Source organism: Salvelinus fontinalis, chromosome 6 (assembly GCF_029448725.1).
Source record: "Salvelinus fontinalis isolate EN_2023a chromosome 6, ASM2944872v1, whole genome shotgun sequence".
NCBI classification, from domain to species: Eukaryota; Metazoa; Chordata; class Actinopteri; order Salmoniformes; family Salmonidae; genus Salvelinus; species Salvelinus fontinalis.
In genome coordinates this window covers 27,535,335-27,671,694 of record NC_074670.1, presented here as the reverse complement: position 1 = coordinate 27,671,694, position 136,360 = coordinate 27,535,335, and the positions used below count along the sequence as shown (strand labels likewise).

Below are 136,360 nucleotides of genomic sequence, written 5' to 3'. Positions count from 1 at the left end.
AAATACAAATACAAACTCAACTGAGGAAGGAATTTTTCATAGTTTGAACTTGACCAATCACACAAATGTGAGGTTCTCTGCATCTGAGGCTACTAAGCCCATAAAACTGGTCTGCAAGATTCTTGATTTGTTTAGCAAGCTCAGACTCATGTCAGACAAGAGCTTGTGTGCCTCTGCTACTCTATCATAGCCTCTCTTTCGTACAGGTGCATCTTCATTTTCTTTTTTGCCTCTGTACCTCTTAAGTGTAATTTGGTCCATTTGTTCATCCCTTGCTGCTGCTCGAATGGACTTCTTCCTTTCTCTCACTTCCTTGGCTGCTCTTTCAAGAACCTCAAGGGGCTAGACCCTTGCTTGTTTTTCGTTTGTATACATGGGACATGATGTTTGCTCTGTAACAATAAAAATGCATCTTAAGTTCATATGCATGACAAACTGCAAAAATACTATGCGCAATATGCATAAAACCAAATAGCGCAATTTACCTCAAAGAAACCATTTTGACTAGGTTGACTAGGTCCTGTCTGGGTTGGCGCCCCCCCTTGGGTTGTGCCGTGGCGGAAATCTTTGTGGGCTATACTCGGCCTTGTCTCAGGATGGTAAGTTGGTGGTTGAAGATATCCCTCTAGTGGTGTGGGGGCTGTGCTTTGGCAAAGTGGGTGGGGTTATATCCTTCCGGTTTGGCCCTGTCCGGGAGTATCATCGGAGGGGACCACAGTGTCTCCTGACCCCTCCTGTCTCAGCCTCCAGTATTTATGCTGCAGTAGTTTATGTCGGGGGGCTAGGGTCAGTTTGTTATATCTGGAGTACTTCTCCTGTCTTATCCGGTGTCCTGTGTGAATTTAAGTATGCTCTCTTTAATTCTCTCTCTCTTTCTTTCTCTCTCTCGGAGGACCTGAGCCCGAAGACCATGCCTCAGGACTACCTGGCATGATGACTCCTTGCTGTCCCCAGTCCACCTGGCCGTGCTGCTGCTCCAGTTTCAACTGTTCTGCCTGCGGCTATGGAACCCTGACCTGTTCACCGGACGTGCTACCTGTCCCAGACCTGCTGTTTTCAACTCTCTAGAGACAGCAGGAGCGGTAGAGATACTCTTAATGATCGGCTATGAAAAGCCAACTGACATTTACTCCTGAGGTGCTGACTTGCTGCACCCTCGACAACTACTGTGATTATTATTATTTGATCATGCTGGTCATTTATGAACATTTGAACATCTTGGCCATGTTCTGTTATAATCTCCACCCGGCACAGCCAGAAGAGGACTGGCCACCCCTCATAGCCTGGTTCCTCTCTAGGTTTCTTCCTAGGTTTAGGCCTTTCTAGGGAGTTTTTCCTAGCCACCGTGCTTCTACACCTGCATTGCTTGCTGTTTGGGGTTTTAGGCTGGGTTTCTGTACAGCACTTTGAGATATCAGCTGATGTAAGAAGGGCTATATAAATACATTTGATTTGATTTGATTTGACTATATTAGCCCACACAGCTGAGGATGAGCTTTCATGCTAGGTTTAGGACCTCATATTGTAGTTTATAGAGACCCCAACTAATGTATAAAACAGTCTTAAAACGATCTACTTGGTTTAGATACAAGCATCATGAAACTTTAAGCACAATAAATTAATTTGACTTAGTAAAAATCATTTTTTTGGACCTAACTTGCTTACCACTTTTTCCATGTGGTTTCTTCCTTCACAGACTCCATTAAAAGATGACCTCTTCCCAAATATTTGGTTACATGGTTAATTTTGTGTGCGGTATCCTAGAAACAAGGGGTGGCTAAACTAACCTTTTGGCACAACTTACCCCACTCTCACCTACAGTTCCTTAAATGGTATGGTCATTGTGTTACTACAGAGCTTTATGTTTTGTCCAAAATCCTGGTAACATTACATTAAACATATTTGATTTCCTATTTACTTGAATTTCCGTTCAATATTCAGTGAGACCTGACAGAGCTGTTGGAGGGGAGGCCACATCTGTTTCCTGTTTTTGTGCATACCATTGAGCCCACCACAAAACTGGAAGCAGATCACCTCCCAGGATCCTCTGCTCTGATCATATGACCAATCCCGTGACTGAGTCATGGGATGGGATCTCCAGTTTGACTAAGCTGGTCTGGTACTATAATAATAAGTAATCTGACATCGTTGTGTTGTTCTATGAGAGCAACAAAGTAATCATAAACAACCATATATACAGCATGTTTATATATACACACCAAGATTCATAAGATCCATACAGCAATTCCACAGTAGAAGCTTTGGAATTTACAACCAATCCATATATTTTGTTAGGAGAATTATACATCTCTTTTGTTTATTCGCTGTCCAGTATCTGTATATGGAGTAACATTCATTCAGATTTTTTCCAATCTACTGAAATATGTGTATGCCTGGGTTTGAATACAGATGTGAACTGTGTGCACTTGTCACTGACCAATTCAGAGAAATGCATTTAAACTAGAGGGTTTTAAAATGTGTTTTGACAACAGATTCAAGTATAGTCTTTATTTCATTCTCGGCAGAGATAGTTAATAAAAGGAGAAGCTGGATTTTAATTCCAGTACATTGATTTTTAAATTGACTGTTAAATGTATTCTGTATCATCTCTCAATGCAATAAATCCATGATAAACCAGGGGGTAGGCAGGATTGTGTGATTTGAATGTCCCGCAACTCTGGAACATCCATATGTGTTTAAAATAACCACTTGTCCCATTATAGCTGGGCATTCTTTCACCGTTTGAAAGGGTTAGAGAATCAGACTAGATAATGAATAACTGCAGTTTTGTAGATTGTTCATTCAGATGGAGCATGGGGTTGTGCTAAATGACTTAAATGTTGTAGGTTCCTACACGGGTTACATGTACCAATAGGCCTACTGTATGTGTTGACTTGAAGTCGCTCGAGATAAAAGCATCTGGTGAATGGCTGAGCCTGTCCTGAATCAGTCAATCAGTGTTCAGAGAATTAGCAACAGATTGTATTACAACAAAGACTTGAGGCCCTGGTTGGGAAATCTATCATTGCATAGAATGCATCCAACCACATTCTGATCTTAGTGTTGGTAGACCTTAGTATGTACTGAAATACCATCAGTGACATTGGCACAAAATCCACGTGACAGCTGTTAGTTTTGGGGTAACTAGTTCAACCGTAAGGCTTGGGATGTAATGTCACTTAGGGGCTTCCTCCTTTGGCTTTGCACATGGGGAGGAATGGCGCTGGAATGTATAATTTTGTGGGTTTTTTTTTTCTCTCGCTGATCTTAACTTTTTTTGTACATAATGTTTGTGATATCGTTTCCTATGACAGGAAATAGCTTTTGGACCTTAGAACAGCGATAACTAACCTTGAATTGGAGATGGATTTCTATTTCAACGAGTTGGCGGCGCTGGGCATACTGCTCAACCCGGACCAGGCCCTAATCCCAGACACTCGGAAGAGAAAGAGATGGTGATCAACAGGCCAACATGCAGGCACCCTGATGAAACTATGACGTCAAGTAAATAAACCGCCTCTACCCTCTGTTCTAATGGCGAATGTACAATCACTGGAGAACAAACTGGACGAGCGCCGTTCGAGACTATCCTATCAATGAGACCTGAAGAACTGTAATATTATATGCTTCTCGTAGTTGTGGCTGAAGAAGGACATGGATAATATACATCTAGCTGTTTTTTCTATGCATCGACAGAACAACATTTCAGTGTCAGGTAAGCTCAAGGGGTGTGTGTCTCTTTGTCAACAACAGCTGATTTGTGATCTCTAATATTAAGAAAGTATCAAAGTTCTGCTCGCCTGAGTTAGAATACTTCATTTTAAGCTGTAGACCATACTATTTACCAAAATAGTTTTTATCTGTATTTTTCGTGGTTGTCTATTTACCACCACAAACCAATGCTGGCACTAAGACCACACGAGCTGTATAGCTGTATAGCTGTATAGGGTCATAAGCAAACAAGAAAATGTTCATCCAGAGGCGGCACTCCTAGTGGCTGGTGATTTTAATGCAGGAAAACTGAATGTCACCTGTGCAACTAGAGGTGAAAAAACTCTGGATCACCTTTACTCCACACACAGGGACGCATACAAATCTCTCCCTCTCCCTCCATTTGGCAAATCTGACCATAACTCTATCCTCCTGATTCCCACTTAAAAGCAAAAACTCAAACAGGAAGTGATGCCCTCAATATGGAAGTGGTCCGATGAAGTGGATGCTAAGCTACAGGACTGTTTCTCTAGCACAGACTGGAATATGTTCTGGGATTCATCCGAGGGCATCGAGGATTTTACCACATCAGTCACCAGCTTCATTAATAAGTTCCTCGATGACGTTGTCCCCACAGTGACCGTACAATAGATTACAGACAACATCCGCACTGAGCTAAAGGCTAGAGCTGCTGCTTTCAAGGAGCAGGACACTAACACGGACGTTTGTAAGAAATCCTGACGAACCATTCAACAGGCAAAGCGTCAATACAGAACTAATATCGAATCCTATTACACCGGCTCTGACGCTCGACAGATGTGGCAGGGTTTGCAAACTGTCATGGATTACAAAGGGAAACCCAGTCGCGAGCTTCCCAGTGATGCGTGCCTATCAGACAATCAGACAAGCTAAATGCATTCTATGCTCGCTTCGAGGCAAGCAACACTGAATCATGCGTGAGAGCTCCAGCTGTTCTGGATGACTGTGTGATCACGCTCTCCGTAGCCGTTGTGAGTAAGAACTTTAAATAAGTTAACATTCACAAGCAGTGGTGCGTGCTTAGTCCCCTCCTGTACTCTCTGTTCACCCATGACTTTGTGGCTGCACATGACTCCAATACCATCATTAAGGTTGCCGACGACATAACGGTAGTAGGCCTCATCACTGATGACGATGAGACAGTCTGTAGGGAGGAGGTCAGAGACCTGGCAGTGTGTTGCCAGGACAACAACCTTTCCCTCAACGTCAGCAAAACATAGGAGATAATCGTGGACTAGAGGAAACGGAGGGCTGAGCACGCCCCCAATCACATCGACGGGGCTGGGTGGAGCGGGTCGAGAACTTCAAGTTCCTCAGTGTCCATATCATGGTCCAAACACACCAACACTGTTGGGAAGAGGGCATGACAACGCCTCTTCCAACTCCGGAGAATGAAATGATTTTTCATGGGCTCTCAGATCTTCAAAAAGTTCTACAGCTGCACCATTGAGAGCATCTTGACTGGCTGCATGGTATGGCAACTGCTTGGCTTCCGACCGCAAGGCGCTACAGAGGGTAGTGTGTGCGGCCCAGCACATCACTGGGGTCAAGCTCCCTGCCATCCAGGACCTCTATACCAGGCAATGTCAGACGAAGGCCTGAAAAATATCAAAGACTCCAGCCACCCAAGTCATAAACTGTTCTCTTTGCTACCACACGGCAAGCAGTACCGTTGCACCAAGTCTGGAGCCAACAGGACATGAACAGCTTCTACCCCCAAACCACAAGGCTGCTAAATAGTTAGTTAAATAGTTAACCAAATAGCTACCCGGACTATGTTCATTGACCCCTTTTTGTACTCATCACATACGCTGCTGCTACTGTTTACTATATGTCACTTTATTCCTAGTTATATATACATATCTACCTAAATTACCTCGTACCCCTGCACATTGGGGCGGCAGGCAGCCTAGTGGTTAGAGCGTTGGACTAGTAACCAAAAGGTCGCAAGATTGAATCCCCGAGCCGACAAGGTAAAAATCTGTCGTTTTGCCCCTGAACAAGGGCCGTCATTGAAAATAAGAATTTGTTCTTAACTGACTTGCCTAGTTAAATAAAGGAAAAAATAAATAAAATTGACTCGGTACTGGTACCCCTTATATGTAGAAAAGTTATTGTTACTCATTGTGTATACAGTTTATTATTACTTTAATTATTACGTGTTTAACTTTTCTATTATTTCTCTATTTTCTTTCTCTCTGCATTGTTGAGAAGGGCCCGTCAGTAAACATTTCAATGTTAGTCCACATCTGTTGTTTACGAAGCACGTGACAAATGCAAATTGATTTGATTTGACATGTGCTGATGTGTAAATTATCAAGGGATACCATCATATCTGGCAATGGAACAAAGCCATTCATGATTCCTAATATCTAATCATAATAGCTGGGATCGTTGTGCAGACGTCTGTTATTTTTGTTCCCTTTACTGTTTATGGGATTAAAGTTCATGCACCGCAGCAATGGCTAACCTCCACATCACACAGACAGAATGAAAAGCCCATTTCAATTCCGCAGACTGCCAGCTCATTCACTATTTTATTTCAAAATTGGTAGATCTCATCTGCCACGTGCTGCTCCATCTCCAAGTTTGCTCTTTAGGGATTAGTAGTCCGAGACAAGATTTTGTTAAAGTGGTGCGTGCCTCATGCTTCGGTCTTCAACGCATATTTTTAGACCAGGGTCAAACACGCACTGTGCAGAAGAGAAAGTGAAATGAGCTGGGAGACTGTAGCTAAGTGACGTTCACTTTATAGCGGTGCCAATATTTTAAAGAATACTTGAGCGCTCTGCATTATGGGCCTGCTCATTAGAAGAGCCAAGCAGAGCCACAAGAGAAAACAGCTGAGGCTTCACTGTGGGTTTAAAAGCTGATAGGTCTATTTGGAGTTCCATGTTTTGACCACGGAATAGTGTTAGGATGACCTTTGACATCATCTGAAATTCCATGCACCACAGTTACTATTTTGTGTGTGTGTTTGTTTACTTGGTTGGTTGGTTGGTTGTTTCGGTCTGTTATAGATTTTAAACTCAAATCTCAAATTGAAATGATGGTCAAACTATTATAACAGATGAAAGCCAGTTTCACAAATTCCCAGTATCCCAGAATCTATTATCTGCATCAACCAAGTAACATTACCAACACATGATTCTGTTTTGCAAAAACATTTAATGAATTCATCACAACAATGTTTTACTAATTACATGTTTGTCTGAGATTAGCATTTACATTTAATTCATTTCTTGGGTCTTGCTTTGGAGAAGGGAGTGTGTTTTGTTTTTGTTTTTCCCTTGTTTTCATTATATAAAAATATTTAAGGATGGATCAGAGCCACCCAAAACAAATAATCCCAATGTAATCTTCTTGGTTACAAAACGAAGTGCTGGCCGCTAACCAAGCAGAGCCTGTTAGCAGGTCTTTGACCAGCTGTCTGTGGCAGCTGCCACAAAAAGAAAAACCCTCAAGAAAGAGCTCATTCTTAATTTCAGGCTCCTTCCCGTGCAGAGAAAAACATGAAGATTATTCATATTATACAGATTATGATCCTTTACGGTATCATTCTGATGAAACACAACATTATCTTTCTGTTATTCTGTACATGTTTTGTTTTTGGCTAGAAATATCTACATTCATCAACAGCGTTGATTTTTTTTGTCAAGATTTTGACAATGATGCAAATCATTCCTCGTTGTGTTTTCTCAGATTTCGATCAGGTCTGATATATGTGAAATGGAGTATGTGACACTAATGTAGTCCACTAGCTTGTTTTGTTGTACTACTTTAATTCAGATTAAAGTAAGTGAACTCCATTCGGTGGTAAAGGTGAACCTGGCTAATTATAGAGAACCGGCTCCATCTCCCTTTGTTCATTTTAGACATTCTCCCCCCAGTGGCCAAAAGTAATTAAAGTCCTTTGGGCTTTGCCAAGAGTGGCACTGTCCTCCCAAATCATTAATGGATGGCGCACCAGTTTCAGATACAGAGAAATAAAAGGCTACTCACGATCACTACAGCAAATGTACCATACTGGTCATTAAAATGAATTAAGTGACTGTCAGCTACATTATGTCGGCAAAGCAACCAATGCCAATTAATGCACCTGAGTGAACAACACTGTCATGTGGAGTGTTGTGGAGAGTGTGAGACTCCTGTACAATCAAGACATAATGTACCTCTAATACATTTTTTTATATCAATCCCATTCTATCTGAATGCTGGATATCGCAGGCAGGTCACCTGTGATACAAGTCAGTGTTCTGACGTCCATCCATGTCCGAGGATGTCAGGAGATGACGCGGAAACCAGCCACTAGGGGCAACAGTGAGCGATGTTAAGTTCAAGCATCTACCTCTAATTCCAAAAGTTGCATGTTTGAATCCAGTGATAGAAAGTTGTTTTCTATATTTTTGTTTTAAGCCTATCCCAAACCTTAACCCTTACCTTAACCTATCAGAGTTCATGCCTGACCTTAAACACGACCTTAAAAATGTGGAGTTGATGCTGTAATATTTGTGTTGTGGAGAAATGACCAGGCAGGAGACGGGAGTACAGTTAGTTTTCGTTTAGTCAAAACCTCTCGTGCTCTACAGTTCCCGGGCACACTAGTGCGCATGTGCATTTCCTATTAGGTGTAGTAACGTAACACTGTCGTAATACATCACTGCTTAGTAACAGCATAGTAACTAATATAAACAGATGTAGATCCCAGATACTACAGATGCATAAACTTAACCTTAAACACATTTGAGAAACATGGATGAATGTCTAATTCTGACGTGAGAATGTGAGAGCTTGTAGGGATATCATCTGTTCAAAACGAACTTCGACAAGGCCTCGGGCAGTTTCTCCAAATTAACATGGCCATGTGTTGAGTGTTGTTAAACGCAATAACCTTCTGCACCTGCCTCAGTTTCAGACGCACTTTTCCTCTTGCTCCTCATCAGGAACATACCGGCTGGCAGATGCTCCATGTTATGCTCCGTAGAGAGGAACCGCAAGGCTGCCCTGCTCCAATCAGAGAACACCAGGCAAACTGATGGGGATTCTTTAAAATGGAACGTGGGGATTCTTTAAAATGGAACATGAGGTTGAGCCCAAATCTACCATTTACTAGCGGGAGCCAAGGCCCAACATCTAGCCCATCTGGCATCTTTCTGAGAAACAGTCACAGTGTTAGATTAAAACAAAACCCAGAGTAGTTTTCCCGAATCCCACTGATGGGGAGTTCACAGGGTATTGTCAGGTTGGCCACACTTGATAAGGTGCTCGACAGAATTCTTCTTGAACACAAATCTCTTGTATAACCTAAAGGGAATGCTCAATGTCAGGTTAGAATCAACCATACCAACATGTTTTTGTACCAATTAAAATATCAAATCATGTTTTGTGAGGATTATTGGGGCAAATCCACAAATGATTGCATGCATGTGTATGCACACTTTGAGGCATGGACTCTCCAACCTAACCCCGAAGGGGATGAATTTAGTCTGTGATTGCCCTATAGTTTTTTATTTCTCTATAATTCTTGCCCAAGTCAAAAGATTTGGCTGACCAGAGTGCACATTTGCCCATCATTCCCAAATATTGGCCTACACAGAACGATAGTAATGTACTGTCCTGGCTCATTTCCAGAACTCAATCAGTCTAGTGGATAAAATCACAAATCCTGTCAGAATGCTGAGAGCTCAGGGATTTCGCCACCATATTCGCACATCTATGGTAGCCTACTATGAACCCGTTATTGCACACTTGGCCGTTGCTCTCTGTCCTCATGGACAAGTGTTTCATTCATGTAGTTTACTGGTTCGTTGATTCACACGTATAGGCTACTTTCCTCCAGTTCGCTTGAGGTAATTATGAAATGTTTCTGTGGGATGCGATTGCGACTCGAGCATCACTACCACGCAGAAGAGCACGAGCAGGGGCAAGAAGGCGGGCTTTCGATAGCGTCAGAAGAGAATAAAGTAGTCGACCTAAATTATTTTCCGTAGCGTAATTATCCTACTACTCCCTGAGGGTGGTGCAGTAGTCAGAAGAAATTAATGAAGGAGGACGAATTAAATTGTGCGAGGTCTCAAGGCATATGTTTTAAAGTCTTGTAAAACATGATAAATCAACCAGCAACCGAACGAAAAGCTTAGGCGAGAAGGAACCCGAACGTTTGGAGTTGTGCGTAAAATATGGAAATGTTTTACTATCAACGTTTCATTGAAGTCATTAGTTGGTGAGTTTTCGTTCATTGTATACAATTTTCATTGTACATTTTAAATTGTGTAACCCTAACCCTAATTCATTTTGCAATTGTGTTTTTATATTAGACAGTTCATAAACTAGGCTACTGATTTACCAATCTGCATTGTAGGCTACTTGTCAATAATATGAACTAAGCACCTGTGGGCAACAATATTTTGTACATATTGTGAATTACATCATAACGTTACTTGTTTGTTTCTGGAAACTCAAGCAGGACAGTCGACTAGGAGCGGACTTGTGTTGTCGCCCTTTGGCATCGATTGATTTATGGGTCAGCCTAATTCAGACCCCATGTAATAGTTTTATGGTCAACGTGGGCTTCTGGACAGAGACCTCCTCAAACGAGTTCTTGACATGGCTTTCCACTTTAATCCCACAATAAGTGCCAAAATGGTGACTGTCATTTCCATTTTGTTCCTTTGACTCAACATTTGAACAGGTCCACAACCTAATATGGAAGGAACAAAAACACAAACATAATATAATATAAATAAATATACATAAATACAGTACCTGGGTTGGCTAGGCTATATTGTCAAAGAAGGAAAGGCTAGACTACTTGATTTATCTTCAGATGTAAGTGTATGCATGATGCTAAGTTTTTCCGGTGGTGACCATTTAAAAAAAAACATTTAAAGCAATCCTGATTGAGCATGGTAAATGTTCTTATCATTTAGAATAAGTTGGATGAGCCAATCATATAAATATCCTTTAAAACGTATAATTAGATAACTAGATGTTTATAATATATTTTCAATTTCATAATTGATTTTCATCTGCAGCCTGATAAACTAAAATGAACATTTAAATTATAATTCATCAAGGGAGAGAGAAAGATACAATAATGTTATCCAGCCTGTAAGGGAAAAAATGCTCCCCCCCCCAGCCAGAGAGGAGGTGTATATCACAACAATGAAGTGCAACTGGCAAAGCTGAGTGCCAAAGAGTACGTTTTGGTGACTGGCCAAATAGGCACTTTAATCAGGAGGTGCTTTATGCACAGGAAGTATTTCAGTCTCCTTGTTAGGGGACTGATTCATCCTCACTTTTAATTATTAACAAGACCTGATCTGGGTCAAGCAAGAAAGTATTTTTCATCAGTGCCTTCTTTGTTTTGCTTGGTCATCGTTACCGAAGTGTAAAGCCAATATTTTGAATGTACTTGTTCTTCATTTCAAAGTTCTGTGAGGCAGGGCTGCTTATACAGTCCCAACAATCCAGGAATGAGAATATATTTTGACGGGTTGCTCAGCTGCAGCTTTTAGCTTCATCTGCAGCCCTTAATAGTAGGCTTAGCTAAAAGGATTGGGGCAAGGTCACGCGGTAACGGAGTCACACTCCCACTATAAAAACGGCCATATCTTTTAAGATGTGTCATGGAGCCATATGGGAGTCATTAAATGCATACAATTAAGATGCATTATTTTGTTGCTGGGCAGCTGTGACTCCATCAAGCATTAATCATTATTTTGCGTTAAAGATATATTTGAACAATTACTTGTTAGTATTGCACTAACTAGTACGGCATTAAAAAATACATATATATTTATAAATATAATCGTTAAAGATGCAAAATGTAACATTTGGGCGACCTGACCAAATTCACATGGAAATGTGGGTTATAGATCTATTATTCTCATTGAAAGGAAGTCTAAGAAGCGGTAGATATGTTCTATGTGGGTTATTTCTATGTTTCCCAGTCATTAAGTTTAGTTTTTGCCGTCTTTTACTTTCGGTTTTGTATACCAGCTTCAAAAAGCTGAAAACACAATATTTTTGGTTACTGGAAAGATATTTCACAGAGGTTTAGATGGTACAATAATTCTCTATACATTGCTTGTTTTGTCACATAAACTAAAATTATTAGAATTTTAGCAACCAGGAAATGGCAGAACGATTTCTGCATATAGCACCTTTAAGATCTGGCCCCAATTTATTTAAAAAAGATATGCCCATTTTTATAGTGGGAGTGTGATCCCTCTACCCGCATGGCCTTGCCCTTTGAACCTGGAAGAATGCGCCACAGATCCCTGCACACTTTCATCCATTCTGCTCCAATTTGACTCTGATAGTCCAGGGGATTAACATCAAGGCAATTCCACAGTGAAATAATGGTGGTGAGACGACACTTTAATAGTATGCCAAACAAAAAACATTGATTTCAAAGTTAAACAAACCATATAACTCTATGGACAAGGACTACTTTTTTTCCCCCAGAACATTTTACAAAAATATATTTACTCGAAGAACAGTGCAGATGTAAAGTTTGGTAACAGAATGACAGTGAAATCTCCATCAGTGTTTTATGTCACCACGTTTTCCAAAAATGACTCTGAATTAAGTTTCAAAGATGTCTGCAGAAATAATGGGGTGTCAGCTATGATATGCTGTGTATATACAAAAGTATGTAGACACCCCTTCAAATTTGTTGGATTTGGCTATTTCAGCCACACCCGTTGCTGACAGATGTATAACATCGAGCACACAGCCGTGCAATCTCCATAGACAAACATTGGCAGTAGAATGGCCTTACTGAAGAGCTCAGTGACTTTCAACGTGGCACCGTCATAGGATGCCACCTTTACAACAAGTCAGTTTGTCAAATTTCTGCCCTGCTAGAGCTACCCCGGTCAAATGTAAGTGCTTGTTTTGGGAAGTAGAAACGTCTAGGATCAACAATGGTTCAGCCGCAAAGTGGTAGGGCACACAAGCTCTAAAAACGGGACCGCTAAGTGCTGAAGCGCGTAGTGAGTAAAAATCGCCTGTCCTCAGATGCAACACCCACTACCCAGTTTCAAACTGCCCCTGAAAGCAACGTTAGCACAATAACTGTTTGCCAGAAGCTTCATGAAATGGGTTTCTATGGGCGAGCAGCTGCACACAAGCTTAAGATCACCATGCGCAATGTCAAGCGTTGCCTGGAGTGGTGTAAAGCTTGCCGCCATTTCACTCTGGAGCAGTGGAAACGCGTTCTCTGCAGTGATGAATCACGCTTCACCAGCCAGTCCGACGGATGAATCTGGGTTTGGCAGATGCCAAGAGAACGCTACCTGCCCCAATGCATAGTTCCAACTGTAAAGTTTGGTGGAGGAGGAATAATGGTCTGGGGCTGTTTTTCATGTTTCGGGCTAGGCCCCTTAGTTCTAGTGAAGGGAACTCTTAACGCTACAGCATACAATTACATTCTAGATGCTTCTGTGCTTCCAACTTTGTGGCAACAGTTTGGGGAAGGCCCTTTCCTGTTTCAGCATGACAATGCCCTTGTGCACAAAGCGAGGTCCATACAGAAATGGTTTGTCGAGATCGGTTTTGAAGAACTTGACTGGCCTGCACAGAGCCGTGACATCAACCCCATTGAACACCTTTAGGAAGAATTGGAAAACCGATTGTGAGCCAGGCCTAATCGGCCAACATCAGTTCCCGACCTCATTAATGCTGTTGTGGCTGAATGGAAGCATGTCCCCGAAGCATCTAGTGGAAAGCCTTCCCAGAAGAGTGGAGGCTGTTATAGCAGCAAAGGGGGGACCAACTCCATATTAATGCCCATGATTTTGGAAAGAGATGTTCGACGAGCAGGTGTCCACGTGCTTTTGGTCATGTAGTGTATTTTACTTTATTTAGATTTCTTTTTATTTCCCCTTTATTTAACCAGGTAGGCAAGTTGAGAACAAGTTCTCATTTACAATTGCGACCTGGCCAAGATAAAGTAAAGCAGTTCGACACATACAACAACACAGAGTTACACATGGAGTAAAACAAACACACAGTCTATATACAATGTGAGCAAATGAGGTGAGATAAGGGAGGTAAAGGCAAAAAAAGGCCATGGTGGCGACAAACACAATATAGCAAGTAAAACACTGGAATGGTAGATTTGCAGTGGAAGAATGTGCAAAGTAGAAATAATGGGGTGCAAAGGAGCTAAATAAAGACAGTAGGGGAAGAGGTAGTTTGGGCTAAATTATAGATGGGCTATGTACAGGTGCAGTAATCTGTGAGCTGCTCTGACAGCTGGTGCTTAAAGCTAGTGAGGGAGATAAGTGTTTCAGAGATTTTTGTAGTTCGTTCCAGTCATTGGCAGCAGAGAACTGGAAGGAGAGGCAGCCAATGGAGGAATTGGTTTTGGGGGTGACCAGAGAGATATACCTGCTGGAGCGCGTGCTACAGGTGGGTGCTGCTATGGTGACCAGCGAGCTGAGATAAGGGGGGACTTTACCTAGCAGGGTCTTGTAGATGACCTGGAGCCAGTGGGATTGGCGACTAGTATGAAGCGAGGGCCAGCCAACGAGAGCGTACAGGTCGCAGTGGTGGGTAGTATATGGGGCTTTGGTGACAAAACGGATGGCGCTGTGATAGACTGCATTCAATTTATTGAGTAGGGTATTGGAGGCTATTTTGAAAATGACATTGCCGAAGTCGAGGATCGGTAGGATGGTCAGTTTTACGAGGGTATGTTTGGCAGCATGAGTGAAGGATGCTTTTTTGCGAAATAGGAAGCCAATTCTAGATTTAACTTTGGATTGGAGATGTTTGATGTGAGTCTGGAAGGAGTGTTTAAAGTCTAACCAGACACCTAGAATATGTGGACAACTACAAATACCTAAGTCAGAACCGTCCTTGAGTTTGGAAAAAAATATAAATATTTTGGTTATTGAACTACAGTGAAGTGGATTAACACATGGTAACAGAAGGATGGTAACAGAATGACATCATGGGTCCCTGATCTGTACTATAGACGGGTTAGCAGACGTCACAAAAACAATGCAAACGCTTTAATGGGGCAGAAGGCAGTGTGTTGTTGTGATTCTGGATGGCCAGATAGCTAGCAATAATGATAAGAAACTGCCATGTGGGGAGTTGTTTCAGCTAGTTTTATGTTGTTCTTGATACCATGTCTTGTTTTGAGGTGTTTTGACTGATTTCATGTCAATGCTAATATGGCAAAAATGTGCTAGCTAGCTAACCAACCACTGTAACGTATTTGAAGGACAAGTTCTCATTCTGCAAATGTATTTGTTTTCAATAAAACATCAGAGATTAAATATATACGTATGAACAAAAATATAAACACTATATGCAACTATTTCAAGGAATTTAAGGAAATCAGTCAATTGAAATAAATAAATTGGGCCCTAATCTATGGATTTCACATGACTTGGAATACAGATATGCATTTGTTGGTCACAGATACCTTAAAAAAAAGATAGGGGTGTGGATCAGAAAACCAGTTAGTATATGGTGTGACCACCCTTTGCCTCATGCAGCGCAACATCGCCTTCACATAGAGTTGATCAGGTTGTTGATTGTGGCCTGTTGTTCCACTCCTCTTCAATGGCTGTGCGAAGTTGCTGGTTATTGGCGGAAACTGGAACACGCTGTTGTAAATGTCAATCCAGAGCATCCCAAACATGCTCAATGGGTGACATGTCTGCTGAGTATGCAGGCCCTGGAAGAACTGGGACATTTTCAGCTTCCAGGAATTGTGTACAGATCCTTGCGACATGGGACAGTGCATTATCATGCTGAAACATGAGGTGATGGCTGTGGATGAATGGCATGACATTTGGCCTCAGGATTGAAATTGCCATTGATAAAATGCAATCGTTTTCATTGTCCGTAGCTTATGCCTGCCCATACCATAACCCCATCGCCACCATGGGGCACTCTATTCACAACGTTGACATCAGCAAACTGCTCGCCCACACGACGTCATACGGTTGTCAGGTTGGTTGAACGTACTTCCAAATTCTCAAAAATTATGTTAGAGGCGGCTTTTGGTAGAGAAATTAACATTCAATTCTCTGGCAATAGCTTTGGTGGACATTCCTGCTGTCAGCATGCCAATTGCACGCTCCCTCAAAACCTGAGACATCTGTGACATCTGTGACATGTACTGTGACAAAACCGCACATTTAAAGTTGCCTTTTATTGTCCCCAGCACAATGTGCACCTGTGCTCTGGACAATGCTATTTAATTAGCTTCTTGATTTGCCACACCGGTCAGGTGGATGGATTAAGTTGGCAAAGGAGAAACTCTCACTAACAGGGATGTAAACAAATTTGTGCACAAAATTTCAGAGAAATAAGATTTTGTGCGTATGAAACATTTCTGGGAACTTTTATTTCAAATAAAATTTTATTTGTCACATGCGCCGAATACAACAGGTAAAGTAGACCTTACTGTGAAATGCTTACTTACAAGTTCTTAACCAACAATGCCGTGACAAGAAATAATGTTAATAAAAGATTTACTAAATAAACTAAAGTAAAAAAAAAAAAGACAAATATGATTTCAGTGCTATCAATAAACAACTCCTGCATTCTCGCCAGTCAATGCATCCATATGACCCTCAAATATTTGGGGCCTTCCCAGCTAGCACATTTGGTTCCTTGGAAGTTTTTGGTTTCACATTGGTTGTTAGAATGAAGCCATGTTTTTCCTGACCGGTAAAACGTAACTTTTTTTTAGCGTTCTGCGAACAGACGTGAACATTTCGGCCTCCCTGTAACCCAAAAATGTATTTTAGGTTACAGGGAGGTTCTGAGAATGTTTTACTCTGGTACCCTTTAAGCTTTCCTGGGAGGTTTTACTAAAGCTCTGTGAATGGAGATTATAGTTAATTTGGAGGTTCTTGAATAACTTCTTTAAAACTTTCACTGAATTTTTCAATAAGACTTTTAATAAACTGCTATCTTATTTTGGGTTACATTTTTGAACTCCAAGCACAGATAGAACACATTGAGCCTATAATCTTCTGTTATTTTTTCATAGAATTAGTCCACTGCGCCACCAGGATGGAGGTAGCATGACATGTTTTTTTATGCACTCAAAACTGTTCATTTTAGTCTATTCAAACAGACTCAATTTCAAAGGAAACAAGCACTCCAAGATGCACTCACAAAGATCTGGCCAATAAATGGGCATGGCCAATACACCTGAACACACTTAACAAGATAGAGGATAGACAGAATTTTGTTGATGCTGAGAACGGAATGTGTATGTTTTTAAATAACATTCTCTAACATTACTAACGTTTTTTTGTGGTTTCTATTGAAAGAACAATTTGAGAACATTCACAATGGACAACCACACTCTCACCAAGCTCTAAGAAACATATTGTTTTCAGAACATTGTGTGCTATCTGGGCTTATACCCACAATACATCACTATGAACCAGACCAAATCTGTACCAATCATAGATGTCACAAGTTTAGACATCACAGTGCAGCACACGACATTAGAGTAAAGTACAGTACAGTTCAGTACATTTCAGTACAGTACAATAGAGTAAATTATATTGTACTCTACTCTAGTGTGCTCTACTGTACTGAACTCTACTGTACATTACTGTATTGCACTGACCTCTACTTTTCTGTACTATACTGTGGTGGGCTGTACTGTACTGTGCTGTCCAAACTTGTGAAACAGACATCTATGATTGGTTCAGATTTGGGCTGACCAAATTTCAACTACTTTTCAACATCCATGGACGTCCGGTGTAGGTCAGTGCTCAGTGGTGGGGTGGGGGGGGGGGGGGGGGGGGGCGTTGGTTACACTAAATGGAAAGAGAGGGGGCACATGGGTAGATGTCAGTAAGAGGTGGGTTATCCAGACTGTTTTCAAACTCTTGCTTTGACCACCACGTGACAGAAAGAAAACAGTTATGAGCTGAACATAACAGTATGCCAGTGGAAGGGAGGACAGGAGCAGGTAACCCAACTGTGGTTTCTGACTACTATGAATTCCCATTGTAGCCATTCAGTTGCAGTCAGTCTGTTACAGATTTTTTTGGTTATTATTTTTTCCCCGATTTGGTAACAGAATAATCACTTAATAAATCATGAACCAAATTGTTATCAGTAAAAACATTAACTAACTGGTTGGTCTACCTTTACTTGTTACTTCTGTGAACTTTCATAATCCTCCCTCTTCATGAGGGAGAGACATTTGAAAATATCTTAAAGATATGTGGGTTTTTGGTAACAGAATGACAAGACACTAGGCAATATTTCTTAAACTTACACAAGGCAAATCCTTAAAAAAAATGTATTTCTAATACCTTTTAAGACTTTCTGCTAGTTGTTTTCTAAGACCCCTTTTCCATCTGTTTGACCAGAAATCAAAGCCAGAGCTTATTCCTAATTTCTAGGATGGAAAATGGTTGATGGAGGATAATGTATTCTGTTCACACCAACTCTGTCCTGGGTTGACCGTTTCAAAGGATTGTTTCTGTCGTTCTCTTTTTTTTATGCCATATCATTAGCCTCAAACAATACCCATTTGGAACGATTGTTCATAAACATTATGCATACATAAAGTCACAATATGACTATTTAAATGGCAATACACTCAGGCTCATGTCAAACCAACAAATTACTTATTTTCATCATTGCAGTGGTTATGAGAGAGGTGCTAAAGGACTAGGACTAATGTTTACGGATGTTTTCATTCCACCTTTAAATTTGATTATGTTCAACTAAATTCTGTAGTGTTTCTGCATATCAGAGGACTTACTAAACTAATCAATGATGTAAACACAACGTCACAGCATAATAATAAAACCTCATTGTTAATTTGCCAACCAATCTATTTGAGCAAAATGAAGCATGGTTGGAACAAAAACCTGCATACTTACTCTGAGGTCACAAGGAAATGGACTCTGTGTTTCTGGAGCCTTTATTTGATGATGTATTCTTTCAGACTCAACCGCGGTTATCACCTTTATTAGATGAGAGAACAACCCCAGTATGTGCTGTACCCAGAGAGTACAGTATGTGTGTTTTATTACCATGCCACATGATTTGACCCACACTATAGCTTTAGCACCACCATAGCAGGTTACCTTTATTGGTATCAAGTTAGGATTGTGGATGGCTCTGATCAGATTAGCAAGCAGCCTGGTAAGTGTGCCAAAGGGGAAAAGCTCCACCTGTCCAGTGGTGTGTGGAGGATTATGTAGTGTAGTTGCTTTTCTGTGAAAAATGCAACACGTAACAAACTGTTGTGGCTCTCTTTCAAGACGTTGATCTCTTTGTCCTCTCAAAGCTGTTTTGGAATAGTGAAAGCAGAGCGGGTATGCTGAAAATGGAAGGACTTTCTAATGAAAGTGTAGCCTAAAGGATACCTTGTAACAGAGGCCCAATGTAATCCACGAATGGTAAAATTGGCTGCTGTTATTTATTCTTGGTATATTCCCCATAGGCAGAACGTTTCCTGACCGCTGAAGTCCACCTGAAGAATCAAGCACCTTTTGATGAAGCGTGCTTGCTGGAATCCTTGTTTACCATCCATCTCCTCCTGTCAGACATGGTTCTTTCTCTCATTGTACCTCGATGGATTCAATCCGTCAATGCTATTAACTAAAACGACCTCATTTGGCATGTCACATCTGTGCTACACTGAAACCAATTAACTTTTCTAATTTATTTGTGCTATTATTAATTTTGCAGACAGTACATTTTGTACGAGCAATGACTTAACTGACTCCCTTGATAAAGAATTATAATATAGTGCACCCTGCAACACGACAGAACACTGTCTCTGGAACCAGATTTATTTAAGTGGGCTGTCACAGTGACCCACTTCTGCCTCTGGCTGGGAGACAGAGTGAGAGTGTAAATACAAACATATTCAGAGCACACACACATCCGTGTGTATATATATATATACACACACACACACACACACACACACACACACACACACACACACACACACACACACACACACACACACACACACACACACACACACAGTCAGGGTTGTGTGAGGAGAATGTTTGGAGTCAAACGCAGGAAGCAGGTCTGAGCGAAAACCACAGAGTCTTTACTCAAAATATGTGCACAATTCCATACAATGGAAAGAAACAAATACGAACACGTATCGACATCAACACCTAACGTACAAACAATCACGGACAAACATCAATGAAAGACAGAGTGGTTAAATAGGGAACATGATGGAAGGAATTGATACCAGGTGTGTACAATACAGACAAAACAAAACGAAACTGAAAAATAGATCGATGGTGACTAGAAGGCCGGCGACGTCGACCGCCGAACACCACCCGAACAAGGAGAAGGGCCGACCTCGGCGGAAGTCGTGACAGTACCCCTCCCCTGACGCGCGGCTCCAGCAGCGCGACGACACCGGCCTCGGGGACGACCCGGAGGGCGAGGCGCAGGGCGATCCGGGTGGAGACGGTGAAACTCTTGTAGCATGGATGGATCTAGAATGTCCTCCACCGGTACCCAGCTTCTCTCCTCCGGACCGTACCCCTCCCACTCCACGAGGTACTGAAGGCCCCTCGCCCGACGTCTAGAATCCATAATGGCCCTTACGGTATACGCCGGGACCCCCTCGATGTCAAGAGGGGGCGGAGGGACCTCCCGCACCTCAGACTGCTGGAGCGGACCAGCCACCACCGGCCTGAGGAGAGACACATGGAACGAGGAATTAATACGATAATCAGGGGGGAGTTGTAACCTATAACAAACCTCGTTCAGTCTCCTCAGGACTTTAAATGGCCCCACAAACCGCGGACCCAGCTTCCGGCAGGGCAGGTGAAGGGGCAGGTTTCGGGTCGAGAGCCAGACCCGGTCCCCCGGTGCATACACCGGGGCCTCACTGCGGTGGCGGTCGGCACTCGCCTTTTGTCTCCTGATAGCCCGTTGTAACCGCACATGGGCAGCGTTCCAAGTCTCTTCTGAGTGCCGAAACCATTCATCCACCGCAGGAGCCTCAATCTGGCTCTGATGCCATGGTGCCAGGACCGGCTGGTAACCTAGCACACACTGAAACGGTGATAGGTTGGTAGAAGAGTGGCGGAGGGAGTTTTGGGCCATCTCCGCCCAGGGTATGTAAGCTGCCCACTCCCCCGGCCGGTCCTGGCAATAGGACCTCAGAAACCTACCCACATCCTGGTTTACTCTTTCCACCTGCCCGTTACTCTCGGGGTGGAAACCTGAGGTAAGGCTGACCGAGATCCCCAGGCGTTCCATAAACGCCCTCCAAACTCTAGATGTAAATTGGGGACCCCGATCAGAAACTATATCCTCAGGCACCCCATAGTGCCGGAATACATGGGTGAACAGAGCCTCCGCAGTTTGTAGAGCCGTAGGGAGACCGGGCAAAGGAAGAAGACGGCAGGACTTAGAAAACCGATCCACAACGACCAGGATCGTGGTGTTACCCCGCGATGGGGGAAGATCCGTCACGAAATCCACCGATAGGTGTGACCATGGTCGCTGTGGAACGGGAAGGGGTAGTAATTTCCCTCTGGGCAGATGTCTAGGTGCCTTGCACTGTGCACATACCGAACAGGAGGAAACATAAACCCGCACGTCCTTAGCTAAAGTGGGCCACCAGTACTTCCCAGAAAGGCAGCGCACCGTCCGACCGATACCAGGATGACCAGAGGAGGGTGACGTATGAGCCCAACAGATCAAACGATCGCGGACATCAAACGGAACGTACACACGCCCAACTGGACAGTCAGGTGGAATGGGCTCTGAACGTGACGCCCGTTCGATGTCCGCGTCCACCTCCCATACCACCGGTGCCACCAGGCGAGAGGCTGGAATGAGGGGAGTGGGATCTGAGGACCTCTCCTCTGTATCATACAGCCGGGACAGTGCGTCTGCCTTAACGTTCTGGGAACCTGGTTTGTAGGAAAGGGTGAAATCAAAACGGGTGAAAAACATGGCCCACCTTGCCTGGCGAGGGTTCATTCTCCTCGCCGCCCGGATGTATTCCAGATTGCGGTGGTCAGTCCAAATGAGAAAAGGGTGTCTTGCCCCCTCAAGCCAATGTCTCCACGCTTTCAGAGCCATGACAACAGCCAGCAACTCCCGGTCCCCCACATCATAGTTTCGCTCCGCCGGGCTGAGCTTCTTCGAAAAGAATGCACAGGGGCGGAGTTTTAGTGGCGTACCCGAGCGCTGAGACAGCACAGCCCCTATCCCCGCCTCGGACGCGTCCACCTCAACTATGAATGCTAAGGAAGGATCAGGATGCGCCAGCACGGGAGCTGCGGTAAACAGAGCCTTCAGGTGACCAAACGCCCTGTCCGCCCCAGCCGTCCACTGCAGTCGCACCGGTCCTCCCTTCAGCAGTGAGGTAATGGGAGCCGCTACCTGACCAAAACCCCGGATAAATCTCCGGTAGTAGTTGGCAAACCCTAAAAACCGCTGCACTTCCTTTACCGTGGTTGGAGTCGGCCAATTACGCACGGCTGAAATGCGGTCATTCTCCATCTCTACCCCTGACGCAGAAAAGCGGTACCCTAGGAAGGAGATGGACTGTTGGAAGAACAGACATTTCTCAGCCTTGACATACAGGTCATGCTCCAACAGTCGACCAAGCACCCTGCGCACTAGGGACACATGCTCGGCGCGTGTAGCGGAGTATATCAGAATGTCATCGATATACACCACTACACCCTGCCCGTGCAGGTCCCTGAAAATCTCATCCACAAAGGATTGGAAGACTGATGGAGCATTCATTAACCCGTACGGCATGACTTGGTACTCATAATGCCCAGAAGTGGTGCTAAAAGCTGTCTTCCACTCATCTCCCTTCTTGATACGCACCAGGTTGTAAGCGCTCCTGAGGTCCAATTTTGTGAAGAAGCGCGCCCCGTGTAATGACTCGGTCATACTCGCTATAAGTGGTAGCGGGTAACTGTATTTTACTGTGATCTTATTTAATCCGCGATAATCAATACACGGGCGCAAACCTCCATCCTTCTTCTTCACAAAAAAGAAACTCGAGGAGACAGGTGAGATGGAAGGCCGAATGTATCCCTGTCCCAGAGATTCGGTGACATATGTCTCCATAGCCACCGTCTCCTCCTGTGACAGTGGATACACGTGACTCCTGGGAAGTTTAGCGTCTACCAAGAGATCTATCACACAATCCCCCGGTCGATGGGGTGGTAATTGAGTCGCCTTCTTTTTACAGAAGGCGAGTGCCAAATCGGCATATTCGGGAGGAATGTGCATAGTGGAAACCTGGTTTGGACTTTCCACCGTAGTAGCACCTAAGGAAACACCTACACACCTCCCTGAACACTGACAGGACCATCCCTTGAGAGCCCTCTGTTGCCATGAAATAATCGGATCATGAGAGGCCAACCAGGGAAGACCCAACACAACAGGAAACGCAGGAGAGTCAATCAGAAAGAGACAAATTCTTTCCTCGTGATCCCCCCGCGTTCTCATAACGATGGGTACTGTGACCTCCCCAACCAGCCCCGACCCCAAAGGACGACTATCTAAGGCATGTACAGGGAAGGGAACATCAACTGGAATAATAGGGATCCCTAAGCTATGAGCCAAAGAGCGGTCAATAAAATTCCCAGCTGCGCCTGAATCTACTAGCGCCTTATGCTGGGAATGTGGGGAAAACCCAGGAAATTCTATAGATAACCACATGAGGTCAACAGAAGGCTCTGGGTGAGTTATGTGCCTACTCACCTGAGACGACCCACCAGTGCTCCGCCTGCTACCTCGACTCCCAGGAGAAACACCCCAGCACCGGACAGCAGTGTGCCCTCTACGTCCACAGTTGGTACATGGAGTGGTTCCCCCTCCGGTCTCCCTCCTAGAAACCCCTCCCAACTCCATAGGGGTTGGATCCAAGGAGCTGTGTTCTGGAATGGGCGGACCCCGATCTAGACGCCCGCGGGAAGCTAACAGGTTATCCAGCCGGATAGATAAATCTACCAGCTGGTCCAGGTTGAGAGTGGTGTCCCTGCAGGCTAGCTCCCTACGAACGTCCTCTCGTAGACTACACCTATAATGATCGATCAGGGCCCGCTTATTCCATCCCGCACCAGCGGCCAGAGTACGGAAGTCCAAAGCGAAATCTTGGGCGCTCCTCATCCCCTGCCTGAGATGAAACAATCGCTCTCCCGCCGCTCTCCCTTCAGGTGGATGGTCAAACACTGCCCGGAAGCGGCGAGAGAAGTCATCATAATCATCCAGAGTAGAACCCTCTCTTCCCCATATGGCGTTGGCCCACTCCAGGGCTTTACCAGTCAGACAGGAGATGAGAGCGCCCACCCTCTCGTGTCCTGACGGGGACGGATGAACAGATGCCAGGTATAACTCTAGCTGTAGAAGGAAACCCTGACACCCGGCCGCTGTTCCGTCATACGCTCCCGGAAGCGAGAGCCGAATTCCACTGGTTCCGACCAGTGGAGGGATGGATGGTGGTGTAGGTAGAGGTGCTGGTGTTGGTGCTGGGGTTGGTGCTGGGTTCTGATTACCCGGGAGACCTCCTCTCTCCCATCTATCCATAGTCTGCAGCACGCGATCCATGGCTGTCCCTAACCTATGCAACATAGTTGCGTGCTGTTGCACCTGCTCCTCTACTGGGAGAGAAGGGCTGGCTGCGCCTGCTGACTCCATTTGAAATTGGTCCGTGATTCTGTCAGGGTTGTGTGAGGAGAATGTTTGGAGTCAAACGCAGGAAGCAGGTCTGAGCGAAAACCACAGAGTCTTTACTCAAAATATGTGCACAATTCCATACAATGGAAAGAAACAAATACGAACACGTATCGACATCAACACCTAACGTACAAACAATCACGGACAAACATCAATGAAAGACAGAGTGGTTAAATAGGGAACATGATGGAAGGAATTGATACCAGGTGTGTACAATACAGACAAAACAAAACGAAACTGAAAAATAGATCGATGGTGACTAGAAGGCCGGCGACGTCGACCGCCGAACACCACCCGAACAAGGAGAAGGGCCGACCTCGGCGGAAGTCGTGACACACACACACACACACACACACACAAAATGCATAACGCCTAACCCTAAGCATACCGACGCATAAACACACATTCCACCATACAAAGACCAAAAACTCCCCCAAACCCACAGACATTTAAGTTGCAAATACACACAAAAAGCATTTGTATAAAACACATTTAATCCATATGAAACAAATGCAATTGCAAATGTGGGCACAGTGTCACACATTTAATATAATCATATTTGTCACAGTTGCAAGCTTACAGCCAGACAAACATACTCTTCTTTATGGCTTCCCTACATGCTTACTGTAATGCAAATACACAATCTATCTAACGTAGGTCTGCACACACGCGCGCACACACACACACCGCAATATTATTGAGGTATACAATGTCTTTACAAAATGTTTTAAAGTGATTGAATCAGAAATGGCTCGCTTGACTTGAGGTTGTTTACGAGCCCTTTCTCCTTTTTCTGGCAGACCCAATGGAAAAAGAATCTGGCATTCTGAAGAGCACTGCTATTCTCTCCCCCTCAGCCTAGCAGCTGTTCTGCTCACAAACCTTTTAATACAGGCTTGTAGAACTCTGGTGCATATCACAGGGGCTGGTACACTGTGGCAGGTGCCAGGAGCAATAAACAATGTCTTTCCATCATATAAAAACATACAGATATACACACAGAGACACTTTCAACAGAGTGTAACACACACCCGGGCCCCCAGGTCCGGGCTGTTGTTTCATTTCAGCCATCTTAATTGGTCTAAGAATAGCACTTAGGCAAGTGTCAAAGTGTAGCCTGGCTTACACTGTGCATTCTCTTTCTAACCCCATGGCGATTTAGAGAGTGACCAATGTGGGGAGGGGAGGAAAAGTCTGCCAGGGTGTCTGTTTTGAGGACAGACTTCAATACAATGAATGAACATAAGACTGTTCTCGTGGCCCATCCAAAGCAGCCCCCAGCTAGACATCATGCACCGGTTCAATTGGGTCTTTTTGCCTATAATCTCTAAGTGTTCCTGCCAGTACTGTTTGGGAAAAATATGTCTTGAAGTAGGAAAGACCAAAGGCTTTGGGAAATACTAGGCAGGCTGCAGAGCAGATATCACTTAAAAACAATGAATCACATTAAAAACAGATCACACTTAGTTTGAGGTTGTTGTTTTGCTCCGTTTCTGCTGTGGGTCATGTCAAAATGAGGAGGCGGCTTATGAGCCACAGTGCTGAGTGTGTTGGTTACCTAAAGTGATTCCATGGAGTCAGTAATGGGGATTTTGTAGCTAGGCACGCACTGCAAGGTCACTGTTTTGACACCCAGAATGTTCTGACATCTGTCCACAGTTTGATGTAACACGATGACAGCTGAGCGGACTTGATGAGTTTTGTGTGATGATGGGGGAGAGCTGAGTGGGAAAGTCCAAATGTTTGAAAGAATTAAGCAACAGTGGGGACCAACCCAAACACCAAACTTGGTTTCTGGATCTGCCATGGGATTGTCTGAGTGGATGTTACATCAGGTTGGCTTTGATATTGTTTGCATTTAGCGTTGTGGTTGTCTGTTAGATAAGAGCTGGCCGCTGCACAGGTTTGGACAGCTGGGTTTTTGTGTTATGCAAAAGGTTAACGGCAGCATCATATTGGCCAATCAGGCATTTTGCCATCAACTGTCCAGCTGAAAACAAAACAAACCCAATACCCTTACCACCCAAGACAGACTTCATTCAGCAGCTTCCTCAACAACAACTATTTCAATCGGAACAATAGTTGAAATTGAATACTATTTTTACTTGTTAGAATGTACTTAGAATAAATACAGAGGAATATGATACCGTGTAACTGGAATCTAGATCTCTTCTAGGTCTCTTTGTGACCCCTAGGTCATGACCATTGACTGCAATCTAACTTCATGGTGTATGCATGGACATACAGTACCAGTCAAAAGTTTGGACACACCTACTCATTCAAGGGTTTTTCTTTATTTGTACTATTTACTACATTGTAGAATAATAGTGAAGACATCAAAACTATGAAATAACACATACTGTATGAAATCATGTACTAACCAAAAACAAATCAAAATATATTATGTATTTTAGATTCTTCAAAGTAGACACCCTTTGCCTTGATGACAGCTTTGCACACTCTTGGCATTCTCTCAACCAGCTTCACATGGAATGCTTTTCCAGCAGTCTTGAAGGAGTTCCCACATATGCTGAGCACTTGTTGCCTGCTTTTCCTTCATTCTGCAGTCCAACTCATCCCAAACCATCTCAATTGGGTTGAGGTTGGGTGATTGTGGAGGCCAGATCATCTGATGCACTGTTCAATCACTCGCCTTCTTGGTCAAATAGCCCTTACACAGCCTGGAGGTGTGTTGGGCCATTGTCCTGTTGAAAAACAAATGATAGTCCCACTAAGAGCAAACTAGATGGGATGGCGTATCACTGCAGAATGATGTGGTAGCCATGCTGGTTAAGTGTGCCTTAATCTGAATAAATCACAGACAATGTCACCAGCAAAGCAACCCCACACCTTCTCCATGCTTCATGGTGGGAACCACACATGCAGAGATCATCCATTCACCTACTCTTTGTCTCACAAAGACACTGCAGATTTGTTTGTTTAGATCAAGATGGGGCACAGTCATGGGCATATGCTTCATTACCGTACCAATCCCTTTTAGCCTGCAATTTAGACTGAGGATATAAGGTGCAGAGTAAAAGTGGTAAAGGACGTATTATTTGGTAATCAATTAGTGGTTGGAACCAAAAATCTCATTTGGACTCAGACCAAAGGACAGATTTCCACTGGTCTAATGTCCATTACTCGTGTTTCTTGGCCCAAGTAAGTCTCTTCTTATTATTGGTGTCCTTTTTAGTAGTGGTTTCTTTGCAGCAATTCAACCATGACGGCCTGATTCATGCAGTCTCCTTTGAACAGTTGATGTTGGGATGTGTTACTTGAACTCTGTGAAGCATTTATTTGGGCTTCAATTTCTGAGGCTGGAAACTCTAATGATCTTATCCTCTGCAGCAGAGGTAACTCTGGATTTTCCTTTCCTGTGGCGGTCCTTATGAGAGACAGTTTTATCATAGCGCTTGATGGTTTTTGCAACTGCACTTGAATAAATGTTCTGCATTGACTGACCATGTCCTCAAGTAATGATGGACTGTCGTTTCTCTTTGCTTATTTGAGCTGTTCTTGCCATAATATGGACTTGGTCGTTTACCAAATAGGGCTATCTTCTGTATACTACCCCTAGCTTGTCACAGCATAACTAATTGGCTCAAACGCATTAAAAAGGAAAGAAATTCCACAAATTACCTTTTAACAAGGCACACTTGTTAAATGAAATGCATTCCAGGTGGCTACCTCCATGACACTGGTTAAGAGAATGCCAAGAGTGTGCAAAGCTGTCATCAAGGCATAGGGTGGCTACTTTGAATTATCTCAAATAGAAATAGATTTTGATTTGTTCAACACTTTTTATACTTACTACATGATTCCACATGTGTTATTTCGTCGTTTTTTGGGTGTCAGGGAAAATGTATGGAGTAAAAAGTACAATATTTTCTTAAGGAATGTAGTGAATTAAAAGTATAAGTAGTCTAAAATATAAAAAGTAAAGTACAGATACCCCCAAAAACTACTCAAGTAGCACTTTATTTTTACTTAAGTACTTTACACCACTGCTTTTAATGTTGTCGATTTCGATTTTGCCCTTTGGTGTTTATGAGGGCTACTGTAGATCTACATGTAGTTGCAGTTACGACTAATGTTTTTGCCATTTTTGTCGGTATAAGAGTAAGTGCTTTAGTCGTCATCAGGATTAAAACTTTTTAAAAGCATTCCCAAAATCTGATTGTACCGTAGTTGAATCACAGATGTTGCTGAAATGTATGTCATATTATATTTTATATATTTGTACTTAAAAGGATAGTTCGAGATTTTGTCAATTAAGCCTTTTTTTTCTACTTACCCAGAGTCAAATGAAAAAATGTATGTGTCTGTGTGCAGTTTAAAGGAAGTCAAAGGTAGTTTCTGGAGCTATTGCTTACTAGCGTTAGTGCAATGACTGGAAGTCTACAGTAGCTGCTAGCATTGTATTCATGAGTTCATCTGACTCTGGGTAAATAGAAGAAACGGCCTAATTACTAAAATCTTGAACTATCCCTTTTAATACAGTGTAGTGGAAAATGTTCCCTAATTTCTTGTCTTGCTTAATTAATTGAAAATGAGGCTGCACAGTACGACAAAACCTTTTTGTTTCTTGGGGTATGTATGATGTGCCTCCATGGGAATGTTTGACTATTCCCTACTCGACCTTCTCAACTTGGTCCTGTATAGCTTACGTGTGCACATCTGCCGTCACGTGTCACGTGTCACTGGCCCTTCCCCAGATAGCCTGCCTAATCCAGATGTCTGGCCAGGGGGCACAGCTCCCATCCGAACTGGCCTTCATCAGGGTTTTTAGAATCAGTGAGCATAGGTCTGGATGCACTAATGAGGAATTTTTTTGTGCAGATCAAGATGGGGCACAGTCATGGGCGTATGTTTCATTACCGTACCACTACCTTTTAGCCTGCAGCTTAGACTGAGGATATAAGGTGCAGAGTACAAGTGGTAAAGGATGTATTATTTGGTAATCAATTAGTAGAGATGCTATCTGTATTAAACAGAGATGTAGGTCGATAGTAACTATGAAATCTGCTCTAAATAGTACACTAATTATGCTCTGACGTTAATTAAAAAAAAATATATATATTTTTATTATCTTGATTCCACGCTCAAATTCACCACTTTGTTAGGTTTATCTCAAAATGTTGGAAACTCATGCTTTGTCCATAAATTTAGCATTTGCAATCCATGATTTACAAATGCTACAAAGAATCCTTGCTTATGTTTTTTTTGGGAGGGGGAAGATTTATTCCTGTCTCTTGTCTCTCTAGGCCATTTGCAAGGACCTGTTTTTTACAGAACATCATCTCTTATAGAAGACTTAACTCAAGTCTGATCCCAACTTGACCACCACTGGTTATGAAAACCTGCATCCTCATAGTAAATCGGTAAGTTCCTTAACAAATACTAAAATATATTCATACCTTTGTTTTAATTTGTTATGGCATTGCAAGTAAGCATGACTGTTCTTTAGCTATCGGTTCATAACTTGTGTCCTTTTTGTTTCCCTTTTTAGGCAGGAGGCAAGATGTTTGTGGAGTCTGTTGTCCGATGGGGGGCATGGAGCATCTTGCTCCAGTGTGGATTATTGGGTGTGTCAGCAGGGGACTTCCCCTGGCCTTGCCCTGCCAGGTGTGTGTGTCGGCTTGAGACTTTAGAAGTGAACTGCTCTGACAAACAGCTGACTTCTGTGTCTCAGGGCTTCGCTAGTGGCACCCAGCACATTAACTTATCTCGTAACAAGCTGAAGACACTGGGTCGTCGGCAGTTCTTTGGATTGACCCAGCTAGAGGATCTGGACATTAGTGACAATGTCATCGCCATGATTGATGTGGAGGCTTTCCAGGGCCTGCAGAACCTCAAGACCCTGTGCATTAGGAGCAACCGCCTCAAGATCATCTCTGTGGGGGTCTTCTCCGGACTGCCCAGCCTGCGCTTCCTGGACCTGAGTGAGAACGAGATCCTAGTCTTTCTGGACTACACCTTCCGTGAGTTGGTGAGCCTGCACCAGCTGGAGGCTGGGGAGAATGACCTGGTGTTCATCTCCCAGCGGGCCTTTACCGGCCTGCAGAACCTGCAGGAGCTCAATCTGGACCGCAGCAACCTGACCTCCATCCCCACGGAGGCACTGTCCCAGCTCCAGAGCCTGACTCGGCTGCGCATGATCCGCCTCACCATCTCGGCGCTGCCCAACAATGCCTTCCGCCGCCTGCATCGGCTGCGTAGCCTCGTCATCTCCCACTGGCCCTTGCTGGACACCCTGGCCAGCAACAGCCTGATTGGCCTCAACCTCACCTCGCTGGTCATCAGCAGCTGCAATCTCAGTGCTGTACCATACCAGGTGCTGCGCCACCTGGTCTACCTTGGCTACCTGGACCTGTCCTACAACCCCATCACAGCCATCCAGGGTAACCTGCTGGGGGACTTGTTGCGGCTGCAGGAACTGCACCTAGCTGGGGGCAACTTGCTCCGCATCGAGCCAGGGGCCTTCAGGGGGCTGGCTTACTTCCGTCTACTCAACGTGACATCCAACCAGCTCAGCACACTGGAGGAGAGTGCCTTCCACTCGGTGGGGAATCTGCAGGTCCTGCGGCTAGATGGGAACCCCCTGGCCTGTGACTGCCGACTGCTCTGGGTGGTCCGCCGGCGACAGCGCCTAAACTTTGACGGCCGCCAACCCACCTGCTCCACCCCAGACATGGTGCGAGAGCGGGAATTCCGGGACTTCTCAGAGAAAGAGCTCCCGAGACTATTCACCTGCCGGCAGGCCCGAATTGTAGACCGCAGGTCCCAGGAGGTTAGGGTGGAGGAGGGCACTACAGTGCTCTTCTCCTGCAAGGCGGACGGTGACCCAATGCCCTCCTTTACCTGGTTGTCAGCCCAGCGGATTCCGCTCTCCACTACGGGGCGCATCAGGGTGTTGTCCAATGGAACTCTAGAGGTACGCTATGCCCAGGTTCAGGACAGCGGCACATACCGGTGCACAGCGGGTAATGCAGCTGGCAACGACAGCCTGTACGTCAGCCTCTATGTGAAGGGTTTCCCACGTAACCGCACCACACCCTTTTTCACCAACGAAGGCTGGATAGAGTCCTCACATGCCCCTACTGCCAACTCCTCTGCCCAGGTGGCCAATCAGTACCCATTTGATGCCAAGACACTGATCATCGCCACCACCATGGGCTTCCTGTCCTTCCTCAGCTCAGTGGCTATCTGCTTCGTCTTCATGTTCTTCTGGAGCCAGAGCAAGGGGCAAATCAAACACACAGCCACCATCGACTATGTGCCCCGTACCTCAATGGGGGTAGGAGGAGGAGGAGGGGGTGGAGGTGACGCTGGCAAGTTCACCATGAAGCTTATCTAAGGTTATGTGGGAGAGGACCTGGGACACATTGACTGTGTCACTCCCTGAGGGTGAAGGCTCTACAGGGACACTGCCTGCCTTCAGAAAGCTAGATCCTCAGTGCACCCTTAACATACGGAAATTATACATATCTGATGACATATCATCCTAAATATCTTGGAGAAGAAAATAATGAACAGTGGTTGTCTAGAAGCCGGTTTATTTAAACTCTGTTGTCAATTTTTTTAAATGGTGTCAGTATTTATCTAACATTACAATTACAGTGCTAGAAATCGAACGTGATGATATGAAATATTATACATGTTCATGTGTATAAGGAATGCTCTTAAAGTGTCAAGGTTCATTTCACTCATATCAGATGTGCTTGGTGGATCTGATATACAGATATATAGTAAGTGTGGATATCATGTGTCAACTTGCCAATACAGGTCAAGCAAGAATTGCCCTCTGACCTGAGGATAACTATTTATGCTTATACACAGAGGATCCATTCAGAGACTGCATACTCATCATTTGCTTAAGGCTCTATGAAGCTATAATAATATGCAAACCCATGACTGTAGTTATATAGTTATAATAGATGTATAGAATATTGTACTAGGCTATATTCAAATACGGTAGATAAATCAGTTTCACTGTACAGTAACATATCATGGCTCACATTTTGACTAGCCGCTAGTTAACGAAAATTCATGTTTTGGGGACAGGAGTATTATTTAGTTATCGGAATATGACAGTGTCCAGCGGGTGATGAAATTCTAATCTGTACATGAGAATGTATCCAATTCCATGTCATATTATAAACAATCTTTTAAGCTTTAAATCCTTTTTCCATTTTCTTTTTTTTATAACAAAGTACGATAGTTTGCACACATCAAATACAAAGAATTCAAGATTATTTTTTGCAAGTCATTTCCTTTTTATATCAGTGGAATTTCTTACTGTGTCATTTGGTAAGATATTGTAATCAGCAACAATGCTTCAATGATAATATAACTGTTTAACATTCATGTAACCTCACACTGTTTATTTTTCCTGAATGTTTATCGATCACAGGGTATTGAAAATATGTGCCTGAGTAATCTCACTCGCCATTCAAGAAACAATGATGAACTGTAATGGCAAACAGTACCTTGTGAAATTCAATGTCAAATGTAGGTCATGGACATTTCCATGCTCTAGGTTACTTTATGGCTGTATCTAGTCCTGTGGATTAGTGCCACTCAAATATGCCACTCTTCTTTCATGTACACTTGTTGTGTAGGTACACACAAACCAAAATTCCCAAACAATGTAAATGATGTACACATCTATAGTTAAGTCTGTTGTTTTGCTATCTTATTTGTAAAATATAATCTTTTTGCATTATGAAATGATTAAAAACCTCTTTAACCTGCCTTATTGCCATGGATTGATTCAGCAATATCCCATAGCGTTTTATGAAATGACAAAAACTACTTTTCAGTCCGCTACAACATACAAATCGCAGTGGTTCTGAGTTGGGCTCTATTTTAAATGACTATACAGTACATTGTTAAAGAATTGCTATGAGAGAGACATCCTTCCCTGCATAAGACACAGTATGAGATTATTAACAATGTTTTGACTCAGTTGTCACACCATTTCAATCGAATAGAGCAGAGAAAATAAACAGATTTGTTTCATCGCCTCAGCGCAAACGCAGATGGTTATTTGATAGAGCTGTGTTTGTCTGTTACCCTTCCTTGTTAGTCTTAATTTTCTGATGGGATAGGGGGAAATAGTAAATTAGGGTTTTGCTGTATATTGTCTCATTAGTTCAGTTGAAGGTGACAGGATGAAGGTCAACCTCAGGAGATCCACGATCCACTGACAATTTCCCGTCCAGACGGATATGAAGCCCACCAGCTCTAAGTGGATTCTGTGGAAAGCAAATCATTTTCTCTCTCTTGCCCTTGCCCAGAATAATCTAGAAAAAATGATAATCACGTGCATGAGCAGAGATTTAAACCCTTTTGGATTACCTCTGCATGTCTCAATCTGTTATATAGGTCTGTCTGGTGGCTGCTAACCCAAGGCCTGGCCTGTCATATTATCTGTTTTAATGCAACTATTTCCTCTCATGGAATGGATTCCAAAGGTTTTACTGTAGCGTCATAAGCCAATGCTCCCTATGTTAAAGACAGCGAGGACAGGAAATCATTATTTTTGTAGGTATAAATCTATTTAGGTTTACAACAGGCTGCCAAAGATATATATACTCTCAAGTAGGTCTCATGGTTTACAGTACAGGTCTACAGTATTATTGCACCTCTACACAGATATGCCCACAAGAGAAAGAACGTGTCAGGTGTGTCAGTTCTAACATGTTCACCTTTAATGAACCCACAGTGCGGTTTTTCTTTACCTATAGTTGATTGAATTGGGGCCCTTTTGTCTGAATTCCAGATGATAAAATAACCATGATGCTTTGTGTTCCCCTTATCTGGCCTGATGCTGGCCACTGAGTGGTGCTAAAACGCCATGGTTAAAGACTCTCAAGTCTCATCCATTACACTTACCAAACATATTTTATTTTGTATTAATTATACAAAGGTGCTGGGTCACCGTTTCTTGGGAAATCATTTTGTGGAACTCCTACTGATTGGATTTTATAAGAAGGGAAATAAAATGTAGTTATAGGTGACAATGACTAATTAATCTAGGCGATGGGTTGAAGTATGGCATATGCTGCAGATACAGTAGCCTATATCTAAAATAACAGATGCCAAATGATCTCTGTATTATGTAAATATAGTATTTTGCTAAAAGTGTCTAAATATCTATTACTCTGGAGTTGCTGTGAAGGCTCTTCTTTGGTGTCTCAGACCAGCTGGTGTGTTAACGGACATATTCAGTCAATCCTTATCCCAGTCTGCTGTTCCCACATGCTTCAATAGGGCCACCATTGTTCCTGTTCCCAAGAAAGCGAAGGTAACTGAGCTAAATGACTATCGCCCCATAGCACTCACTTCCATCATCATGAAGTGCTTTGAGAGACTAGTCAAGGACCATATCACCTCCACCCTACCTGACACCCTAGACCCACTCCAATTTGCTTACCGCCCCAATAGAGCCACAGACGACGCAATCGCAATCACACTGCACACTGTCCTAACCCATCTGAACAAGAGGAATACCTATGTAAGAATGCTGTTCATCGACTACAGCTCAGCATTTAACTCCATAGTACCCTCCAAACTCGTCATTAAGCTCAAGACCCTGGGTCTCGACCCTGCCCTGTGCAACTGGGTCCTGGACTTCCTGACGGGCCGCCCCCAGGTGGTGAGGGTAGGTAACAACATCTCCACCCCGCTGATCCTCAACACTGGGGCCCCACAAGGGTGCATTCTCAGCCCTCTCTTGTACTCCCTGTTCACCCATGACTGCACGGCCATGCACGCCTCCAACTCAATCATCAAGGTTGCAGACGACACTACAGTGGTAGGCTTGATTACCAACAACGTCGAGATGGCCTACAGGGAGGAGGTGAGGGCCCTCGGGGTGTGGTGTCAGGAAAATATCCTCACACTCACATGTCAACAAAACAAAGGAGATGATCGTGGACTTCAGGAAACAGCAGTGGGAGCACCGCCCTATCCACATCGACGGGAGAGTAGTGGAGAAGGTTGAAAGTTTTAAGTTCCTTGGCTTACACATCACGGACAAACTGAAATGGTCCACCCACACAGACAGCGTGGTGAAGAAGGCGCAGCAGCGCCTCTTCAACCTCAGGAGGCTGAAGAAATTTGGCTTGTCACCAAAAACACTCACAAACCTTTACAGATGCACAATCGAGAGCATCCTGTCGGGCTGTATCACCGCCTGGTACGGCAACTGCTCCGCCCACAACCGTAAGGCTCTCCAGAGGGTAGTGAGGTCTGCACAACGCATCATCGGGGGCAAACTACCTGCCCTCCAGGACACCTTCACCACCCGATGTCACAGGAAGGCCAAAAAGATCATCAAGGACAAGGCGAGGTCAATACAGGTGCATCAAAACTGGGGCCGAGAGACTGAAAAACAGCTTCTATCTCAAGGCCATCAGACTGTTAAACAGCCATCACTAACATTGAGTGGCTGCTGCCAACATACTGACTCATCTCTAGCCACTTTAATAATGAAAACATTGATGTAATAAATGTGTCACTAGCCACTTTAAACAATGCCACTTTATATAATGTTTACATACCCTACATTACTCATCTCATATGTAAATACTGTACTCTATACCATCTACTGCATCTTGCCTATGCCGTTCGGCCATTACTCATTCATATATTTTTCTGTACATATTCTTATTCATTCCTTTACACTTGTGTGTGTACAAGGTAGTTGTTGTGAAATTGTTAGGTTAGATTACTTGTTAGATATTACTGCATGGTCGGAACTAGAAGCACAAGCATTTCGCTACACTCGCATTAACATCTGCTAACCATATGTATGTGACAAATCAAATTTTATTTTATTTTATATGGTAACCACCATGGCATACACTGACACTACCATTAAGATTGTAGATAAATGGTAAATGTAGCCTACATTTTTTCCGGTTTGGATGATTGTGTTATGCTATAGATACTTCTGTGAATATCTGAACATTGCATTGCAGGCCAACTGCTCACATTCTGGACATGACTTTGTTAGGACTGTGTTTGTGTAAATAGTTTCTCAAAAAAGTGTGGCCAGCTCAAATGCTGATTGTTGCGTCATTCAAAAGTGGCCGTTCTAAATAAGCATTCTAAATGAGCGTTCTAATCACACGTGTGTGATCGTACTCTTCGGGGACCACTGTCAAACGATCATGTGTTGGAACGTGTGAAAACGTAGGCTACATTTGTCCAAGCGCTAACTGAGGAAAGATTGACACAACACAAGCGGTCATATTTTCTAACTCTCGGCAGACATAAACTACAATATGAATTAGCTAATAGCAATTACTATGTATAATTAATCACATCACGGGTGAGCTCAACATTGATAGAAATAATTGAGTAAAACACTTTCTAGAAATCGAAAGTAATCCGACAAGATTAGTTTCAGAGCGCAGCCATGCATTTTTTTCCTCACAGACACCTAAGATAATAAGAGAAGACAAGATGTCTGTTTATAGTATGCATGTTGAAGGGGTGTGTCGTCTACCATCGTTCAATTCCCACCATTCACTTCCTGAAGTTCTCCAAAAATTTGTGTACCCTTACTCACATTATTTTGTTATAGCATCTTTGGTGCGACAGATCGGAATGCATGATTTATCACCGGTAATTGAAAAACGTGAATAAAACAGTAAATACACTGCTCAAAAAAATAAAGGGAACACTTAAACAACACAATGTAACTCCAAGTCAATCACACTTCTGTGAAATCAAACTGTCCACTTAGGAAGCAACACTGATTGACAATAAATTTCCCATGCTGTTGGAATAGACAAAAGGTGGAAATTATAGGCAATTAGCAAGACACCCCCAATAACGGAGTGATTCTGCAGGTGGTGACCACAGACCACTTCTCAGTTCCTATGCTTCCTAGCTGATGTTTCGGTCACTTTTGAATGCTGGTGGTGCTTTCACGCATGAGACCGAGTCTACAACCCACACAAGTGGCTCAGGTAGTGCAGCTCATCCAGGATGGCACATCAATGCGAGCTGTGGCAAGAAGGTTTGCTGTGTCTGTCAGCGTAGTGTCCAGAGCATGGAGGCGCTACCAGGAGACAGGCCAGTACATCAGGAGACGTGGAGAAGGCCGTAGGAGGGCAACAACCCAGCAGCAGGACCGCTACCTCCGCCTTTGTGCAAGGGGGAGCACTGCCAGAGCCCTGCAAAATGACCTCCAGCAGGCCACAAATGTGCATGTGTCAGCATATGGTCTCACAAGGGCTCTGAGTATCTCATCTCGGTACCTAATGGCAGTCAGGCTACCTCTGGCGAGCACATGGAGGGCTGTGCGGCTCCACAAAGAAATGCCACCCCACACCATGACTGACCCACCGCCAAACCGGTCATGCTGGAGGACATTGCAGGCAGCAGAACGTTCTCCACGGCGTCTCCAGACTCTGTCACGTCTGTCACATGTGCTCATGTGCTCAGTGTGAACCTGCTTTCATCTGTGAAGAGCACAGGGCGCCAGTGGCGAATTTGCCAATATTGGTGTTCTCTGGCAAATACCAAACGTCCTGCACGGTGTTGGGCTGTAAGCACAACCCCCACCTGTGGACGTCGGGCCCTCATAGCACCCTCATGGAGTCTGTTTCTGACCGTTTGAGCAGACACATGCACATTTGTGGCCTGCTGGAGGTAATTTTGCAGGGCTCTGGCAGTGCTACTCCTTGCACAAAGGCGGAGGTAGCGGTCCTGCTGCTGGGTTGTTGCCCTCCTACGGCCTCCTCCACGTCTCCTGATGTATTGGCCTGTCTCCTGGTAGCGCCTCCATGCTCTGGACACTACGCTGACAGACACAGCAAACCTTCTTGCCACAGCTCGCATTGATGTGCCATCCTGGATGAGCTGCACTACCTGAGCCACTTGTGTGGGTTGTAGACTCCGTCTCATGCTACCACTAGAGTGAGAGCACCGCCAGCATTCAACAGTGACCAAAACATCAGCCAGGAAGCATAGGAACTGAGAAGTGGTCTGTGGTCACCACCTGCAGAATCACTCCTTTATTGGGGGTGTCTTGCTAATTGCCTATAATTTCCACCTTTTGTCTATTCCATTTGCACAACAGAATGTGAAATGTATTGTCAATCAGTGTTGCTTCCTAAATGGACAGTTTGATTTCACAGAAGTGTGATTGGCTTGGAGTTACATTGTGTTGTTTAAGTGTTCCCTTTATTTTTTTGAGCAGTGTATATCAATAATTACCACACAAAACATTTTCCGATAGTGATTTATTTATACAAATGGCGAGCACAGGCAGTCAATCACGTAACCTCTCACTCCCACTCTGAGCCATTCAGTGTTGTTGTTTCATGTATGTAGCTAGTGAGTTAAGTTGTAGCATTAGCAATGTCTTTCAAAAGGAGACAACTCACAAATGCGGAAATTCTGGAGATTTAAAAAAATTCTGACAATGAGTCTGAAAGTCAGGAATCAGATTCTGACAGTGACAGTAAGGAGCTGCCCCCCAGCCATTAAGAACCCTGAATCCGAGGACCCCTTGTCCACTGACAAAGTCCTAGTTCCCTTTGAAGATGCTGGTGGTGATGGAGGCAGACCGACAGTGGATGAAGTACAGGAGTTCTGTGGTAGCTGGAAGGCTGCCAGCCATTTCACCCTTCCTTGACCTGCTGTTTGCCTTGATGAGTCCCAGTCTGGAGAGCAACACCCCTTGCCATTTCCATCTGAGGCAGAGTGCTTCAAGTTGTTTCTGACAGAGGAGCTGGTGGGAGACATAGCAGAGACCAATTGCTATGCCTTGGAGCTACAGGAGAAGAGAGAGCCAGGAGTGGGGGGGACAACTACAATTAGTGAAATGTATACCTTCCTGGTGACAGTCCTCATGGGGATAGTAAAGAATAACTCCCTAAGAGAATACTGGAGCACAGATCCTATGTTTGCAACTCCCTTCTTTGCCACCCTCTTTTCCCAAGACTGCTTCCTAGTTCTGCTGCGATGACTGCATTTCCTCAACAATGCTACTGCCATCCTAAATGACCCGTTATACAAAATAAGAAATGTCAACAGCTGGCAGTAAAGTGTCATGTCAAATGAGACATCCATGTCCTCTCCACTGTCCATACAGCAACCATGTCAGCCACAGTGAAGGGGGACCACCTGATGGGAGAGAAAAATCAAACCAGACTGCGTGCTTGACTATAACCTCAAAATGGGGGCAGTGGATAAGGCGGACATGATAAACAGCTTTGTGGAATGCACTCAGAAAACGGCCAAGTGATATCAGATATTTTTCTTTTTTTCCAGGGTAGCTTCAAAATACAACAAGCCAATACTTCTCTGACGCAATTAGCATTGTTTTACAGAGCTAATAGAAGAATGTAACTAGCTACATAAGCACGATTGAATATAACACCATAAAGGTTATGAAATGAGTAACCTTATCTCGCGTGTCCGCGGTTATAAGGATTATGCACATATATTATGCTCCATAAACACAGTGAGCTACAGTAGAAACGGTATAACACGACATACATAAACTATTATAACGTAATAAGGCACTTACTTTGATAGAAACGCAGTCTGGATTTGAACATGGGTGTCTGTAGTGACGCCTCTAGCATTGAGACACTGTGCCTAACAGGCTGACTACAGTGCTCGCGTTGCAAAATAAATTTAGAAATCTATGTTATTCAATTATTGCACCCACACTGCTCGTGCGCACCAACGAGCGTCTGCGTTGCCAAGGGCTAAAATAGAAATCAGTTCTATTTCTGACGCAGATCACGCTGAAAGTCCTGCCTCTCCCATCTCCTCATTGGTTTATAGAAGCAGGTACCCACGTGCCCTCTCCTCATTGGTTATACCCACGTGGGTGACTGAAAGACGAACGAGGTCAGTGGCGGTAATGCACCTAATTTATGAAAGTTGCCAATCGCAATATCAAGTCAAGAGAAGAAAAGGCCTGGAAGGAAGAGAGATGACTAGAAACGATTCGGTTGACCGTTTTATGTATGGATTAATTGGCGGAGTAGAGGACCTTGTGCATTTCAGGTAAAATAACAACTCAATGTTTATATCCCAGGACAGATTAGCTAGCAACAGCAAGCTAGCTAAATAGGACAACTAGCTAGCAAGTGCAAGCTAGCTAGCTAAATTGCCATAAAGGTTTAATGCTTTTTGACCTGTCCCCAAATTAATGTAATTGGTTCAGAGTTTGTTTTGATATTTTAACCTGCGTGTCATGATCGCATTTGGTGTGGGGGGACAAAATACATTTATGCACAATGGAGCACGCGCTCAGCCGGTTTGGTTTCCGTGTTACACCCTGACTGCAAAATAAATTTAGAAATCTATGTTATTCAATTATTGCACCCACACTGCTCGCGCGCGTCAACGAGCATCTGTGTTGCCAAGGGCTAAAATAGAAGTCCTTTCTATTTCTGACACAGATCACGCTGCAAGTCCTACCTTTCCCATCTCGTCATTGGTTTATAGAAGCAGGTACCCACGTGCCATCTCCTCATTGGTTATACCCATGTGGGTGATTGAAAGACGAACTGTGTTGCCGTTTGTCGTAGTAACACTATGAAAGTTTAGATGCCAATCACCATATAAATTCAAAGATGAAAAAGCCTGGAAGGAGGAGAGATGACTAGAAACGATTCGGTTGACCGTTTTATGTGTGGATTAATTGTCGGAGTAGAGAACCTTGTACATTTCAGGTAAAATAACAACTCAATGTTTATATCCCAGGACAAATTAGCTAGCAACATCAAGCTAGCAAAATAGGACAAATTAGCTAGCAAGTGCAAGCTAACTAGCTAAATTGCGATAAAGGTTTATTAATGCTTTTCGACCTGTCCCCCAATTAATATAATTGGTTCAGAGATTGTTTTGATATTTTAACCTGCGTGATCGCGTTTGGTGTGGGGGGGACAAAATAAATGTATGCACGATGGTGCACGCGCCCAGCCGGTTTGGGTTCCGTGTTAGACAGCTGTGCCACTTGGGATACATAAGGCCAGGGTAGCTTCAAAATACAACACATACTAATACTTCTCTGATGCAATTAGCATTGTTTTCCAGAGCTAATAGAAGAATGTAGCTAGCTACCTAAGCATTGAGTATAACACCATAAAGGTTATGAAATGAGTAACGTTACCTCGTGTATCCACTGTTATAAGGAATATACACAAAAATATTATGCTACAGTAGAAAAGACATGCAGAAACTATTATAATGTAACAAGGCACTTACTTTGATAGAAACACACACATTTCCAAAGTTATTATTGGTAACGAAAACAACTATGACTGCGATGCAGGCAACAGATGGAAAATGTGAACACGTGTGTGCAGGACGGGAGATGAGCAAATGTCTGCAGACTTGAACTGCACAAACAATTGGGAAGTGTTTGGGGAATTTTGTCCGGGTCAGAAATGTCTGCAAAAGTAAAAATGACTACTTTTATGTGAATGAATGAGGCAGAACACACCTCAATTCAAACTGTTCTTAGAAAATAAAAAACTTGTTAGAAAATAATTTGAAATTGACAAATTGAAAATAGCCTAGAAATAAAAACAGGCTGTGTGCATTGATTTGAGGGCAGCGCAGCACAGATTAAATTAACTGTTACGTAACAATCACATTCTGGAATGGAGAGAACGTTCTAACATCACGTGCATAAAAAAACTCACGCTGGGGCGACCATTACACAGAACCCAAACCGGCTGCGCGCGTGAACCATCGTGCATAAATGTATTTTGTCCCCCAAACTCGATCACGACACGCAGGTTAAAATATCAAAACAAACTCTGAACCAATTGCATTAATTGTTGAACAGGTCGAAAAGCATTAAACCTTTATGGAAATTTAGCTAGCTAGCTTGCACTTGCTAGCTAATTTGTCCTGGGATATAAACATTGAGTTGTTATTTTACCTGAAATGCACAAGGTCCTCTACTCCGCCAATTAATCCACACATAAATTCACACATAAAACGGTCAACCGAATCATTTCTAGTCATCTCTCCTCCTTCCAGGCTTTTTCATCTTTGAACTTATATGGTGATTGGCATCTAAACTTTCATAGTATTACTATACTGACCGGCAACACAGTTCTTCTTTCAATCACCTGTGGGTATAACCAATGAGGAGATGGTACGCTGCAGTCAGAAATAGAAAGGAGTTCTATTTTAGCACTTGGCAACGCAGACGCTCGTTGATGCACCGAGCAGTGTGGGTGAAATAATTGAATAACATAGATTTCTAAATTTATTTTGCAACGCTCGCGCACGCGACGCGAGCGGTGTGGTCAACCTATTAGAGAGTTTTGGAACTCACGCATGAAAGGGTTCGGGCACATTGAGGACGTGGAATGATGAATTATATCATATTGGCGACCGTTTTTTCCATGGTTTTTGCCGAAAAGTCACCTCGGCTGAAATTCATTGTAAAAGGTATGTGCTAATTTAGCTATTTGCGTTTAGGGTGGTCAGATACGCCCTGTCTGTGTATTAGGCTATATGCGAGAACCTTGTTTTTTCCTCCATGGAAATAGTTAGATTAACAACGAACAATAGACTGTAGTCTACTTGAAAATCAAAGTAGTGGATCACTTTCTTCATCACGCGTTTATACATGCATGACATCATGCATCATTCAAGGTAGACAATCATGTCAAATGTTCCACAAAACAGGCTATACCAACAAAATAGAAATGTAGCCTAATAATGATAGTAGGCTATATTAAATTGACAGAATGATTGGCATTGTGTCAATGAGAACGGATCTCAGAGAAACGCAAATAATGTGATGAGAGAGAAAACATGTTGGACTAATTTGAATAGCCGATTTGTCAAATTGTTCATGTGACCCAGTTCTCAACTAAAGGAAATAAAATAAGCTATTTGTATTAGATTAAATGGAAAAAATTAAGCATAATGTATTAGATTATATTAATCTTCGTGTGGGCTAATTTAGGCCCAGTTTCCTATTCCATTGTAATGAAATGTAAGGGACAGAAGTGTTCATACGTATGGAACAAGGTTTATGGCAGCGGGAACGGTGGAATTATTCAGAACCAATTGTGTTTTACAAGAAACTGGCTTTTATTAAGATAGCCTATTATTGTTATTTAGGCGTTGATTATTCGGGTAGCCTGACCTATACAATAGTGACACACTCCTACGAAGACATCTAATCTTGAATTCAGAGCGCACCTCAGCATGTCAATGCAGAGGCTGTATGTTAAAGGCCCAGTGCAGTCAAATATGTTTTGCCTGTGTTTTATATATATTTCCACACTATGAGGTTGAAATAATACTGTGAAATTGTAAAACAGGTTGATAATGCCCCTTTAGTGTAAGACCGGTTTAAAAAGGGCGCCTGAAATTTCTGCCTGTTTTGGTGGGAGGGAATTTTAGCCTGCCTGGTGAAATCACCAGGCGGTAAATTCGGCTGCATTGGTCCTTTAAGTGTTTTGACAGGCTCGCGGTTTTGCACGTTTTGGCGTGTCTGTCATTAATAATCCATGTGTGAGGTTCAACCTAACGTAGTGGGTAGACGTTTGCCAGTTGTCATGGAAACGCAGTCCTGGTGTTGTTTACCAATCAGACAGCTGTTATTTGTGATCAATGCCCGAATATTTCTTCTGATCTGAACCTCCTTTACTCTTCAAGACACAATATAAGGCTAAATGATACGAGCTAATTGAAAAGAGTGCTGAGGAGCTCTGCATGTAATGTCATTAAGTTTACTCAAACACACAATGTCAGTGAACGTATTACAAAACCACTACATTACAGTTAAAACCCAGCATTATGGTGAATACTTAGCTCGCGCTGCAGAACTGCAATGCAGGTGCACGAGCTGACGCGTTAATGGTAGGTACTGCAGTAGCTGAGGCTTGTTGAGGATAGAGAAGCAGCATTAGCTCCAGGACCTCATTAACACACGCGAACACAAGCGCGCGCAAACACGCAAACACCCAATTCATATTTATGAGAATTCCGCGCAGCAAACTAACAATTATATTTTCAAACTCATGCCTCACACCTTGCACAGTGGTCTAATATATTAACAATCAATAGAAATAGGGCTATCAAGTTAAGATGCACGGATGCTATAGTCATTACAGGTGCAAAGGACAGTATTCCTCTTGGCAGATCAGCAGTAAAATACAGAACAACATGGCGTATTTGTTTGACATATCAAACTTATGTTATACAAACCTATAAAGGGATGTCATGTTAACGACATTCAGTCTTAGTGTACCCGATAGAGACAGAGACATGTCAAAACAGAAAGATTAAATCGATGAAGCATTACATTCCTCTCACCGTGGAGGTTTAAATGACTGAAGCCTAGGTCAACACCTTGGACAGCACCATTTGCCGCTCTTTTGTCGGCCAATTGAGGAACTTGTGGTCTACTTTCATGAAGCGTCGAGAACGTCAGTCACTGAATTGGTAGACACACTAGTGTGGGATTTGCATTTGCCTGTAGGAATAGGAGTCCCGAGGGTAAATTGACCTTAACCATGGCAACCAATTCAATTTCAGTACAGACTCTCTCTCTGATCTGTACAGCTTTAGCCTCATATTATGTACAACTAAAATGACTTGGGCCAAAAGGTAGTCTGGTGGCTTTTTGAATTTTATTTTAGAAGTTACATGACCACACCACAGAGCTCAATTAATACATTCTTGTTAAATCAAATTAATGAACTGAAAATGATGGGCAATTACATGTTCAATTGACTCAACTTGAAACCCCCAACAACACTGATCTACTGGTATATCATATAACGACATTGTAACAACACCTTCTCCTAATCTACTTTGATATGGCCCACAGAGCCGGCCAGGTACCACTTCTCGAAACCGGAGAACTACATGTCAGTGTACCACCAAGAGGGCACCAATGTGCTGTACGTGGGGGGCCAGACAGTGATCTACGTGTTGACTTTCACTGACAGGGGGGTCCGCGACCTGCAGGTGAGTTGCTGGTAACCATAGAGATGAACAGAGATACTCGGTGGTGGTGACACAGTAACCCAATGCAGGCACAGGAGACTGGCTTAAAGAGGAGGCAGCAGCTGTCGACCTAGTTCAACAGCCTCCGTAGCACGAGATGGGTCATGCATACATTTATAGAGCAGATCTCATCTCTGTCCAATCGGAAAGAAGTGATTATATAGTGTGGGCTTATGGGGTCAACATACTGTGGTAAACTGTGGGGTGTTGGGTTGAGCGTGCAGAGATTGACACAGAGACAGGGAGGTTTTAGTCCACAAAAACAACTTTACTAAGACAGAAAATTAACATAACAAAGAAAATTCACTTAGGTTTGGCTTGGTCCTTCTTCTCTGATTTTGCTCGGTGTCAGTCTCTCTCCGTTCTCTCTGATTCTGATTGTCTGTGCCCTATAGTTACGCTTAGTTGATCAAATATTAGAGACAGTAAAGTAATCCTCCCTTTGTTAGTTTATGGCACAGGACCAGACTTGTCATTTTCAATCAGCACTGAATTTGATTGCAGTTAATTGAGTATTTGAAAAGGCCTAATTTGCATACAAGTTATGGATAAATTGTATGACATACTGGAATGTATCTTATATTATTACAGATCCCTGTGGTAACCGATGAAAACGCAAAGGCAGCTTGCATCGCCAAATCAGACCCACCAAAGGTAGGTGGTCCCCACTATCATCATCATCCTCATCATCCTCATCATCAATCTTCGTCATCATTATCACCATCATTACAGTGAGGAAAGTTTGTTGCTACTGTAAGAATATGAATGAAACAGAGACATAATATCAACATGATATCGACACCAGTAGAAACTGTCCCAAAGGTTAAAGGTTGGGACAGGGGAAAGCGGGTACAATGCTGTATTTGGTATTCAGGCACAAATTCCATCTGGAAGTTTCTCTTGAGATAAAAGTCCTGCCACTGTACTTAATGAATAAGTGATGCAATGCATATGAAGTTATGCAGACAATGCATTCCCTCAGTACTGCAGAGCTAATTCTTGCGCTATCTGCCAAATTAGGGAAAATGTATCAGTTCCAATATTCTCTCTCTCTCTCTCTCTCTCTCTCTCTCTCTCTCTCTCTCTCTCTCTCTCTCTCTCTCTCTCTCTCTCTCTCTCTCTCATCCCCCTCTCTCTCTGCTACAGTTGGAGTGTGACAATTTCATCACAGTCATTCAGAAAGTCAATGACACTTTTGTGGTATGCGGGACAAATGCAGGAACCCCCAAATGCTGGCTGCTGGTAAGATGACATGATGATGAATAGAATAGCTATTGTCTTCAACATGTGTTTAGTGTTCACACTTTCATCTTACTTAACTCCTGTATCACTTTTATAAAAGTTGGTAATAGTGTTCAATAAAAAACCTTAACTTATATCTCTATTTGTACTGTATACAAGGAGGTAAGAGCATTCAGGATATGGCTTGTGAGGTTGTGATGTAATTTCCTCTCTATAGGTAAATGACACTGTGCTGACTGACGCCCCCACCAATGGACAGATGGCACCAGCCTCTGACATCTCCCCTCCCTACCCCTCCCAGACGTCCGTCAGTCTGTCCGCAGGTACGATGAGAGGACAGACAGACAGTCCAGCCAAACATCCATAGAAAGTCTGCTATTGGCACAATACCAAACCCATCCCTTACCCCTATTTCTACATCCTTGTTAACTCCTCTCTGTGGATCTGAAAGGATAGGATAAGTATCAGCATTTTGGTGGAGAGCTCCATCTAGCCATTATGTTCATAAGTTTACAGACCAATCAGATCCTCAATATTGACTTTGGTATGGGATAGGAGATCTGTTTAAAATGGTACAATAGTACTACAGATGGTTCACGACATGTAGCGAAGCTGTAACTCGCAGTATTATCGGAATCATGGCAAGGTTACTTTGTATAGCAGTTTCTGTGATAGCGCAGACCAGGCTGGACTGTAGTGATGAACCAATGAGCCATTTGCTAGAGTGGGGCAGTGTTCTGATAACGTTCAGTTCTCATTGAACCATTAATGTCATGATCCAAATTTCCTCCCTTATTGCTATGGAGACAGTGCCCCAAGTGGGGTAATTGTAATACGGTTATGGGAGGATGTTGGCGCAGTCAGCTGTCTTCTGTAGATTTATTTTTTATCTCTCCCTCTAACTTCTGTTTCTCTCTCTCTCCCTCTCTCCTCTTTATCTCTCTCTTTATCTTTACCCCCCTCTCTCGCTCTCAGATGGGAATCTATACTCTGCTCTGTCAGCAGTAGGGCGTCACCCTGGCTCTATCCGCCGGACCTACGGCACTCAGAAGCTTCTGAAGACTGAGACCAAGTGGCTGCAGAGTGAGTGGGATGAGGGCAACATGGGACTATATTGGTGTAGGAGAGCTGCATGAGGCACTGGAGTGGATGAGCATGGAAATAGCAAGTCTATATTATCTAATATCTTGTAACATGCTGCATGCAGAAACATAATCCCTATGAATTCTTCCATTTAAAATATCATAAGTTAAGTTCACAGTTGTGATAGTCATCCAAGGTTTTAACTCCCTGTATTATGTACTGGACGTCTTTATTAGCCTATAAAACTTCCAAGCAAACACTTTTATCAAAATACATTTTTTAAATACACCTTTATCTCTGTACACACTAGATGGCCCTGCTAGAATGAAATGCATTAGTTTGAAATGGGCCCAGATAGTTACAACCAGTGTCGTGGTAATTTCCTGTATTACTCAATAATGAGAGAGCCAACCACACACAAGTCAGAGTTATATTATAAAGTCCATCTTTAATAATATATGAGCTTCAACATAGCCCTTTTTGACTCTCAGATCAATTCAGTGTCTATAAATGAATTCTCTGAGAGTCCCCACAAAACAATTCTTAGTATAATTTATAGCCAAGATACACCCCTCTCAATTTACAAAGAACCTTTTACTTGAAAGAGGAGTATCCCATAGCTAGATAGCATTAGCTATAAATTATCGTTCAGTTTGGTCTCCTAAGACGAGATTTCAATCTCGTGCTTGGTACCAAAACATTACCTCATCCTATGGCATATATCAATTGTCAATTCCAGATACTCCCATCTCAAATACACCCAAACCTGGACAAACTCACTGAAGATAGTGAGCCTCTTAGGTCATATACTAGGTGAAGATAAGGGCAACCTCAGAGGGGACATACAATGGTTCCAGACACTGCCATACTCCTTCCCTCAATGAGAACAGTAGGGAGTGACTGGCGTACAGACATTGTATGAGATTACTAACTGGTTCCCCATTAATAAACCTTCACATGGTTTAGGAATAGTTACAGACACATTCCCATAAGAAGACAATGTTCCATTCTGTCCTCCTCCCCTTCTGATATTCTACATAGCACCACATGGTTTAACAGATACATTGACATATGAAGACAAGCCTGACCTCTCCCCTCTCTGGGCCCCAAGTGACTAAGCCCTAGCTGATTAAAGGGAAAATGCAACTGCCAACCCTATAGTCCAAAGGGAACCATTCTAATGACAAGTATCTCACAAGCATATGATGAAAATAACATCTGATGTATCTATGTTACCTAACTAATTCTTATTCAGCCACGACACCAGTGACTGAGTTGGCCTGGTGCTCACTGGCTTCAAATGTTTTACTACCTGATTGAGTATTAGCGCTAATAAAATAGTGCCTGTTAAATAGTGATGAGTACCAGCACCTAAATATAAAGAGTAACGGCACCAGAAATGAGTACCGGCACTTATTTCAGTCCACTTCAAGCACTGGTGGAAGTCCTTTCTTTCTCCTGCTGCAGGCCCCCAGTTTGGTGGAGCAGCAGTAATACCAGCCTCTCAGAAACACAAGGAGGAGATCTACTTCTTCTTCAGTGAGATCAACAAGACGGCCATGGTGGACGAGGAGCCCTACAGGTCGCGCATTGGCCGAATCTGCATGGTAACCACAACAACATCACTATATCAGCTGTATTGCAACGCTATTGCATATTAAAGCTGAGCTCCGCGAAAGGAGAACAGCACCACTGGTCACCCCATGCACATTTGTTATTGTTTAGTTTTTTTAAACAGAAGAGATGAGCATCCAGCCTCGTGGTGAAAAGAAAACGTAGTACATACTCTGATGTTCTATCGCCCGTGCAATGATGTCAGAGGGGGAAAAAAACTGGGTTTGTTTGCAGTAACATCTTTGTTGTTGTAATATCGCGAACGAACCTGGCAGTTTCACCGCTAAGGATTCCAGCTTTAATGTTATGGTGTACTGTTGTATACTGTGTGTCCGTCTCCAGGTGGACGAGGGGGGCATAAAGAACCTGTTGGCGGACTCGTGGACTACCTTCCTGAAGGCCAGGGTGATGTGTGGTGCGGGTAGCACCCCCCAGCAGTACAACAACATCAGACAGGCTTTTGCGCTGTCTGACGTGGCCCAGGAGACGAGGACCGGGGTCATTTACGGCCTGTTTGCCAACGCCTGGTGAGTAGACCTTACACCTTCAACACCCTCCAACCCATATGGTTGCTTAAGACTGTGTCATGCTTAAAATGCAGGAGAGGAATGAGCTGCACAAACAACATAATCAGAGGAAAGGAGGAATTATGCACAGCACATCCAAATGGGGTACAGGAGCTGGATAGGCATGTACAGCAATGAAAACTTGCGAGCAGCAAAACGTTTCAGTGAGGAAAATACTTGATTGTATTTGAAAGAGAAAGGGACACGGGGATACCTAGTCAGTTGTACAACTGAATGCACTCAACTGAAATGTGTCTTCCGCATTTAACCCAACCCCTCTGAATCAGAAGTGGGCTCTGCTCTGTGGAGGCGGCCAATTACTTTTGAGCTTGAGTGCGTTTATTAGCATATTTGAGTAGCCTTTTAGAGAGTCATAGTAATATGATTCTACTCAGCTATCAGTCTGTGATTGAGTTGCTAACGACATTCCGATTCACATTAAGTTTGAATAAAGTAAGAAGAAGGAAGGAAGGCTTTTAAGTGTTGTATTGTTTGGTTGACCAGGGACACAACAGTGATATGTGCTTACTCCATCGAGGACATTGACCAGGCCTTCGCCACATCCAAACTGAAGGGTTACAGCAGTCCTCTGATTGGACATCGCCCTGGCACAGTAAGACACCCACTGAATCAGTTAAATTAACTTTCTTTAAATTAACATTTTGTAGTGGCAATCAAAGTCATTTTGCAAAGGCCAATTGCATAAGCTCATGCATGTGAGTCCGTCAATTTTGGGGAAGTGGAAGACTTGTGTTTCTATTTTGGAACAGATGACAGACACTGGTTGTGAAATTATTGTTCAAGGCAAAGCCACAGCCTGAGTCTGTCTCCCTTCCTGATTACATCACTTTCATTACATCACTTCCTGTCCCAGTGTGCCTTCAAGAACTCCACGGCAGCCCACAACCCTAAGACCCTAGTGGTGATCAGGGACCATCCGGAGATTGAGGACGTGATTCGTCCGGTTGGGGGTGCTCCGCTGAACCTGCCCACCGACGATCACTTCACACACACTGTCGCTGCCATTGTGTTAGCAGTAAACGACGAGCACTATAGTGTGCTGTACCTGGGAACAGGTGTGTGTGTGTGCGTGTGCGTGTGCGTGTGCGTGTGTGTGTGTGTGTGTGTGTGTGTGTGTGTGTGTGTGTGTGTGTGTGTGTGTGTGTGTGTGTGTGTGTGTGTGTGTGTGTGTGTTTGCTGTCAAGCTGTATCTCATGTACAGGCGTTTGGTGTAACCTATTTAGAAGTGATCTTTTAGAAGACGTAGTCTCCTTGACAAAGTAAATAAAAAAGTTGTTTTCTCAATGCAGGCATGAGTTGGGACTTATTATAAGAGTGCATTTTTGGCATGAATCCCAGATAAATTGACTGAATTTAAAAACAAAGTAGCTACAGCCTAATTGACGTGCTCTGATAAAGAAGTCAGTCGCTACCACAGGGAAAGTAGTGATAGAGCTGTGAACAAAGCCATGGGTCTCTGAGGTGGCCTAATAACAAACTGGAGCAGATAGTCTTCTGTGGGAAGTAATAGCCTCTCAATGTGGGGAGGAGATAAGAGAGGACAAGCTGTAGGACAGGCCTGCTCCTCTCCGTAAGTCACCCACTGATGAATTGACCAGTAGAGGAAAAAGGCAGCATGTGCTATTATAAACCTGGGGCCATATTCAATCAAAAATAGTCACTGGGTTTCCGGGATACATAAAAAAGAACAGGTCTCGACAATGGGGTCTCTCTCCTCTGATAATGTTCTCTCTCTCTTTCTGGTGATAGAACAGGGGAAAGTGCTCAAGGTTCTGCACACTATCGAGGAGGCCTTTATCATATCCCAGTACTCCCTCTTCCACAACGAGGGTCCTGTTCTAAGCATGGTCATCGACTCTAAGAAGGTACTGTGAGACCATCAGCGAACACTCCTTAGCAGCTCACACTAATATCCGTAGAAGAATTTGTTTATGACGTAGCTGCAGTCCAATCCGTTTAAACAATGCACTTCTAGTGATAACCACTGTATGTCTTCCTGCCTTCTCCCCCAGGGCCACCTTTATGTGGGCACGGCAATGGAGGTCCAGCGCATACTATTGGCTGACTGCGGTCGCTATGGAGACAGTTGCCGGGAGTGCATTCTGTCTCGGGATCCCTATTGTGGTTGGGACGCAGCCAGGAGGAGGTGCACACCCATCCCAGCTGGATACAACATCAGCACTGGGTATGAGATGTGATGATGTCACTCCTGGAATACAGTTTAGATACCTGTGGAAAACAAAAAAATAACAATCAATACCAGCCATAACATATCATTTCTTACAGAAGAGTGTCGAGGTTCCAACCACTATTCTAGGTTTTATGATAATTGTTTCATTTACATAAAATGGTTGATTGTTCAAAATGGTACATGCTAATTTGATGTTCTTTCAATAATTTGTTTCATACCATAGGGCACTCACTCAGAGTCTGGATCATTCCAATGCCTCTATCTGTGGTGAAGCTGCTGGTGAGTGCCACTCCGCCTCCTCTCTGACTCTCTGTATCTTTATTAACTGAAATAAGGAACTTTTTTACCAGAGGCTAACTCAGAAGATTATATCATATAATTGAGCGGAGGCTCAAACCCATTGGGCGGTTTAATATCAAAGTTTGCCCTCACTTCAAAGCCCAATAGCTTCAGCCATATTAACCTCTAATAATCCAAACAAATTATGAGATATGTACTGTCTTAGTTAGCAGTCTCTTTTTTCCATGACTTCTGTTGGTCGCAATCTCGGTGCAGCTGTCATGCATATCCGTTGACTGTTTCCCTTTCTTCCATTCCTGGAACATTGAGATATAAACCTAGGGAGTGGAGGATGAAAGGTGATGCAATATCATATATAAAGATATGATATTTGAATCTGTTATTTTAGCTGATATTTTCCAGAGAGAGTAAGTATCAGACCACAGAATAAAATAGATGCATCTCTGTGTCTGTTTGTACACGTTAGTCGGGTTTTAGGTTTACTGGGCTTTGAGTCACAATTGTCCTACTGACTGAGAGCAAAGTTATAATTTACAATAACCTGTATATTTTTTCACAAATATGAGGGTGGCCTCTTACCCACACATTTCTCACATAATGAAGCAGTCCTGCCAATCCTGTCCTGCCATTCCCATTTTGAACTCACCTATGATTGTTACCGTATATACGTAAACAATCCATAGGTATGAAACCATAACATATTCTCTAGTCTGGGAGCCCATAAGTAAGTGTTTCATTTGGGTGAGATCAATGTTAACCAGGCTGTGCCCTCTGAACCCCCACAGCACCGAAGACCCATAGGACAAACCCCAAACAGGTGGTGATTGACTCGGACGGCCCCGTTAACCTCCCCTGCCCCGTGCGCTCCTTTCACGCCACCTACCGCTGGGAGAAGGACAACTGTATCAAGCACTACCCCTGCTTCATCATTGGAGACTCCTGTGTGCTGGAACCCACCCCTGACCTGCCCCTTAAGCAGGGGGTGTTCCGCTGCATGGCCACGGAGAACGGCTACAAGGTGGAGGTGGTCTCCTACAGGCTGGTGATCAACAGTGGGCCTCTGCCTGCCTCCTTGGCCTCTACCCTGGGGCCATGCCTCCTGCTTGCCTCAGCCACCCTCTGGCTCCTGTAACCATTGCAAATGCTAAAGCTAACCCCTTAGCCTCTAAGGCCCTCTCTCTGACAGACAAGAGAGGAGGGGCCACCATACCCAGGTTAGGTTCGCAGAGCATTGATATTAATGGTCGGGTAATGCGATCAGTGTTGCCCACAGAGACTGTTTTCAGAAAAAAGTGTTTTTTTATTTAATTTACATTGTTCAGGAAATGCCTGAAAATAAACAAAGCCATTTATTTTTTAATTATATATGGGCTTACCATACTAACCAATACTGTACTGTTTAAACAAAAAAATACCTAAAACAAACTTAATAATACATAACATTTAAACTTAATACATTAACATCAATATGGGTTTTATGGAAAGACAAACTATATTATCATGTCTTATTCTGAATTTTAAATACAGATTCAAACCACAAGATGTGCTTTGCGAACCTTGCCTGTTCCACCCAAGAGATGACGTCTCATGAGTTGGGTTAAATACAATACCAGGCCAATTTCTCTTTATGGTTTCTCAACTTATTTTGAAACTTGATTGTGCTACTTTGTGAATATTTGAAGCTTGAATACTGCTCTAACATCCAAACATCCTGTTGAATGTCATAAGTATAGGCTAGTATTTAGAAAATGTCTGGTATTGAGTAAAAAAAAATGCCTTAACAATTCTGGGACATACCCCCTAAGCACAATTTGCAGTGGAAGCAAAACTGATCAATTATGTTGACTTGAAACTGTGAATGAGGTGGCCAAGCCTTACTTTGATGCTGGGAGGAAGTGTCATCTTTTTGACAGGAAGTAGGTAGAAGAGCATGAGCTCATCCTCGAACATCACTGTGTCTCGGCAAGTCCTCTGCAGTAAAGGCAGTTTTTGCATCATTTTATTGGATAGTATCAGACATTCATATTATGCTACTTCATTTTCAACAAACATAAGTACAGTAAACATCATTCAGTGGCAGGTGAGGCCAAATTAGAATTGAGTAGATGACATGTAGTGTTAGTTGCATTTTGTAGTTTGCTATATGAGGAAAAGATTGGGATTATATGAGTACTGTGTGTTAAGTATTTTATTGCTCCACAATTGCTGATTTCCACCATTTCTGCCTATGTATATGAAAGTTATTCTTGATGGTTCAAGGTTTTTTACTGTACGGAAGTCCAAAGAGGACAATAAAAAAATCCTTGTCATGTCGAGATAACAACTTATTTATCTCATGATCACGACATAACAAGAGTTGTTTTGTCGACATCACGAGATGAACTCTATAAATAGGAGTAGACGCATTGATGATAGATTGACAGGATGGCTGAGGCGGTAGAGCCCATGGTGGATCAGCACATATGTTTTTATTGATTGCTACACTAAGGGATGGTACATTTCATGCTAACATGTCGCTCATTGTCAGTTTATAAAGTAGAATGTTAGCAAGCTAAATGTCCTTTACCTTGAGCTAAAAGTGGCAGGTAGGCTAGTGGTTAGAGTGTTGGGCCAGTAACCGAAAGGTTGCTAGATTGAATCCCAGAGCTGACAAAATAAAAATCTGTTGTTCTGCCCCTGAACAAGGCAGTTAACCCTCTGTCATTGTAATAAGAATGTGTTCTTAACTGACTTGCCTAGTTAAATAAAGGTTAAAAATAAAAGACCTAAGGGCTTCCCGGGTGGCACAGAGGTCTAAGGCACTGCATCGCTGGCACCAGACACTCTGGGTTTGAGCCCAGGCTCTGTTGCAGCCGACCGGGAGGTCCATGGGGCGACGCACAATCGGGCTTCTGTAATACTGTGGTTATACAATGATGTTACTCTTTGACTGCTAGCGTCGTCTGGGTTAGGGAGGGTTTGGCCGGTAGGGATATCCTTGTCTCATTGCACACTAGTGACTCCTGTGGTGGGCTGGGCGCAGTGCACGCTGACCAGGTCGCTAGGTGTACGGTGTTTCCTGCGACACATTGGTGCGGCTGGCTTCCGGGTTGTGTTAAGAAGCAGTGCGGCTTGGTTGGGTTGTGTCTTGACCTTTGTCTCTCCCAAGCCTGTACGGGAGTTGTAGTGATGAGACAAGACAGTAACTACTAACAATTGGATACCAATAAGGGGGTTAAAAAAAGAATAAAAAAGATCTCTTGGGGCATCTAAGAGGGGCAAATGGGGCATTTGAGCCCTGAACGATGCCTGAAAGGCTGGCTTGTCTCCCAGGCTGTATGCCAATTGCATGCAAGCAACAATGCAGCTAACTTGGCTAGTCTTGTGAGTGTGTTAGCTAGGTAGTCTTATTAGCTAGCTAGCTAGCTTATTAGCTAGCTATATCTCAGATTCCACCTTGTAGGGTGTTTCATAGGTAATAATCTTGCAGGCAGATTAGCAGCATTATGTATATGATCAAGACTGGGTGTGCTCGATTCCTGGCAGGCTGATTTGATTCAATAACAGCGACAGATGCTGCCTGCAGATGGCTGTCTGCAAGGATCCTTACATATGAAACAGCCTACAAGGCTGATTTATCAGCCTCTGAGGCTTCTATTGAATTGGATCAACTTGCCAGAAATAGAGCTCACCCACTTTGGATTGTATATACAGCGCTGACAGCTAATCTGCCTGCAAGGAGCCTTACCTATGAAACAGCCTACAAGGCAGCATCCTGATTTATCAGCCTCTGAAACTGAAATGTAATCTGATCAGCCTGTCAGGAATGCAGCTCACCCATTGTAAATGTGTCAGGCATCGTTCAGGGCTTAAATGCCTCTGAAGCTGAAATGTAATCTGATCAGCCTGTCAGGAATGCAGCTCACCCACTGTAAATGTGTCAGGCATCGTTCAGGGGTTAAATGCCTCATTTTGCGATCAACTCAGCCACGGGGTCTTTGATGAAGTGGTTATCGTGCATCTGAAGAAATGAATGGATGATGCGTGGTACTTTTGATTATCTTGTGATCTCGACAAAACAACTTTTGTTATGAGATAAATATGTCTTGATCTCGACATAACGAGGGAACTTTTTTTAAATTCAAATGTCCTCTCTTGGCTTCCGTAATACTGTGGTTATAGAATGATGTTACTCTTTGACTGCTTTAACTAACCTATTCTCAATGGGAAAATCCAATGCATAATTCTCAAAGGGGTTATTTTCATACTTGTATCTGTATGCTGTGACAAACGCTTTACATAATTTGATAGGCTCCTTTTGTGAAGTAGAACACTTTGAGCAGCCACCATACTCTGGGGAGAAAGACTGAAATGAATGATTTACATATTTGGAAGATATGGAACAAAATTCCTCTTTAAACAATAGATGTTTTTTATTTAAGCACCTGACCTCAAATAACAATAGTATGTTGGAGGCAGAGAATGTTTGCTGGGAGGGAGTGGTTTACTCAGAGCAAATGTTGAATGTAACATAGTAATATGAATGTAGTTGCAACAAAATGCAAGTCTATTGTTCCCATTTATTGACTGTAGTATCTCAGTGCTGAAGCACCGTCTTACAGCCACTACTGTGTTTTGAACTGTGCCACTGAGCTTTGTGGCAAATTTTGAAATGGCAAAAAAACCACTGTCGCCTGAAAATATTGGTAGAAAACAGGCTACATAATGCTGTTCTTAGAACAGTTTTAGCCATAGTTCTGCAGGTTCCATCTTTCTCTCTGGGGGTGGCTGTACGTTTGTTGTCTCGAGGTCTCAGGAGGATATGCTTGCTGCATTGCACTGATGCGGGATATTGACTGTGCCAAACATAAGCTGTGTTGAGCCGCCTCATCCGCCGCCTGCCGCTTTTCACTCACTTAGCACTTTGAGTAATTGGTTTCCCAAATTGCTTTCTCAAACTCACACACATTCTTATATATGTCACAAATACACACAGGCATATTGGTGCACGCACACACACACACACACACACACACACACACCTCTTGTTTACCAATCACCCACTTCAATCTCATTCCCTTTACTCTAGTATTTACTGTTGCTTATCTGTTTCATTGTGTTTTGAGCATGAAGCTGGTGTGTCTCTGGAAACAGTGAACAGAAGCCTCTCATACACTAGCCAACACTAATTAGGCAACTGAACCTGTATCGCTCACTGCAGAGAAATACAAGCTATTTTACCAAGACAGATGGCCTAGTGTCACTGGGTATTGTTAAAAACGGTCAACGAATCATGCCTGTGCAGAGTTGATTGTATTTGGCCTTTCATGGATTTCAAAAGGGCAGCAGTGATATGGGAGTTTCGTTTCTCTGGAGCACTTTATTTAATGACCACCTTCATAGCCAGGAGTCCCTGCTATGACGTGGACATAAACAGTGGACATATCGCATGCGGGTGATTATCGTTATCCTAGAAAGATTTAAACCGGTTTGTTGTGTTCAATTTACCCGTTCGATAAATAATGCCAGCAGAGAAATAGAGTGAAGTGAATCGTATTGTCTTTAAATCCTTTCTCTGGTGCTTTGGACAGTGTTGATTGCATTCTGTGTCTTAGTACATTTTATTACCATAACCATAATTTTTTTCAAGGACAGATGTCTATCTATATGAAGTGTTAATACATATCCATGTAACGAATCTGTAACTCCATATGTTTCCCTTTACTGAAAATGTACAGTGAAAATCAATAAAGTAATCAACTACAGTATTTCCTTTTTTATTAACTTTTATTTATTCAGGGTAGCCCTTTTATGTATATTTTCACAAAATGTATATTCATACTTAATGGTATAATACATGAGCAATGAGCATGGCACGGTTTGAGGCACAGTGGAAAGTTGGGTTACTTTAAATTGTATCAGATTGTATATTCATGCTGGAGAACCACAAAATGGTTGAATTCTACATTGAGTAAATTATGTTAAATGTTGCACCATCTACTGGTGTAGAATTGTATGACAGTTCAGTGTCAATGCTCCACATGTGATCTTCATATTAGTAAAATAAAATAAAAATATCACTTAAACCATGAAACAGACAGGTGAACCATATTTATACTGGTGTTGAACCCTATTTATACTGGTGAATGCCTATTCTAGGACATACTCCCTTGTCAGGGAAGTGATATTGCTAAACACAAAGGAAACTATTTATTTTTGCCAACTCACCGTAAACTAATTTTCTATCCATCACTTCCTGCTTCCCCCCCAAAGGATACTTGGCTTGACATGGTGATGGATCACTTATGATTAATAACAAGATCTTACAAGACAGCTTGCATTTGTTATGGGCTGTCATTCACTTTTCAACACCCACCTACAAACTGAGGCAACCATAATGAAGAACATATTTATTTCTCCCAAAATACAACCCACGACAAACCCCCATCCCCCTCTCGTTTTCTATTAAGATCGTTTCTATCCTTTTCCCATGAAGTTAGTTTCCTATCTGGAATGAAGAAGAGAAACAACTCATCTTATTCAATAACAGACAGGCTTACTTATCGACTGCCAGAGATAGCCACACGAAACAAAATCAAAACACCTGCTACATACAAACATAACAGTGTATTAATCATCCATTTTATAAGGTTCAAGCTTTCCTCTGTGCAAAGACAACCACAATACAAGTATATCTAATGACACGTCTCACTAAATCAATTTAATTGCCAGAGAGGTTTTAACTATGAACTTTGAAGGATCTGACTTAGCATTTTCTCCAATGTGTTAGAATACCCAGGGTGGAATAATAACAGAGACAAAACTATTTCAATGTACTATTGCACAAGATGGCCCCATATCTTATTTTCCCCACAGTCACCCCAAAAGACAATGAATGCAATTAAAGGTTGCAAACCCTGGCAGTAGTGCTTGACTTGGACGGAAATAGGTGCCGGTACTCATTTTGGGTGCAGGTTCCTCTTATATTTAGGTGCAGGCGCTCTGCAATTCTTTTGAGCTAATATTCTATGAGGTGCGGTAGAACATTTGAGGTGCCGGTACTCAGCTCCAGTAGGCTCCTGAACAAGTCAAGCACTGCCTGCAGGAAAGGGAATGGCTTTATCCCCCACATTCCACATTCCTGAGTGCTTACAAACAGAGCAATGTGGAAAATAAGACTTAAAGGGCTAGTCTTCTTCCTTCATGACCAGTCACTGACAACACATGTTAATGTGTTGTTGAAAACTAGTAACTGAAGGGCTGAATTGGTTCACTAATATTTCATCTTAAGGTGAGTTCTGAGAGTTTGTCTGACTACTTTATGTAAAATGTTGATCATTTTAACAGTATGAAGATATTCACAGTAGGGAGATGGTGATAGCACCAGCCATTTTCACAAATTTAGATATTTTGGAGATTCACATTACCTCAAATATTTTAGCAGTAACTATTTTTGCGCTAAGGGATGTTTTCACAAATACCAAACAGTTTGGCATCAAGGGAAAAAAATCTAGATATGCAAATTTGAACTGTTTAAGTGACTGAGAAATCAAACAAGTTAAAGTAAGCATGTCTAGACAGGCTGTATAAGACAATTATAGAACCACACTGCGATTATAGAAGGAGTCACCATCATGAGCTTTGCTCTGTCAAATGTTTCCCTCAAGTTCAGGAACAGTGATCTGCCAGGTGGATGAGGGTGCGTTTGACTCCATTAACATTGTGCTAACTAACTGAAGGACTCACGTGAGTGCCATGGTTTCGTGCAGTCTGTGCAATTGAGACATTTTATCACATATGTATTTAATGTTAATGTGTCAGGGTACAACTTTATATTGAAGACCTTTGACCAGTTCTCTTGAAAAACAGATTCTGTCAATGAGACTAACCTGTATGAAAAAATATGAAATATAATTGTAAAAACTATAGCTCAAGTCAAAGTCATAACTTAACAGTATGCGTGTCAGGCAATCAGACTACAGACAGTACCATGACAGAACAGTTTGGGGCAAGTCATTACCTGGGAGCAATGTGCAAAGCTGTCATCAACACAAAGGGTGGCTACTTTGAAGAATCTCAAATATTAAATATATTTTGATTTGTTTTAACACTTTGTTGGTAACTACATGATTCCATATGTGTTATTTCATAGTTTTGATGTCTTCACTATTATTCTACATTGTAGAAAATTGTAAAAAAAAAAATTGAAAACCCCTGGAATGAGTAGGTGTGTCCAAACTTTTGACTGGTACTGTATGTCACTCATTTGTAGATAATAATTAGCCTATCAAAAGTTAAGTTTTGTATTTGTAGTGTAAATCACACATATTTGGGCAGGCAAGTCATCTGATCCCAGTATTAGACATTCAGAAGCACACAACCAGTGAGTTAATGGCTAACCAGGCTAACTAACAGAGTTCGTGTAGCCTATTAATATTCTAAACATGTAGGTTAGAGGCACATAGCTCAGGGTTGACTGCTCTGACCTGGTGGTAAGTAGTAACATTAAGTAAATAGAGACCGGCTTTAGAAGGAAACTCCTCCTACTTTCCAGTAAAAAATCCTCCCCTTCTCATCAGCCACTCTTTGTGCCAAATTTATGAGTTACCATGCGGTCTGACATTGGTCCCTGGGACATTAATCAATCACTCAGTTATAGTTGGCTTGTATTGATTTAATCACTCTGCAAGGTCTAGTGTTAATCTAAGCAGTTTTTAAAGGAGGAAGACCTTTCCTGAGTTCCTGGTACAATAACAATAAGATTAGTAAATACTTACATTGAACCATTTCATGATTGGCCTATGCTTTATTTTGGTCATTATACTGGGTTATTATTTTGTGATGGGGTTATATTCATGTAAGGCATTTTACTGAATCAATATTAATGACATGGTTTATCTTTTTTTCATAAATTTGTAGGAATAGCTATCAGTGTTGGCTAGAGAACTGATATATGATATATATATGATATATGTAGGTATCATTGTGAAATAAAGCTATGATTTTTTTTTTTTACACCCATAGAAACATAGAAGGGCATATTTCCTCTATGTTAAATTACAAAACAACCCCACATAGTAAGGAAATATTTACGAGTCAAGGAACCCTGCCAGATATGAATGTCAGTGATGGCGATGCACCTCAGAAAAAGAGGCCAAGATAAAGATGAAGACAGTCTAACAGACTGCCCAATGAATTATAAACATCATAAATTGACCCCTCCAGCAGAAAGAAGGCATTCATTACCTAAATATTTACCTCTATATTGAGAGCAGAACTCTGACCTGATGTTTGAAAGGGTTAGTCGCAATTGCTGGTCTCCAGGAAGTATTCCATAGCCTAAGTATATGCTATCCAATGTATACAGTAAACAAAGTGGAGGCTAATTGAATACCTTAGACATTTTGTTATCAGAAAATACAATATGCCACAGATAAAATAAAATAAAAATCCAGAATCTTTATTGAGAAAAGCAACGGCTTCTGAAAATAAAATGTTTTTGTTTTATGTTTCATCAGTTGGAATTATTCAAAATATAATTAAACATTGATAGAATACCAAACTTACTGTAGGCCATAGCAGGGGTTCCCAAACTTTTTCACTCGGGGCCCCTCTTCCAGCATTGGGGAACATCCCACGCCACGTCTATTTCTATGGGCACAAGCACTGTTCATGACACAAACTGTTCACAGCCCTCTTGTTGATGAATAGAATTTTGCAGGTTTAAAGCTCATTGCCTGCAATTCTACACATTTTGTCATGGGGTGCAAATAACATTTTGCAGTTTTAAAGCTAATTTACTTGCAATTCTATACATTTTGCCATGTCTAATGTGTATTCATCTGATATTTGAGTGACAAATAATTACAACAATATTTATGGGCTAATAAAACGACATAAAAAACATTAGCTGACATGAGCTAGCTGATCTGGACATTTCTGACAAGTTATAAATAGCTCTCTAAGGTATGCTATGACTAATATGAAAAGCGGAAGTGATGATGCACTACCCAATTTTGAAATTGCACCTTGTGCATTCTACTATTACAACTTTCAATAGTAAGTTTAAAGCCGGACTTAGTTTGCCCTAGGGGGCGCGCCCCACAGTTTGGGAACCATTGGCCTATAGAACAACAGCCAAAGGGTTCACTGGTTCACTTTGATGAGATGTCAGAATATGTCATCCACGACAATCAGTTATTTTCTTAAATATTGGTGAAGAAAGTGTTGGCCGATAAGTCAGGTGTAAATATAACGAAGCAATAATTCTGAAGCCAGTCAATATTTATTCATTACATAAATGTTTACTCCCTCACTGGATACAAACTTGATATATTGCCCACGTGAAGGTAATGCCAAAACAGTGAGTTACCGTTGGTTTGTAGTATAAATAAAGGAAAGGATTATGAGAACTTGGGGGATTGTACCTAACAGCCATGAGCAGAGTACTGTGTCTTATGAGGGTTAGTAGAAACATTCAGTCATGAGAATTAGTCTGCAAGAGGATTTTAATCTCAGTCAAGGAGGATGATGCAGTTCACACCCTTGTGTAAGGCATACCAACACATCAGCTGGTCTTGAACAGATAACAGCATCACCTCCACTAACAGGCACAGTTAAATGTTTTTAAAAGATGTATCTTTAAATATACTTTAAAGGTTCTCCATTGAGCATGCATTTTTAGCCCATCAATAGGTTTAAATCTGGGTCTTGGAAATAGCCCCCTAGAATTGCATATATCCTTTTTTAGTTTTGCTATGGAAATTTGAGCATTTCACGTCCCAACACCACAACAGTAGTCTGAACTAAGTCAATAGATCAGGTGGTGTGCATGCCAGAACTAACATACAGTCCGTGTTGAGAAATCTCACGTTCAATTGGCATTTCCTAATTTTATTGCCCACAAAGCAAGAACTATACATAATGGGCAGGAAATGATTGGTTGTTGGTATTCTTCATCTGGTTGCTTTTTGCCTATATTATCAATACTTTGCTGACTTCTACACTAAAGCCTAACTGTTGGACCATTCTTCACTGCAAGCATGTTACTATTCAACCTGTAATAATCAAGATAGTGATGGTAAACATGGATGTAAACATCAAATCAAATCACATTTTATTTGTCACATGCACCGAATACAACAGGTGGTAGACCTTACAGTGAAATGCTTACTTACGAGAATAGTCTGGGTAGCCATTCGACTAGATGTTCAGGAGTCTTAGGTAGAAGCTGTTTAGAAGCCTCTTGGACCTAGACTTGGCGCTCCGGTACCACTTGCTGTGCGGTAGCAGAGAAAACAGTCTATGATTAGGGTGGCTGGAGTCTTTGACAATTTTTAGGGCCTTCCTCTGACACCGCTTGGTATAGAGGTCCTGGATAGCAGGAAGCTTGGCCCCAGTGATGTACTGGGCCGTGTGCACTACCCTCTGTAGTACCTTGCTGTCGGAGGCCGGGCAGTTGCCATACCAGGCAGTGATGCAACCAGTCAGGATGCTCACGATGGTGCAGCTGTAGAACCAAACATGTATCCATAGATAAGAGTGTCATGGCGATATTTCACAAATCCCTTCTCTTGGCTTTGAAACAGAAATGTGTGGGTAAAGATGGGCACAGACACATAAATACTGGGTAACATCAGAGTGAAATCTATTTTTTCCCTCCCTATTTCCTCTAGTTGCAATTGAGGATTGAAGGACGTAAAGAGGAGACTATAGTCAAACTTCAAATGATAAAGACCTAGAGAATGCAATAGATGTTTGCTAACAATCTTGTCAATCTTGTAATTTGCTCATCTTGACAGATTTTTACATTCCTTTACAGATCCAAAATGTACACGCACACAATGATTCTACTGGGTTTTGTGTGGTTTAGTCCGACACTTCTTGTGATCCTTGCCTCACCAACCCCTGCTTCGAATGATAAGAGAGGCCCCTGTCAAGTCTACAACTCTGGCCGCTCCGCAAACTGCCTTGGTCAGCAACTGGATCATGTTCCATGGAAGCACCTCCCTTCCACGCTTGAAAGGATAGATCTCTCCTACAATGAACTTCATGCCATTCGTGTTAATTACTTTTCTCGCCTACCTCATCTTCGTGTCCTCGAGCTGCAGTTCAACAACATCTCTGTGATTGAGGACCGTGCCTTCCACAACAACCCCCTCCTGGAGCATCTTAACATCTTTAACAACTCCCTAGAGGAAATCCCTGCCAATGCCTTGCGGGACCTCTTTAATCTAAGGGAACTCCTTATGTCGAATAACCTTTACACCCAGGCCACATTGTCAGCTGACGTTTTCTCCAGATTGACCCACCTCAAGGCCCTGTCCATGGGCGGCCCCTTGGTCAAGGGTCTAAGGAAAGGGGACTTCCAGGCATTGAGGAACATTCAGCTGCAGGACTTTGCTATTAAAACTTCATCAAATATCAGTTACTATGAACCGGGTAGTCTGAAAGTGATCCAGACAGGTAGAATGGGTTTTGACATGGCCATAGATCAGAAACCAAATTTCCTACCTTTGATTCTACGAGACTTGGCCAACAAGACTTTCAGTCTCATCCAATTCAGGAACCTCTTTGAGTTCATGTATTACTTGGGAGATGAGGATATTTTCAGAGGCTTGCAAGACATCAAAGTAGATTCGCTCATCTTTCACCGTGGAAAATTCAATGAGAACCTTATGAGGATGGCTCTGTTTAATCTACAGGTCACCCCCCTTAAACGTCTGACACTTCAATACATTGACTTTGCTCGCTCACCCAACTTTGTGGATAATGGCTTGGGCTCCAGTATCAAAGACCTTGCTCTGAGTAGACTAAATCTGTGGTAAGCATATCTTATTCTACTATTATATTACAAAAGCACTATGCAGACATTTCTACCCAGAAGATGCAAAAACAAATACCGGTTCATAGTCACAAGTGTATTTTTTCATCAATTGAAATCTGTCTCCATATCTATGTAGTGTGAAAGTACCAATTATGTTATCATCTTGACCACACGTTTTTTTCATGCTTACATGTTTTTTCTCCATTACTCCTCAGGCACATCAGCAATCCAGATATTTTGCGTTTCGACTGGCGCTTCACATGGTTCAACAAAGTCCGACTGCTGTCCATTCAGAATGTCAACTTCAAATCTGTGCCTTGCGATGCCTGGCTTAATATGGAAGACATGGAGGTTTTGGACATCTCAAACAACCGCCTGCAGGACAACATCCTCTTCAACCAGAGATGTGACTACAGGGGCAACATGCCGGCTCTTCGTTCCTTCAATGTCAGCACCAACCAACTGACCAGCCTTCAGGACTTAGCCTCCCTGACCAGGGAGTTCAAACAGTTGAAGGTCCTGGATGTCAGCCACAACATGCTGGGCTCTGCTGAGAAGAGTCACAACTGTAACTGGATGCAGAACATCACCCAGGTGATCGCTCACCACAACCGATTCAAAAGTGGTGCCCTCCAGTGTCTGCCCACCACAGTACAATTCCTGGACCTCTCGTACTGTGACCTGGACCAGCTGGACATGGCCTACTTCCAACAAACCATCAGCCTCAAGGAGCTCCTGCTCAATGGGAACAAGATCAAGTTCATCCCCTCTGGGTGGAGAAGTCGCTCCTTGCAGTCACTGGATCTGGATGGGAACTCCTTTGGGCTCATCGGCATGGGCTCCTTCCAGGACATGCCCCAGCTTTCTCGACTGACAGCAGGGAACAACCCATTCCACTGCACCTGCGACCTCCACGCCTTCATCCAGGACACAATTTCCAAGGGGAAGGTCAACATCACTGACTGGCCAGAGAACTACAAGTGTTACCATCCAGAGGCCCTGCTCAATACCGCTGTGGCAAATTTCTTCCCAGGTCATGTGGCCTGCGATATCAGACTGGTCATCATCATCTGTGTGGCTACTACTGCTGCTGTGGTTTTAGTGTTGATGCTTATATGCTACATATTCAATGTTCCCTGGTACACCAAAGCCACATATCAGATCCTCAGAGCCAAATACAGGGCTCATCAGGAAGGAACATCTGGAAAATCACAGATCTATGCTTACCATGCATTCATCTCCTACAGCCACCCAGATGCAGACTGGGTCAGGGACCAGTTGTTGCCCTGCTTGGAGAACAGCAAGCCCCCCTACCGACTCTGTATCCATGAGAGAGACTTCATGCCAGGAAAATGGATCATCGACAACATCATTGAAAATATGGAGAGCAGCGAAAAGGTAAGGTTGAGGACCCACCAGACAAGTTAGAGGTGTTTTAACAAATAAATAGTAACAGACTTTTGAATATAAAAGGTCAATTGAACAACACAAAATGCCAGATGTATGTTTTGTTTAGGTTTGTATCCTGATTCCTGCACATTTGCCTAAATGAATACATCCTATCCTCTGAATTTTTTGTTTCCAAATCCAGGTCATATTTGTGTTGTCACACCACTTTGTGAACAGCGATTGGTGCAACTACGAGCTCTACTTTGCTCAGCAAAGAGCCATCGGCAAGACCTTCAGCGATGTTATTCTGGTGGTTAAAGAGCCCATCGACCCTGAATCTCTGCCCAGCAAGTATTGTAAGCTCAAGAAGATGCTGAACACCAAAACGTACCTAGAGTGGCCCCAGCAAGCCAAGCAGCAGACCTTCTTCTGGGCTCAACTTAGGAGCTGCCTGGGCAAGCCCACAGTGACTAGAGAGCAGGCTCTTAGTGGTAGGAGCAGCAGTGTATCCTCAGTGGGTGCTGTGCCTGTGATAGAACTTCCTCTAGAGGATGGGAAGCCAGCGATAGCTATGCCAAATTTAGACAGAGAAGCAGAGCTCCACAAAGTAGTTCCTCAGGAGATCAAAAATCTTTCAGCGAGAAGTGCAGAGTTTTATGGGCAAAGACCGATCCCTGTAGCCGTGGCATGAGACAAAATAAGCCAAGCATGTAGCTTGTAATGTGTAAAGTGTCGCAAGACCAATCTCTCTCTGAAGTGCTGAGCTTGAATGACTTCTTGGCCATGCTGTGGCAGATAATGTGTTTTCCAAGCTGCTGGTAGCATTAGCAAGTGTTTCATAATGATGACAGTGAATAACATGATTCGTCTGCCACCCACCCTTCTGACATGTACAGTACTTACTCCCACTTGAACTCTTTACATTTTGTTGCGATACAAAGTGGTATTGAAATATATTTAATTGTAATTTTATTGTCATTGATCTACACAAAATACTCCATAATGTCAACGTGAAAAAAAAGTTCTACAAATGTTTACAAATGAACACAAATTAAATAACTAAAATATGGTCATTGCATTTAGTTCAGAAGTAAAAATTGGCTTAACAAATCTCATAATAAGTTATATGGACTCATTCTGTGTGAAATAATAGGGGTTGATGTAATTTCTGAATGACTACCCTTTTCTCTGTCTCCCATACATACATGCATACACACACACACACACACACACACACATTTGTAAGGTCCCTCAGTCAAGTATTGAATTTCAAGCACAGATTCAACTACAAAGACCAAGGATCTTTTTGAAAGAAGGGCAGTGATTGGTAGATGGGTAACAATAACAAATCAGACATTGAATATATCTTTAAGCATGGCCAAGTTAATAAGTATGCTGTGGAGGATGTATCAAACAACCCAGACACATCAAAGAAACAGTCGTCCTTCTGAACTGAGCTGCAGGATAACAAGGAAACTGCTTAGGGATGTCAACATGCGGACATTGCTCATTTTAAAACAGCTACAGAGTTCAATGGCTGTGATGGGAGAAAACGGAGGATGGATCAACAACATTGTAGTGACTTCACAATAATGACCTAAATGAAGGAGATAAAGAATAATACAAATACACAGAATATCATTTTTTCAAAACATGCATATGTATGCAACAAGGCACTAAAGTAATACTGAAAGAAAAAGTAACACGGCAAAGGAATACAGTTTTTGGACTAAATGCAAAGCCTTATCTTTGGGGAAAGTCCAACACAACAAATCACTGAGTAACTGCCTCCTTATTTGCAAGCACGGTGGTGTCTGTATCATGGTATGGGTATGCTTGACATCGGCAAATACTGGTGAATTGTTCAGGATAAAAAGAAATCGGATGGAGCTAAGCACAGGCAAAATCGTAGAGGAAAACCTGCTTTAGTCTGCTTTACACCAGACACTGGGAAAGGAGTTCACCTTGAAGCAGTACAATAACTTCAAACACAAGGCCAAATCTACACTGGAGTTGTTTACCAAGAAGACAGTGAATGTTCCTGAGTGGCCAAGTTACAGATTACTTAAATCTGCTTGAAAATCTAGGGCAAGACTTGAAAATGACTTTCTAGCCATGATCCCCAACACCTTCCCAGAACTTGAAGAATTTTGAAAAGAATAATGGGGAAATATTGCACAATACAGGTGTGCAAAGCTCGTATAAGACTTACCCAAGAAGACTCACAGCTGTAATCACTGCCAAAGGTGTTTCTAACATGTATTGACTCAGGGGGGTGAAAACGTATCTAATCAAGGTGTATGAATGTTACATTTTTCAATGATATTAAAAAAAACTTTGACTGAATATTTTGTGTAGATCATTGACAAAAAAAAGACCATTAAATCATTTTTAATTCCACTTTGTAACACAATAAAAAGTGAAGAAATCCAAGGGGGGTGTAGACATTTTCTATAGGCACTGTAAGCTCTCTGTCCCATGTGCTCTCTAAGCGACCCAGGCCAATGGCCCTGCTGACAGGTGTTGAAAGACCACAAACTCAACAGCTCAAATGGGATCTCCCGTGTCACACTTGAGATAACAAGCAAGGTGCCAGGGAGATGTGGTGACAGGTGTCATGCAGCGTGGTTACACTCCCAACACCACTCGGCCACTGATCACAATTACTGTAACACAAAATGGATGCCATTTAGCAGACACTTTAATCCAAAGCAAATGACATTTTATGTGCATGTGCACATACACATGCCATGTAGAATCTGCTCTGCCATTTCAAAGGGTATGCAAGCCACAAATCTCACATGAAAGAGGGAACCAGTGGGGACTGCATGTTAAATGACAGTTGTTTAGAAGGAAAAATGTAGCTTATGGAATGTGTTCATGTCCAGTATTATTGAGAAACAATGTGATCCAAATATTTAAAACAATATAAATACATTATAATAATGAAATATAGTTTCCTAAATATGTTTTACTTTTCTATACTCTTTACATGCTTTAATGTACATGTGAATGTTATTGTTAATGTGAATGGTATTTACTAATTAAGTAAATAACAAATGAGTTAATTGCTTATCATAACATATTGCCTAATGCAAATTAATTTAAGCCAATAACTCTAATAAAACAATGGTGTGTTTTATACTTGACTGTTGAGTGGGTATTTAGAAATAGGGATGTGTTAAAATGCAGTGTAATTCTGTTTTACAATATCAGTGTGAAGGGCTGCTTTGTGAAACCTGGCAATATTTACAAGTGACCAATAGATGACACCTTTTTACATTTTCTGGAAGTCACATTTAGTTGGTGTGTGTGTGTCTGTGTGTTTTGAGGAAGAGATCCGACTTAAATCACAGAAACTGGCAGATGTCAGACATGATATAACAAACAGCATCTGCCTGTAGTTATATGCCCAGCAAGACAACAAACATGACATAATGCCACAGGGGTCACATGAAGTTCAGATTGATTTTAATAACGATTCTGGTAAGAATATGCTGAGATCCTTTCGCATGGGATATTACTATCTGGGTATATATTTTTATTTTATACGATTTTGATATCTTGCAATGCTTCCAGATTCAATATCTAAATATTTGAAAGTTGATTTGATGTACAGTATTAAATATGGCTGTTACTATTCTACTACGTCTCCTTTTGTGTTTTTCCAATTGTTAAATGAGAAAATTACTACCCAGACTAAATCAAAATGTATTATGTGCTGGCTATTTACAGAAATTGCCACCTGAGCACAGAACATAAGAAGAAAACATGGTATCACTCTATGCATTTTTCAATCCCATGTGCATGATCATTGCTACCTGTATTTTCAGTATTCTGGAATAATACGTGTGAACTGTGTTGATCAACAAGATAATTGAAGGTACGATTAAGTTGAAGATGGCACAGGCTGTAAGAGATTCTAACAGTTGGTTCTGCTTCTCTGCACAGTGATGAGAGATGGTGGCTTTAGTTTCCCACACAAAAGGGAAAGGTGAGTGCTCCTTTTCCGGGTCACTCAGGTTGACATCTACTTAAGTGAGATCACCTCGGAAACGCACTCCGCACAGCCCGCTTTTGTGGCCTTGATATGGCCAAGCCTCGATGAATGACTTCCACCAGACTTACAGTATTTGTCCTGGAGCTGTCTAATCTTGGAAGGTTAAGCAAAGTATAGCCTACAAAGTAGTACGCAAAGTATATGACATGTGAATAATTATGACAGAGGTCTGTATTCTGACCACATGGACAGTTACCACATATCAGGCCTAACACCTTTGCCAAGATATCCTATAAACCACGGCTTCTCAGGCATTATCACTTAATTGACCCCTTGGTTTTGTATTCTGCAAATATACTTTAGAAGTAGTGTTTGTTTTATTGCGTGTGTTTATCTAATCTACCATAGTCATAGCATAAGAGCGTGTAATCTTGAAAAAGGACAGAAGGACAGACACTGTATGTCAATGTGAACATTAGCATATGAATGAATTACAATCTCATAGAATATAGCATGTGTGATGAAAGATGGCTCATTCATCGGCTACAGCTGATTTGAATTTGGTAGTTGGCGTCTGATATGAGCGCAGAAGCATACAGAGGGAGATTATTTCCATGTGATGTCATTTGAGGTGATAAATGCTGGCAAACCATTTTGGGTGCCCAGCAAGGGACAATGGTGAGAGAGAGAGAGTGAATGTATGGAACATACTGTAGTAGGCCTATACGTATCTGACCTGTTGCTGTCATATCCCATGGCTAATGTACGCCTATCCCCTAAATTAGGATTCAATTTACACTGACAAAAAATATAAACACAACATGCAACAATTTCAAAGATTTTACTAAGTTACAGTTCATCTATGGAAATCAGTCAATTTAAATAAATGAATTATGTTCCAATCTATGGATTTCACATGACTGTGAATACAGGTATGCATCTGTTGATCATAGATATTTTTTTTAAAAAGGTAGGGGTGTGGAAAACCAGTCAATATCTGGTGTGACCACCATTTACCTCATGAAGTGCGGCACATCTCCTTCGCATAGAGTTGGTCAGGCTGTTGATTGTGACCTGTGGAATGTTGTCCCACTCCTCTTCAATGGCTGTGCGAAGATGCTGTGCGGTAATTGGCAGGAACTGGAAAACGCTGTCGTACACGTCTATCCAGAGCATCCAAAGCATGCTCAATGGGTGACATGTCTGGTGAGAATTCAGGCCATGGAAGAACTGGGACATTTCCAGCTTCCAGGAATTGCGTACAGATCATTGCGACATGATGCTGTGCATGATCATGCTGAAACTTGAGCTGATGGCGGCGGATGAATGGCACGACAATGAGCCTCAGGATCTCGTCACAATATCTCTGTGCATTCAAATTTCCATCGATAAAATGCAATTGTGTTAGTTGTCCAAAGCTTATGCCTGCCTATACCATAACCCAACCGCCACCATGGGGCACTGTTCACAACGTTGACGTCAGCGAACCGCTCGCCCACACAATGTCTGCCATCTGCCCCGTACAGTTGAGACTGGGATTCTTCCTTGTAGAACACACTTCTCCAGTGTGCTAGTGGCCATCGAAGGTGAGCATTTCCCCACTGAAGTCGGTTACAACGCTCAACTGCAGTCAGGTCAATACCCAGGTGAGGACGACAAGCACGCAGATGAACTTCCCTGAGACGGTTTCTGTAAGTTTGTGCATAAATTCAGGGGCTTATTTTTCGTGGACAGATTTTGGGCAGAGTAAAACCTCTTGCTTCGCCTCTTCCTCTCTGCTTACAGCCGGTCCCTGTCTTGGGTTCTCAGCAGATGGTATGGAAGACAGCTGGCCCCATGTGAATTACAATCCTGACGCTCTGTTTTAACATTTAGAAACGTTAACAATCCTCCCTTGCGATACACTTTTGGAAACATAAAGCCTTTCACTTTCACATCAAAATAATTTCACAAATGCTAAATAAACACTTACTGTACACAGTTTTAACCGCTTTTAACACAGTTGCAGCCAACAGTATTAGGAGTGTTAGGAGATGCTTCGATAGCTAATTAGAAGAGGTGATCACATCTTCTTCTCTTCTTCTTCAAATTTGTATTGGAGGACCACAATAAACTGAAAGGTACATACACCGCCACCTAGTGTACTGGAGTGTGAGGCCGGTCACAGCCTCCCTATTTATCTATTTCTCTTATCTAGGCCTGTGTTTCCGCCTACTATTCTGGAGTGTGAATTCATTACACTTTGTGACACAAAAAGGGAAGGGGACGGGGAAAAGGGACCAACTAACCTTACACCCATTAAAAACTTCACCACTTTTCCTCTACTTGGCTCTATCTGATCCGACACCAGGCCAACAATCCTGGGAGGACGAGACACTATCATTAAACACACCTTGTAAATCTTCTGCAGTACAATCTTGTACACCCAAGTACTTCTCTGCAGCTGCCACCACAACATATATTTTATGTGATTTACATTCCATTTCTGTGGTACAGTTGATAACCATGGCTATGCCCCACTCTCTGTTGGCCTCAGCCTCCTCACAGGGATCCTCTCAGGATCTCTAGCCCTTTACCTATCTTGCTCTCCTACTCTCTTCACTCTCAGCATACCACACCTTCTGTACTACTCTGATCGTGGCAACTTCAGCCTGCCTTGCTCTCACTGGAAACTTCTGACCCTCATCATCATGGGTACCCCCACAGTTAACACACAACTGTTTCCACCAATACTACATATTCCTTTGTTTCATGCCCTCCTGCACACTTCTCACGGTCGCCTGTCTTCCGTGGGCCTAAACAAGCGCTATAACATGGAAATATGGCCGCACGGCATGGGAACTCTAATCCTGCCGCCCGGCATGGGAACTCTAATCCTTAAAAGGTGTGTAGTCATTTAACCTTTAGTTTTTTTTATAAATACTTTCTCACAGACGTGAAAGTTATTCCAAATATTTCCAAAACGGTATCTCTTCGTGCAACGCATAAGCCTATTTGCGTTTAGACCGAGCATTTGGGAAGCGTCATGTCATTTCCCTCAGAAGACTAAAGAGAAAGTCCAATGGCTCATGTAATGCAATAGAATAAGGGTTACATGGGGTATATTCATTCACTACGTTAATTATGTTGCAAAATGTTTCGTCTGTTGCCTGTTTAGCCTACTTCAAACGGAAAACGTTTTGCAAGAGTTTCTATTGGACAAATTCAGTTAGGTCCCATTCCCGTTTCCTTTGTTTCCATCAGTTTGGTTCTTTAAACGTAAACGGTTTCCGTTGCAACTTCAAGACGTAATGAATACAACCCTGCTAAAACTCGGAATGGAAGTCCGTCATTTTAGTTGCTTTAAACCAATAGGTCCCATCATTTGAAGACGTCGTTGTTAAATACAGCCTATACGATAGTATACTGATACTCTATTGTTTATGCGGTAGGCTAATACATTCTGTATAGTAATTGTAATTAGTAGTTGCACCGCCAAATGTAACCTTACATGGTCAAATGAATTAGGTCCACCTGTGCCATTTGTATCCGTGATGTTGCAGGTTTCACCGGTGGGAGGCGCCTGATTTTACATTTCTCACAGGTGAGATGCATAAAACAGGTACGATGAGGATCGACGCCACTTCTGCTTCGTTTGTCATCGGCGTTGAGGTGAGTAGCGAACTTGTTTGTGGTAAATAGATTTTTAACATAACCTGCAATCCTATTTCTTGTTGAGCATATGTACATTTCTGTGCGAGATACATCTTATTTATTTTTTTTGTGGGTGGGGGGTAGCATTGAGTTTATTTTATAGTGATTCTCTTATTATTGCGCATTTTGCAATCTTTTTTTATAATTGGCTTAATTAGGTTTATGTTAACTATACAGTGTACAAAACTTTAGGTACACTTTTTACCCTAAGAATAGCCTCAATTTGTTGGGGCAATTTGTTGGGGCATGGACTCTGCAAGGTGTCAAGTGTTCCACAGGGATGCTTGCCCATGTTGACGCCAATGCTTCCCACAATTGTGTAAAGTTGGCTTGATGCCCTTTGGGTGGTGGACCATTCTTGACACAAACGGGAAACTGTTGTGAGTGAAAAAACCCAGCAGCGTTGCAGTTGACACACTCAAACTGGTGCCCCTGGCACATACTACAATACCCTGTTCAAAGGCACAAATCTTTTGTCTGCCCATTCACCCTCTGAATGGCAGGTAGTAGTTAGTGTTGGGTCAGTAACTGTAAGGTTAATCTGTCGTTCTGCCCCTGAACAAGGCAGTTAACCCACTGTTCCTAGGCCGTCATTGACAATAAGAATTTGTTCTTAACTGACTTGCCTAGTTAAGTAAAGGTAAAATCAAATTAGGCCTACCCCCCGCCCCCCTTCAGAGCTTGAATTACTAGGATAGCTGCACTCATCACTCCCCCACCACACACAAGACTGGGCTACATTATTTATGCATCTCTGGGGATAACAATCAATAGCTTGGGAAACCATCTATAAAGTTACTGAGATACCTGATCGTTTTGCGGTTTATACTGGACCCCTGAGAACAAGGTCTGACGGTTTCCTCTGTGTAGGCCCACCAGGGCTGTATTGGTGACATGTGCTCACCTGGGCAACCAATAGCAATGTCTCATTCTCCTTTGGATCAATATTTTTCAATTCTAGTTGCTGCTGGAGTCAATATTATTTAAATATTTCAATTCGTGGGTTGCTAGTTATCGGCTGCCTGTATCTAGATCACAGGTGTCAAACTCATTCCACGGGGGGCCGAGTGTCTGCGGGTTTTCGCTCCTCCCTTGTACTTGATTGATGAATTAACATCACTAATTAGTTAGGAACTCCCCACACCTGGTTGTCTAGGGCTTTATTGAAAGGAAAAACCAAAAACCTGCAGACACTAGGCCCTCCGTGGAATGAGTTTGACACCCCTGATCTAGATCATAATTTAGCGTGTACTTTGTTTTTCAAAGAGCAAATTTGAAAGGCGGCTAGATTTTAGCCCACATGATCATTTGGAACTGAATGAAATGCAAAGAAAAAAACTTGCCCCAGTAGGTTTTGCATACAGTTTACAATAGTCTACACAGACAAATGTGTTAAAATAAACAGGAACCAGTAAGGGGTTCACTTCATGCAAATTGACTTCTAATGTAAAATATAATTGTCCATACAGCTTATACACTGTCATGGATTGACCTATCCCTTTTTTTTAAGGTATTCACAGCGCTGTAAAATGGGTTCCAAACTCGAGAGTGCAATGGAGGGGCTAATTCGAGTGTTCCACTCATACTCCTCAAAAGAAGGGGACAAGTACAAGCTGAGTAAAGTTGAGCTGAAGAATCTGTTGCAGGGCGAACTGAGTGACTTCCTGGCGGTGAGTTTGATTCCTAATGCTGTCAAGGGGAGGGATATGTGTGGTTTCAGTATGACATTCTGATCAATTACATTTTTATGGACATTAACAAAATGAACTGTCCCAAAACAAGTCATACAAACAAGTATTGGAGAAGTCTTGATTTATTGAACAGTTGTGGGACCCATCACCTTCAAGACATATTCTACTAGAATAATTTAATTAATACTATGGCATTGCCTAGAAACAACGCTTATCACCTAGACATTTCTCAAATCTGAAATTATTTGATGGGTATAACAATATGGCATCAGAGCTCTTTCCATCTGATTGGCTTTGTGCAATTTCCTGAATATTGCCTATTCCAATTGTTTCCTATCTACAACTGTTCCAAGAGTCATGCGGCTGCTTCTGATCTGGACCTACTTTTCATTAACCTTTCCTACTCTCCCTCAGGCAAGTAAGGACCCTATGGTAGTAGAGAAGATCATGAGTGATCTGGATGAAAACAAAGATGGCGAAGTGGACTTTCAGGAGTTTGTCATCTTGGTTGCTGCGCTGACCGTTGCCTGTAACGAGTTCTTTGTAGAGAGCCTGAATGAATGAGTTTGGAAACAGTCTGTGACCTTGGCGTTCTACTCATTATTCCTTGTTAATAAAACAAACATGTATGCTATAATTTTTGTATACTTTTTGACAAACCGGCAAAGGTTTCAATGTTGTCACATAATGGTTATTTCTAACAAATGCTCTTGACTGTTGTAAAATGATTGCCGCTGTAGAGAATCCTGCAATGGACTGACCAGTTTCGGTGTACGATCACTCTCATTGCACTAGTAGTTAACATTCTGTCAGATCAATAAAGGTGATTGCTGTCTAAATATGTTACTCAGATCATTGTGGACTTGAATGCACATTACCGGTACATGTCTTTTGCATGTGAAATCTGGGGCCGTATGAATCAATTCTCAGGAGTGCTGATTTAGGATCCGTTTTGCTTTTTAGACCACATTAAGATTACATGGACAGTAGGGACTTGATCCTAGAAAAGCACTTGTACTGAGACTCTTCATATGGGGCCTGTTGCACAAAAGTAGAATTAAGACATCCGGGATAAATGAGTCAGCTGAGCTCAATGAAGCCAAAACATGTGCGTCCAGGCTTAATTGGTTGCACAAAGACCACGCCAGGATGAGCAGACACGGATTCATTAAGCCAGGTGAAACCAATCCTGGATAGGTGCGCGCTCACGGCTCACTCAAATAGACCCTGCCACAGATCACAGATTAACTGATTTACCATGGCAACTAGAGCCGCGTACTTTTCCCCGTCGGAAGCACAAATCCTCATGGAGGCATACGAGGAGGTAAAAGATATAATTAAGAAGAAAGGCAACACCGCCACAGTGATAAAGCAAAGAGAAAAAGCGTGGCAAAGTATTGCAGACCGCCTGAATGCGTAAGTAGTGCACAATTACACAGTCACCGCTCCGCTGAAACATCACAATTACAATTCAAATATTTAATTCACATCTCCAAAAATGCAGTTGTACTGTAATTATGAAACGGTTAAATTTTTAATTGAAATGCACTGCAGATATGAGTGAAATTGTGTAAAGTAACTCCATCACACTGTATAAAGCTATGATACATTTTTTGATATTTTTACTGAAAACAAGACAAAAATACCAAGTAATTTTTTGCAGTGTGACTCCATTAAATGTGTGTGTGTGTGTGTGTGTGTGTGTAGATTAAACATGAACGGGCCAAAACGGACATGGCAGCAGGTCAAAATCAAATACAAGAACATTCTGCAGAATGGTATGGTCCCTGACTAATATTTAACAAAGCACAAGCATATATTGTACCCAGAAGGTGCCTGCTCACACATTGTCTGTACTGTTTTAGCAGTGAAAAAGAATACCCACAGACAAGGCACGGGTGGTGGGTCACCAAAGGCTGACCTTACCCCAGCAGAGGACATGGCCTTGGAGCTAAATAAAGGCAGGCCCGTCTTAGAGGGGATCCCTGGGGAGAAAGAGACGAGCATAGGTTCCTCCCAAGATGCCACCCGCTTCATTCAAGGTATGTCCTTCCATCTCTACATGGGATACAACCACATTCATATTGAATCAATTTGGACTGTCTGACTTTGGTTTACCTATTGCCTTGCAGTGTCTGGCAGCACTGTGTTCCTGTTAGAGCCACCAGCACAAGCACCAGACGATGCTGATCCAGTGAGTACTCCATCAAAGGCATACTGTAGGCCTGGCATGTCTTGTCTACTAGCTTCAATATGAATCCGATTAAATGTGATAGGGTGAAGGCCCCAGTGCAGCAGCAACAGCACATGATGGAGACGATGATGAGGAGGAGACCATCTCTCTGGGTTCCAGAAGGCATGAGGTATCATGTTAAGACTGTGAAAGTACTATATACTCTACAATGGTGAGGAGTCCTCATCAAAATAAAAAAATCTAATTTCTTTTACAGGACCCAGATGCTATACAGTGGGAAAACCAGCCTGGCAACATAGTGCGTATTAATAAAAGGACACCACATCCAGCCAAATTCCAGCTGCGCTAATTGTATTGTGTTCACAGAGCTCACAAGCTATCAGAAAGTTGTATGGCAACCACCTCCGGCGCCAAATAGAACTGGCAGACATAGACATTCAGTACAAGAAGAAAAAGATGGAAAATCTTGCACTGGAGTCCGAAATAAAAAAGAGGACAATTAGGAAACTGGACCTTGAAATAAAAAAACTTGAGAGGGAGGTGAGATATGCCTTCAATGTACACTGTATGCTAACTGTAACACAAATGTATTAATCATTATTTTTCTTTCCTCCCCCAGCTCCAAGAAGATGACACAGCTCAAAATAAAAATTAGGTATATTCTCGTAAAGTCAAGTGAGCCATGACATATGAGCTCTTATTGTGAGCACACAGGACGGTGGCATCTTTCTAAGTTTTTTTAAATTTTCCCAGCAATCAGTACAACCAAGTCATCGTTATAAGGCATCGCCCTCTTTTGCCCACCCCCCCAGCACCAGGTGTGGCCACTAGCCTATATGAAGGCCCAAAATTGTGTGTTCCTTTCTGCTCTGACAATGGCATGCCCATTCGTGCGAGATGTGGTGGATGAAGAAGCACTTGTGCTGAGGAGAGCCTTCAGGCGAGAAAGGGTCTTCAGGGACCGGTTGGACCCACTGGCCTTCCCTGATGACCATCTATATGAAAGATACAGGTTTTCTGCAGATGGCATCAGGTATCTATGCAGACTACTGGGTCCCAGGATTAAGCACCGCACTGCACGGAGCCATGCACTGAGTGTGGAGCAAATGGTTTGTGTGGCCTTGCGCTTTTTTGCTAGTGGAGCCTTCCTGTACTCAGTGGGGGATGCAGAACCGCTGAACAAGGCCACAATTTGCCGCACAATAAGGAGTGTGTGTCTGGCTATCAAAGCATTAGCAGATGTCTTCATCTCCTTCCCTGGCCACAGAAGACTCTGTGACATCAAAGAGGAGTTCTATAGGATTGCAGGTAAGAGGATCTACAAATTACAGGACAACTGTTAACACATAGTAGGATACTCATTACTTTGTGTGACAGGTTTCCCCAATGTCATTGGTGCAGTGGACTGCACACACATAAGGATAAAAGCCCCCTCAGGTGCCCATGAGGCCGATTTTGTGAATAGGAAATCCTTTCACAGCATTAATGTTCAGGTGAACATAACTTTTTGATATTGTCCATTGACGAACACTCTGCATTGCCAGTGATGTGCATTGATTGGTGTAATATTCCTCATCTTATGATTTCAGATGGTCTGCAATGCTGACTGTGTGATCAGCAATGTTGTGGCAAAATGGCCTGGCTCAGTCCATGACTCCAGAATCTTTCGGGCCTCTGAAATCTATCAGTGCCTATCACAAGGTAAGCCACACAACCCCTATTTATAACCATCATGGCTGTGTCAAGAATATCACTGTGTTTATGAGGTAGTAATGATGAGATTTTGTGTTGACAGGTGAATTCTCTGGTGTGTTGCTGGGAGACAGGGGGTATGGCTGCCAGCCTTTTCTCCTGACACCTTTCACAGACCCCCAGGAAGCACAGCAGGCCTACAACCATGCCCATGCCAGGACCAGGGCCAGAGTTGAAATGACCTTTGGCCTCCTGAAGGCACGCTTTCACTGCCTTCACAAATTAAGGGTCAGCCCTGTTAGGGCATGTGATATTACTGTGGCTTGTGCTGTCCTCCACAATGTGGCCTGCCTGAGGAAGGAGAGGGCCCCCAGAGTGCCACCAGCCATGGACTGGGACAATCCGGCAATCTTCCCTGATGACGACAGTGGTCGGCTGCTGAGGGACCAATATGTGTTGAATTATTTTAGTTAGTATGTGTGCTTTCAATTTTGGTTAAATATGTCCTGCGGTGGCAGAGGAATTTGGTTTTTTTTGGGTTCGTTTTTTTACGAATTTGGCCTCTTATGATGTTTGTGCGGTATACTGTGTGTAATACAAGGCTGCAGGGAGGCTACTGCATCCATTCATTTGTCTGTTCAGTTGATGTGTATGGATTTGTCCTGCATTTATTTTAGTGTGCAGACATGCAGGGTGTGTTATATACAGACCTTTGAATGTGTATGTATCATTTTGTATAATATGCTTGGATTCTGTGCTTTCCATCTTGTAGAGTCACTGTGACTTCAGTTTCGAAAGGAGCTGATGGTTTACCTGCTTTGTTTTGTCCTTATTCAATAAAGGAACATAATGTTACACATTGTGTTTTTATATTCATATGGAATGTGTATTTGTTTATATGACAGAGTACTAGGGCCACACTGAAGAAAAAGGATAAAGTCATAAATTTATGAGGCTGGTTCTTTCTGCAGAAAAGCTACATATTGTTTTTACAGTTTTGATACTTATGACAATGTGATACTTAATATTCTGGCACATCAGCATGTCTTTGTTTATGAAACCATACTGAAGTACAATTTCACGAAATGCCCCACATCTGTCATTTTAACAACTGTCCTCCTTTAAAACAACTGGTTACAATATTATTACTTGTGTTTTTTTCCCCTCTGTGGCCCTAATATTCTATCATTTTATATATAGCCTTATAGTCTATGGGAAACTGTAAATTATCTAATGATAGCAACATCATCTAAAAATTACTTTTTATCCAAAATCATTGAAATTAATGATCACAAACGTTTAAATAATGAAAGTGGGTCTAGTTATATGTGATAACAATGTATAGTGAGCAGTGAAATAACTATTGTTTTCCATTTGTGGTGACTGCTGACTGACATTAGGGATGAGATTAAATAGATCCTGGAATTTAGCCTGGTCTGGAGCAGGCTAGCTCCACAGAATAAATCTCCATGGTAATTTATACCATAACATATCCTCCTGCCCCCTATCCATCTTTAGTGCAACCGGATTACGGATCAATTGAGCCAGGATCACCAAGATATCCTGGCTTAATCCCTTATCCTAGTTTTGTGCAACAGGCCCCTGGTCTGCTACCTATGCAAAAACATGGTAAACTGCACCCAACATTATAGTGAAGGATTTGCACTGAACTATCCCTTTCTGTTTGGCTAAAAACAAACAGTTCTGAACCAAGTTCCAAGTTCCCACGATGCAGACTGGTGACACTGATTAGAATGCAGCCAGACAATCTTAATGACATGCGAGGCTTGCTATAAATCAAACTTGCAAAAGAGAAACTGCTTTAGATTCTGTGTGACGATGCGTTGGCAGCAACAGAACACTGCAGTCTGACAACTTAACTGGCATCTGTGACCTAAGTCAGGATGCTTCAGTCATGTGTTAAACACGCCCTGTAACAAACTGATGTAGCTTCTTTCCATGAACAATGGCAACAATTTAATGACTACTGCAGACTGTAAAATGCAAACTATTTGTGGTTCAATAGTTAGAGGTACATCAAGATAATGTCTATGGCACATTTGTGGTCATGAGTCATGGACACAAGTAGGATATGACCAATGGTATGTGGTTGATCAAGATGTACTGATGCAGAGTAGTTGGTGCAACTAGCTGGTTGAATAAATCGAATAGCACCAACAAACTAGGTCCGTGGATAAGGTTGGATAAGGTTGAGATGTCTAGAGCTTGCCGGGCTTAAAATGAGCAACAGGTCAGGGGTTTCATGGATGACTGCTGCTGTGTAAAATACATTGGCTACGTTGGACTAATCCTTCAAAACTACAGGTCGATATGAGTATCAGCGACGAATGTGTCAATCCCTGAATATTAATGAGCAATGGCAACAATGACTACTGGAAACAGGCTTTGGAAAATAACTAAGGATTTCTCTGGTGAAGTCTAAATACTAGTCTTTATTCATTTACACAATTTGACAAAAGGGGCACATTCTCTCCCTTAAAGCAATTTTGTCCAGACATGAATATGAAAAAGCAGTTGCATTGTGTAGGGTTGCACCTTGACTCAAGTTGGTTGAGTGCCCTTCACTTCTTTCCACATTGTGATGAAATATTAGTCATTTGTCTCTGGCCATGTCCGAATACCCATACTTGCATCCTAAATATTTTGAGTATGCAAAAATAAGTTTTATAGTATGCAACATTTTGAAAATCAAGTATTCTTTAAATACCCAGATGTCATCCTTATTTCAGCTTTGACAACCAGATATGGGGATGTGCTACCAAAATTACCAAATAACATGAAACAATGCAATTGTGCATGACGCATTCTCAGTATGGGAAAACAAAGTTTTATAGTATGCAATTTTTTAAAATCAAGTATGGTTTGAATGTTACTTATTTCAGCTCATCTAGTAGAATCGATGCACATTTTTCCACAATGCATTGGAAGAGGTGGGCTGTGAGTGAGTGGCTACTTAGACCTAGGGCCAAACAAAATTAGGCAACTTAATTAGGAAGATGCCAAATAGCAACACTTCTGCAGTGGTGTTCAAATGTAATGTAGGCCAAGTAGTTTTTGTTCTCTTTAAAGTGATCATGAGTGTTGCATCGTAGGTTACATCTTTTGAAAACTTTTTTTTTTACACAAAGTTAATCTGTTCTCATTAAAGTGTTGTTCTGATGTCGTTCCCAATTATCAGTGCTTTAGTTTTATGTTGCTGTCCAGCAGTTTTGAATTTGCAATGCACCTGACTAAGTTTTTTTGTTGTCGATTTGAACATTTGAAAAGTTTTGGTGTGTGTACTAGGGTATTTGATTTCATTTCTATATGCACTTGGCGTTCACTAAATATGTTAATGAAACCAAAACCAGATTTACGTGCCTTCGAACAGGGTATGGTAGTAGGTGCCAAGTGCACTGGTTTGTGTCAAGAACTGCAACGCTGCTGGGTTTTTCACACGTTTCCCATGTGTATGGTTCACAACCCAAAGGACATCAAGACAACTATAACTCCATTACTATTCTATTCAGACGGTATGTGCAAAATAGTTTGCGACAATGAGTACATAGTATGCAGTTGAAGTATGTACTACGTTAGTATGGATATTCAGACACAGCTACTCACTTCTAAACTTACACTCCAAAGTCCTTGAGCACCAATGAGTAAGGGTGTAAACTCTGAACACAACACACAGTTTTAGAGGTGTCCTTGGTTATGGAAGGGTGCACTCAGTCTCCTTGTCGCTTGTCGGCTGCTTCAAAGCCATCAGTACCAGGTTTCGGGGAGAGAACGCAGGGTCAAAGAGTGGCACCAGCTGACTCTTTATACCTACACCAACAATCAAGCAATTACAAATAACACCTTTACTGTTAGCACTGGACCCACAAAAAATGATGTATGGAATCCAGATACAATATCAGTATACATTAAGATCTGATAATACACAGTCTCTGTACATTTCCTCACCTTTCTCCTGCAGGTATAGCATCCTATCCAGCAGCACCAGTGTCTCCACCACCGGTGCCAGTAGCAGAGCCAGGCTGAAGTAGACCACCACACGACCCTCCTGCCTCAGCATGGCCTCCACTCTGCAGGTGTCCAGGGGCAAGTCAGGGGGCAGGCCAACGCGGGGCAGACCCAGACGGGCATACCTGTGGGTACATGGTGAGAGGGGGTCAGGGGTACATATAAGATATATGATCATGTTTGACCTAAAGGCGATATAGAGGGAACGCAGATATTGAATTCCTAAATGTGATCATCAAAATGATCATTATACACAAGGATAATACCAAATAGTTTCTGAGACATATGCAAGGATATATTTCTTAAGTTTGCATCCTAACATACACTGAAAGCTGCTGCCTAATGATAAAGACTGAAGAGGTATGGATACAAACTTGGGTAAACACTCACTCTGTAAAGGGTAGTAGATGTGCTTTCTTTATTGCCTGGACTCCCGGCCTGCGCAGCTCTGGCTTCGCCTCCCTGATAACTGTCTCTAGGGTTGCCCGATAACAGTGCATCCTTAGCAACCCACTCTCCTCCCGCAGCCTGTGCATGTAGTCCTCTATGGCGTGACACGCCCCCTCCCGCGCCTTATAGGACAGCTGGTGTCCCGGCAACCCCTGCACCCAGGAGCTCATTGGGTAGCCAAACTCTGAGTGAGATGCCTCACTGGTGGGCAAAGGGGATAGGGGAGGGGCTATGAGGCCAGGGGGGTTGGGGTTCTCACTGGTGGTGATCTTCATGTAGCAGCACGCCACTGAGGTGATCCCGCGAACGTGAGGGCAGCTGGCAAAGTGGCGAAGGAGGGTGGCACTGAGGTCCCCGCAGGCATGGAGGCCTGTTAGGATAAAATCTGGACATCCCTGCACCTCTTCTACAGGGCAGACAACATCTTCTGTGGATGAACTCTCTTGGCAGAAAGAGTGGACATATGGGCCTTGCCCGGCTTCAGTCTTGCAGAGACGTTTTGGAAACGAGAGTGAGCTAGACCGGGGTTCATGTTTTACACTAGTAAAAGAGTTTGTACATGTATTGTCATTATTCTTGAGTGGGGATGCAGCCTGGCCATTGTCTGAACAACCCAGGAATTCTGATTCTGCAGTCAACACAGGCTGGTCTCCGTGCCCATGTTGCTGATCAGCTTCTGACATGAACTCCCGCTGTCTCTTCTTACTGGGTCCAGCCGGAGCGGTCTGATCCTCACAGACACATTTACCATTTCCTACCTGCTTGACGAAGTCTTTCCATGATGCTTTGGGGTTGACCCAGCCAGCCACATGGCAGGGTGAGGGGCCAGATCTAGAGAGCGGAGGTCCATTCTGAAAGAGTAAGAGCAGTATAAATACACTGCTCAAAAAAATAAAGGGAACACTAAAATAACACATCCTAGATCTGAATGAATTAAATATTCTTATTAAATACTTTTTTCTTTACATAGTTGAATGTGCTGACAACAAAATCACACAAAAATGATCAATGGAAATCAAATTTATCAACCCATGGAGGTCTGGATTTGGAGTCACACTCAAAATTAAAGTGGAAAACCACACTACAGGCTGATCCAACTTTGATGTAATCTCCTTAAAACAAGTCAAAATGAGGCTCAGTAGTGTGTGTGGCCTCCACGTGCCTGTATGACCTCTCTACAACGCCTGGGCATGCTCCTGATGAGGTGGCGGATGGTCTCCTGGGGGATCTCCTCCCAGACCTGGACTAAAGCATCCGCCAACTCCTGGACAGTCTGTGGTGCAATGTGACGTTGGTGGATGGAGCGAGACATGATGTCCCAGATGTGCACAATTGGATTCAGGTCTGGGGAACGGGCGGGCCAGTCCATAGCATCAATGCCTTCCTCTTGCAGGAACTGCTGACACACTCCAGCCACATGAGGTCTAGCATTGTCTTGCATTAGGAGGAACCCAGGGCCAACCGCACCAGCATATGGTCTCACAAGGGGTCTGAGGATCTCATCTCGGTACCTAATGGCAGTCAGGCTACCTCTGGCGAGCACATGGAGGGCTGTGCGGCCCCCCAAAGAAATGCCACCCCACACCATGACTGACCCACCGCCAAACCGGTCATGCTGGAGGATGTTGCAGGCAGCCGAACGTTCTCCACGGCGTATCCAGACTCTGTCACGTCTGTCACATGTGCGTGTGAACCTGCTTTCATCTGTGAAGAGCACAGGGCGCCAGTGGCGAATTTACCAATCTTGGTGTTCTCTGGCAAATGCCAAACGTCCTGCACGGTGTTGGGCTGTAAGCACAACCCCCACCTGTGGACGTCGGGCAATCATACCACCCTCATGGAGTCTGTTTCTGACCGTTTGAGCAGACACATGCACATTTGTGACCTGCTGGAGGTCATTTTGCAGGGCTCTGGCAGTGCTCCTCCTTGCACAAAGGCGGAGGTAGCGGTCCTGCTGCTGGGTTGTTGCCCTCCTACGGCCTCCTCCACGTCTCCTGATGTACTGGCCTGTCTCCTGGTAGCGCCTCCGTGCTCTGGACACTACGCTGACAGACACAGCAAACCTTCTTGCCACAGCTCGCATTGATGAGCCATCCTGGATGAGCTGCACTACCTGAGCCACTTGTGTGGGTTGTAGACTCCGTCTCATGCTACCACTAGAGTGAAAGCACCGCCAGCATTCAAAAGTGACCAAAACATCAGCCAGGAAGCATAGGAACTGAGAAGTGGTCTGTGGTCACAACCTGCAGAACCACTCCTTTATTGGGGGTGTCTTGCTAATTGCCTATAATTTCCACCTTTTGTCAATTCCATTTGCACAGCATGTGAAATGTATTGTCAATCAGTGTTGCTTCCTAAGTGGACAGTTTGATTTCACAGAAGTGTGATTGACTTGGAGTTACATTGTGTTGTTTAAGTGTTCCCTTTATTTTTTTGAGCAGTGTATTTAATTCTTCATTACATTGCATATTAGCAATATTCACCTAATTGCTTAATAACTCTGGTTTTACAAAAAATGCCTAGTCTGAGCCAATCAACTGTGCCTTTCTTGCACTTTACTGAGCATTCTGGTGCATTACCTTCCTCTGCCTCTCCTTCTCTAGCGTCCACAGAAGCTGTCCATCATATTTGGATGCCATGGAAACTAAAGTGGAATCAGCCTCAATTCCAGTCACAGACAGACCAAGCCCAAACGACAAGAAACGAGTCAAATGGCCCTAGGGAGACCAGTAGGGATACACAATCATATACCGTGACAAATCTCATTGTTAGGCAGATTACAAAAAGTAATATTGTGTGACACCTAGGTCTGATAACAAGACTGAATATTAGGTTACCTGTCCAGAACCTACATCCACCACACTATTGCAGTCTGTCAGGTCACACAGCTGCTTCACCAACTGTGGAGAGAGATTAACAGATTAGTGTCAACAACAACTGAAATGCTTATTTGAATCAGCAGCATATATAAAAAAGTAGTATGCACATCCATATATATGCAAATGAGTATGCACATCTTTACCGTGCCCAGACTCCGGATCTCATGCTGCTTCTTGGGTTTCACATGTTTCCTAAATATGTGTCCCAGCAGTGAGCTCTGACTCTTGTTCTCCAAGAACTCCTCTGGCTTCAGCATGCCCACTTCATGTCCCCGCTTGCCCTGGGGTGTCCTGGGGAACGTCAGGGCATGCGCGGTGGCCCGAAAAGCCAATAGTGAAAGAGGCCATACACAAGAGTAGCTGAAATTTAAAAAAAGTACAATTGTATAAGTTATTTCAAACTGTTTTATGATATAGAATCCAATTCAAATTGAACGAATACACTGGTATGACTGAATACCTTCGATTCACATTCAATCTGTCCAATAGGAGGTCAGCTATTTGTGGGGGTGACAGGTCACAGAGGATCTGTTGCCATCTGGTAGGCAATGTAGCCCATAGATCCTCACTGAAGAATTCCTATGGCAGGAGAAAACATGATCAATAACACATTAATTGAAGAGTAGCTAGAGAAATCGATTCAGGGGCCCTTTGATCCAGGGATCAAGCTTAATGGGAGGTGTAGGGTGAAGTTGCCTCTAGACGCTGACCTTTGGTCAGTTTAGCATTTTTCCAAATAATGGTTTGGGTCAGAATTGAGGGAGGGGAAATTAAACCTAGATCTGTAGGGGAAACTTCAACCTGGAGCGGAGGACTCGAGACTTGATAGCAGTATATCACGTGATCATCTTATAATCAAATAGCCTTATAAAAACCTGCAGCAGCGTAACGTAAAAAACATAGAAATATAATGAGTTGCTTGCTACGTACAATTATGAAGGAATCGGAGATGTGTTTGTATGTCGACAGAAAATATGTAAGATTTCTTGCCAACTCTCTTTGCTGCTCTGCTGAAAGTGTCGGTGAGCACATCATTCGACCGTCGCACCGGCAACTGACCGGTTATAATGTGTATAATTAAACATTTCAACAATACACTATTACAACCGAGTGAAAGAGTTTTATATAACGACGATAAGAAGCTCTTCCTCACAACACGACCTCTGAACCGGAAGTAATCGACTGTTTAGCTGCTAAGGATGTCGTAGCATGGTGCTATGTTTATAGGTCGGTGTATATGTGTCATTTGTTGTATAACGCTGATTTCGGCACCATATTTTCAGGACACAATATGAGTTTAGACATAGTTAAATTAGTCTGTCTGGAGAATAAAGTTTAATTCCTAGCTAGCTAATGTTCGAGTCGCTGTTTCGAATAGCTTAGCATCAGAGCTAGCTAGTATTACTGTAGCTAGATAGTAAGCTAGCCAAGGACCCAATGCTAGCTCGCCTAAGCCGTATTTTCTACTGTAATATCACCCTAACAGCTATCTATCAAGCTAACATTTACACTACACGGATTACACATACTTTTCGAAAATACCTCATACTTTTCAAAATACCTCATTACCTTAATTGTGGCTAGTTAGTTACGTCGCCTCAATGTGTTTCATGCTAAGCTAGTAACGTTACCAAACTAGCTAGATTATATAAACAGCGAACTAGCTGGCAAGTTAACTTCTTTGTTTGTCATGACTAGAATGTTTTCCCAAAATTTCAGACATGATAACTGATTTTTTAACGTAAATCAATTTTCTTTTTGTCCAGGTATCACAATACCGCTTCAATTGATGTCATGACAATTGGGTCAGAATGGCATTTGATTAAAACAAATATTTGAACCTAATTTTGCACAGCAGTGAAGGCCTTTATGTCCAGTTGGAGGGAGTGGGACGTCAACAGTTTTAATCCAAGAGCAAACCTAGTCACAGTTGAGGAAGATTCCCCTCCAAGATGTCGGACATGATGTTAAACCTGGACTGTTCTGGCAGCAGTGGACCCTGTAAGGACTCATCGGGAAGCAACAAACACAAGGCATTTATCGACAGGCGGCGACTCTTGGAGAAAAAGAGTTACCTCAACAAGAAGCAGAACCAGCACTATCAAAGACAAGGGAATAAACATCAGGGCCCGCTTCCCAGGGCCAATCGGCCGTCTCAACCCAATGCTGCACACAACAAAAGCTCTGCTCACACTCAGAATACTCACAGTAAAAGTTCATATCACATAGCCAGTTCAGAGCATGCCAGAGGTGTTGCTTCCAAGCCTGCATCATCCACAAGCAGCTCAACATCCTTGACCATTACTGTGAAGAATTCCACCAATCCTGAGCAATCCACTTCGACTATCACCCCGGGGCACCAACCCCCACCCACCAGGGCTGTTGCCCACTGCGCCCCTGTCCCAAGAGGGTCAGCCCTCTTTTGTAACCCCCTGAAGTACCTTGCCATGGACTGTGAGATGGTTGGCACGGGCCCCAAGGGTCGCAACAGTGAGCTGGCACGATGCAGTATTGTCTCCTATGATGGAGACGTGGTGTATGACAGGTACATCAAGCCCACCAACGCAGTCACTGACTACCGGACTCGTTGGAGTGGCATCTCCTGGCATCAACTGGTCAAAGCCATGCCATTTCAACATGCCAGGAAGGAGGTAAGAAGCCTCCCAGAGGAGAATGTTCGAAGGAGGATAAAAAATGTTTTTTTCCACCGAAAAGGACCTATGAGCATATCACATTTGGTGTCAAATGAAAGCAAGAGTATATTTGGGGGAAATGAAGGCATAGATACATTTTTCAACCATTTCCCATCTTGAAAATGTGATATTAGCAATGGCTTTGATTTCTGGATAAACAGATGGAATAGGGGCCTTAGAAAACATATACCAAAAAAAGTATTTAAAAGGTATCAGAAATAAATCAAAACATAGTAATGTAAAGACCCCTGCCAATTATTATCAACACTTTTTTTACCTCCTGTAAGTTTAATAAATATTGCCTTCCAATACCAAAAGCCTGCATGTTTAAAATGTTTTCAAACTTCTCTCTCTCATGAGGAAGGAGGATAATGAAAGTTCACAGAAGTAACAAGTAAAGGTAGACCTACCAATAAGTTATAGACAGACATGCTCCTGACCCACATCGGCAGGCTGAGCATTACTGTAAATGGCAAGAGTAGTCATCTGACGCCCACCCAGAGGGTGGCCTTCATTGGCATGGTACTGGACTGAGTCCTCATGAGAGCACGCCTGCCTACGAGAAGGGTTCAGGTGATCCATCTTGCCTTGACCACTTTCTGCAGAGGCTGGTGGTATCCGCCCTGACCTGCCAACGCCTGATGGACTTGCTGACGGCGGCCTCGTTGCTGATTCCCCTGGGCCTGCTCCATCTCCGGTCTTAGTCAATAGTGGTTCAACTTCCACCGGCTGCACCCAAAGCACCACCGTCACTGCCAGCTGCGGGCCTCAGGGCATTGTTGAGGTTGTGGTGTCGCTCTTTTCTCTCAGGTGGGGTGGAGATGCTGAGGATGTGCCGCCGGGAGCTGGTCAACACTGACGCCTCCCAGATTGGCTGGGGGGGTGTGACCAAGGGCAGGTCGGCCAGCGGCTGTTGGCTACCCCCTTGGAGCAGCATGCACATCAATACACTAGAGCTCTGAGCTGTACTGCTGGCCCTGCGGTCTTTTCTTCCACATCTGAAAGGAAGACGTCCTGGTGAGAACGGACAACACCACAGTGGTGGCTTACATCAACCATCAGGGTGGACTGAGGTCCCACCGCCTCAATCTTATAGCACGGGAGCTCCTTCTCAGGGCTGTCTAGCGTCTCTACGCGCAGCACACGTACCTGACATCCTGAGTGTGGCAGCGGATATGCTCTCGAGGGAGGCTCCGCCACCTTGGGACTGGAGTCTACATCCCCAGGTGGTGCAGCACCTGTGGGGGAAGTTCGGGAGGGCTCAGGTGGACCTGTTTGCCTCCCTGGAGAGAATGCACACTTCCCCCTGTGGTACTCCATGTCGGAGCCACCAGGGCCTCTGGGCTTGGATGCTCTGGCTCACGATTGACCAGGGCTGGAGCTTTATGTATTCCCCCCTTTTCCCCTGATCCAGGCTGTGCTGGACAGGACCAGGATGACAGAGCATCGTCTGCTTCTGGTGGCCCCATACTGGCCCAGACAACCCTGGTTCAGCCTTCTCCCGTCCCTGTTGTCTGGGACATCTTGGCAACTTACCCTGAGACTGGATTTGCTGTCTCAGGCTGGGGGATCTCTGTGGCATCCAAGGCTGCACCGCCTCAGTCTGTGGGCTTGGCCACTGAACGGCACCAATGATCCATGTTAGGACTACAGGAGGGTGTAATGAACACCAGAGCGCAACCGCAGCATACCAGTTGCGTTGGCGGTTCTTCTCTTAGTGCACTGGTATTGAGGTTGTGCCCGAGTCATGCGGGGTGCAGTATGTCCTCCAATACCTGCAGTCTCGCTTGGATGAGGGCTTGACAGCCTCTACACTGAGCGGGTATTTGGCTGCTATATCTGCCTGCCGTGGGGTGGATGGACAGTCCAGTGGGGCGCCATCCCTTGGTTTCCAGGTTTATGAAGGGGGTTCGTCACCTGCGTCCAGCTAGGATCCGCTCAATGGCGATCTGGATGTGGTCTTGGCAGCTTTGGTAAAGCCGCCTTTCGAACCGTTGGAGCTTGCCTCCTTGAAACACCTCTCCATGCTCTTTCGGTAAGTTCTGAGTGCTACCGGATTGACCCCGGGGGAGGAGTATATTGCTCCGCCCCAACCCTTCATTCCTCCCGAAGGCTCTGTCAGACAGGCATGTGAACATCCCTTTTATCCTGTCTGCTTACGACCCCCCCCCCCCCCCCCCCCCCCCCCCCAGCAGTTGCACAGTCAGTGAAAACAACAGATCAGCTCTTTGTCTGCTATGGTGAGAGAGTCCTGGGGGCTGGATCGTGACCCCGATTACTGCCAGTGCTGGGATCTGTGGTGGCACATTCAACACGAGGTGTGACTGCGTCCTTGGCTCTACTGAGAGGAGTGCCCCTCGCTGAGATCTGTGCTGCGGCCACCTGGGCTTCCTCTTGCACCTTTACTAGATACTCTCGGGTAAATGTGGCACCTCCCTTTGCGGTTGGTTCAGCGGTCCTGGGTGTCGCCTCCCCTTCCGGGGACTGTGCCGGGACCTCCTTCCACATTGACGGCCCCTGCGTCTCAGTCCCCGCGCTGTGACTTTGCCGCTGGCTGGCCAGGTCCCTCTAGCACTGACTAATCTGGTACGTGTATGCCAATATATTTGATTCAGTGCACCGGAAGTTGCACTGCATTTTCACAACGTGCAAGTTTGCACTCAGCAGACATGAAATTTGCTCAGTGATTTAAACAATTGAGGGAACATTGGTTGTATGGTTTGTTAAACTTTGAAATAAATGGTTTTTGTTTGGCATACATTTTCAAGTGAAAAACTGAGTCAAAGCGTAAATCCGTTACTGTGGAATTGCCCCTTAATCTATTCTATTTGGACCTTTACTTTACTAAACATGACCATGATATCATTTGATCTCTTATTTGTATCCCCCTCCTATAGATTCTGAAGATCCTTGCAGGAAAGGTGGTGATAGGGCATGCTGTCCACAATGACTTCAAATCCCTAAGTTACAATCACCCTGCTGTCTTAACGCGGGACACCTCCCGCATTCCTCTCCTCAACCAGAAGGCTGGCTTTCCAGAGAAAGATGTTGCCTCACTGAAAAGACTCACCAAGGCCCTGTTCAACCGCAACATCCAGGTGAGAAGAGACTTCTGATTGAAACAGGATTGATTTTAATATAATCTACAGTGATTCAGTCTGGGTTGTTCTAGTCTCAACAAAAGTAGTAAGCTAATAAACCTCTTATTGTGTAGCTTATGTTATTTTGAAGTAAGAAGAAATTCCCCTTGTGTTCTCAGACTGGGAAGAAGGGGCACTCGTCTGTGGAGGACGCCAAAGCCACCATGGAACTGTACAAAGTTGTGGAGGTGGAGTGGGAGAGGACCTTAGCCTCCAAATAAAAAAAAGCCAGTTAAAGCCTGTATGGACTAAACTGGTGAACGGGTTGAGAGATGGTATGGACGTATCATTTTTAACATTTAGAAATCACTATCAGGTCTTCCACTTCTCACCTCAGCCACTTTTGTCTATTTTTCTACTTCTGTAAAAAAAAAAAATGCCTTCAGGGTTGCAGTTTATTTTGTGGTGGATAACCTATGCCACAAGATGGCAGTCCTCTGCCACAGGTGCAGTCTATTTTCTCGGTTTAATTAATGAATTTCTAATACAGTACTGTGATATATTTTTTTTGCTTTGAATTGTCTAGAGTTATTTGTTCAGACACTTCTAATTTTATATATTCAATTGTTAACATACAGTATCTCAGTACATGTTCATTTTGACGGGTGAAAGTAAAATCGATTTTAATGCAACTGCAGTATAATGATGAAATTGGTTTTAAACAAGCATTGTAATGGCAAACATGGGGGGGAAATAAATAAATGACCATTGCAAACTTTTAAGCCTACATTACTTATTGATAATAACTATTAGAGGCAATTGTATGTCTGTCCAGGGACTTGAGATTGAACAGGGGTTTCTAGAATCTTTCTTGAAGGGTTCTTGTGAAAGTAGACTGTGGTCCTATTGACTCACAACTGTTACCAAGACACCATTCAACACAACAGTGTGCCAGAATGATGTGATTAGACTACAGCCCCAGTAGTCATTAAACAAACATCATGCATTGTCGTCCAGTTTCATTTCAGTGGATAATTTAGCGACGCATTAGCTTAATGGCAATACTCAATTAAAAGCATTTGTGTCAAAACTAAAAAAGATTTCACCTGGAAATCCCATTGATTCATGTTGCTGTTGACATCTGTTGGAGCTGACTGTGGACTTATACTGCAGTGCCCCGGTCAGGGTGTGAACTCTGCTACTGCCTTTGGCTGTTCTGTTTTCCCCCTCCTTCTGTGAAGACCTATGCTAGCTATTCAAAGAGAACCGTTCTGTTATTCTCATGTCAGCCTTGGCCTAACCTCTATTGACCGAGCAGGCAACTGAAAACCACGGTATCGCCACCGCTTGTGCCAGAGCTCCTGATGGCTAAATCCAGGACATTACACCTTCTCTCCAGAATGTATCAGTGATTCTGAGAGGGCACACCACTCTATGCCAGTCTTCCCGGCTGCCACCCATTCACTGGTTATGTGGACCCTTGTTTTATCTTGACTCTTCACAACTATCCACTGAGGTTAAAAGACAATTCATTTCACAAAAAAATCTTTGACTTGTTGGAGCTTTTCATCGTTTCCTCTTGTCAGAAAGGTTTTTACCATTTCATGTCAAGGAATAAATTGTGTCTCATGCATATTCACTGTTAACTCCTCTCCCACTTGTGTAGGCACCACAAAGTGGACCTTTACAAATGGCAGAGAAGCCTGAGCTCTAAATTCTGCCACAAAATGCCTGTAGGTGCCGTGCAGAGAAGTCATTGCGTAAGGTTGAGAATTGACCTTCTACCAACGCATTCATCAGTGACACAGCTGAAGTATGCAGCTTGTGAGATGAGCCAAACATGTTCTCATTAATGTTGTTAATTTGAAAAGGCAGTAAAGTATTACAGCAGTGGAACAATCGGGTCAGTGATCAGATTTAATCGCAGGTGGAATGCATGTCTTTGTGCCATGAAGGGATATAGCTGAATGAATTGGGGAACGTTGCCTGGAATGAAAGTATGTCCAGAGCAAGTTAAAGTTGTAACCTACATGTGTTTTCTACAATGATGTTTTGGCCCTCACATCATTATCAATTTATAACATTGACATGGATGGTCGCAATAACCAATAATGAACTAGACTGGGGGTGGGAAATGCATGGCGAAAATATCGGGCGACTCTCTGAGCCAGCCTACAATCATATCCATGCCTCTGGGCCTGCAGTCCAACAGCGTCGTCCGTTCCACTGGCTTCCCAGCACCCATGTTGACCGTCCCGCACCATGCCTATATGTTAAATTCCTTCACAGCCTGCCACTCGGCCGCAACTGTCAGCTGAGCAAGGCTATGAACAAAGCAGTATTCACCCTCCCCTCTTACCAGCACTACTACTATGCTACACCCACTTTTCTAATTTCTGTCTGTTTATACCGTTGGACCATTAAAACCTCTGTGGGTGGCCAGCATCCACCCTCTGTCCACAAGTGGTGAGCATAGCAGACATGAATCACGACTCTGACTCTGCAGCCTGTCCACGAGAAAGCAAGGTCCTGCTTTGTGTCTAGTTGGAAATCTGTACATAATCGTTTCCCACGTAATTTCAACCTGTATCATGTGTTTGACTTATATGAAACTGGGTTAACTCTGATAGCTGTGAAAGGACAAATAGTTCCTCCACACACTAATATTGTTGTGCAAGTAATCCAATACAGGTCTTGATGAATCCCAGAGAGATTTGTTAAATTGGGAACTGAAATTGCATAAACATCCAAATGGAATTTAAAGCAATGTGATTGTGACACTTTGTTTGGCCTTTCATGTTGTCGACAGGTTGAGCAAAAACATCTGCTATCATCCACGTTAGTCAAGATTATCCCAGATTACTAACCCTTAATTAATCCCTTTGTGCAGGGGCACATAATGAGGATAATGTTAGATTGTTCACCATTAGCTGTTAACCCTCAGTCTTGCATGAATTGCTAATTTCTTGAATTGCTAAGACTTGCAATATTTCAGGGGAGCTTGTAGGAGGAGTATTTTAATGAAGATTCCCTCTCCTTTTTATCAGTGATCAGCGATGGCCATATTCTTCATGACAGGCAATGAATAGGCCTAATCAAATCACCATATGTTCTCTTCTCACTGAATTGGCAGCATGGAAACAAATCATTTGTTTGGTTGATCAATTTAAACATTTACGCATGATTGCTCTAAATAAAACTGAAAGATTGAAAAACCAGCAGACTGAAGTGCTGTTATCTTTTAATTGTAGTATAGGTAACTGGAGTATGTGAATGGGCGCTGCTGGTAGCCTATAGGGCTCTATTGTAGTCCCACTTCAGCATTCTCAGTGGTGCCCTCTGCTGCAAGATGGTGTGGGATCATGCGCTTCACATGTGTTGCTTATCTGACCGCAAAGCATCCTGAGTCCTGCTTTGACACACTGACTTGCAACTTTGAATTCAGGCTATTGACTTCTGATATTATTTCCCCGTAAAGTGATTCCTTCAAACTGCAACTTTGTGAGTGATTGATTTGTCTTTTCGTTATCCCCTCCACATCCCCCTTTCTCCATTATCCCGCAAATGGGAAAGTGTTCTTGGTCGGAGGAAGAAAGTGGGCTGTTCAAGATTTTGGTGTGCATAATTCTCTGCCCCCCCAATCCCTCTTTACTTTGCTTCCTTCGCTGGCGGACGGAGCTCAAGTCGTTCTTTAGCTTTTTCAATTCAACATGGGGAATCTTAGTACCTGACAACTCATTGTCTAATTTCATTCAAATTTGGTTGGAAAATATTTATTAGAAGTTGCACCTGTCGAGTCTGCTTCAAAATACGAAGGTACACAGAAAGGATCATTTGAGTGCGTCGTTTAAATGAGGTAGGTGATGGATTTGTAAATCATATATTTTTGGCATGTCCTTGATAAATATAAGAATAGATTTCTGTCGCAAAATAACACGTTTTGTTCATCAATTAGCCAACAAATGTTTTTCGTTGTATAAGTCAAACATAAAATCCTCAATACATTTTGCCATAATTAGAGCAAATTAGAGACATTTTCGAAAAACGCTTTAAACAATACAGCCTATTTTTCGTCAAATATATAATTAAAATATTTTCTATTACCTCTTTTATCCTACTGTTATTGCTATTCTGTAGGTCAAAATGAAAATGTTATTAAAGTTTTTTGATATAAAGTTATTATAACTTACCCTTGAACCCACAATCTTAATTATTCAATGTAAAATAACATTTTCCTCATGCATTGTTTGCTGAGCACAGTTAAGCAGGATCCAGACAGATTGTACCTGCTACAGTGCTGTGTAAGGATTCCCTCCAAACTGATTTCATGATCAAACTGATTTTATTAAGTAAATCATATGGAGCATGGGGCAATGCACACTGTTGTTGCAGGTCTACTTGTACCTATAGAAATATATGTTGTACTGTACTCCAAACTGGCTACATATGGACATTCTGTGACAGGGAATAAAGCTTATTTTCCCTAACCAACTACTGTATTGACATTAATACCAGTGGCTTTGTTTAAAAAATATTGATTAAGACATACAGATCTCTGATCTGGAAAGGGAAAATGGGAAACCTAGTCAGTTGTACAACTGAATGCATTCAACTGAAATGTGTCTTCTGAATCAGAGAGGTGCAGGGGGCTGCCTTAATCGACATCCACGTCATCGGCGCCCGGGGAACAACTGGGTGTCAAAAGCTTGGACCTTTTGATGCCAGTTGCTATTTGAGTGGGCTGACACAGATGCTTTGTGGAATGGCAATGTTTAGGCTATTTCAAGTGATTGGGTTCCACGCATGACATCTCTGTTGATTTATCAACTCTTCTGTTTCTAAGTTGATGTTGTCGTTTTGAAAGAACTAACATCGACCCATACAGTACGTTAACCTAGTTTAGTACTATGCCCCAATCAGGACCTGTCTGATATGTCAACAAGCAACAACATGTATGTCAACAAACCTTGTACGTTTACATGGAAAAGTGGAACTGTAAACATTTACGTTTGCGTGTGAGAGAGCACCCCAAGCCCAGTCTGGCCCCTGGATGTACTCATCACTCAGGCCCCAGGTAGGGACAGCCATGAGGAGCTCCCTGAAATATGAAGAGAGGTGTGAGGTGAGCAGAGAGGAAGTGACACGCATGGCCTACCCAAGTGGACTCTACTGTATGGAGTGGAGGGAGAGAGGGGGCACGGTGAGTGCATGACAGCGCTCTGCTGTTCAAGAAAGAGAGAATAATTAACTTATTTTTGTCAGTTTGAAACTTTTTCATTTGAATATTCAGCCAACCAGTCACCAGAGAAACGATAAGCAGGTCTGTATCATAATATATGCCGTTTAGCAGATACTTTTATCCAAGCGACTTACAGTCATGCAAGCATATACTGTATTTTCGTATGTGTGGCCCTTGAACCCACAAACCTTGGCTTAGCAAGCACCATGCTCTACCAACTGAGCCTCACAGGACCATTATTATTATCTCTTCCATAAAGAAAGTAGAGGCATATCAGAATAAAGGTGCACTTTGATGACACTTAGCTGAGTTTTAACAGGGCCAGATAATGCCCTTAATTGTCAGCCTGACGTTACTGGTCTCCTAATCATGTCCCTATGTACAATCAAGTAGCTAAATCCTCCTTGCAGCCAGACTGTCAAGACGGACGCTTTGATGCTGTGGTATCTGGGTTATTCTTCTCAGTTTGACTAACCTTGCAAATATGACTGTCCATTGCAAATGTGATATCACTGGTTTCTAAATAGGTCATAGCACCATCTTTGTGTTGTTGACTGACGAGAGTGGACTGATTTGGTGTACTGCTGTGAGAGTTGCCACAGTTTGCCTTGACAGTCTCCCATAAGCCCTTAAAGCGCTCAGAAGCCCTACATTTCTGCCTAATCAGCCCGTGGCACAGGCTACAAATGGGCCAAGGCCCCTGGCCCCCCATCCACCTCCATGAGTCAGTTCCTTTGGCTGGAGTGGCTAACTGCTAAAGCTAATAACAATATGGCTAATATCACTCCTCAGCTGGACCTTCTGTTGTGTCCTGCCCTGCTGGAGGGGCACTGCTGAATCACATCAAAGCTTCCTTCCTGCTGACTTCCTCTCTCTATTTCTCTCCTCTCTTAGTGCACTCTGTACAGTTTTGTCCTCCTATCTCTCTGTCATAGCCCCTTTCTTTCTCACCCCCCCCCCCCCCCCCCCCCCCTTGCTTCCTGCCAGCCCGGGCCTGTGAGGGGGTATGGGTTGCCCCTAGAGATGGGCAGATGGAGTCATACGAGGTAACGTGAGAAAGGATTGGAGGGTGGGCGTGGTGGTGGGGTGGAACGAGGCCGGGTAATGGAGGGTGGCAGACTGGCAGAGGTGGTGGTGGGTGTCGAAAATGACTAGGACAGCTGGTGTTTGATAAGCTACAGAGGAGAGAGGCTGTGTGGGTCAGGTGTGTGCGTTCATGTTCACAGTATTTCATTCTATTTGACCATAAAGAGTTACATAAGCCAAAATATAAATACTCTGTTACTAACCCTCATTGATTCAGTTCAAGAAAGCATAAGTCCACTTACAGAGGTACTTCCACACTCACACACTTCCCACCACCATCATCCCCATCACCAACACTGTATACTGCAGTCCATCAGCCTGAAATTACCTTTCTTGGTCAGACCAAGGTGAAGTCATTGGTTATTCCAGCCACTTGTGATGCAGGTCTAAGCACTTCTGAGGTTGCCTGGGATGCTTCCTCCCCTCTCTCCCTCCCAAGAGGAAGCCCTCTCCCTCTCTCCTTGGAGTATGGAAATGTGGTTGTGGCTAAGGGCCATGTGCCCAACACAGCAGGGAAGAAAACGTGTGTGTGTGTGTGTGTGTGTGTGTGTGTGTGTGTGTGTGTGTGTGTGTGTGTGTGTGTGTGTGTGTGTGTGTGTGTGTGTGTGTGTGTGTGTGTGTGTGTGTGTGTGTGTGTGTGTGTGTGTGTGTGTGTGTGTGAGAGAGAGTTTGGCGGTATGAACAAAAATCCATATCATGATACATTTACTGAATTATCATGATAAGTTGAACGGCAAGTTTACAACATTAATGTGCACTAGTTACTTTTTTAAATGTTACACTTAAAACTACTTCTACCTCTTTGAATGTTGTGGTTACCATTGTCCCGTTTCATTTCAAACTTCACATTTCTCTAGTAAAGGCTACTTATCATTATTATCGATAGCAGTAAAATGCCCTCAAGAAACGGTTGGTTCGGTCTGTATCGATAATTTTGGGGTTTATTGTCCCAGCTCTAGTGTGTGTGTGTGTGTGTGTGTGTGTGTGTGTGTGTGTGTGTGTGTGTGTGTGTGTGTGTGTGTGTGTGTGTGTGTGTGTGTGTGTGTGTGTGTGTGTGTGTGTGTGTGTGTGTGTGTGTGTGTGTGTGTGTGTGTGTGTGTGTGTGTGTGTGTGTGTGTGTGTGGATATTGGGGGTGGGGATGTTTTGGGGGTTGGGGGAAATGAATACATTTCAATGCTGTCTGCTTATATACTTCATTAACAGTCATAGGATTGAGGAAGATTGAATGGAGGGTAATTGAGGAACCGGACAAAAAATAATTAATTTTCCTAGAAACCGGATCTGAAACAAGTAGGAGAGGGAAGACTGCCAGGATGACGGTTAATTTGCTTGTCCACATTCTCACAATCTAATGTTATGGATACTGCCACAGATCCATCAGCTCCCCAATTTCATTTCAACCGACAGTTATGATGTGGATGATTTGCCCAATGATTTTCTTCACAGGTTCGAGACAGTTTCGTTCATGTGCAATTTACCCACTTCTATCATCACCACTCCTCTCTACTGTATTAGTAGAGATCACACTCTAACAACCCCCATGTTTACTAATGGATTTACAGTTTATGTTATGCAATAGGTCACTGAACTTCAAACTTAGAAAACATAGTTTTACATGGGAACTTTGGGTAATTGATCATTAAGCGCAGTCGGATTACTACAAAACCAACAATAATTTCTGCCTTGATTTCGAGTTAATTTAGTTCTTCTTGACTTAACTCCAGTTCCTGATGTGATTTTCCACAATATCAGGATTCTATATAAAAGCGAAGCAACAATCCAGACAGGCAGTGTAGTGTATAGGTTGAGATTCTCTTCCTCTAACCTCATCACTGGTTGCTTGTAAAACCTCTTGTAAAAAAGAATAAAGGGTCTGGATGTGACTTTTACAGTTATTCGGCCATCTACTGTGGGCTGTCAGTAGACATTTCCAATTTAGCAGAATCATCACTTCCTCCTTAGACAAACTTTAGGACATCAAGACATTTGAATTACAGGGCTATATCTGCAGATAGAATAGTCATTATAAAGATAATTGGCCTGATGATACATGAATGCCACCTACAGTACTACATAGTTTAGGTTGAATAAATAATTCACATTGACTATATAGCCGAAGTTAGACTTGCATTTGAATAAAGGCAATGTATTGTACACTGAGTGTACAAAACATTAAGAACTCCTGTTCTGGCCATGACATAGACTGACCAGGTGAATCCAGGTGAAAGCTATGATCCCATATTGACGTGTAGACAATCAGTGTAGATGAAGGGGAGGAGATAAGTTAATTAAAGAAGGATTTTTAAGCCTTGAGAAAATGAAGACATGGATTGTGTATGTTTGCCATACAAATCGTGAATGGGCAAGACAAAAGACTTAAGCGCCTTTGAACGGGGTACGGTAGTAGGTGCCAGGCGCAGCGGTTTTTGTCAAGAACGGCAACACTGCTGGGTTATTCACACTCAACAGTTTCCCATGTGTATGAAGAATGTTCCACCACCCAAAGGACATCCAGCCAATTTGGAGCACTTTTGACACCTTGTAGAGTCCATGCCCCGGCGAATTGAGGCTGCTCTGAGGGCAAAAGGGATCTGATCAATAATAGGAATCTGTTCCCTGATTGTGAGTGATCACTAAAGCACCCAGTGCACTGGGTTTGCAGCATGACTGCACAGTTCATTCACCAACACATCCAGTGGGTGGGGGGACTCTATTCACGTTACATTTTTACACCCTTTAAGAAACGCACTGCTTATTTGAATACACCGGCCTGCTCAGAATGGGTAATGTGGCAGTCCTATCGAGTTAGTGGGGGAAATGTGTAGCTGTGTCTGTGTGTCTTTGGTGCGTGGGTAATGTTAATGGGGTGGGGGTGGTTGGGGTTTATCATTTATGTTGCTAAAAGGGATATAACGATGATAAAGCAGTGGAGTTGGAATTAAGGGCTTTGTGCCATGCCATCCTGGGGGAATTCGGGGGACATCAGAATTCTGCTCACACTCGAGAGCTCCCAAAGTCTGACTCATGCCAGCTGGATAACACCAAGGCCACACAGACAGTTACTGACTAACACACTCTAGTTGACTGATGCAAAAAGGCACATGCAGTACACAGCTACTTTACACACACACACACACGCACACGCACACGCACACACACACACACACCACACACACACACACACACACACACACACACACACACACACACACAATCTGACTAATGACACTCCCTGACTTAAAGAGATTTATATACACATGCAAAACACAAAACCCCACAAAGACATATCCATAGACTCATCAATTTACTTATTGGAAGCTCAACAAAATTCTGCAGAATTAAAGAACAATCCCTCACACTTGTCATACAAATCAATTTGTCAAAATGAAGAATGAATATTTGTTATTTCAAAAGAACTTCAGCTTGATCAGGACTGACGTTGCATTGATGGATTAACACACCATCCTATCCGTTCTCAGGGTCTCTGCTAAATGACAGCGCTGATGTCTTAGCCACGGCTTTTACTTTACGGTCGCAGAGGCTGAGGTGGTTGGTCAAAGCTGGCCACTTGCCACTGTCTAGTAATATACTCTGAGGTTGATGAATGACTGTAAGCTTGAGTCAATATTTGTATATGTCTTATCTTGTCTCCAGGTATCCAAAGAGGCCACAGGACCCTCTGAGAGTTATTAAGGGAGTCATCCCTACCTCTTTTCCTCTTTCTCACTTTCTCTACAGTACTTCTCCATTTGTCTATTAAGCTTTCACGATAATGATGTCTTTCTCTCTTTGTGTCTCTCTCCCCCCCCACCTCTCTATTTCTCTCTATTGCAGATTGGAGATGCTCCTGTCTTTGCTGCTGTGTGTCATCTGTCTGCTCGTCCTACCGTCCTCCTCTACCCCCAGCCAAGCCTCAGGTGCGTGACTAGCCTCCGTCAGTCCCGGCTATACTGACATCCATTCAATGATATATGACCTTTGACTTCTAAGGGTATAGGGGCACTTTCTAATCACTCCCCGATCATTCATCGTTTTTGCTGACACACACACTTTGGAAACGATTTGAGAAGGTGTGACTTTAACAGCAAAAATCAAGGTTAACTGATGTGCCCAGGCGTGAAGAGGAAGTGTCTCATCCGGTATTTGTTTCAACAACACCATGACGGCAAATGGCAACTGGCAAGACTTTTAAATGGGTTCCAGACTTTAAAAAATAACATCAACTGCAGCCTGAGACACCCCCCCCCCCCCCCCCCCAATTGTTTTTAAAGGGTGAACTTTTTGACTGTTTAAAGTCAGCAATTTAACCCATTTATTCTGCACTTACCAGATGACTCCAGAATCCTACAGGTGACCATCCCTACGACAACTCCCTTATCTGCCGTCTTGGGGGGCTCTCTTACCCTACCTTGCCTGGTGTCTCTGTTCCACCCGCCCCCCAACACGAATGGCCGCCACGCCGTCCTCTCCCTACCCAGGGTCAAGTGGAGCGTGCTGTCCCAGGGGCACGAGACTGAGATCCTGGTGGCCCGAGGGGACAGGGTGAAGGTCAGCGAGGCCTACAAGGACCGAGCCTCCCTGCTCCATTACGCTTCCTCCCCAGCCGACCTCACCCTGAGGCTGGATGGCCTGCAGTACAACGACTCTGGCTTCTACCGCTGTGAGGTGCAGCAGGGCCTGGAGGATGCCGATGGTGTGGCTCAAGTCAAGGTCAAAGGTGAGGCCGGGGGTTGATGTCATAGATGTCGGGGATAAGCCAGAGTTCCTGACCTATGACAGTAACAACTCAGGAGTGTGTGTGTCAATGCTTGTATCTCAGCAGGCAGTGAGCCAATCAGAATTGTCAGTCACAGGATGGCTCTAGGAGAGACAGAGAATGGCCTACAAAACACAGCATAGACACTGACTGTACATTACCACTTACACTGAGTGTACAAATCATTAAGAACAGCTGCTCTTTCCATGATATTGACTGACCATGTGAATCCAGGTGAAAGCTATGATCCCTTAATGATGTCTATCGACTTCAATCCGTGTAGATGAAAGGGAAGAGACAGATTAAAGAAGGATTTTTAAGCCTTGATACAATTGAGACATGGATTGTGTATGTGTGCCATTCGGAGGGTGAATGGGCAAGACTAAAGATTTAAGTGTCTTTGAAAGGGGTATGGTAGTAGGTGCCAGGCGCACCGGTTTGTGTCAAGAACGGCAACGCTGCTGGGTTTTTCACGCTCAACAGTGTGTATGTGGACCAGAACCCTTGTGGAGAGCTTTCAACACCTTGTAGAGTCCATGGCCCGACGAATTGAGGCTGTTCTGGTGCAACTCGGTATTAGGAACGTGTTCTTAATGTTCTGTACACTTATTGTACACTTCTGTCCCTTTATAATGTCATACAAATTCTGCTGAGATGAATTGGTTGTCCCACCCTATGCACCCAGCAGGTAATAGATGATGGATTGCCTGACCAGAGCAGTTTATAACCTCATGAATCAGATATAGCCTATGCTTGTGAATGTAGCTGTAGTTCACACAAAATACTGAATCCGAAATAACGGCAAGACTGTGGACCTTCAACAGGGGTGGTGTTCCACTACCGGGATGCTTCCAGTCGCTATGCCTTTACCTTTGCGCAGGCCCGGGACGCCTGTGAAGAGATCGGGGCTCACATCGCCACCCCAGAGCAGCTCTTGGCAGCCTACCACAGTGGCTATGAGCAGTGTGATGCGGGCTGGCTCTCAGACCACTCAGTGAGGTAAAGGCCAGGCAGATAAAAGACCACTGTAAATGTTCTCTCATATCAAGCGAGCGGACACAGATAGAGAGATGCTTTCATCCACTTCAATAGACTTTCCCCTTTGTTATAACAGTTGTAGAACACTATGTAGTATCGACACTCTTCTCCACAGATATCCCATCCAGATGCCACGAGAGGGATGTTTTGGAGACATGGACGGGCATCCTGGAGTGAGGAACTATGGGCTGCTGGAACCTGATGAGCTGTACGATGTATACTGTTATGTGGAGAACATAGAGGGTAGGAAAATATGTTATTTATGTTTCGTGAATTTGATCAAGTGCAGATTATTACAAACGGACTTCTCCCTCCATACATGTATCTACAGGGGAAGTGTTCCATGGATCTGCCCCCCGAAGTTTCACCCTGTGGGAAGCTAAGGCCTATTGTCTGGCTCAGGGAGCGGAGCTGGCTACCACAGGTCAGCTGTATGCAGCCTGGAATGACGGACTGAACGCCTGCAGCCCGGGGTGGTTGGCTGATGGGAGTGTACGCTACCCCATTGTCACTCCCAGGGAGCGTTGTGGTGGAGGGGAGGCTGGGGTCAGGACTGTCTATCGCCATTTGAACCAGACAGGCTTTCCAGAGGCACACACTCGCCATGACACTTACTGCTTCCGAGGTAAGAGGTTTTGAAAGTTATGCTGGGCTTCAGTAGTGGCATCCCAATGCAGTTCCTACTGTATTCTAACTCATCCTCTGGCCTAACTTTGATTCATTGCCCTTGCATCTGACAGGCAACAGCAACACTCACACCGAATCTCCCCATGATTACCTGGCAACAGAGCCAGAGGACATCGGCCAGGACATTGTGACGCTGTTTGAGCCTCTGGAGGAATTCAGTCAGGTGACGGAGCAGGTGGTGAGCGAAGAAGCTCAGGGCTCCCTGACTACCCTCCCTATTCCAGAGGAGCAGCACCCATCAGAGCATATAGAGGAGCAGGGGGCTTTCCCTGGAGAGCAGTACCCAGAGCAGGGGGCTGTCCCTGGAGAGCAGTACCCAGAGCAGGGGGCTGTCCCTGGGGAGCAGTACCCAGAGCAGGGGGCTGTCCCTGGAGAGCAGTACCCAGAGCAGGGGGCTGTCCCTGGGGAGCAGTACCCAGAGCAGGGGGCTGTCCCTGGGGAGCAGTACCCAGAGCAGAGGGCTGTCCCTGGGGAGCAGTACCCAGAGCAGGGGGCTGTCCCTGGAGAGCAGTACCCAGAGCAGGGGGCTGTCCCTGGGGAGCACGGAGAAGAACAGGGGGTTGTCCCTGGAGAACACGGAGAGGAGCAGGGGGCTGTTACTGAGGAGGCACACATCAAGGAGGACGGAGAGGAACAGGAGGCTGTGCCTGGGCAGCACGGAGAGGACCAGGGGGTTGATCATGGGGAGCAGTACCCAGACCAGCCTGGAGAGGAGCAGGGGGCTGTGCCTGGGCAGCACGGAGAGGACCAGGGGGTTGATCATGGGGAGCAGTACCCAGACCAGCCTGGAGAGGAGCAGGGGGCTGTCGATGGCCCGGGCCCTACTGTTGTCTATCACGAGGAGCTACCCTTTCTGGTTAAACCCCAAGACCCATTCACCCCCACATCCTTCCCCCAAGACCTGGAGCCCACAGAGGACACCTGGCAGCCGGTGAAAGAGGTCAGCAACCCAGAATCATATCAGCCTGCCCCTGAGGAGGAAAACTTAGATTCTAACTACCCAGTCACACCCTATGATGAGCTGAATGCAAACCCAACACTGTATCCACCTTCTCCCGAGACAAATTATGAATCAGGTGATCTTACAACTGCTCATAAAGACAACATTGGTAGCCCCGATCCCTACCAGCCCTCGTTAGAGTCAAATATGGAATCAGGAGAGCCCTCTATAGAGGGTGTACCAGGGACTGCTCTGGAGGCCCCCGTGCCCACCACAGCATATGAGGAGGTGGACGGGTCCAATGATCCACATCCCATGCCTGGCACAACCCCTGAGAGTGGTAAGCCAACAGAGTCTCAGTATGGTATTTCAGAGGAAAGCCATATGCAAACAGAGATCACCCAGGAGACCGAACACTACACTTTTACCTCTGAGACCGCAGGCTCTAATATATCAGGAGTTGAAGCCACTACTAGGTATGACAGCTCTCCAGAGGAGCAACTGGAAAGTGGGCTGCCCACGCCTCCTGAGGAGGACCACTCCGGAGATGAGCATGCCATCCAGGTGGAGCATGTCATGGACACGGTATACCCAAGCACCTCTTACGACCTCTCAGGAGGGTCTATGAGGCCTGAGGGAGCCATCGCTGGGGATGTCGAGGATACATCTGTATCTTCCACTTCACCTCACGAGGAAACGGAGCTCTTCCCTGACCAGTCCACCACTCAGCCTCCATACTGGGAGAACACACCTGAATACCGCCGAACCAACTCTGTGGACCACAGTGCCAGTGTCCTTCTCCCTGAGGAGCATACCACATCACTGGACTCATTGGTCATCCAGACAGGGGAGAACAGTGGCTCTGCTACTGCTGAGTCAGGAGACCTGGCTCCCCTAAGCCCAGTGGAGATGGACCCCTATGAACTGATCCCTACCTCTGAATATGGTGAGTCCATAGAGAATCCTTTTTGTGTGTAAGTTTTTTGATTTTTTTTTTACACTTTTCTTTATGTAATGTACTGAAGATTTAGTGCAGTAAATATGTAATGGTATTGAATGACATAAAAAGCATGAGCTGCCGCACCCCCAAAAAAGGTGGTGGAGGTGCTGACTAACGGCGAGTAAATCGTATTTATTTAATTTGATCTAACCCTTATTTTAAGTTGACTGAGAACACATTCTCAATTACAGAAACGACCTGGGGTATAGTTACAGGGGAGAGGAGAGGGATGAACGAGCCAATTGGAAGCTTGGCATAATTAGGTGGCTATGATGGTATGAGAGCCAGATTGGGAATTTAGCCACCGGGGTTAACACCCCTACTCTTACGATAAGTGACATGGGATCTTTAGTGACCACAGAGAGTCAGGACACCCGTTTAACGTCCCATCTGAAAGACAGCACTCTACACAGGGCACTATCCGCAATCACTGTCATTGGGATACTTTTTTAGACCAGAGGAAAGCATGCCTCCTACCAAGCCCTCCAACACCACTTCCAGCAGCATCTGGTCTCCCATCCAGGAACCGACCAGGACCAACCTTGCTTAGCTTCAGAGCCAAGACAGCAGTGGGATGGAGGGTGGTACGCCATAAAAGGCTATAAAATTATAGGCTATAAATGTTTTTTAAATTTTTTTAAAGAGAGTCGCACAGTCTATATACCAGCTCCAAGTAATTTATTGGATAAACAACCAACATTTCAGCATCACTATGCCTTCTTCGGGGTAATATCATGAATGCTTGAACGTGAATGTCTACATAACCTGTTTCAAGCATTCATGACATTACCTTGAAGAAGGCACAGTGATGACGAAACGTTGGTGGTTTACCCAATAAATTACTGGAAGCTTGTACAGTATATAGACTGTGCGACTATCAAATCAAATGTTATTGGTCACATACACATGGTTAGCAGATGTTAATGCGAGTGTAGTGAAATGCTTGTGCTTCTAGTTCCGACCATGCAGTAATATCTAACAAGTAATCTAACAATTTCACAACAACTACCTTATACACACAAGTGTAAAGGAATTAATAAGAATATGTACATATAAATATATGGATGAGCGATGGCCCGAACGGCATAGGCAAGATGCAGTAGATGGTATAGAGTACAGTATATACATATGAGTTGAGTAATGTAGGGTATGTAAACATTATATAAAGTGGCATTGTTTAAAGTGACTAGTGATACATTTATTACATCCAATTTTTTATTATTAAGTGGCTAGAGATTTGAGTCAGTATGTTGGCAGCAGCCACTCAATGTTAGTGATGGCTGTTTAACAGTCTGATGGCCTTGAGATAGAAGCTGTTTTTCAGTCTCTCGGTCCCAGCTTTGATGCACCTGTACTGACCTTGCCTTCTGGATGATAGCGGGGTGAACAGGCAGTGGCTCGGGTGGTTGTTGTCCTTGATGATCTTTTTGGCCTTCCTTTGACATCGGGTGCTGTAGGTGTCCTGGAGGGCAGGTAGTTTGTCCCTGGTGATGCGTTGTGCAGACCTCACTACCCTCTGGAGAGCCCTATGGTTGTGGGTGGAGCAGTTGCCGTACCAGGCGGTGATACAGCCCGACAGGATGCTCTCGATTGTGCATCTGTAAAAGTTTGTGAGTGTTTTAGGCAACATGCCACATTTCTTCAGCCTCCTGAGGTTGAAGAGGCGCTGTTGCGCCTTCTTCACCACGCTGTCTGTGTGGGTGGACCATTTCAGTTTGTCCGTGATGTGTACGCCGAGGAACTTAAATCTTTCCACATTCTCCACTACTGTCCCATCGACGTGGATAGGGGGGTGCTCCCTCTGCTGTTTCCTGAAGTCCACGATCATCTCCTTTTTTTGTTGACGTTGAGTGTGAGGTTATTTTCCTGACACGACACTCCGAGGCCCCTCACCTCCTCCCTGTAGGCCGTCTCGTCGTTGTTGGTAATCAAGCCTACCACTGTAGTGTCGTCTGCAAACTTAATAATTGAGTTGGAGGCGTGCATGGCCACGCAGTCATGGGTAAACAGAGAGTACAGGAGAGGGCTGAGAACGCACCCTTGTGGTGCCCCGGTGTTGAGGATCAGAGGGGTGGAGATGTTGTTTCCTATCCTCACCACCTGGGGGCGTCCCGTCAGAAAGTCCAGGACCCAGTTGCACAGGGCGGGGTCGAGACCCAGGGTCTCGAGCTTAATGACGAGTTTGGAGGGTACTATGGTATTAAAGGCTGAGCTGTAGTCGATGAACAGCATTCTTACATAGGTATTCCTCTTGTCCAGATAGGTTAGGGCAGTGTGCAGTGTGATTGCAATTGCGTCGTCTGTGCGGTAAGCAAATTGGAGTGGGTCTAGGGTGTCAGGCAGGGTGAAGGTGATATGATCCTTGACTATTCTCTCAAAGCACTTCATGATGACGGAAGTGAGTGCTACGGGGTGATAGTCATTTAGCTCAGTTACCTTAGATTTCTTGGGAACAGGAACAATGGTGGCACTCTTGAAGCATGTGGGAACAGCAGACTGGGATAGGGATTGATTGAATATGTCCGTAAACACACCATCCAGCTGGTCTGCGCATGCTCTGAGGACTCGGCTAGGGATGCCGTCTGGGCCGGCAGCCTTGCGAGGGTTAACACGTTTAAATGTTATACTCACATTGGCTGCAGTGAAGGAGAGCACACAGGTTTTGGTAGCGGGCCGTGTCGGTGGCACTGTATTGTCCTCAAAGCGAGCAAAGAAGCTGTTTAGTTTGTCTGGGAGCAAGACATCGGGGTCCGCGATGGGGCTGGTTTTCTTTTTGTAGTCCGTGATTGACTGTAGACCCTGCAACATACCTCTTGTGTCTGAGCCGTTGAATTGCGACTCTACTTTGTCTCTATACTGACGCTTAGCTTGTTTGATTGCCTTGCGGAGGGAATAGCTACACTGTTTGTATTCGGTCATGTTTCCGGTCGCTTTGCCCTGATTAAAAGCACTGGTTCGCGCTTTCAGTTTTGCGCGAATGCTGCCATCAATCCACGGTTTCTGGTTGGGGAAGGTTTTAATAGTTGCCGTGGGTACAACATCACCGATGCACTTGCTAATAAACTCGCTCACCGAATTAGCGTATACATCAATGTTGTTGTTCGACGCTATCCGGAACATATCCCAGTCCACGTGATCAAAGCAATCTTGAAGCGTGGAATCAGACTGGTCGGACCAGCGTTGAACAGGCCTGAGCTCGGGCGTTTCCTGTTTTAGTTCCTGTCTATAGGCTGGGAGCCACAAAATGGAGTCGTGGTCAGATTTGCCGAAAGGAGGGCGAGGGAGGGCTTTGTATGCGTCGCGGAAGTTAGAGTAACAATGATCCAGAATTTTGCCAGCCCGGGTTGCGCATTCGATATTGTGATAAAATTTAGGGAGCCTTATTCTCAGATTAGCCTTGTTAAAATCCCCAGCTACAATAAATGCAGCCTCGGGATATGTGGTTTCCAGTTTACATAGAGTCCAATGAAGTTCTTTCAGGGCCGCCGAGGTGTCTGCTTGGGGGGGATATAGATGACTGTGATTATAATCAAAGAGCATTATCTTGGTAGATAATGCAGTCGGCATTTGATTGTAAGGAATTCTAGGTCAGGTGAACAAAAGGACTTGAGTTCCTGTATGTTGTTATGATCACACCACGACTCGTTAATCATAAGGCATACACCCCCGCCCTTCTTCTTACCAGAGAGATGTTTGTTTCTGTCGGCGCGATGCGTGAAGAAACCAGGTGGCTATACCAACTCTGATAAAGTATCCCAAGTGAGCCATGTTTCAGTGAAGCAGAGAATGTTGCAATCTCTGATGTCTCTCTGGAAGGCAACCCTTGCTCGGATTTCGTCTACCTTGCTGTCAAGAGACTGGACATTGGCAAGTAGTATACTCGGGAGCGGTGGGCGATGTGCCCGTCTACGGAGCCTTACCAGAAGACTTTATTAAATTACATAAAACATTTGTGCATATGTAATGTGTGCTACATTTTTTTTTAATTAAGAGCTGAACACTCAAGTGTGGACAGGATTACACTAACTGTAGGCTTGAATAATGTTTGTGATCTGTTTCCTGGCAGCTTATGACCCCACTCAGGAGCAGTCTGATGTCACGTCACCCGACTCCTCTACCCTAGATGACCATGTGGAGCAAGAAGCAGGAGGCACAGTGGACTCATTACCAGAAGTTTCCATGGGTTCCACTGACCAGGATGAGCACACTGACCTGGGTTCAGTTCCAACTGACAAAGTCCTTAGAGTTATTTATGACACTGACTCTAGTGAAGCCTCTGGGGTCCATGAGGGAATGCTTGACGTTACCCTTTTGACATCCCCCATACCTATAACCTATCCCCCCCCGACCCAGCGTTCCGTGGAAGCAGAGGCCAGCTCCCCAGGTGACTTCATAACCTTCATCCCAGAATCCAGCATTCCATCTGGGTTTGATCCCCTGGAGGAAGGGCTGGAGAAGGTGGAGCGAGAGGGGTTGGGTGAAATCCCAGAAGTAGTCGAAACTACTACCCCAGAGACAGCTTCTGGTGTGGAGGGGAGTAGAGATGAGGAGAATGGTCAGGAGGTGAGTGGAGAAGAGGAGAGTGGTCAGGAGGCGAGGGGATACAAGGAGAGTGGTCAGGAGGTGAATGGAGATGAGAAGAGTGGTCAGGAGGCGAGTGGAGACGAGAAGAGTGGTCAGGAGGCGAGTGGAGACGAGAAGAGTGGTCAGGAGGCGAGTGGAGACGAGGAGAGTGGTCAGGAGGCGAGTGGAGACGAGGAGAGTGGTCAGGAGGCGAGTGGAGGCAAGGAGAGTGGTCTGAAGGTGAGTGGAGATGAGGACAGTGACCAAGAGGTGAGTGGCCAAGAGGGAGTGGAGTCCGGCTTAGGATCAGGATCAGACGAGGAGCACTCTGAATCTGATGAATCTGGAGAAGTCTCAGGGATCCTTGAACCAGAAGTCCCATACATGAATGAAACTGTCACTCCCATCAATGACACAACTGTCAATAGCACAGATGAAAGCGAGCCTGAGTCGAGCACAGATGCGCCCTCTACTGATATGGAGATCACGCTGCTCTCTGACTTGTCCCAGACCCCCCTGTCCTCCCCCACCGTACCCCAGGAGTCCCGGGCCGATGCAAATCTGGAGTACAGTGGGGAGACCTCAGTCACTGAGGACCCTGACTCCATCACTCCACTCACTGAGGAGCCTGAGGATTACTACTACGATGACCAGACTACGACGGCAGCACCCCTATATCCAGAGGATGTTGATGAGGAGAAACTGATTACCACTCCTACTACTCCAAGATTTGGGAACATTTCAGGTAACGTTCAATGTAACTCAAACCATGACAATTATTTGAATGCGTGTGTTAATGCAAATCATAATTGCATACTTTCTACAATATACCTCACCTTAAATTACTCACTTGACTCTTGTATTTATTTTATGGTCTCATACCTCCCCCACTCTGCTTAGTCATTAGAACGTTTTTTAAAAATGCATTCACATGGCAGTCAGAGTAAACAACTGACTCAGCAAAGGAAGGGGATTATCATTGTTTCTGTTGGAGGTAAACACACAGCATGAGGAGCTGTCTCTGTTCATAACAGCAAAGGATTGGGAACATAATATACAGTGAGCTCCAAAGGTATTCGGACAGTGACATGTTTTTGTTTTGGCTCTACTCAGACATAGATAACATACCCCCCCCCCAAAAAAAGTGACTCCAAAATGACACAATCTGTTATTTACCATTCATTTGTATTGGGCACAAAATGATCTGAAACTCAACCAAAACAAATGCATCCAACGAGTTTGTAGGGTCACAAGCTTGATGTATTGTATTTAGTCATTGCGTGCTAGGAATATGGGACCAAATACTAGACTTTCAACTACTTTAATACACAAGTGAATTTGTCCAAATACTTTTGGTTGCCTAAAATGGGGGGACAATCTACAGAAAGTGCTGTAAGTTCATCCTATATTGATGAAAATACCCTTACATTAAAGCTGAAAGTCTGCACTTTAAGCTCATATTCATTGTAGAAATTAAAAGTGCTGGAGTGCAGAGCCAAAACAAAAATAAATAAAGGGGCAGTGCAGTCAAAACATGATTTCCTGTTTTTTGTAATGATATTTCCACACTATGAGGTCGAAATAACACTCTGAAATTGTAAAAATTATGATCATTCCCTTTTCGTGGAAGAGCTTTTTGAAGAAGAAAAAAAAAACTAGAATTTCAGCCTGTTCATGTGGGAGGGAGTTTTTGGCCCACAGCATAACATCACAATCTGATCTGATTATTCTGACCAATGACCAGTCATCTTGTATTTGCATATGTATCCTCTTACTTTGAAGGGTCTCTAGAGTCTAGACCAGGGGTGGGCAATTCCAGTCCTCAAGGGCCTGATTGGTGTCACAGTTTTGCCCCAGCCCCAGCTAACACACCTGACCCCAATAATCACCCAATCATGATCTTCTGTTTAGAATGCAATTTGATTAATCAGCTGTGTTTGCTAAGGATTGAGAAAAGGTGTGACACCAATCAGGCCCTTGAGGACTGGAGTTTCCCACCCCTGGTCTAGACAATCCTATCCGCCAAGCAGGGCTGTATATGTAAATATATTTCAATTTGTATCAACACGCTCACACGATCATACTGAGCATTTCAATGGCAAAAGGAGACTCAGGGACTTATTTTCATGAAATAAACACTGTGATTTATTAGACATACAGTGATGATTTAAAAATAAAATGTAAAAGGCTGCATGTGGGCATTAACAAAATGGCATGGTAAAAAAGAGCATGGAAGCGTATGTGCTGAAAACATTTGAAAAGGTCACCTATGTCTAAAATTTCCTCAGCACAGGGGCTTGAATAGGTCAAATTCAATTTTCTGTAAACTGAACACTCAGGCCACTGTAGGCCTATAGTCAGTCAGTCTGGTGATGAGTACTGTTGGTATAATGGCTCCCTCCAGTGGCAGTCAAATAAATTCACATGTAAATCAACAATAAAGTGATCCCATCGTATCTGTCCTTTACAGTGACACTCTAGAGGGGATTCAAAAATGGAACACACACACCAAAAATATTTTAGATGTGTTGTTACTGCATTTACATTGGTGCCAATGCTTGTCCTCTCCTACCTTTGTCTCAGATGCCTGCCTAGAGAATCCTTGTTCCAACGGGGGAACATGTGTCGACAGTGGGTCTTCAACCAAGTGCCTTTGCTTGCCCACCTATGGAGGAGACATGTGCCAGACAGGTACAGTAACAGATTTCATGTTTTTTCTTCTTCTCAAAGATAATGTTAAAACAATTAACATATCGCTCCCCCTTATGTATATTTTTGTCTCCTCTGTGTGCATCTAACCTCTTCTTCGTCATGTTGGTCAGACCTGGAGGTGTGTGAGCCGGGTTGGGAAAAGTTCATGGGCTTCTGTTACCGACATTTCACCAAGCGTCAGGGCTGGGAGGTGGCAGAGCAGCACTGTCGTATGTGTGGCGGTCACCTGATCTCGGTCATGACCCCTGAGGAACAGGACTACATTAATGGTACAGCAGGCCTGAAAACATGTCCTTTGATCTTGTAACAGACAGCTCCAAGTGCTCTGCATAACTTGACCTGTGTAACCCTCATCCGTGGATTGTTAAAAAGGTGTAATTCAATCATTTAAATGGGAAAATGTGTTAATTTAACTCTTTGTCATAGCTTTATTCAGTGTGAACAGAATTTACAGTCCCAAAATGCATAAACTGAATGCGTAATGACCCCTCTGTAACCCCAGTACCATCTGTGAGGAATGTTTTGTAAACTAAAAACAATTGTTTAAACAGATGGCTTTGACTGTTTAAGGTTGTATGGTCCAGGGAACACGCAACATTGTCTTCTTTCATGTCTTACCTGCCATTCACTCATTTTACCATGAAACATGGGAGGGCTTGGATGCCAGTGTTAATACTATGTCTGGAAATATGGAGGAGATTATCTAGCATTCCTTAGTTGTTTCCCATGGCCTGTAGACTGACACCGGCCCCTACCTGCTAGTGAGCGAGTGTTTGCAGGCCCAAAGTTACAGTGCGCTCTCTCTTTCCCTTTAGAAAAGTACAGAGAGTACCAGTGGACGGGACTGAATGACAGAACCATAGAGGGAGACTTCCGCTGGTCTGACGGGAATCCTCTGGTAAATCTCACATAGTCTGTGTTCCCATGAAATATGTCTAGGTTCTCCATAAACATAATGTTATTTGCATGAACGTGCATCTGGGATTGTATCCTATTGGCATACAGAACATCCTCACAAAACTCCCCTACTTCTTCATCCTACTTCCCATCTTTCTCTGCCAGTTGTATGAGAACTGGTACCGGAGCCAGCCTGACAGTTACTTCCTGTCTGGAGAGGACTGTGTGGTGATGGTATGGCATGACGGGGGGCGCTGGAGCGATGTGCCCTGTAACTACCACCTCTCCTACACCTGCAAGAAGGGCACCTGTGAGTACACAACCAAAACCACCACGGGAGTGTAGCATAGAAGTTGTCCTCAATATCTCAGTAGAGTTTTAATGTATTTGCACTCCTAACCACATTATTTCTGTTCAGCTTTCTGTGGCCAGCCCCCCGTCATTGCCAACGCCAAGGTGTTTGGTAAGTCGCGTCTGCGCTACGAGACCAACTCCAAGGTGCGCTACTACTGTGAAGAAGGATTCCTCCAGACACAGAACCCCGTCATTAAGTGCCTATCCAACGGCCAATGGGAGGAGGCTCTGATCACCTGTCACCCTGGTGAGGACAGACATTAATTCTATTGACTGACATACAACGAAATAAATATATGATGTGTGGGATAGGTCTCTAATGTTATCATTGTATGACTCGCTTAAGTTATTTCGTGCTCACTGTGATAATGACATGATGTACCTGCTATGTTTTTCCAGCGCTGACCAACTTAGCAGAGGGAGAGCAGAAGGTCACGACACCACCCTATCAGAACGAGGGGGTGGAGGTGGTGGACACAGCCACGGAGAAAGCCACTTCAGAGTTCTGGGACATCAAGTGGAACTAATAAGCTCATCAAACTCAATATGCCCCTTCCCTCTGCCCCCTTCCCTGGTATCTTATGTTCCACTCAAAGACTGTCCAACCTTGTCCCTCCAACAAGGTGGAGCCTTGTAAAATAAATGTTCTCCCTGAGAACGAGTCATCACATTCCTGTCACCAGCTCTTTCCAGAATAAACCCATTTAGAACATCAACAGACTTGATCGATCGCACTTACAATAAGAGTGCATCCCAACATAAGGCCACTATTAGAAGAAATGGATCAAATTTGCACAGTACAGTTTGTCATTGGAATGAGATTTAACGAAGATCTCCCTTCCATCATTGGGCTTGTTTGTTGCATGTGATTGTTGACTAGTGAAATAATTCGATATCCACCTGTGCTACGACACTGTTGGATTACTGTATTAGACTGCTAGTAACATATATTATGACATGTTTATGATGGTATACAGTATGATTTTGATGGAGAGTTTTAGTAAAGTGCAACCTAAATCTCAACCTCAGCTGGTCTGACATTAAGCCACTTTCCCACTCTCTGCCACAAAGACAGAATTAAGAATTCCACTTTTGTATGCTTTTGTATAAGAAAATCTCCTTATCAATCCATATCTTCTCAATTCCCACAACCCCAAATGTTTTCTCAACATGTCCTCTTATCTGGTGCTTTGTTTTTCAGGTCTTACAAACTTTAGACCCAATATTAGAAGCCAATATCCACTTTAAAGTACTTGGTTTGAAAATAGCCAGAATCCAAAGTTTGTTATTTTAAAACGTAATCACTAAGATACTAGGAAGAACATGTGAAAATGTCCACAATGGTATTTCAGTTTTCATTCATCAATGATGTCATTGTCTTAGTTCCAGTGGAAGTACTACTTTACGTTGGTAGTGTTTAACAGTAATCAAATAATGCTAATTGTTAATCCCATTTGTGACTGCACAATTACATAATGAACTCGTTATGAAAGAAAAAAGGTCATTGTAAAACTAATTAAAACTTAATTTTGTAATGTAGTCTGAGTTTTTGGAGAATAGAGGGAAAAGAATCTCATAAAATGAATTGATTACAATGTATTTATCCATGTGAATATAGTTGCATTTGAATTATATTTTAATGCCATTGATCAAATACACTTTCAAGGTCTTTTATTGTATTACAGTTATGCTCAATGCATATACTCTCTCCCATTCTGCTATTCACGCACTCTCTTACATCAGATAAGAAGCTAACAACAGCATTTTAGGAATTTGTCATTGTGTAATAACTATCCTGTTACATTAGAATAGTGCTTCTTGGATAACAAAGATCACAAAACGCATGTTACACAAACGCAGGAAAACATGAACAGCAGTTGTTACCTGTAGCAGTAAAGCTCATAAAAGTGGCAGGCTTTTATTGATGTGTCCCATGGAAAAAGGCGTTAAACCTTTGAGGTTTCCTGTAATAACATATTGTAGTATTGCGGAAAAGCGTAATGAAACCTGTAGGGGTCACTGGTAGTCTTCACAATGGCTGCGTCTTGGATCTATGAAGTCATTGGAAGTAGGCTCCACACGCTTTAGGTCTCATGAAAGCTACCTGTAGCAGTAGGCTCCATAGAGACGCAGGGTCTTGTTGGGGTACCCAAAGTTGCGCACCCCAGCCTCGGGAATACCGCCACAGCGCGCTCTAGGGGTGGTGATAGGGAAACGCACACTGCCGTCCTTCAACCAACCTCCATTACAGTGGTCATAGCTCAGGAAATGCCAGGCTGAATAGAGCTGTCCAACCAGAGCTAACTCTCCTCCCTCACCCCTACATGCCTGCACTGCCTCCCCAAACGTGAGTGGCCCTCCAACGAAGAACACAAAGCCTGGAAGAGAGGAAGGGGAATACAAGTTCTTTAACCTGCTAAAGCAGTGTTTGCCAACTGGCAGCCCGTGGTTTGAATTTGGCCTGCGGGTGATTTTATTCCCCCCCCCCCCCCAAGTATGAGCCTTTTTTTTTTAGTGTTGGACATAAAAGACTGTAAAAACATCAGCAAATCAGCTCCAAGTGATTTAAATTTGGAAAATCTGTTCCAAAGTACAGTATATATGTGATCATATACAAATGTAAGCAAGGTTTAAAATGATTATGTTTTAGTCAAATGTTATATCTGTTTGGGCTTCTTGCTGTCAATTGTTGCAGTCCACAAATTATTTGTAAGTATGTCCCTGCACCCTGACCATCCGCTCAAGAACAAAATCATCCCTCTGCTGAATCTAGTTGATAACCCCTGTGCTAAAGCATTAGAAGTAATTTGTTGTCTCAGTCATTCTGGATCTGAAGTGTTGACATGCACTCACAACAATATCATTACTGTTATTTAAGTTAAGTATGGTGCTGTATCCATCCCTATATGGCAGCGATCATCAACTAGATTCAGCGCAAATTTTTAAAATAATTATAATAATTACAAATAGTTTGTAGACTGCAAATTAACTGCAAGAAGTCCAACCAGATATAACATTTGACTGAAACATAATAATTTCAAACCTTGCTTACATTTGTATAGATCACATACCTGTATATCGCTCTATTATGTGTGGGGATACTTTCAAACATATTTCCTAAATTAAAATGTAGTCTTTTATGTCCAACAATAAAAAATGTAAACTTATTAGGGAACTGTGCTATATGGTAAAACCACCCACTGTCTTTATAATTCAACATTTCCACTAAGGTTTTTATTTTCCGATTACAGTGTATGTTCTAATGTCACTAAAGGGCAACTAGTTTCCCACAGATGGACTTGTTTACAAGTGGGTCTGAACAACAGCTTTTATTGTCCATCCTCATCCACTCAGGACCATTAACGAGCCCACTCCTATGTATCGCCAAAGGTCACCTTGTTGCTATGGAAAGTTTACAGTCAGAATAACGTAAGACTGTTCTGAACACAGTCTTTTGCCAATACTATAACATAATTGCATCCTTATTAATGTTTGATTAAAATGTTGGTTCCAGACTATTTTTAAATGTACCACATCGCCCAAATCCAATTGAACTCCTTTTATTCATTTTCAATAAGCAGCATCCCGAATTAAAAGGGGTGGAACTAATTTGGCACATAAAGACTGTACTGACATTGCTATTTGACAGCTTCGCAAAGCACCAAAACCCATTCAGCTGACCTGTTGTTCTAGAGGTGAAACAGAAGGCATCAAAGTGGTCCCGGATCCTGTCCCGGGGGCCATAGCTGCGAATGCCAGGCGGCAGCTCCCCACCGCATTCTGCTCGTGGGTGCAGGATGGGGTAGCGGACTCTCCCATCGATGAGCCATCCCGCGTTGCACCAATCCAGACCCTCTGTCCAGGCTACACAATGAGAATGTGTTACTGTTTACTTAGTGAAAGTTAGCCTTACATAAACCTCTATGGCATCAGCAAAGTTACAGAGTAAACTGTCAATGTTTTACTGATTGAATATTGAATACCTCTGTATAGCTGCTTGAATGTGGCCAATGTGCCATCCTGTTCAACACAGGCCTCCTTAGCTTCCTGGTAGGTGAATTTGTAGCGGCCGTTTTTGCTCTGATATGGAAACACCATCCCTAAAAGTAAATAGAAGTTGTCTCTTTTTATGTTGATGTTAAGTCCCACAACATATCAAAAACTTTGTCTGATTTGCCTTTTTTTTCTCCAAATATATTTTTGTCTGAATAGCAAGTGATACGGTTTCTTTACAACATTTGAAATGTTTAGAAAGGTTACAAGAATCATCAAAATGTACCTTCTATCCCCAATGTAATGATGACACTCTCATCCTCGATACCGTTGATCACCTCACAGCGATATCTACCATCGTCTTCTAGTTCCAGGTTGCTGAGTCGTAGTGAGGCATCCATGGCATGAGCCTTACGGAGCGAGGCCCGTGGCCCAAGCAGGCCATAGGGTTTGTGGTCTGAACCGTTTGTGATCATGACAATGTTCTTGCTTCCATGACGAAGTGGTTCCAGTTTTGTCCATTTCACCTTGTAATGGCTTGGTTTGAATCGCAGTACACATGGCAAAGTGGCATTTCCTCCCCGAGGGCTGGTTACCTCGGCATAAACAGGTGGCTCAAGCAGATACTTCAATTTCTTTGTTGCTGAGGGAATTAAAACAGCTTCCTTGTAGATTATTCCTCCATTATTCAACAATGAAAGTCTCATACATTACATTGGGTTAGAATTATTCTATGGTCATCATTAAGCAATGTTACTGACCTATAGCTAGTGGCCTTCATGAACTAAATTGAACAGATTCAATAGATGGATACAATTCTGCATACTCTCCTGTCATAAGCTAAAATACCTTTTATACTCAGAAAATGATAAAACATACCTTGTCTATTTGGGAGATAAATAGCAGACGTCCAACTGAAACAACTTGTGGTTAGTATCAAAATAGCAGCACAGTTCATAATGAAGCAAGTCACCCTCCCTGTCCCTGCAATAGAATAACAACATTATCTGATTTATAATGGTTACATAGTGTGGTAGAGCATTTTTGAATGTACTAAGAAGAACAGTTTTATACATAGAACATTTGCCCCTAAGGAGGACCAAAACAGATCATCAGACACCAAAAGAAAATCCCAAAGCTCTAACCTGCAGCAGTTGATGAGATGAGGATTTATTTTTCTCTTCAAAACAGTGGTGACTGATCACCTTTGAGGGTTATTCAGCCAAACATGACCGTGGGACAGTTTGGAAGCAAAAATATCTTCTTTCTTTTTCTCTGAGCCCCTTTCTGCCACTGCAATCTCTCCCTCCTCTCTCCTCCCTTTGACCTCCAAGGTCTCTCTCTCCCTTCTTTGGTCGCCCTCCTCTCTCCCTCCCTCTCCCTCTCCCTCTCTCTCTCTCTCTCTCTCTCTCTCCTTCCCTCACCCTCCTCTCCCTTCTTCCCTTGCCCTCCTCTCTCTCTCTCTCCCTTCTTCCATCGCCCTCCTCTCCCTTCTTCCCCTCTCTCCCTTTTTCCCTTTTTTCCCTTGCCCTCCTCTCCCTTCTTCCCTCTCCCTTCTTCCCTCTCCCTCACCCTCTCCCTTCTTCTCTCTCCCTTTCTCTCTCCCTTCTTCACTTGCCCTCCTCTCCCTTCTTCCCTCGCCCTCCTCTCCCTTCTTCCCTCGTCTTCCTCTCCCTTCTTCCGTGTCCCTTCTTCCCTCTCCCTTTCTCTTTCTCTTCTTCCTTTGCCCTCCTCTCCCTTATTCCCTCGCCCTACTCTCCCTTCTTCCCTCGCCCTCCTCTCTCTTCTTCCCTCGCCCTCCTCTCCCTTCTTCCCTCACCCTCCTCTCCCTTCTTCAAGCGCCCTCTCCATCTCCCTTCTTCCCTCGCCCCCCCTCTCTCTTTCTCAGACCATATGTCTCAGGCCATGGTGGACAGTGTAAACAGGGTTGTTCTCCTTTCTGCTCCAGATGTTAATGAGGATGTGATCTGACAGGCTGCCATTGTGTCTCTCTCTGCCTCTATCCTCTACTTGTCAATAAGGGACACGTGAGAGGAAGTGAGGAAGGGTTGCCCGTTTTCAAAGGGTTTGAAACTAGAATGTGTCTGTTTACTGTATTTATGTAATAGAGAGACAGTTAGAGAAAGGGATATTTATACATATTTAGTTTTGAGCCTGGTATGGTCTATGGGTAAAACAGCGGCATATCCCCATGGAAGTAACCATGTTGCTAGTCCATGCTGTGACTTTCAGTAGCAAGGTTGTAACCTACTGCTAGCTCAACCACTGGCGTAGCGCAGTTTCTTTGGACCCCAGAAAAGTTGGAGTCTTCTGGACCTCAGAAAATCTTATGCGTCAGCCACTCACGAAGTTTAGACTACTTACTGATCGCTGTCCATGGTTCTTAAATTGCGACGTTTACACGGCTGCCTATCAGATTATGTGGTGCTAATGCTTGTAGTAGCCTATAGCTTTGCTTTAATGGATTCGTGTTTACTTTTATTTGGTCTGTATTTTCTCATGTTAAGCCTAACGTTTATGTTTCACGAAGCTATGGGCCTACGGTGTCACAATGCTGCTATTTAGAATGATGGCTGGCGACAATATTGTATGTACTTGTTCAGCAATTAAAGTTGGAAATTCAAACATTGCAGATTGTAAAATGAATTTTCCATGTAACAGCCCAATGTAGATTGACAACACAAACACTTTGCTTGCTACATGTTGACATTAAAAAGGAGGGTTACTGTCAAAATTATTTATCAAAAAATATAATAAAATTTAGACATACTGTAGGTGTGAGATGATGGGCGCATGGGCACCCAGAGCTCGTGGGACCCCCACCTTGCGGGGGCTACTGGGGTTTCCCCTACGCCAGTGAGCTCAATTTATCATCTCAAAACCCTATTGATCGCAAGCCTGCCTGTACGCTGAGGACCTTTCCATCTTGCAGGGAGGGAGGAAGCTGTGTGAGCCCTGGCTTACTCTGGCCCTGTGGCCCCAGACACAAGGGCTGCATTGTGAGAGCCACAGTCTCCTTTCCCCTCAAAGACAACAGGCGGCGGGTTGGCATACAAACACAAGGAGAAGGGGAAAATGAAATAATATAATTCCTCTGCTTCCCCTGTCCCTTCTCCATTGTGCTCAGCCATCAATGGAACTCTTTCTGGCTCTTTAGTTCACAGCAATTAGTATTCATCAGGACACGCTTAAGTGACAACTGTCCCGTCTCTGTCCCTCCCTCTTTCCATCCAACTCCATCTATTTTTCTCACTTTCTCTCACTACACATATCTCACTGTACTTCGACCCCAGCTCTCCATCTATTTTCTATCATACTGTATGTGTTGATCTTATTCATATATTTGAGTTAAGTTCAGGGGTTAGATCAGGGGCGTCAAACTCACTCCATGGAGGGCAGAGTGTTTGCTGGTTTTTGTTATTTCCGTTCAAATCAAATCAAAGTCAAATCAAAATGTATTTGTCACATGCGCCGAATACAACAACTGTAGACCTTATTGTGAAATGCTTACTTACAAGCTCTTAATCAACAGTGCAGTTCAATAAATAGTTAAGTAAATATTTACCAAATAAACTAAAGTAAAAAATAATAAAAAGTAACATAATAAAACAACAATAACGAAGCTATATACAGGGAGTACCGGTACCGAGGTACCTGTCACGTTCCTGACCTATTTCTGTTAGTTTGTTATATGTGTTAGTTGGTCAGGACGTGAGTTTGGGTGGGCATTCTATGTTTTCTGTTTCTATGTTGGTTTATGGGTTGCCTGGTATGGCTCTTAATTAGAGGCAGGTGTTTGGCGTTCCTCTAATTAAGAGTCATATTTAGGTAGGTGTTTTCACAGTGTTCGTTGTGGGTGATTGTCTCCTGTGTTTGTGTATGTCGTTATGCCACACGGGACTGGTTTCGGTTTGTTTGTTCAGTGTTTTTTATGTGTAGGCTTTTTTCCCTGTTCATGCGTTCTCGTGTGTTATGTGAGTCCGTAGTTCAGATCTGTCTACACCTTTTATTTGTTTTGTTAGTTGATTAGTCAAGTTCGTGTTTTCGTGTTTTTCCTTTAATAAATCATGTCTACAAACTCAGCTGCATTTTGGTTCGATCCCTGCTCCTCCTCTTCTGATGAAGAGGAGGAGGAAAGCCGTTACAGAATCACCCACCAATCCAGAACCAAGCGGCGTGAAGTCAAGCAGGATTATACACAGGAATCATGGACTTGGGAGGAAATATTGGATGGGAGAGGTCCATGGGCACAGCCGGGAGAATATCGCCGTCCCAAAGCTGAGCTGGAGGCAGCGAAAGCAGAGAGGCGGTGGTATGAGGAGGCAGCAAGGAGACGTGGCTGGAAGCCCGAGAGGAGACCCCAAACATTTCTTGGGGGGGGGCTAAGAGGTAGTGGGCCTAAGAGGTAGTGGGCCAAGGGCAGGTAGGAGACCTGCGCCCACTTCCCAGGCTTACCGTGGAGAGCGGGAGTAGGGGCAGGCGCCGTGTTACGCAGTAGAGCGCAAGGTGTCTCCTGTACGAGTGCATAGCCCAGTGCGGGTTATTCCACCTCCCAGCACTGGTAGGGCTAGATTGGGCATTGAGCCAGGTGTCATGAGGCCGGCTCAATGCGTCTGGTCTCCAGTGCGTCTCCTCGGGCCGGCTTACATGGCACCAGCCTTACGCATGGTGTCCCCGGTTCGCCTACATAGCCCGGTGCGGGTTATTCCACCTCCCCACACTGGGGGCGACGGGGAGCATTCAACCAGGTAAGGTTAGGCAGGCTCGGTGCTCAAGGGAGCCAGTACGCCTTCACTGTCCGGTATTTCCGGCACTACCTCCCCGCCCCAGCCCAGTACCACCAGTGCCTACACCACGCACCAGGCTTCCAGTGCGTTTTCAGAGCCCTGTGCCTCCTCCACGCACTCTCCCTATGGTGCGTGTCTCCAGCCTAGTGCCTCCAGTTCCGGCACCGCGCACTAAGCCACATGTGCGTCTCCTAAGTCCTGTGCACACTGTTGTTTCTCCCCGTACTCGTCCTGATGTGCGTGCACTCAGCCCGGTGCCACCAGTGCCGGCACCACGCACCAGGATTATAGCACGCTTTGAGAGTTCAGTGTGTCCTGTCCCTGCTCCCCGCACTAGGCTTGAAGTGCGTGTCCTCAGTCAGGTGCCTCCAGTTACGGCACCACGCACCAAGCCTACAGTGCGTCTCAGCCGGCCAGAGTCTGCCGTCTGCCCAACGGCGCATGAACTGCCTGTCTGCCATGAGCCTGCAAAGCTGCCCGTCTGCCATGAGCCTACAGAGCCTTCCGCCAGACAGGAGCAGCCAGAGCCTTCCGCCAGACAGGTGCAGTCTGAGCCATCCGTCTCCGCAGCGCCATCTGAGCCATCCGTCTCCCCAGCGCCATCTGAGCCATCCGTCTGTCCTGAGCCATTAGAGCCGCCCGTCTGTCCCGAGCCGTCAGAGCCGATAGTCAGTCAGGAGCCGCTAGAGCCAGTTATCAGTCAGGATCTGCCAGAGCCGCCAACCAGACAGGATCTGCCAGAGCCGCCAACCAGACAGGATCTGCCAGAGCCGCCAACCAGACAGGATCTGCCAGAGCCGCCAACCAGACAGGATCTGCCAGAGCCGCCAATCAGACAGGATCTGCCAGAGCCGCCAACCAGATAGGATCTGCCAGAGCCGTCAGTGAGCCATGAGCGTCCAGAGCCTTCAGCCAGCCATGAGCGTCCAGAGCCGTCAGCGAGCCATGAGCGTCCAGAGACGTCAGCGAGCCATGAGCGTCGAGAGCCGTCAGCCAGCCATGAGCGTCGAGAGCCGTCAGCCAGCCATGAGCGTCGAGAGCCGTCAGCCAGCCATGAGCGTCCAGAGCCGTTAGCCAGTCATGAGCTGTCCCTTAGCCCGGAGCGGCTATTTACCCAGAACTGCCCCTCAGTCCAGAGCTGTCTCTCTGTCCGGAGCTGCCTTTCAGTCCGGAGTTGCCCCTCTATCCTGATCTCCCTCTCTATCCTGAGCTACCTCTATATCCTGATCTATCCCTCTGTCTTGAGCTATCCCTCTGTCTTGATCTATCCCTCTGTCCCGGTGCTGCCCCTGTTGTTGAGGTTACCAAGAGGATTTTGTGGGGGTAAGATGAGGGTGGACATTCATAGGGGGAGATGGAAGCTGGGATTGACCATGGTGGGGTGGGGACCTCGCCCGGAGCCTGAGCCACCACCGTGGTCAGATGCCCACCCAGACCCTCCCCTAGACTTTGTGCTGGTGCGCCCGGAGTTCGCACCTTATGGGGGGGGTTATGTCACGTTCCTGACCTATTTCTGTTAGTTTGTTATATGTGTTAGTTGGTCAGGACGTGAGTTTGGGTGGGCATTCTATGTTTTCTGTTTCTATGTTGGTTTATGGGTTGCCTGGTATGGCTCTTAATTAGAGGCAGGTGTTTGGCGTTCCTCTAATTAAGAGTCATATTTAGGTAGGTGTTTTCACAGTGTTCGTTGTGGGTGATTGTCTCCTGTGTTTGTGTATGTCGTTACGCCACACGGGACTGGTTTCGGTTTGTTTGTTCAGTGTTTTTTATGTGTAGGCTTTTTTCCCTGTTCGTGCGTTCTCGTGTGTTATGTGAGTCCGTCGTTCAGATCTGTCTACACCGTTTATTTGTTTTGTTAGTTGATTAGTCAAGTTCGTGTTTTTGTGTTTTTCCTTTAATAAATCATGTCTACAAACTCAGCTGCATTTTGGTTCGATCCCTGCTCCTCCTCTTCTGATGAAGAGGAGGAGGAAAGCCGTTACAGTACCATTCAGTGGTGGCTTGTGGGTAAAATCACTGACGAAGCCAAGCCAGTAAAAAATCCATATAACAACCTATGTTGTGATTATTGTGTTGTTTGCTCTATAACTCAATCGTTCATACGCCACCGTCATATACAATAAGGCCGTGACAACAAAAACACAACAGTCAAACAGTGGCGGAATAAATTCAACTACACATATGTTTGTTTCTTCACAAAACCGGAGAGCAAAATCTGTCTGGTGAAGTCCACAAAGCAAATATTGCATGTAACAAACCGTTCTATCACGTGCAGAATGGTCAAGCAAGTTAATGTCTGACAGTTTACTAAACAACTAATGATTTAGAACCACAGAGTTATCGCAAGTCTGCACAAAGGCAACAGGAGCACTGCCTCAGCAATTTCAGCACTATTTCAACATAAACATTTAAACATCGTCAAATCAACAGAACTATACATGCTTTGTGTCATACACTGAAAACAAACTTAAAGATACAAAAACAATTTAGTCCAATCAATGTTGTGTGTGTGTATGTGTGTGAGTACGTGTGCGAGCAAGCAAAATATTTTTTGGACTCACCCTACTTGTAGACTAGTTGAACGCCAATGTCATCCTCCTCTCTTTTATGTTGGCAAAACGGTACATAGCTCTGTCATACAGTAAGTAAGCTTTTACTTTTCGTTGTCCTAGGCTACCTAGCTAACATGCTTGCTAGCCTAACTACCCCGCATGGGCAGAAATTGACCAGCTAAGTTAGCTAGCTAGTTAATTTTGAGCCTAAAAGGGCTAGGCTACATCGAGGCTACATATTGAACTTCAATCTTCTCAGGCAAGTTGCACAGCATATTCATTTATGGTTACATCAGAATCGCATCATAATCATTGGCCTGTACAGAGAATTAAGTCAAAACCACAAGTCCAAATCCCCATCTCCATCCATGGATTAGGAACGGGCCGAAAGCTACTGCAGGACATCAACACAAGAAGACCAGAAACTAAAATTACGTTTAGCTTAGGGTGAGATTTGACTGGGGTGAAGCTAAATCCAAACTGGCCTCCATTGGGGGGCGTTTTGATGCACCAGGACAACCCACAGTTGAGCTCAGCTCAGCACCAATTGGCAAATGATCTTAAATTTGTTTTATTAAAGGAGGCCAAATGATTGCTGTCATCAACCAATCTAATGCTACGGCGTCAACATGTCATACTCTTTTTGTCCAGACAGCATCAGATATATGGGCTACACACACTGAGACAGTGTACATGGGCTACACACAATGCCATCCTCCTCTTTCATGTTGCAGAAACAATCTATGACTCTGGCATACAGTACACGATTTTAGTTTTTGTTGTCCTAGGCTACCTGGCTAAAATGCTTCATCGCTAGCCTAACTTTCTTTCATGGGCAATGATGTGCCAGGCTAGCTAATTAATAACATTAGCCTACTACATCTACCTACTTGTTGAACTTCCATCCTCTCATTGTATGAATTTAGGGTTGGATCAGAATCGCCGTTATAATCATTGGCCGGTACGGATAATTTAATAAAACCACAAGTCCAAATCCCTATCTCCATCCATGGCTAATTTGGGAAAGGGCTAACTTTAGCTAGCTAGATGCAAATGCAACAATTCAAGTTATTTCTGTCAATGACGTTTGGCTTCTGATGTGATTGGTTTGAAGCCAAATCCAAACTGGCTTCTCTTGCATTCAATGCTGCGGGCGGAAAAACGTCATACTCTTTCTGTCCAGACAGCATCAGATAGATGGGCTACACATACTGAGACAGAACTGCATTACTTATTTAGTGTACGCTAACTACCCATGAATGAATGGATGTACAGTAAAAAGGTAACTTGTTTTCTATACCTAACTAGACATTTTAGTGTAATTTAGCGCATCACTTCTAGAAGTGTGAAGAGATGTAGTATTACACTATAGATTTAAAATATAGTCAGTAAACCTATTGTCCACAACGTTAACATGACATTTCATATTTTGGGGTGTCAGTTGAGCTAGAGCTTTTGAATGACCTTTTCTTTGCCTATATCATAGATAAGAAAGAATGATAAAGAGCAGGTTTGGTCTACCAGCCCTGAAGCCCTTATGTAGTATCAGTTTACTGGGATCACCAGTGCATGACTGTGTTGACGAAAGCTTGACACACACATCGTGGTCATGAAGCTGAAGCATGAAGCATGAAGATTTGTAAGTCATTGAACAACCTCCCGCTTTGGGCTGGATGTGTCAATGTGCAGTTCATACATGCATAATCTATGAGCAGAATTACTGTCTTACTTAAATTAGCCACAGAATCCTTTGTTTGAAAGCGACTGTTTACGGAAAGCTGTGTGGCGACATTTTCCAAAATGTTCACCTACTTGGGCCAGCCACCTACCAATTTGAGATCAAGACAATGAGCTTCAGCTAGTGGAGACTCCTAGGAGGAGGAAGGGGAGGACCATCATCCTCAGTGAAAAAAAAAAAAAAAATGTAAATAGGGAAACATTAAAAAAGTTTTAATTTTTAGATACAACTTTACTAAATACACTGCTCAAAAAAATAAAGGGAACACTTAAACAACACAATGTAACTCCAAGTCAATCACACTTCTGTGAAATCAAACTGTCCACTTAGGAAGCAACACTGATTGACAATACTTTTCACATGCTGTTGTGCAAATGGAATAGACAACAGGTGGAAATTATAGGTAATTAGCAAGACATACCCCAATAAAGGAGTGGTTCTGCAGGTGGTGACCACAGACCACTTCTCAGTTCCTATGCTTCCTGGCTGATGTTTTGGTCACTTTTGAATGCTGGCGGTGCTTTCACTCTAGTGGTAGCATGAGACGGAGTCTACAACCCACACAAGTGGCTCAGGTAGTGCAGCTCATCCAGGATGGCACATCAATGCGAGCTGTGGCAAGAAGGTTTGCTGTGTCTGTCAGCGTAGTGTCCAGAGCATGGAGGCGCTACCAGGAGACAGGCCAGTACATCAGGAGACATGGAGGAGGCCGTAGGAGGGCAACAACCCAGCAGCAGGACCGCTACCTCCGCCTTTGTGCAAGGAGGAACACTCCCACAGCCCTGCAAAATGACCTCCAGCAGGCCACAAATGTGCATGTGTCTGCTCAAACGGTCAGAAACAGACTCCATGAGGGTGGTATGAGGGCCCGACGTCCACAGGTGGGGCTTGTGCTTACAGCCCAACACCGTGCAGGACGTTTGGCATTTGCCAGAGAACACCAAGATTGGCAAATTCACCACTGGCGCCCTGTGCTCTTCACAGATGAAAGCAGGTTCACACTGAGCACATGAGCACATGTGACAGACGTGACAGAGTCTGGAGACGCCGTGGAGAACATTCTGCTGCCTGCAACATCCTCCAGCATGACCGGTTTGGCGGTGGGTCAGTCATGGTGTGGGGTGGCATTTCTTTGGGGGTCCGCACAGCCCTCCATGTGCTTGCCAGATGTAGCCTGACTGCCATTAGGTACCGAGATGAGATCCTCAGACCCCTTGTGAGACCATATGTTGGTGCGGTTGGCCCTGGGTTCCTCCTAATGCAAGACAATGCTAGACCTCATGTGGCTGGAGTGTGTCAGCAGTTCCTGCAAGAGGAAGGCATTGATGCTATGGACTGGCCCACCCGTTCCCCAGACCTGAATCCAATTGAGCACATCGGGGACATCATGTCTCGCTCCATCCACCAACGCCACATTGCACCACAGACTGTCCAGGAGTTGGAGGATGCTTTAGTCCAGGTCTGGGAGGAGATCCCTCAGGAGACCATCCGCCACCTCATCAGGAGCATGCCCAGGCGTTGTAGCGAGGTCGTACAGGCACGTGGAGGCCACACACACTCTGAGCCTCATTTTGACTTGTTTTAAGGACATTACATCAAAGTTGGATCAGCCTGTAGTGTGGTTTTCCACTTTAATTTTGAGTGTGACTCCAAATCCAGACCTCCATGGGTTGATAAATTTGATTTCCATTGATCATTTTTCTGTGATTTTGTTGTCAGCACATTCAACTATGTAAAGAAAAAAGTATTTAATAAGAATATTTCATTCATTCAGATCTAGGATGTGTTATTTTAGTGTTCCCTTTATTTTTTTGAGCAGTGTATATTCACATCACCAACTAATTGATTAAAACATTGTTTTGCAATGAAGCTCCACAGTAGCTGCAACAGCACTCTGTAGGGTAGCACCATGGTGTAGCCAGAGGACACTTAATTTCCGTCCTCCTTTGGGTACGACAATACAAAACCTAGGAGGCTCATGGTTCTCACCCCCTTGCATAGACTTACAGAGTAATTATGACAACTTCCGGAGGACGTCTTCCAACCTATCAGAGCTCTTGCAGCAGGAACTGACATGTTATCCACCTGATCAAAGGATCAGGGAATGAATCTAGTACTGAAAGCATAAGCTACAGCTAGCTAGCACTGTAGTGCATACAATGTGGTGAGTAGTTGACTCAAAGAGAGAGAAAGGCAATAGCTGAACAGTTTTGAATAAATTAATTTCTTTAAAAATGAAGGAGAAGCAAGAGAGACAGAGAGCTAACTATATAATCTGTTGTATTTCTCACTTTCACTTTCACTTAGCTAGCGAATCTACAGTAGCTAACTAGTTTAGCCTACTCAAACACCCACCTCATAAAGAGAGGAATGCTATGTTAGCTAGCTGGCTATGGCTATCACACTGGAACTGCCACACCCTGATCTGTTTCACCTGTCTTTGTGCTTGTCTCCACCCCCCACCAGGTGTCTCCCATCTCCCCTCATTATCCCCTGTGTATTTATACCTGTGTTCTCTGTTTGTCTGTTGCCTGTTCGTTTGTTAGTCAAGCCTTCTCCTTGCACCTGTCTTTTCTAAAGTTTCTGTTTTCTAGTTTTCACGGTTTTGGCCATTCTGCCTGCCCTGACCCTGACCCTGACCCTGAGCCTGCCGTCCTGTACTTTGTCCCACCACACTGGATTATTGACCTCTGCCTGCCCTGACCCTGAGACTTCCTGCCGTTCTGTACCTTTGGACTCTGATCTGGATTACTGACCTTTGCCTGCGCTTGACCTGTCGTTTTGCACATCCATAATCTCCCAGTCTACCCCAGTGTCCTGAGAACCCCGCTTACCTTCTCTGGAGCGCTTCACTGGAGATTCCGGAACCTGCCGGGCTTTTCTCTCCCAGTGCTCCTTCATTTTCGAGCTGTAGCCTCTTCGTTCCCCTCGGACCGCTCGAGGATAGCGTACATCATAATGCTGATGTCCGGGATGTCACTAGCATAGGCTACGGCGGTGTGGGAGCAACAGTCCATCGTCTGCCTCAGTCTCAGTCTAGAGGAGTTTGTGGCTGAAGTTCGGAAGGTATTTAATTCTCCGTTGTCCAGGAGAGAGGCTGCTGGTAAACTGCTCCAGCTACATCAAAACTCCCGTAGTATGGCAGACTATGCAACGGATTTTCGCTCGCTGCCGGCTGAGAGTTCCTGGAACCTGGAAGCATTGTTCGACATGTTCCTTCACGGATTATCGGAGGTGGTCAAAGATGAGCTGCTCATGGACCTTGACTTCCTCATAGACTTGACCAACCCGGATCGATGGGCGGCTTCGAGAACATAGAAGGGAAAGGGAATCTGTGCTCTGTCATCCTCGTTCACCCTCGATTCCCACCCCGCCTCCGAAGAATTCTGGAGACCCCAGAAGTCTACATGTCCGAGTGAACCCGATGTCATCCGAGTTCTCTTGGGAATCACTGAGGGCTGCCGAGTCACCTCCTTCGGAGTCCAGGCACCTGGGCAGGGCTAGATTGACTCCGGCTGAGCGCTTATGCCGACTCCACACCTAGAGCTGTCTATATTGTGGACCTACGGGATATTTCGTAGCTACCTGCCCATTAAAAAACAAGGCTCATCAAGAAGGGGCGAGTACTCTGGTGGGCCTTATGGAGAACTTTTCCTCTCCCTTTACTCGCACCCCTTTCCATGCCATCTGCCGCACCGACCCTATGACTGCGGGATTGACCTTCTCCCAGCCATCACTCTGCTCCGGGGATGACTGTACTCTTTGTCAGGTCTGGAGACCAAGGCTATGAAGACCTACATTGAGGACTCTCTAGCTGCAGGGTTCATCCCTCCTTCTGCCTCCCTTGTCAGCGCAGGGTTCTTCGTGGAGAAAAAGGACAAAACACTGCGCCCATGCAGCGACTACCGGGGTCTCAACGACATCACGGTGAAGAACTGCTACCCGCTACCTCTCATCTCCTCTGCCTTCGAGCCGCTCCAGGGAGCCACCGTGTTCTCTAAGCTGGCCCTACTGAACGCCTACCACCTGGTGCAGATACGGGAACTATGAGTATCTGGTCATGCCATTTGGCTTTACCAACACCCCTGCTGTGTTCCAGGCTCTGGTTAATGATGTTCTCCGCGACATATTGAACCGGTGCGTATTCGTCTACCTCGATGACATCCTCTTCTTCTCCCGCTCCGCCCAAGAACACGTACTCCACGTCCGACAGGTTCTCCAACGCCTCCCGCTTTTTGTAAAAGAAAGTGTGAATTCCTGCGCTCCACCATCCCCTTTCTGGGTTACATCATTACTGCAGGGAGTGTACAGATGGATGCCGGAGAGTGGTGGTGGATTAGTCCCAGCCTACGTCCAGGGTGCAGCTGCAATGTTTCCTGGGATTCGTCAACTTTTATCGCCGCTTTATCAAGGGGTTAAACCCCCCTGGCACCCCCCCTGTCTGCACTCACCTCTCTCAAGGTTTCGTTCACGTGGTCCCCAACTGCTGACCGGGTGTTCTGGGATCTCAAACATCGCTTCACCACAGCTCCCATCTTGGTTCATCCTGACCGGTCCCGCCAGTTTGTGGTGAAGGCTGATGCTTCGGATGTCGGAGTGGGGGCTGTCCTGTCCCAGCGTTCTGCCCTGGACCTCAAGTTACATCCCTGCGCCATCTTCTCCCACCACCTCAATGCCACGAAGAGGAACTACGATGTGGGGAATCGTGAGCTCCTCACTGTGAAGATGGAATTTGAGGAGTGGAGGCACTGGCTGGAGGGAGCGGAACATTCGTTCATTGTGTGGACAGACCACAAGAACCTGGAATATCTCCGCACCGTCAAGCGCCTCAATTCCAGGCAAGCTAGGTGGGCCCTGCTGTTCAGCCAGTTCAACCTGTCCCTCTCATACCAACCTCTCCCTCCAAGAATGTCAAGCCAGATGCGCTGCCACTTCGCTATAGCCCCACGGCTTGAACCCCGAAACCCGAGACCATCCTCCCCACCTCATGCCTGGCAATGGCACTCAGATGGGGAAGCTGAAGCAGGTTCGTGAGGCACAGCTTTCCCAGCCCCGGGGTGGGGGGGAGCAGTTAACCGGATGTTCGTTCCTGATGTGGTCCTCTGCTCAGTCCTGGAATGGGCCCACTCCTCCAGAATTGCCTGCCACCCAGGCTCATGGCCTTTGTGCGACAACGCTTTTGGTGGCCTACCATGGTTCCTGACGTCTCCGCATTCGTTGCCGCATGCACGATCTGTGCTAAGAACAAGACTCCTCTGCAAGCTCCGGCTGGTCTCCTTCAACCTCTGCCTGTACCTCACCGTCCCTGGTCTCACGTATCCCTGGACATTGTCACGGGTCTCCCCCCGTCTGATGACAACACCAACATCCTGACCGTAGTGGATCGGTTTTCCAAAGCCGCCCACTTCATTCCTCTTACCAAGCTACCCTCTGCTAAAGAAACGGCTCAGCCCATGGTGCAGCATGCCTTCCGGATCCTAGGACTGCCAGTGGACCTGGTTTCCGACCAGGGTCCTCAGTTTTCGTCCCGTTTCTGAAAGGCTTTCTGCACACTCATTGGGTCGTCGGCCAGCCTGTCCTCCGGGTACCACACCCAGTTCAACGGCCAGTCAGAGCGAGCCAACCAAGACCTGGAGACGACTCTGCGCTGCCTGGTCTCCGCCAACCCCACCACCTGGAGCCAGCAACTAGTGTGGGTCGAATAAGTCCGCAACACCCTTCCTTGATCTGCCACGGGTCTATCACCCTGAGTGTTCCCTGGTGTATCAGTCCCCGCTCTTCCCTGAGCAGGAGCAAGAGGTCAGCATACCTTCGGCCCAGATGTTTGTCTGACGCTTTCATCGTACCTGGAAGAGAGCCTGGTCGGCCCTTCTGAAGATCACCTCCAGGTATTGATGACAAGAGGATCACCACAGGGCCACAGCTTCCCGGTATTGTCTCGGGTAGAAGGTATGGCTGTCCACCCGGGATCTGCCATTCCGGGTGGAATCCAGCAAGCTCTCCCCCTGGTTTATCGGCCCTTTCCCCATCTCCAAGGTCATTAGCCCTTCTGCTGTTCGTCTTCTGTTGCCCCGTACCCTCCGTATACATCCCACTTTTCATGTTTCCAGAATTAAACCCATGTCTCACAGCCCCCATGTCTCACAGCCCTTTGTCTGTTGCTGGTTTGTTTTGTTTCACGAAACCTACCAGCATTTTTCCCTTGCTCCTGTTTGTTCTAGTCCCTGTTTTCTAGTTTTGACCATTCTGCCTTCCCTGACCCTGAGACTGCCTGCCGTGCTGGACCTTTTGCACCCTATCTGGATTACTGACCCCTGCCTGCCCTTGACCTGTCGCTTTGCCTGCCCCTATACTAGTAATAAACTTTTGTTATTTCGACACTGTCTGCATCTTGGTCTTACCTGAAATGTGACAGTCATCCAATATGCTTTAATAGAAATAAGGCCATGCTCATAAAAAAGTTTTATCGTCCTTCCTCCTCTTATTTTTTGTCATTCAGATGAAATGTTACAGATCAAATTCGTACAATATGCAACAAATTTGTTGTGCTTAAGTTCCCGGACTGCATCTTTAAAGACTTCACATTTCTGTTTGTTTTTCACATTTCTGCTTGTTTTTCACATTGTTAAAGATGCCCTTTCGTCCCTTTAAATACATTACTGACACATTTTGAAAATCGTGAAAGGTGTCCCCTACTGTTACGTGCCTCCTTGAAGGAGGGAGGTGCAGGAATCAGGAGCAGGAGAGCAAGGAAGTCCCAGTGGCACAATAGTTTATTCCGAAGTCCCAACTCAACAACAACATGGGGGGGAATACGCCCAAACGAGGTCGTCACACACAGGGAAATAAATGCTACACACGGGGGAGAAACCTCTACTCCTAAACACATACCAAACCGGTACAACTGCCGTGTGAAAGAAAACCCCGT

At 44.1% G+C, this 136,360-nt stretch overlaps 8 protein-coding genes and 1 long non-coding RNA gene across 9 annotated transcripts; 6 read left to right on the top strand and 3 right to left on the bottom strand.

Moving 5' to 3' along the window:
* Positions 1 to 9,448: 9,448 nt before the first annotated feature.
* Positions 9,449 to 33,209, top strand: lingo4b (leucine rich repeat and Ig domain containing 4b). Its single transcript, XM_055925869.1, has 3 exons — positions 9,449 to 9,973; positions 29,721 to 29,837; positions 29,966 to 33,209. The coding sequence occupies exon 3, from the start codon at positions 29,978 to 29,980 to the stop codon at positions 31,811 to 31,813; it is 1,836 nt and encodes a 611-aa protein (XP_055781844.1). The 5' UTR covers positions 9,449 to 9,973; positions 29,721 to 29,837; positions 29,966 to 29,977; the 3' UTR covers positions 31,814 to 33,209.
* A 5,493-nt stretch (positions 33,210 to 38,702) lies between these two features.
* Positions 38,703 to 40,220, bottom strand: LOC129856699 (uncharacterized). The gene is made up of 2 exons (XR_008759797.1): positions 40,010 to 40,220; positions 38,703 to 39,603 (listed from the first exon to the last, which is right to left on the bottom strand). It is a non-coding gene; the product is annotated as an uncharacterized LOC129856699 (long non-coding RNA).
* A 2,458-nt stretch (positions 40,221 to 42,678) lies between these two features.
* On the top strand, positions 42,679 to 58,244 carry LOC129857533 (semaphorin-7A-like). The gene is made up of 14 exons (XM_055925868.1): positions 42,679 to 42,903; positions 45,302 to 45,441; positions 46,072 to 46,134; positions 46,627 to 46,722; positions 46,940 to 47,045; positions 47,698 to 47,805; positions 49,273 to 49,412; positions 49,762 to 49,946; positions 50,490 to 50,598; positions 50,860 to 51,061; positions 51,756 to 51,871; positions 52,019 to 52,191; positions 52,421 to 52,476; positions 53,283 to 58,244. The coding sequence occupies exons 1-14, from the start codon at positions 42,822 to 42,824 to the stop codon at positions 53,627 to 53,629; spliced, it is 1,923 nt and encodes a 640-aa protein (XP_055781843.1). The 5' UTR covers positions 42,679 to 42,821; the 3' UTR covers positions 53,630 to 58,244.
* Positions 58,245 to 64,142: 5,898 nt separating this feature from the next.
* LOC129858588 (toll-like receptor 2 type-2) lies at positions 64,143 to 76,914 on the top strand. Its single transcript, XM_055927916.1, has 6 exons — positions 64,143 to 65,299; positions 65,518 to 66,700; positions 66,894 to 67,376; positions 72,477 to 72,529; positions 75,895 to 76,054; positions 76,490 to 76,914. Exons 1-6 carry the CDS (start codon positions 64,305 to 64,307, stop codon positions 76,637 to 76,639), a joined length of 3,024 nt encoding a protein of 1,007 aa, XP_055783891.1. The 5' UTR covers positions 64,143 to 64,304; the 3' UTR covers positions 76,640 to 76,914.
* Positions 76,915 to 79,033: 2,119 nt separating this feature from the next.
* Positions 79,034 to 80,816, top strand: LOC129856698 (putative nuclease HARBI1). The gene is made up of 3 exons (XM_055924431.1): positions 79,034 to 79,577; positions 79,859 to 79,970; positions 80,065 to 80,816. The coding sequence occupies exons 1-3, from the start codon at positions 79,509 to 79,511 to the stop codon at positions 80,433 to 80,435; spliced, it is 552 nt and encodes a 183-aa protein (XP_055780406.1). The 5' UTR covers positions 79,034 to 79,508; the 3' UTR covers positions 80,436 to 80,816.
* A 1,578-nt stretch (positions 80,817 to 82,394) lies between these two features.
* mettl25b (methyltransferase like 25B) lies at positions 82,395 to 88,366 on the bottom strand. The gene is made up of 8 exons (XM_055925864.1): positions 88,247 to 88,366; positions 87,777 to 87,895; positions 87,460 to 87,676; positions 87,275 to 87,337; positions 87,017 to 87,154; positions 84,378 to 85,288; positions 83,928 to 84,112; positions 82,395 to 83,789 (listed from the first exon to the last, which is right to left on the bottom strand). The coding sequence occupies exons 1-8, from the start codon at positions 88,349 to 88,351 to the stop codon at positions 83,674 to 83,676; spliced, it is 1,854 nt and encodes a 617-aa protein (XP_055781839.1). The 5' UTR covers positions 88,352 to 88,366; the 3' UTR covers positions 82,395 to 83,673.
* A 902-nt stretch (positions 88,367 to 89,268) lies between these two features.
* Positions 89,269 to 93,867, top strand: LOC129857532 (interferon-stimulated 20 kDa exonuclease-like 2). Its single transcript, XM_055925867.1, has 3 exons — positions 89,269 to 89,967; positions 92,907 to 93,107; positions 93,269 to 93,867. Exons 1-3 carry the CDS (start codon positions 89,269 to 89,271, stop codon positions 93,368 to 93,370), a joined length of 1,002 nt encoding a protein of 333 aa, XP_055781842.1. The 3' UTR covers positions 93,371 to 93,867.
* Positions 93,868 to 96,667: 2,800 nt separating this feature from the next.
* Positions 96,668 to 117,897, top strand: LOC129857529 (brevican core protein-like). Its single transcript, XM_055925862.1, has 14 exons — positions 96,668 to 96,945; positions 103,250 to 103,332; positions 103,746 to 104,132; positions 104,996 to 105,170; positions 105,325 to 105,452; positions 105,541 to 105,834; positions 105,950 to 107,782; positions 111,903 to 113,144; positions 114,983 to 115,090; positions 115,222 to 115,380; positions 115,927 to 116,009; positions 116,174 to 116,318; positions 116,427 to 116,609; positions 116,762 to 117,897. Exons 1-14 carry the CDS (start codon positions 96,941 to 96,943, stop codon positions 116,887 to 116,889), a joined length of 4,953 nt encoding a protein of 1,650 aa, XP_055781837.1. The 5' UTR covers positions 96,668 to 96,940; the 3' UTR covers positions 116,890 to 117,897.
* Positions 117,898 to 117,947: 50 nt separating this feature from the next.
* On the bottom strand, positions 117,948 to 121,747 carry LOC129857530 (hyaluronan and proteoglycan link protein 2-like). The gene is made up of 6 exons (XM_055925863.1): positions 121,501 to 121,747; positions 121,235 to 121,339; positions 120,642 to 120,998; positions 120,346 to 120,462; positions 120,044 to 120,226; positions 117,948 to 118,740 (listed from the first exon to the last, which is right to left on the bottom strand). The coding sequence occupies exons 2-6, from the start codon at positions 121,311 to 121,313 to the stop codon at positions 118,463 to 118,465; spliced, it is 1,014 nt and encodes a 337-aa protein (XP_055781838.1). The 5' UTR covers positions 121,314 to 121,339; positions 121,501 to 121,747; the 3' UTR covers positions 117,948 to 118,462.
* Positions 121,748 to 136,360: the final 14,613 nt, after the last annotated feature.

Bases quoted from the DNA above. Each gene is read 5' to 3' on its own strand.
- mettl25b (XM_055925864.1), bottom strand. From the start codon at position 88,351: ATGATGTGCTCACCGACACTTTCAGCAGAGCAGCAAAGAGAGTTGGCA. The intron at 87,338-87,459 runs GTAAAGATGTGC...CTCTCTCCACAG, and splicing joins AGATCCGGAGTCTGGGCACG to TTGGTGAAGCAGCTGTGTGA. The intron at 83,790-83,927 runs GTGAGGAAATGT...TTGTTGGTGTAG, and splicing joins GCTATACCTGCAGGAGAAAG to GTATAAAGAGTCAGCTGGTG.
- LOC129857529 (XM_055925862.1), top strand. The intron at 105,453-105,540 runs GTAGGAAAATAT...ATGTATCTACAG, and splicing joins TTATGTGGAGAACATAGAGG to GGGAAGTGTTCCATGGATCT. The intron at 116,610-116,761 runs GTGAGGACAGAC...ATGTTTTTCCAG, and splicing joins TCTGATCACCTGTCACCCTG to CGCTGACCAACTTAGCAGAG.
- LOC129857530 (XM_055925863.1), bottom strand. From the start codon at position 121,313: ATGAACTGTGCTGCTATTTTGATACTAACCACAAGTTGTTTCAGTTGG. The intron at 120,999-121,234 runs GTATGTTTTATC...TAATTCCCTCAG, and splicing joins TTATCTCCCAAATAGACAAG to CAACAAAGAAATTGAAGTAT. The intron at 118,741-120,043 runs GTCAGCTGAATG...CCTCTCTTCCAG, and splicing joins TTTCACCTCTAGAACAACAG to GCTTTGTGTTCTTCGTTGGA.
- lingo4b (XM_055925869.1), top strand. From the start codon at position 29,978: ATGTTTGTGGAGTCTGTTGTCCGATGGGGGGCATGGAGCATCTTGCTC.
- LOC129856698 (XM_055924431.1), top strand. From the start codon at position 79,509: ATGTCTTCATCTCCTTCCCTGGCCACAGAAGACTCTGTGACATCAAAG. The intron at 79,578-79,858 runs GTAAGAGGATCT...TTATGATTTCAG, and splicing joins GGAGTTCTATAGGATTGCAG to ATGGTCTGCAATGCTGACTG. The intron at 79,971-80,064 runs GTAAGCCACACA...TTGTGTTGACAG, and splicing joins CTATCAGTGCCTATCACAAG to GTGAATTCTCTGGTGTGTTG.
- LOC129858588 (XM_055927916.1), top strand. From the start codon at position 64,305: ATGTACACGCACACAATGATTCTACTGGGTTTTGTGTGGTTTAGTCCG. The intron at 65,300-65,517 runs GTAAGCATATCT...ATTACTCCTCAG, and splicing joins CTGAGTAGACTAAATCTGTG to GCACATCAGCAATCCAGATA. The intron at 67,377-72,476 runs GCATGAGACAAA...CTCTGCTTACAG, and splicing joins GACCGATCCCTGTAGCCGTG to CCGGTCCCTGTCTTGGGTTC.
- LOC129857532 (XM_055925867.1), top strand. From the start codon at position 89,269: ATGTCGGACATGATGTTAAACCTGGACTGTTCTGGCAGCAGTGGACCC. The intron at 89,968-92,906 runs GTAAGAAGCCTC...CCCCTCCTATAG, and splicing joins TTCAACATGCCAGGAAGGAG to ATTCTGAAGATCCTTGCAGG. The intron at 93,108-93,268 runs GTGAGAAGAGAC...TTGTGTTCTCAG, and splicing joins TGTTCAACCGCAACATCCAG to ACTGGGAAGAAGGGGCACTC.
- LOC129857533 (XM_055925868.1), top strand. From the start codon at position 42,822: ATGATGAATTATATCATATTGGCGACCGTTTTTTCCATGGTTTTTGCC. The intron at 49,413-49,761 runs GTAACCACAACA...GTCCGTCTCCAG, and splicing joins GCATTGGCCGAATCTGCATG to GTGGACGAGGGGGGCATAAA. The intron at 49,947-50,489 runs GTGAGTAGACCT...TTGGTTGACCAG, and splicing joins GGCCTGTTTGCCAACGCCTG to GGACACAACAGTGATATGTG.